At 48.0% G+C, this 144,179-nt stretch overlaps 3 protein-coding genes across 4 annotated transcripts; 2 read left to right on the top strand and 1 right to left on the bottom strand.

Annotated features, from left to right (window-relative positions):
* Nucleotides 1-27,476: 27,476 nt before the first annotated feature.
* LOC147097692 (uncharacterized) lies at nt 27,477-73,358 on the top strand. Its single transcript, XM_085971441.1, has 11 exons — nt 27,477-27,605; nt 29,745-29,873; nt 32,690-32,814; nt 35,486-35,711; nt 38,871-39,018; nt 39,276-39,445; nt 42,258-42,438; nt 61,844-61,952; nt 66,579-66,699; nt 68,452-68,548; nt 70,656-73,358. Exons 1-11 carry the CDS (start codon nt 27,477-27,479, stop codon nt 71,039-71,041), a joined length of 1,821 nt encoding a protein of 606 aa, XP_085827567.1. The 3' UTR covers nt 71,042-73,358.
* A 2,280-nt stretch (nt 73,359-75,638) lies between these two features.
* gcdhb (glutaryl-CoA dehydrogenase b) lies at nt 75,639-100,967 on the top strand. Its single transcript, XM_085971703.1, has 11 exons — nt 75,639-75,970; nt 81,680-81,718; nt 82,441-82,584; nt 84,307-84,369; nt 86,282-86,452; nt 86,565-86,694; nt 89,506-89,722; nt 92,819-92,922; nt 95,753-95,878; nt 96,266-96,426; nt 98,459-100,967. The coding sequence occupies exons 1-11, from the start codon at nt 75,871-75,873 to the stop codon at nt 98,530-98,532; spliced, it is 1,329 nt and encodes a 442-aa protein (XP_085827829.1). The 5' UTR covers nt 75,639-75,870; the 3' UTR covers nt 98,533-100,967.
* Nucleotides 100,968-109,761: 8,794 nt separating this feature from the next.
* On the bottom strand, nt 109,762-122,568 carry syce2 (synaptonemal complex central element protein 2). 2 transcript variants are annotated; one of them, XM_085971702.1, is made up of 4 exons: nt 122,439-122,568; nt 120,045-120,157; nt 111,298-111,517; nt 109,762-110,309 (listed from the first exon to the last, which is right to left on the bottom strand). In XM_085971702.1, exons 2-4 carry the CDS (start codon nt 120,149-120,151, stop codon nt 110,115-110,117), a joined length of 522 nt encoding a protein of 173 aa, XP_085827828.1. In that variant the 5' UTR covers nt 120,152-120,157; nt 122,439-122,568; the 3' UTR covers nt 109,762-110,114. The 2 variants fall into 2 exon arrangements, with proteins under 2 accessions (XP_085827828.1, XP_085827827.1); XM_085971701.1 differs by lacking the exon at nt 122,439-122,568 and adding an exon at nt 122,117-122,350.
* Nucleotides 122,569-144,179: the final 21,611 nt, after the last annotated feature.

Raw genomic sequence — 144,179 nt, 5'->3', positions numbered from 1 at the left:
AGAAATGGCCATTTGGTTGTGGTACTGGAGGACTTGTCAGCATCTGTGGAACCTGTACCCCAGTAAGAGTCAATGCCTTCAGAAGATGATGGGATGCAAGAGGGGGACTTGGTGGGGTAAACAGGTATTTTATTTGTCGATCTGTTCACCATTGGAATCAAACTGAAATCCACTCACGAACACACCGGTAAAGCATAAAGAGATGATGAGCAAAGCCCCCTCAATTTCTCATGTCATTTCTGGGTCTGTTGTAGGCTAATTGATAGCGATTGATTGCTATGATTAGTTAGCAACTCCATTATAGAATCGTACAGTCATAGAATCATACAGCACAGAAGGAGGCCATTCGGCCCATCGTGCCTGTGCCGGCTCTTTGAAAGAGCTGTCCCATTAGTCCCACACCCCTGCTCTTCCCCCACAGCCCTGCAAGTTACTCCTTTTCAAGTATTTATCCAATTCCCCTTTTGAAAGTTACTACAGGAAACTTTTTTTTATCCGGCACCGACGGGACCGACGTGGTGCCGGTTCATCAAAAATTCCGGATAACCGAAAGCTATAGTAAAAGATAGGGAGAGCTGAGAGCTCCGTATAAAGCAACAAACCTTGTTGCTTAGCAACAGGTTCAGAACAATGGCCACAGGTTCCAAGCATCTCTGTAGCTTAGCAACAGCTGCAGCCACACCCTTGCACAGCAACAGATAGAGGAAGGCAAGTAATAAAACTTACCTGATCCTACTCCTGAATTTTGCCGGTTAACCAAGATTTCCGGTTATTTAGGTGCTGGTAAATCAAAAGTTTCCTGTATTGAATCTGCTTTCACCCCCCTTTCAGGCAGCGCGTTCCAGATCACAACAACTCGCTGCATAAAAAAAATTCTCATCTCATCTCTGGCTCTTTTGCCAAATGACCTTAAATCTGCGTCCTCATTGTATCATGTGACTACCAGGATGGTATAAGACAAACTGGATGGACCTTCTTTACCCAGAGAGTGGTGAGAACGTGGAACTCGCTGCCACAGGGAGTGGTTGAAGCGAATAGTATGGATTCATTTAAGGGGAAGCTAGACAAGCATATCAGGGCGAAGGGAATAGAGGGTTACGCTGATAGATTTAGACGAGGAAAGACGGGAGTGGAGCATAAAGGGCAAATGGCCTGTTTCTGTGCTGTGTATCCTTTGACCTCGCTCTTTTAAAAAAATTCACTTATGGGATGTGGGCGTCACTGGCAAGGCCAGCATTTATTGCCCATCCCTAGTTGCCCTTGAGAAGGTGGCGGTGAGTCGCCTTCTTGAACCGCTGCAGTCCCGTGTGGTGATGGTGCTCCCACAGTGCTGTTAGGGAGGGAGTTCCAGGATTTTGACCCAGCGACGATGAAGGATTGGCTGATATATTTCTAATTCAGGACGGTGTGTGACTTGGAGGGGAACTTGGAGGTGGCGGTGTTCCCCGTGCGCCTGCTGCCCTTGTCCTTCTTGGTGGAAGAGGTCGCGGGTTTGGGAGGTGCTGCCGAAGAAGCCTTGGCGCGTTGCTGCAGTGCATCTTGTAGATGGTACACACTGCAGCCACGGTGCGCCGGTGGTGGAGGGAGTGAATGTTTAAGGTGGTGGATGGGGTGCCAATCAAACGGGCTGCTTTGTCCTGTATGGTGTCGAGCTTCTTGAGTGTTGTTGGAGCTGCACTCACCCAGGCAAGTGGAGAGTATTCCATCACACTCCTGACTTGTAGATGGTGGAAAGGCTTTGGGGAGTCAGGAGGTGAGACACTCGCCGCAGAATACCTAGCCTCTGACCTGCTCTTGTTGCCATAGTATTTCACCTAGCAATTCCTATGTTGCTATTGCCTCAAACCTCAGTGAAAGGCCTGTGATCTCACCTTGCATCTGTATTCAAAATGGACAAAGTAAACGGCCACTAAGAATTAATTTTTTTCTTCTTGTTTGAATCTACAGGTGCCAGGAAGTTCTCCCATGTGTGGGGCCTGCCCAGCGTCCTACGCTGTGTCTCTCCAGCTCACGTTAAACAGTACTGCTGGCTGCTGGACAGTGTCACACCTCCCCGCGCTACCCTACCTCACACAAGTGCTTACACAGTGAGTCCTTTTTCTCAAATGCCTCTGCGGTTCCCTGTTCCTTCAAGATTCAGAGTCAGCTGTGGCTCAGTGGGTAGCACTTTTGCCCTTAAGTCAGAAGGTCGTGGGTTCAAGTCCCCACTCCAAGAGACTTAAGCACAAAAATCCAGGCTGACGCTCCCAGTGTAGCGCTGAGAGAGTGCTGCACTGTCGGAGGTGCCGTCTTTCGGATGAGACGTTAAACCTAGGCCCCGTCTGCCCTCTCAGGTGGACATAAAAGATCCCGTGGCACTAACTCAAAGAAGAGCAGTGGAGTTCTCTCTGGTGTCCTGGGCCAATATTTATCCTTAAAACAGATTATCTGGACATGATCACATTGCTGTTTGTGGGAGCTTGCTGTGCGCAAATTGGCTGCCGCATTTCCTGCATTACAATAGTGACTCCACTTCAAAAGTACTTAATTGGCTGTAAAGTGCTTTGGGACGTCCTGAAGTCGTGAAAGGCGCTATAGAAATGCAAGTCTTTCTTTTTTCTTATTCCTTTAGAATATTTCCGTTTCACTCGCAAAAGGAAATTGCCTCTCTACACTTGTAAAGTCACTGAGCTGTTCTATTAACGCTTACTTGCTGGTTTGTTCTGTTTGTGGTTCATGGGTCTTGAGTTTTGGAAAGAGCTGTTCTTAGGAGTTATCCACCAAGGCACTAAGTCAGGGCACCTGGATCCACCGCAGCCTGAGATCCAAGCGCATTACCGGGAATACGGATTCAATCTTAATTGGGAGAGAATTTCCCATAGCGTTTTCCTGATCTCCCACCGTAACTTCAGCAACAACTTGGATTTATACAGCGCCTTTAATGTAGTATACCATCCCAAGGTGCTTCACAGGAGCATGATCAGACAAAAATAGACGCTGAGGCAACAAAGAAGGAGGTATCAGGACAGGTGACTAAAAGCTTGGTCAAAGAGGTAGGTTTTAAGGAGGGTCTCAAAGGAGGAGAGAGAGGTGGAGAGATGGAGGTTTAGGGAGGGAATTCCAGGGCTTAGGCACGGCCGTCAACGGTGGAGCGATGAAAATCTGGGATGTGCAAGAGGCCAAGAGTTGGAGGAGTGCAGAGATCTGGGAGGGTAGTAAGGGCTGGAGGAGGTTATAGAGCTTGCAAGCGGTGGGGCCATGGAGGGAATTGAACTCGAGAATTGGGAACTTTGGTGGAAGACCGACAGTCGACCTGGAGAAACGGCGTAACCGGCTGTCATTAGCCACTTTCTCCAAAGGTTCCACCGGGAACGTTCTGCGGAATTCCCAGGCGTGCACGTGGCCTGCAAGGCTCCATGTTATGCACCTAACCATGAAGACAAAAAGCTCAGGCACTCTATATATATATATATATATATATATATATATATATATATATATATAGATATATATATAGATCAATGATGTATAAGAGCAAATGCACCAATACCTCACTCCCACGCTCGAAGGGAGTGGAGGTCAGAGAGTCAGACTGTTGTAAAGAAAGAAAGACTTATAAGGGGGGAAAAATTCAATTTCGCCCATTTTGGGGCGCTAATATCGGTTGGGCGCAAAGTTTAGCGCCCGGCGATAATTATCGCCCCCGACTGCAAAATTTGCCTCTATCGCCCCCTGGAGGTGTTTGAGCGCTAAACACCTCTCTTAAGGCGCTAACGTCGGGGATCGAGGCGCTACCTCAGAACGCTACCGAAGCTCAGGCGATGCCAGTTACCATGGAAGCCAGACAGACTGGCGCCATCCAGTTCTTAAAGGGGAGGGGCCATCTTGCTGGCCAGCCACACCCTGCTCATTGCAGCCTTGAATCTCGGCCCGGAGAGACCTCGAAAGCAATTGTGTGGGAAGCATGAATGGATCGGCCCAGGGAAAGAGCTCGGCGCTTAGGAACCTCAAAAGTGGTGCCGAGGGCCAAAACTCCTTAGGACAGCATTAAAACCAAAAATTTTGCCGACAAGAAAAGGCAGGAAGCACCCGCCTTTAAATAGCGCTGCCCCAGCCCCTTCCCGACTTGCAAACGTTCCCCTCTACCTGTCGTTCCTCGTGGCAGGCGCTAAGGCAGGGGGCGCGACTCAATATCCGGTCGGGGCGCTACCGGGGCGTTGCACGCTTGACTGACGACACGATCTGCGGGCGCAGGAGATCGTGGCGGTAGTGTTTAGCGCCGCCGCAAAACGACTGGTCAATTTCGTGAGCGGCGCTAAAATCGCCACGCTCGGGCGCTAAGTCCCTAGCGCCCTGTTAGCGCCCCCCGGAGGCTCTAAAGGAAGATGCTAACCAACCAAATTTTTGACCCTTACACCTCTACAGCGTCTTTCCACGACCTCAGGACATCCCAAAGCGCTTTACAGCCAATGAAGTACTTTTTTTGAAGTGTAGTCACTGTTGTAATGTAGGAAACGTGGCAGCCGATTTGTGCACAGCAAGCTCCCACAAGCAGCAATGTGATAATGACCCAGATAAATGACCAGATGTTGGTTGAGGGATAAATATTGGCCAGGACACCGGGGAGAACGCCCCTACTCTTCTTCGAAATAGTGGCCGTGGGATCTTTTACATCCACCTGAGAGAGCAGATGGGGCCTCGGTTTAGCGTCTCATCCAAAGGACAGCACCTCCGACAGTGCAGCACTCCCTCGGCACTGCACTGGAAGCGTCAGCCTAGATTTTTCTGCTCAAGTCTCTGATCTCTGAGACATACAGACCTGGTTAATTTACCCTGACATCACACGGTGGTGATACCACAGAAGGATAGGCTTACAATTATACCGCGTGACGTAAGAAAACTACTAGGCACTTGGTCTAAGCGTTAAGCAAAGTTTTAATCAACTGTTTTTCAACATGGAGATCGAGTTGTGTCCTTCACTAGTTCCTGTTAAAGAATGTCCTGAGCAAGCTGGGCCCGTGCCTGAGTATTTACACTCTCCCTGGACAGCGCCACCAGCAGGCCGCCCAGTATCATTTCATAAGTCATTTCCACATGAATGGCAAGATTCATGTCACCGCGTACAATACCATCTGGGGTTTTGGCCCAATTTGCAACCTATTAAGAATGTTGCGATGTTTTACAATGTTTTGAACACTAATTTTGTGTCCTTCTCAGGTCCAGGTGCTGCTTGCCCTCACAGGGCTGGCCATATTTACAGGAACTTTCTACGACCAGCCTCCCTCTGTGGATATCCTTCTAATGTTTGTCATCATTGGTCCAAACTACCAGAAGGCCATATCCCTCTATGCGGAGTGTCTCAGGAATGACGTCATCAGGACGATTAAGCAGCAAAAGCACGTTGTCTTTAGGTAACTCCCAGAATAGGAAATGGGATTGGGAATGGGGGGGTGGGGGCGAGCCAAAGGGTTGGAATATAGAAACATAGAAGATAGGAGCAGGAGTAGGCCATTCGGCCCCTCGAGCCTGCTCCGCCATTTAATGAGATCATGGCTGATCATCCAAATCCAGTACCCTGTCCCTGCTTTCTCCCCATATCCCTTGATCCCTTTAGCCTTAAGAAATATATCTAACTCCTTCTTGAATATATTTAATGAATTGGCCTCAACGGCCTTCTGTGGTAGAGAATTCCACAGGTTCACCACTCTCTGGGTGAAGAAATTCCTCCTCATCTCTGTCCTAAATGGCTTACCCCTTATCCTTAGACTGTGACCCCTGGTTCTGGACTCCCCCACCATCGGGAACATCCTTTCTGCATCTAGTCTGTCTAGTCCTGTTAGAATTTTATAAGTTTCAATGAGATCCCCTCTCATTCTTCTGAACTCCAGTGAGTATAAGCACAATCGACCCAATCTCTCCTCATACGTCATTCCTGCCATCCCAGGTATCAGTCTGGTGAATCTTCACTGCACTCCCTCCATGGCAAGAACATCCTTCCTCAGATAAGGTGACCAAAACTGCACACAACACTCAAGGTGCGGTCTCACCAAGGCCCTGTACAACTGCAGTAAAAATAATACCAAGGCAAAATACTGCGGATGCCGGGAATCCGAAATACAAACAGAAAAGGCTGGAAAACGCTCAGCGGGTCGGGCATCATCCGTGGAGAGAGTGAGACAGAGTTGACCTTTCGTCAGAACTGGAAAAAGTTGGCGATGTAACAGGTTTTTAAGCCAATACAAAGGCAGGGAAAGGGGGGAGGGGAGGAAAGAGCAAAAGGGAAGGTCTGTGATAGGGTGGAGGGCAGGAGAGATTAAAAGACAAAAGGGATGATGAGGCGAGGCGAAAGGGGGCGGTAATGGGACAAGTTAAGAAACAAAAGTTGGGCCTAGAGGAGGTGTAGATGGCGACAGCAGAACCATTACCAGCACATGCTGTCCGAAAAAAACGGGAGCGGTGGTTATGATCTGAAATTGTTGAACTCGATGTTGAGTGCGGAAGTGTCTAATCGAAAGATGAGGTGCTGTCCCTCGAGCTTTGGTTGAGCTTCATTGGAGCAGTGTAGTAGGCCGAGGACAGAGGTCAGAGTGGGAGTGGGACAGAGAATTAAAATGGCAAGCAAAATAATATCCTTTCAGAGGGCCGTGGGTGTCAGATTTGGTTAGCACTCGGCTCTTTCGCCTTTGCAACCTGGCTTTGAATCGAGTCCAGTAGGGTGATTGAAACCAGGGCATTGGACTCATTATGGCAAATGGCATGTTGGCCTTCATTGCAAGGGGGGGTTGGAATATAAGAGCAAGGAAGTCTTGCTACAATTGTACAGGGCCTTGGTGAGACCACACCTGGAGTACTGTGCACAGTTCTGGTCTCCTTATCTGAGAAAGGACATACATGCCTTAGAGCGGGTGCAACAAAGGTTCACTAGACTAATTCACACAGAATCGCACAGAAACCCCACAGTGCAGATAGAGGCCATTTCGGCCCATCGAGCCTGCACCGACACATATCCCACCCGAACCCCGTAACCCCTACACCAACATATATCCCACCCTATCCCCGTAACCCCACATATTTTAATCCCCCTAACACTAAGGGTCAATTTATCATAGCCAATCAACCTAACCTGCACATCTTTGGACTGTGGGAGGAAACCGGAGCACCCGGAGGAAACCCACGCAAACACAGGGAGAATGTGCAAACTCCACACAGACAGTCACCCGAGGCCGGATTCGAACCCGGGTCCCTGGCGCTGTGAGGCAACAGTGCTAACCACTATGCCACCGTGCTGGGATGAGAGGGTTGTCCTATGAGGAGAGATTGAGTAGATTGGGCCGATACTCTCTGGAGTTTAGAAGAATGAGAGGTGATCTCATTGATACATATAAGATTCTGAGGGGGATTGACAGGGTAGATGCTGAGAGGTTGTTTCCCCCTGGCTGGAGAGTCTAGAACCAGGGGGCACAGTCTGAGGATAAGGGGTCGGCCATTTAAGACTGCGATGAGGAGGAATTTCTCCACTCAGAGGGTTGTGAATCTTTGGAATTCTCTACCCCAGAGGGCTGTGGATGCTGAGTCATTGAGGATATTCAAGACTGAGATCGATAGATTTTTGGACTCTCGGGGAATCCAGAGATATGGGGATCGGGCGGGAGTGGAGTTAAGGTCGATGATCAGCCGTGATCTTATTGAATGGCGGAGCAGGCTCGAGGGGCCGAATGGCCGACTCCTGCTCCTAATTCGTATGTTCTTATATTGTTATGTCCTTATGCAGGATGCTGCAGTAGGGAGAGGGTAGGATTTGGTTCAGAAGGATGAGATCAAATGGGGCAAAGGGTCCTCATTCAAACTCATCCTATGAGTGAACAAAGTCTCTCCTTCTTTGGAACAATGTCAGCCCTGACGTAAGAAGACTACTAGGCACTTGGTCAGAGTATTAAACAAGGCTTTAATCGACTGTTTCACAACATGGAGATCTAGTTGTCCTTCACTAGTTCCTGTTTACAAAATGTCCTGAGCAAGCTGGGCCTGTGCCCAAGTATTTATACTCTCACTGGACAGCGCCACCAGCAGGCCGCCCAGTATTATTTTTTAAGTCATTTCTACATGAATGGCAAGATTCATGTCAAGCCCAATGAGTATTTTCTATTATTCTTCTCCCGCATCTTTGATATTTATTTTGTTCCCTTTCCTTAAGTTATCTCGGGGCCGCACACCAACTCCCTGGCTGAAAGAGGCCGACAAGTCAACCAGCTGCCAGGCTTCTGCCGTTGCCAGATGCTCCTAAGCCGGAAGCTGTGTGGGAGCAGCTCACAGCGACTCGCACACCGTAAACAGGCCAGAAAACAGCCATGCCTAATAGGGGATGAACGTGTTACCAGGGAGAACGGGGAAAAAGCACAGCTATCGAGGCCAAGGCTTCTCCTGCTATTATAGCTGCCAAGTTATGCACTCATTCACAGGATGTGGGCGCCGCTGGCGAGGCCCAGCATTTATTGCCCATCCCTAATTGCCCCTTGAGAAGGTGGTGGTGAGCCGTCTTCTTGAACCGCTGCAGTCCCGTGTGGTGAAGGTGCTCCCACAGTGCCCTTAGGGAGGGAGTTCCAGGATTTTGACCCAGCGGCAATGAAGGATGGTGTGTGACTTGGAGGGGAACATGGAGGTGGCGGTGTTCAACTTATATCCCCTCCCAAACGCTCTGCTCCTCTGACTCCGAATTCCTCTGTATCCCCCCCATCTTCATTGATACAGCTCCCTCTCTAACCTTTAGCTTAAGAATATCAGCCTTCAGACTCTCTTCACCTTCATAAATCTCCTCTTTGATCAAGCCTTCAGTCACCCCTCCCGATATTTCCCTCTCTGGCTCAGCATCCGTATTTCCTTTACGGATTTGGGAAGTGCCTTGGTATGTTTCTTTAAGCCAAATCTGCTATATAAATGCAAGTGGCTGATATTGATGCTTCATCAATGACCTTCCCCCCCAACATAAGGTCAGAAATGGGGATGTTCGCTGATGACTGCTCAGTGTTCAGCGCCATTCGCAACTCCTCAGATAAGGAAGCAGTCCATGCCCGCATGCAACAAGACCTGGACAACATTCAGGCTTTGGGCTGATACGTGGCAGGTAACATTCATGCCACAGAAGTGCCAGGCAATGACTATCTCCAACAAGCGAGTGTCTAACCACCTCCCCTTGACATTCAACGGCATTACCATCGCCGAATCCCCCAACATCAACATTCTGGGGGTCACCATTGACCAGAAACTTAACTGGACCAGCCACATAAATACTGTGGCAACAAGAGCAGGTCGGAGGCTAGGTATTCTGTGTCAAGTGTCTCACCTCTTGACTCCCCAAAGCCTTTCCACTGTCTACAAGGCACAAGTCAGGAGTGTGATGGAACACTTGCCTGGATGAGTGCAGCTCCAACAACACTCAAGAAGCTCGACACCATCCAAGACAAAGCAGCCCGCTTGATTGGCACCCCATCCACCACCTTAAACATTCACTCCCTCCGCCACCGGCGTACCGTGGCTGCAGTGTGTACCATCTACAAGATGCACTGCAGCAACTCGCCAAGGCTTCTTCAGCAGCACCTCCCAAACCCGTGACCTCTCCCACCTAGAAGGACAAGGGCAGCAGGCGCATGGGAACACCACCACCTGCAAGTTCCCCTCCAAGTCACACACCGTCCTGACTTGGAAATATATCGGCCGATCCTTCATCGTCGCTGGGTCAAAATCCTGGAACTCCCTCCCTAACAGCACTGCGGGAGTACCTTCACCACACGGACTGCAGCGGTTCATGAAGGCGGCTCACCACCACCTTCTCAAGGGCCACTAGGGATGGGCAATAAATGCTGGCCTTGCCAGTGACGCCCACATCCCGTGAATGAATGTATAACTTGGCAGATATACTGGCAGGGGAAGCCTTCGCCTAGATACCAGGGGGGAAAAATTTGGTTGGTTTGCGCCTCCCGTTAGCGCCGCGATCTTCGGTAACGCCGGACGCTATGTCTGACGGGGTCAGGGGGCCCAACCTGCGGCCAGGGCGGCGCTATTTAAAGGGGAGATGCCGGGCAGCCATTTTTATTGCTGGCCGCCTGACCCGCCGCCCCCCCCCCCCCGCCCCCCGGAGTGCCAGCTGCGCTCCCTGAGCCCGGCACTTCTCTTGAGTGCCGGGCTCTTTTGCTGGCACTCTGATCCCCGGGGGCCCAGCTGGGCCCCGGGCCGCGCTGCGCAAGGCCCCACCCCTTTACGAAGGGGAGGAAGACCTGCAATACCGCGGCACGTAACGCCGCGCTATTCCCTCACAGCGCCCCAAGAGGGAGGCGGGGTGCTTCCAGTCGCGCCCCGCTTCCCTCTTGGGGCGATACCACTCAATTTCGGCCGCGGGTGCGCTAAATTTTCCGGGTTAGCGCCCCAAAGGGGGCGCGACTCAATTTCTCCCTCCTGTTCTTTTGCCCCATTCTCCCTGGTAATGTCTATTCTTTTCAGACAGGGAGACTGTAACCTAGGGAGAATTATTGGAAGGGGAATAAAATATCCATGGACCATTCTATCTTTTCAGCTGAGGAGGTCTGAGGATACAGGAATTATCCCATGGGATAGAAAATATATGTGTTGAATAGAACGCCTCTTCCTATAGTCTTTACACCAAATATTAACATCCTCTGTGGCCTGACCTTCTCTCGTTTCAGGTTAGTTGTTCCAATTGACAAAAATGGACAAAGCAAAGTCTTCTCCAAGGTGAGTAACTCCTTGCCGATTATGTTGATGAATGCCAAGTTGTTTGTAGAATCAGCCGATCGTCAGTTCCACAGAGTGGGGTTGGACACAAGCTTGAATCTCAATCCAATTCTCGATCTGCTCCCTGACATAATAAAACTCACTCTGCACTTGGTTTGAGTATAAAGCAAGGCTTTAATCAACTTGTTTCAGAACATGGAGGTCTAGTTGTACTTCACTAGTTCCTTGTCTTACAAAATTTCCCTGGAAAGCTGGGCCCACGCCCGAGTATTTATACTCCTTGGACGGCGCCACCAGCTGGCCGTCCAGCGTTATTTCACGAGTAGTTTCTTGATGAATGATGAGATTTATAACACACCCTACAAGAGCTGGCAGGTGCCGACCAGAGACCGGGAAAATTCCCATTCCGGGAAAGGAAATACCGGATGGGAGAATTGCACCCTGAGAAGTCCCGAGCACCTCACAATCTTCAACACTTCCTTCTCAAGGCGACCACAGTGTCAGCCGTGGCTCAGTGGGCAGCACTCTCGCCTCCGAGTCAGAAGCCTGTGGGTTCAAGTCTCACTCCAGAGACCAGAGCACAAAATCCAGGCTGACACACTCAGTGCTGTACTGAGGGAGTGCCGCACTGTTGGAGGTGCCGTCTTTCAGATGAAAGGTTAAACTGAGGCCCCGTCTGCCCTCTCAGGTGGATGTAAAAGATCCCATGGCACTATTTTGAAGAAGAGTAGGGGAGATCCCCCACCCACCCCCGGTCTCCTGGCTAATATTTATCGCTTAATCAACATCACTAAAAAACAGATTATCTGGTCATTATTAAAAGAAAGACTTGCATTTCTATAGTGCCTTTCATGACCACTGGACATCTCAAAGCCCTTTACAGCCAATGAAGTACTGTCACTGTTGTAATGTGGGAAACGCGGCAGCCAATCTGCTCACAGCAAGCTCCCACAAGTGTGATAATGACCAGATAATCTGTTTCTTTGGTTGAGGGATAAATATTGGGCCAGGACACCGGGGATAACTCCCCTGCTCTTCTGCGAAATAGTGGCCATGGGATCTTTTACATCCACCTGAGAGGGCAGACAGGGCCTCGGTTTGACATCTCATTCGAAAGACAGCACCTCCGGCAGTGCAGCACTCCCTCAGCACCGCAGTGTCAGTCCTAGCTTTTTGTGCTCAAGTCCCTGGAGTGGGACTTGAACCCACAACCTCCTGACTCAGAGGCGAGTGTGCCACCCACTGAGCCACAGCTGACACTGATGACATTGCTGTTGTGGGAGCTTGCTGTGCGCAAATTGGCTGCTGCCTTTCCCACATTACAACAGTGACTGCACTTCAAAAGTACTTCATTGGCTGAAAAGCACTTTGACACGTCTTGAGGTCATGAAAGGCGCTATAGAAATCCAAGTCTTTCAACTAAGGGCTGGCAATAAATGTGACCTTGGACCGTGTCACCAAGACCAAAAGACGAGTTTGGCTCAGTTCGGTCCGGGATTTACTCATCCCTTTGAACCATTCCTCTTTCAGGACGAGGTGGTGAACCCCACCGAGGTCTTCCGCACCAGCGTCTTGGCTGCTGTCTCAGAAAAGCAGCTCATCCGACTCGAGTGTCTGTGGCGACTGAATGCCGCTGGCGATGACATTAACAGGGGGGCGAAGCTGTACAGCCTGAGCGCGATTCAATCCTCTGAGGCGATTGGAGGCGAAAGGTACGGGGGGGGGGTGCAAGGGCAGGGGTCACCGCATGAGGTCCGGGCGGGATCTGCTGGGCTAAGTGAACAAGGCGACAAGAAGGTCAACCTGATGCCATGGCTGTGCTTGGGATTGATTTATTAATGAACTCAACGCACAACGCCGCTATAGTGATGTCAATCCAACACTCCGCCCCACACCCCCATATAGTGATGTCTAACCAACACCCTGCCCCCACACCCCCGCTATAGTGATGTCTATCCAACATCCCCCCACACCACCACTATAGTGATGTCTATCAAACACCCCCGCTATAGTGATGTCTATCAAACACCCCCGCTATAGTGATGTCTATCCAACACTCTGCCCCACGCCCTCATATAGTGATGTCTATCCAACACCCCACCCCCACACCCCCACTATAGTGATGTTTATCCAACACCCCGCCCCCACACCCCCACTATAGTGATGTCTATCCAACACCCTGGCCCTACACCCCCGCTATAGTGATGTCTATCCAACACCCCACCCCCACACCCCCGCTATAGTGATGTTTATCCAACACCCCGCCCCCACACCCCCACTATTGTGATGTCTATCCAACACCCTGCCCCCACACCCCCACTATAGTGATGTCTATCCAACATCCTGCCCCACACCCCCACTATAGTGATGTCTATCCAACACCCCGCCCCACACCCCCGCTATAGTGATGTCTATCCAACACCCCGCCCCACACCCCCGCTATAGTGATGTTTATCCAACACCCCGCCCCCACACCCCCACTATTGTGATGTCTATCCAACACCCCACCCCCACACCCCCACTATAGTGATGTCTATCGAACATCCTGCCCCACACCCCCACTATAGTGATGTCTATCCAACACCCCGCCCCACACCCCCACTATAGTGATGTCTATCCAACACCCTGCCCCCACACCCCCACTATAGTGATGTCTATCCAACACCCCACCCCCACACCCCCGCTATAGTGATGTCTATCCAACACCCTGCCCCACACCCCCACTATAATGATGTCTATCCAACACCCCACCCCCACACCCCCGCTATAGTGATGTCTATCCAACACTCCGCCCCCACACCCCCACTATAGTGATGTCTATCCAACACCCCGCCTCCACACCCCCACTATAGTGATGTCTATCCAACAACCCCCCCACACCCCCACTATAGTGATGTCTATCCAACATCCCCCCCCACACCCCCGCTATAGTGATATCTATCAAACACCCCCCCACACCCCCACTATAGTGATGTCTATCCAACAAGCCCCCCACACCCCCGCTATAGTGATGTCTATCCAACACCCCGCCCCCACACCCCCGCTATAGTGATGTCTATCCAACACCCACCCCACACCCCCACTATAGTGATGTTTATCCAACACCCCGCCCCGACACCCCCACTATAGTGATGTCTATCCAACATCCACCCCACAACCCGCTATAGTGATGTCTATCAAACAACCTCCCACACCCCCACTATAGTGATATCTATCCAACACCCCGTCCCCACACCCCCGCTATAGTGATATCTATCAAACAACCTCCCACACCCCCACTATAGTGATATCTATCCAACACCCTGGCCCCACACCCCCGCTATAGTGATGTCTATCCAACACCCCGCCCCCACACCCCCACTATTGTGATGTCTATCCAACACCCCGCCCCCACACCCCCACTATTGTGATGTCTATCCAACACCCTGCCCCACACCCCCACTATAGTGATGTCTATCGAACACCCTGCCCCACACCCCCACTATAGTGATGTCTATCCAACACCCCACCCCCACACCCCCACTATAGTGATGTCTATCCAACACCACGCCCCCACTATAGTGATGTCTATCCAACACCCTGCCCCACACCCCCACTATAGTGATGTCTATCCAACACCCCACCCCCACACCCCCACTATAGTGATGTCTATCCAACACCCCGCCCCACGCCCCCACTATAGTGATGTCTATCCAACACCCCACCCCCACACCCCCACTATAGTGATGTCTATCCAACACCCCGCCCCACACCCCCACTATTGTGATGTCTATCCAACACCCTGCCCCACACCCCCACTATAGTGATGTCTATCCAACACCCCACCCCCACACCCCCACTATAGTGATGTCTATCCAACACCCTGCCCCCACACCCCCGCTATAGTGATGTCTATCCAACACCCCGCCCCCCACACCCCCGCTATAGTGATGTCTATCCAACACCCCCGCCCCCACACCCCCGCTATAGTGATGTCTATCCAACACCCTGCCCCCACACCCCCACTACAGTGATGTCTATCCAACACTCCGCCCCCACACCCCCACTATAGTGATGTCTATCCAACACCTCCGCCCCACACCCCCGCTATAGTGATGTCTATCCAACACCCTGCCCCACACTCCCACTATAGTGATGTCTATCCAACCCCACACCCCCACTATAGTGATGTCTATCCAACACCCCACCCCCGCTATAGTGATGTCTATCCAACACCCTGCCCCACACCCCCGCTATAGTGATGTCTATCCAACACCCCGCCCCACACCCCCACTATAGTGATGTCTATCCAACACCCCCGCCCCATACCCCCGCTATAGTGATGTCTATCCAACACCCCACCCCCGCTATAGTGATGTCTATCCAACACCCCGCCCCCCACACCCCCGCTATAGTGATGTCTATCCAACACCCTGCCCCACACTCCCACTTTAGTGATGTCTATCCAACACCCCACCCCCGCTATAGTGATGTCTATCCAACACCCCGCCCCCCACACCCCCGCTATAGTGATGTCTATCCAACACCCTGCCCCACACTCCCACTTTAGTGATGTCTATCCAACACCCCGCCCCCCACACCCCCGCTATAGTGATGTCTATCCAACACCCTGCCCCACACCCCCACTATAGTGATGTCTATCCAACACCCTGCCCCACATCCCCACTATAGTGATGTCTATCCAACACTCCGCCCCACACTCCCACTATAGTGATGTCTATCCAACACCCTGCCCACACCCCCGCTATAGTGATGTCTATCCAACACCCTGCCCCACACCCCCACTATAGTGATGTCTATCCAACACTCCGCCCCACACCCCCACTATAGTGATGTCTATCCAACACCCTGCCCACACCCCCACTATAGTGATGTCTATCCAACACTCCGCCCCACACCCCCGCTATAGTGATGTCTATCCAACACCCCGCCCCCACACCCCCACTATAGTGATGTCTATCCAACACCCTGCCCACACCCCCACTATAGTGATGTCTATCCAACACCCCGCCCCCCCACACCCAATATAGTGATATCTATCCAACACCCCCCCACACCCCCACTATAGTGATGTCTATCCAACACCCCGCCCCCCACACCCCCGCTATAGTGATGTCTATCCAACACCCTGCCCCACACTCCCACTTTAGTGATGTCTATCCAACACCCTGCCCCACACCCCCACTATAGTGATGTCTATCCAACACCCTGCCCCACATCCCCGCTATAGTGATGTCTATCCAACACCCTGCCCACACCCCCGCTATAGTGATGTCTATCCAACACCCCGCCCCCACACCCCCGCTATAGTGATGTCTATCCAACACCCTGCCCACACCCCCACTATAGTGATGTCTATCCAACACCCTGCCCACACTCCCACTATAGTGATGTCTATCCAACACCCTGCCCCCCCACACCCAATATAGTGATATCTATCCAACACACCCCCACTATAGTGATGTCTATCCAACACCCCCGCCCCCACACCCCCACTATAGTGATGTCTATCCAACACCCTGCCCCCACACCCCCACTATAGTGATATCTATCCAACACCCCCGCCCCGTATCGCCCCCCCATGTCTCCCCTTCACATGCTGGGATTTTTTTTTAAATTCATTCACGAGATGTGGGCGTCGCCAGCAAGGCCAGTATTTATTGCCCTTGAGACGGTGGTGGTGAGCCACCTTCTTGAACCACTGCAGTCCGTGTGGATTATAGATTTTCGTAGCAGCTTTTGATACGACTGGGCCATTTAAGAATCAACCACATTGCTGGGGGTCTGGAGTCTCATATAGGCCAGACCGAGTAAGGACAGTGTGTTCCTTTCTCTAAAGGTCATTAGTGAACCAGAAGGGTTTTTACAACAATCCGGTAGTTTCATGGTCACCATTACCGATACTAGCTTTTGATTCCAGATTTATTTAATTAACTGATTTTAAACTCCCCAGCTGCCGTGGTAGGATTTGAACTGACATCACTGGATTATGAGTCGAGGCTTGCTGGGTTACTAGTCCAGTGATATAACCACTATACTACCATGCCCCATACTATGGTTCCATTCGCCTCAGCCATTCTCTGGTAGTTTGGCTAATTGTTTTTTTTCATGTGTAAGCCTAGACAGTGGGCCACGTTTCCCACTTGCCAATTGGGTAACCTTCTGCCCATTCATTAATATAAATGAAAGGCTTTGAACCAAAGGGGCTTCCGTCATTACCTACGGACCAGTGCTAACGTGGGTTCCTCCCAACGAGTTTACCGATAGTCAAAGCTGCAAGTGGTCTGAAACCATCAAAAAGGATCTTTTGATCATGCCACTCCCGCCAAGCTGAGGGAATGAACATTATTCCAGAGAGACGGGATCTCCCGTTCCCTCTGCCAAGACTCCCAGATACAGCTGTGACATGAATCAGTCACTCATGAAAGAAAGACTTATGAAATAATACTGAGCGGCCTGCGGGTGGCGCTGTCCAGGGAGAGTATAAATACTCGGGCACGGGCCCAGCTTGCGCAGGACATTCTTTAACAGGAACTAGTGAAGGACACAACTAGACCTCCATGTTGTAAAACAGTTGATTAAAGCGTTGTTTAACGCTTAGACCAAGTGCCTAGTAGTTTTCTTATGTCAAGCTGCATAACGACTAACCCCGCCTCCCAACCCAACAGAATACCATCTCATTTCGCTACAATTGCTTTCTTCCTCTCTCTGCAGGATTTTTGATTTCTCCGAGCACCCTCTAATCCATCTGTACTCCAGTGTCTTCCTCCAGCGGACCTACGCTGAAGTCTATTGTGGGATATTTGTCCCGAGGGAGCAGGCAATGGATGAAGACTTGCAACAGCCACAGACCAAAGCCACTTATAAGTGTGGGTATCAAACTGGGTCACAATGTCATCGCATCGTATAAATCTCCCTACAGGAGGCCACCCGATGCCCCAGGCCTGAGCCTGTGCTGAATATAGCTCTCTGCTAGCGCTATTTATTTCAATCCCTTCGCAAGGGCAATTAGGGATGGGCAATAAATGCTGGCCTTGCCAGCGATGCCCACATCCCACGACCGAATATTTAAAAAAAATGCCATTCCTCATTCCCATTAAATATTTTCAATTCTCAAAACCTAGAATCTACTGTTGGCAATATTTAGGGTTGAACCTTTAATGTGCTCATCTGACCCTAATAGAGGTAACTTATTAAGACCATAAGAATTAGGAGCGGGAGTAGGCCATTCGGCCCCTTGAGCCTGCTCCGCCATTCAATAAGATCATGGCTGATCATCGACCTCAACTCCACTTTCCCGCTCGATCCCCATATCCCATGATTCCCCTAGAGTCCAAAAATCTATCGATCTCAGCCTTGAATATACTCAACGACTGAGCCTCCACAGCCCTCTGGGGCAGAGAATTCCAAAGATTCACCACCCTCTGAGTGAAGAAATGTCAAGACTGAGGTCGATAGATTTTTGGATACTCAAGGCGGGATAGTAGAGTTGAGATAGACCAGCCATGATCTTATTGAATGGCGGAGCAGTCTCCTGCTCCTATTTCTTATGTTCTTATACCTGGGTTTATCCTCATTCTTTGCCTTTGTATCTTGTCAACTGTTTTATTTTATGGCTGCATAGAGTGACACCAGAGGTTCCGGCCAGAATGGAGATGATTGGGAAATTCCCCTGTCAATCAGGCCAGGAGAAAACATTGGCTGACATGGCGGTGTCAACACTCACTTTGTTTCCTCATTGTGTTTTATGTAACACTAGCTCAAGGTGGCGAATGGGCAAGGGACGCTGAGAAACGCATTTCAACTCCTTCCAAGGGGCCGTTTCACGGGTTTCAGTACCCAGAGCGAGGCAGAGGCACTCCAGATTCCAGCACCATCCTGGAGCCGGTCAGACGGAGCATGATGCAAAGAATTGCCTGCATCCCACTGACCAAGGGAGCATTCGACATTACTTACCTCTCCATACTGATCATTCTCATGGAGCTGGGAAAAGTTGGGAATCAGGAACATGGATCTCGGATGACAGACAAGGACCTAGATCGTCAGGAGGTGAGAGGCAGATTATGTAATGACCCACTCCCCTGCATTTATATCATAAAAGAAAGACTTGCCTTTCTATAGCGCCTTTCAATATCTCAGGATGTCCCAAAGCGCTTTACAGCCAATGAAGTGTAGTCATTGTTGTAATGTAGAAAATGCGGCAGCCAATTTGCACACAGCAAGCTCCCACAAACAGCAATGTGAGAATGACCAGATAATCTGTTTTTTAGTGATGTTGATTGAGGGATAAATATTGGCCCCAGGACACCAGGGAGAACTCCCCCTGCTCTTCTTCGAAATAGCACCATGGGATCTTTTATGTCCACCTGAGAGAGCAGAGGGGGCCTCGGTTTAACGTCTCATCCGAAAGACGGCACCTCCAACAGTGCAGCACTCCCTCAGTACTGCACCGGAGTGTCAGCCTAGATTTTTGTGCTCAAGTCCCTGGAGTGGGACTTGAACCCACAACCTTCTGACTCAGTGGCGAGTGTGCTCTCAGGTTGCTGATAGTAACAGATCTTGGGGGCTGTGATTTAGGATTTATCCACTAATAAGGGAATAGCGCTAGGAACAGCCCTCTCCAAACCTCCAGTCTACTAAGTTGAAAGAGGGGAAATTATTGAATAATAAATAAATAAATGTACAAATAGAACTGAGTTATTTGAACTCTGAACGCAAGACCTCTACATAGAAAACAACTGCACCCAGAGGGTGCTTTTACTCGCCATTGGTCCTGACAACTCACCCAGTTCTCAGTAGTGGATCCAAGTGCCAAACCAAGTGGCATTTGCCTCGGTTGGTATGTTAAACCTAGCGAGAGTAGACAAGGAGTAATGGTCTCACACTTGGCCAATTCCAGACCTCTGAAACTGAACCATTCGGCCCATCATAAAAGAAAATAAGAAATAGGAGCAGGAATAGGTCACTTGGCCCCTCGAGCCTGCTCCGCCATTCAATAAGATCATGGCTGATCTTGGGCTCAAAGCCACTTCCCTGCCCGCTCCCCATATCCCTTCACTCCCTTATCTTGCAAAAATCTGTCTATCTCCACCTTAAATGTATTTAATGACCCAGCCTCCACGGCTCTCTGGGGCAGAGAATTCCACAGATTTACGACCCTCTGAGAAGAAATTCCTCCTCATCTCAGTTCTAAAAGGGCGACCCTTTATTCTGAAACTATGCCCCCGAGTTCTAGATTTCCCCACGAGGGGAAACATCCTCTCTGCATCTACCTTGTCGAGCCCCCTCAGTATCTTATATGTTTCAATAAGATCCCCTCTCATTCTTCTAAATTCCGATGAGTATAGGCCCAACCTGCTCAACCTTTCTTCATAAGTCAACCCCCTCATCTCTGGAATTAACCTAGTGAATCGTCTCTGAACTGCCTCCAATGCAAATATATCCTTCCTTAAATAAAGAGACCAAAACTGTACGCAGTACTCAAGTGTGGTCTCACCAATACCCTGTACAGTTGTAGCAGGACTTTCCTGCTTTTATACTCCAACCCCCTTGCAATAAAGGTCAACATTCCATTTGCCTTTTTGATTACTTGCTGTACCTGCATGCTAGCTTTTTGTGTTTCATGCACAAGGACCCCCAGGTCCCTCTGAACTGTAGCATTTTCTAATCTCTCTCCATTTAAATAATAATTTGCTTTTTTATTTTTCCTGCCAATGTGGATAACCTCGCACTTTCCCACATTATACACCATCTGCCAAACGTTTGCCCACTCACTTATCGGCTGCTGAGCTGACGGGCGTGAATTTAGTAGTCGTAGTATCGGGGCTTGCCACGTGCGGCCTACAGGCCATAGTTTGTGGACATTCCTGGTTTAAAGCTGTGTCCAGTCAGAAAACAAAATGTCACGTTAGCCGCACATTTACCTGGAGAGTTGCGAGGCCGCAGGACTAGCTGGTAAACTTGAGGTCATCCAAAACTCGGCTGCCCGTGTCCTAACTCGCACCAAGTCCAGTTCACCCATCACCCCCTGTGCTCGCTGACCTACATTGGCTCCCGGTTAAGCGACGCCTCGATTCTAAAATTCTCATCCTTGTTTTCAAATCCCTCCATGGCCTCACCCCTCCCTATCTCTGTAATCTCCTCCAGCCCCACAACCCTCCGAGATCTCTGCACTCTGCCGATTTTCTTGAATATCTCTGATTTTAATCGCTCCACCATTGGTGGCCGTGCCTTCTGTTGCCTAGGCCCTAAGCTCTGGAATTCCCTCCCTAAACCCCTCTGCCTCTCTCTCTCCTCCTTTCAGACGCTCCTTAAAACCTACCTCTTTGACCAAACATTTGGTCATCTGCCCTAATACAGGAAACTCTCGATTTACCGGCACCCAAACAACCGGAAACCTCGGTTAACCGGCAAAATTCAGGAGTAGGTTCAGTTAAGTTTTTCTTCATATTAGTGGCTGTTTCTTGATTCTTGGCTGTGTAATCGGGGGTTCCTGCACTTGTTGCTAAGCAACAGGGACGCTTGGTCTGTGGTCGGGCTTCTTGCAGCTGTTGCTAAGCAACAGGGAAGCCTGGATTTGTTTCTGTGTACGGAGCTCTCGTACCTTTTAACTATACCTCTCTGTAATCTGGACTTTTTGATAAACCGGCACCACGCCGGTCCCGTCGGTGCCGGATAAAAAAGAGTTTCCTGTAGCTCCTTTTGTGGCTCGGTGTCAAATTTTGTTTGATAATCGCTCCTGTGAAGCACCTTGGGACGTTTTACTTCATTAAAGGCGCTATATAAATACAGGTTGTTCTTGTAGTGTGGGAAATGTTAAACTTCACAACGGTGCAGTTAGAGCCACTCTTCCAAAGTTGGGGCAGAGTAGACGGAGATTCACTCTGTATCTAGCCCGAGCTACCTCTATGGCCGGGCATGCTTGATGTTGATACAGAATCCAGCTCCATCCCACCTCCCTGCCCCCCAAAAAGGTTTAACATAAAAAAAGTCATGTATTTTTACCGGAATTAGTTGTACACCAGATTGCACGAGCCGGTTAATGTGCATGTTGCCTTTCCTTTATTCCCCAGGCTTTGATACAGCTTCACCAATTTCTACATGGTTCTGCCTCTCAAATGTGGAATATCCTCAACTTAATCCAAACCATCTGCATGATACTGGAATCTGACAACACGGAGGTAAAGGCATTTTAAACATTCCTTCAATAGAATTTACAAAACAATCATTTTTATATATACACTGACTGGAATTAATTTACTGCAAATTATCTTTGCTATCCCTCAATTTTCTCCCGAAGGCACTGACAGTGGAGATTTACGAGGGTTTTGCCAGGACTGGGGAATTTTAGCTATGAGGAAAGATTGGATAGGCTGGGGTTGTTTTCTTTGGAACAGAGGAGGCTGAGGGGAGACGTGATTGAGGTGTATAAAATTATGAGGGGCCTAGATAGAGTGGATGGGAAGGACCTATTTCCCTTAGCAGAGATCAATAACCAGGGGGCATAGATTTAAAGTAGTGGGTAGAAGGATTAGAGGGGAGTTGAGGAGAACTGTTTTCACCCAGAGGGTGGTGGGGGTCTGGAACTCACTGCCTGAAAGGGTGGTAGAGGCAGAAACCCTCATCGCATTTAAAAAGTACTTGGATATGCACTTGAAGCACCGTAACCTACAGGGCTACGGAACAATTGCTGGAAAGTGGGATTAGGCTGGAGAGCTCTTTTTCGGCCAGCACAGACACAATGGGCCGAATGGCCTCCTTCTGTGCCGTAAATTTCTATGATTCTATGACTCTTGCTGGGGTACAATTGCTGAGGATACAGTTGCTGGGATACGGTTGCTGGGATACGGTTCCCTAAGCATCAGCAGCCCTTCAGTACGTTACCCAAGGAGATAGGGCGGGGCAAGGCCGAGGAGCCAGATTTTCATTTGGGATCTTTGACATTGAGTGTTGATCATAGGACTGATCCTCATTGAACACCCAGCCACATATCTACGGAACTTTATCCCAGTCAATGTCTCGGGAGAGGGGCAGACAGTTAGGAGAAATGAATAAACACAGTAAAATGTTTAAGTATTGTTTGAAAAAGTTACTTAGATAGACTGAATATTCTCAAAATAGGGAGGAGAACTCTCCTGGCTAGTCCCCTACCTTGGACCCTCCAAAAACTTGAGCTCGTCCAAATCTCTGCTTCTCTTATCCTAACTCAGAAAAAGTTCAGTGCCCCCTGACATAAGAAAACTACTAGGCACTTGGTCTAAGCGTTAAACAAAGCTTTAATCAACTGTTTTACAACATGGAGGTCTAGTTGTGTCCTTCACTAGTTCCTGTTAAGAATGTCCTGCGCAAGCTGGGCCCGTGCCCGAGTATTTATACTCTCCCTGGACAGCGCCACCCGCAGGCCGCTCAGTATTATTTCATAAGTTTTTCTTCCATGAATGACTGATTCATGTCACCCCCTGTGCTCTCTGGCCTACATTAGCTCCCGGTCCGGCAATGCCTCGATTTTAAAATTCTCATCCTTGTTTTCAAATCCCTCAACGGGCTCGCCCCTCCTTATCTCTGTAACCGCCTCCAGCCCCACAACCCTCTGAGAACACTGCACTCCTCTAATTCTGGCCTCTTATCCATCCCCGATATTAATCGCTCCGCCATTGGCGGCCATGCCTTCTGTTGCCTGGGCCCTAAGCTCTGGAATTCCCTCCCTAAACCTCTCCGTCTCTCTACCTCTCTCTCCTCCTTTAAGACGCTCCTTAAAACCTACCTCTTTTACCAAGCTTTTGGTCACCTGCCCTAATATCTCTTTATGTGGCTCGGTGTCAATTTTTCTCCAATTAACGCTCCTGTGAAGCACCTTGGGACGTTTTACTACATTAAAGGCGCTATATATGTTGAGAAACTGAAAACAGAATTTGTTTTATAACAGATTTAATGACTTTCTCGCAGTTTGGAGCAGCTCTCTGTGTGACGATGTGTAATCGACTCTTTCCAATACTCCAGGTCGAACGCGGGCAGATCTACTCAGTCCTGGCAGAAAAAAGCAGGAAGCTGATTGCGGATTTTCTGAATCCCGGTTACCGGAACGTCTCGTCTGATTTCACGATCCGCAGTAAAGCCTTGAAGAGGGGGATGGAGTCAGCGTTGGACGGCTTATCGCAAACACCCCACAGCAAGCCCCTGGACAGCTTCAAAACGGTAGGCAGAGCTACAGTGATACCACCCCACCTCCCCTCCCCCCACCCACCACCCCACCACTTACACCGTCCTCGCTTACCGCGGGTGGCCGCCTATATTTGGCAAAGGATGGTAACCACTTGCCATCACCATAGGCGCCGCTTAAGCCGTATCAAGCGTGCCGGCTATTCCATTCAGTTCGATACCGATTTTAAAAATCCGCTGATTTCAGGCAACGGCAGGTCTCCAAGCAGCTTCAATCAGCTGTTCGGACTGTGAACAGCGACGGGAGTTATTTCATTGCTACAACCTACTAGAATCATAGGATTGAACAGCACAGAAGGAGGCCATTCGGCCCATCGAGTCTGCGCCGGCTCTTTCGAAGAGCAATCCAGTTAGTCCCACTCCCCCACTCTTTCCCCATATCCCTGCAATTTTTTCTCCTTCAAGTATTTATCCAATTCCCTTTTGAAGGCGACTATTGAATCTGTATCCACCGCCCTATCAGGCAGCGCGTTCCAAATCCGAACCACTCGCTGCGTAAAAAAGTTTTTCCTCAAGTTGCCTCTGGTTCTTTTGCCAATCACCTTAAATCTGTGCCCTCTGGTCATCGACCCTTCAGCCATTGGAAACAGTTTCTCTTTATTTACTCTATCCTAAACCCTTCATGATTTTAAACACCTCCATCAAATCTCCTCACTGCCCACCACGTATAACAGGCAAATGGCATTAGCATGAATGCAGCCACTATACGCAATGGGGACTGTATATTTGACCCTGAAATGAGCTACCGACCACATATCCCCTCCATTACCAAGACTGCCTATTTCCACCTCCGTAACATCGCCCGTCTCCGCCCTTGCCTCAGCTCATCCGCTGCTGAAGCCCTCATCCGTGCCTTTGTTACCTCTAGACTTGACTATTCCAACGCACTCCTGGCTGGCCTCCCACATTCTACCCTACGTAAACTTGAGGTCATCCAAAACCCTGTTGCCCATGTCCTAAGTCCCGTTCGCCCATCACCCCTGTGCTCGCTGACCTACATTGGCTCCCGGTTAAGCAACGCCTTGATAAAATTCTCATCCTTGTTTTCAAATCCCTCCATGGCCTCGCCCCTCCCTATCCCTGTCATCTCCTTCAGCCCCACACCCACCCCCTGAGATATCTGCACTCCTCTAATTCTGCCCTCTTGAGCATCCCTGATTATAATCGCTCAACCATCGGTGGCCGTGTCTTCAGCTGCCTGGGCCCTAAGCTCTGGAATTCCCTCCCTAAACCTCTCCATCTTATTACCTCTCTCTCCTCCTTTAAGAGGCTCCATAAAACCTATCTCTTTGACCAAGCTTTTGGTCACCTGCCCTAATTTCTCCTTATGTGGATCGGTGTCAAATTTTGTCTTGTAATACTCCTGTGCAGCGCCTTGGGACGTTTTACTACGCTAAAGGCGCTATATAAATACAAGTTGTTGTTGTTGTATGTAAGTTTGGGTTAGCATGGGGAGTTCCTGGATGGCACAGTGAGTTGGGACGGTGCCATAACGTCTTTTCACTTCTGGGACCTGGGTTCACATCCAACCCAGGTTGATGCGATGAAGGTTTCCTTTCTCTGTTGGCTCGCATAGAATGATACAGCACAGAAGGAGGCCGTTCGGCCCACTGTGCCTGTGCCAGGGCAGAACAACTCAGCTTCGATGTAAGCATGAGCCCACGAACCAAGAATTGCCCACAGATCAGCCCTGGTTCTCGGTTGGCGGTACTGCGGGAGTGCTACATTGCCGAAGGTGCCGTCTTCTCCACATGCCGTTAAACCGACATCCCGTCTGGCTGCCGGTATTCCCGCACCTGGTATGATAATGAATACAGGGCTGCTTTGGTCGCTGTGTGTTAGGAAACTGTAACGGGGCACAGGATAAAATGTGAGTGATCGATAAGGTACCGACTAATGAATAAGGTCAGGGAATGCGGTGTCAGGGGACAAGTAGCGGAATGGATTGCTGGCTGGCTTCAAGACAGAAAGCAGAGAGTAGGGGTAAAGGGTAACTATTCAGAATGGCAGAAGGTGGGAAGTGGTGTTCCACAAGGACCAGTGCTGTTATTCACAATTTAGACTTTAGAATCAAAAACTCAATTTCTAAATTTGCAGATGGCACCAAATTGGGGGGGGGATAGTCAATACTGAGGAGGACTGCAACAAGTTACAGGAAGACATTAATAAACTTGCAGAATGGGCATATAATTGGCAAATGAAGTTCAACACAGATAAATGTGAACTATTACATTTTGGTAGGAAGAATAGGGAGGTCACTTATCACTTGGAGGGTGCGAGTCTAGGTGGGGTAGAGGAACAAAGGGATCTCGGAGTACAAATACACAAATCACTAAACGTAGCGACACAGGTTAGCAAGGCCATAAAAAAAGCAAACCAAGGTTAATTTCTAGAGGGACAGAATTGAAAAGTAGGGAAGTTATGCTAAACTTGTATCAAACTTTTGTTAGACCACACTTGGAGTACTGCGTACAGTTCTGGTCGCCATATTATAAAAAGGATATAGAGGCACTGGAGAGGGTGCAGAGAAGATTTACAAGGATGATACCAGAAATGCGAGGGTATACATATCAGGAAAGGATGAACAGGCTGGGTCTCTTTTCTCTTGAAAAAAGAAGGCTGAGGGGTGACCTAATAGAGGTCTTTAAAATTATGAAAGGTTTTGATAGAGTGGATACAGAGAGAATGTTTCCACTTGTGGGGAAGAGCAAAACTAGAGGCCATCAATATAAGATAGTCACCAAGAAATCCAATAGGGAATTCAGAAGAAACTTCTTTACCCAGAGAGTGGTGAGAATGTGAAACTTGCTACCACAGGGATTGGTTGAAGTGAATAGTATCGATGCATTTAAGGGGAGGCTAGACAAGCATCTGAGGGAGAAGGGAATCGAGGGTTACGCTGATAGATTTAGATGAGGAAAGACGGGAGGAGGCTCGAGTGGAGCATAAACGCCGGCATGGACTGGTTGGGCCGAATGGCCTGTTTCTGTGCTGTATATCCGATGTAATCCGATGATTCCGTAACTGGAACTGCAGATTTTTTTCTCCCGTTGGAACCGAGGGGGCTAAAAGTGGATCTAATAGAGGTTTTTCCACAATGATTAAAGGGTAAAGAGTGAAAGATTGTTTCTACTGGTTGGTGAATCAGCAGCAAGGGGGCGTGGAGTCAGGATCAATCGCTAGAGAATATAAGGAAGTTAGAAGTTTCGCACAAACGGTTATTAGGGCAGGAAACATTTCACCACAAGTGGCTATTGAAACAGACACTATAGCATATTTGAAAAGGGAGAATATAAAAAGATACAGGGAAGTGGGATTCAATCAGACAGATCCAGCTGAAGAGCGAGCACCAGCACGGATGCAATGGAACCGAATTGGCCTCTTCCTGTGCTCAACTTCTGAGATTCAGAATCTGCCCTGCAGGCTCTAAGACAGCCGCGACAGCATTCTGTGGTAGATGTGCGGGGGGCGGCGAGTCGCAGTTCTCAGGATTGCTCCTGTAACGCAGAGTCTACCCATGTGTCTCCCTTTAGATGCTGTGGTACGGGACAGTGCTGCTGATTCAATCAGTGGAGGACTCACTACCCTGGGTCCCAGTACTAACAGACATGAAAAAACAAGCAGGAACGACATTCCGCCCAACGAGCCCAGAGAATAATCAGGTAAGGAAGGACTGGAACTCATTTCTGTACTTTCTTCTTCTTCTTAGGCAGTCCCTCGGAACCGAGGATGATTTGCTTCCGCACTAAAAATGAGTTCACAGGTGACTGATGAGTCCAATGCGGGACCAACAGTCTCTGTCACAGGTGGGGCAGACGGTGGTTGAAGGGGCGGGTGGGTGGGGTGCTTGGGTTGACGTGCGCACCCTCCGCTGTTTGCGCTTGGCTTCCGCTTGCTCCCGGCGAAGAGACTCGAGGTGTTCGGCGCCTTCCCGGATGCTTCTCCTCCACTTTGTGCGGTCTTGGGCCAGGGATTCCCAGGTGTCAGTGGGGATGTTACACTTTTTCAAGGAGGCTTTGAGGGTGTCCTTGAAGCGTTTCCTCTGCCCACCTGGGGCTCTCTTGCCGTGTCGGAGCTCTGAGTAGAGCGCTTGTTTTGGGAGTCTCGTATCGGGCATGTTGACAATGTGACCCGTCCATCGGAGCTGATCGAGCGTGGGCAAAGCTTTGATGCTGGGGATGTTGGCCTGAGCAAGAACACTCTTTACCTGTTAATGGTGGTACTTAAAGAACCACCCCTTTAAAAAATAGGAAAAGCAATTTTGTTCCGTTCCCCCCTCCTTCGGGCTTTGAGGCAGCGACTAACACTGGGAGACAGATCTTTTGGCACCAAGTAGTTCCATTGGCCAGATCACCAGGCGTGAGCCTAAACAGTGAGGCTATTCACCTGTGGTAGCCATCACAACTCACCTGACATCCACTCTTGTGCACTTTCCTCAGGAGTGGCAGGACAACCACGGTTGATTGTTTCCCCCCCTCCCTCATTCAAGGATACGGCAATCAATCGTAGTGTAACTGCTCAACACCAATCAGGAAAGGAACCGTTAAAGAAAGACTTGCATTTCTATAGCGCCTTTCACGACCTCAGGATGTCCTAAAGCGCTTTACAGCCAATGAAGTACTTTTTTTTTTGCAGTGTAGCGCTGTTGTAAAGTAGGAAACGCGGCAGCCAATTTGCACACAGCAAGCTCCCACAAACAGCAATGTGATAATGACCAGATGTTGACTGAGGGATAAATATTGGTCAGGACACCGGGGAGAACTTCCCTGCTCTTCTTCGAAATAGTGGCCGTGGGATCTTTTACATCCACCTGAGAGAGCAGACGGGGCCTCGGTTTAACATCTCGTCCGAAAGGCGGCACCTCCGACAGTGCGGCACTTCCTCAGCAGCGCACTGGGAGTGTCAGCCTAGATTTTTGTGCTCAAGTCCCTGGAGTGGGACTTGAACCCACGACCTTCCAGGCTTGTATGGAAACAGTACCCACACCACACGGGCCACCAAACTTGTTTAACAGTGAGCAGTTATTCGGAGGAGCTGCTGGAGGAATATTAGATTGCTAAAAAAAAAATGTTCATTTTGAAAATAGAGTTTTGGATTCTGGGGGTAATTTAACCTAACTCGGTGGCAGGAATCACACGGGATCGGGGGAACACTGGTTTTACACTCCGACAGATATTACTGTCTGCTGACTTCAAGAGAGTAAAATTGGGCGGGGTGTAAATCCTGCCTTGCACCCGATCCCGTGGGATCCCCGCCGGGTTAGGTTAATATTGCCCCCAATGGGCCAAATGGCCTTCTCCTGTCCTGTAAACTCCTATGGTTCTATGTCCCTGTGCATTCCATAACTGCTGGTCGTGAGGCTAACTGCAAAGGCGGACAAAAGGGGCCCTTGGGCTGCCAGTGGAGTTCAGTCTGAGCAGGACAACACCAATGAGAGGTGACTGGCTTGGTTCTGGCCAGGGATGGGCTCGCGATGCTGCCATTCGCTAGCACGTCCCTGTCAGTGGATTCAAATTCCCCGCCTTCTGGAGGGGGTCATAGTGACTCGGTGAGGGGGCACCACCCCCTTTGGAGTGAGGGACATCTCGATCCACTGATTGGCCTGCAAACCTGGACAAGTGAGCTGGCAAGTTCCAGCCTCGCACTTGCCCCAAGCAAGGCGCAAACAGCCATTCTCAAACTGAAGGGTGCATTGTATCCCAACTATTCACGCTGGGTGAGCAACCTGCTGCCCTAACCTGGTGTCTGCAGCTATTTAGTGAGAATACAACAGGACTGATTCTTTCCATTTTGAACCGCAGACTGCTGAGAACAGTAAATATTCCCCCCACCACACATCGGGACTTCTGTACGACAGGGAACGGTATATAAATGTGGCTGAACATGTAAAAGCTCCTGAGCTCAGTCAGCTGGATGCTGTCCTCACAAAGGTAGGCGGCTTCTCTAGCTTGATATTCGAGGCCGTTACATGTGGGGGGGGGGGGCAGCCTTGTGGTAATACAGCCGCAGAGTGCTCGAAACGCTGGGTTGGGCAGACAGCGCATTCCGATCGGGTGGGGTTGAGGGGGTTGGAAATCAGAGGCAACTCAAGCCCTGTAATTTGGAACTATCACCCCACTGCCCCAAAAGGCTGTAGATGCTGGGGGGATAATTGGAGCTTTCATGAGAACATAAGAACATAAGAAATAGGAGCAGGAGTCGGCCATTCGGCCCCTCGAGCCTGCTCTGCCATTCAATAAGATCATGGCTGATCTGATCTTGGACTCAACTTCACTTTCCCGCCCACTCCCCATAACCCTCGACTCCCCTGTAGCTCAAATATACGTCAATCTCCGCCTTGAATATATTCACTGACTCCGCCTCCACAGCTCTCTGGGGAGAGAATTCCAAAGATTCACGACCCTCTGAGAGAAGAAATTCCTCCTCATCTCCGTCTTAATTGGGCGACCCCCTTATTCTGAGATCGATAGGCTTTTGTTAGGCAAGAATATCAAGGGATAGGGAGCAAAGGCGGGTAACTGGAGTTGAGGTACAGATCAGCCATGATCTAACTGAGCGGCAGAGCAGGCTCGAGTGGATTACTCCCATTACAAAAGTTCGCAAGAATTTAAGAACCAGCACAATTTGATTCCTAAAGCTTAATTTCCACATATAATATCCAGCACGTAAACATTTCTGAATGTTTTTGTATTTGTCTGAAACATAGAAACATAGAAGATAGGAGCAGGAGTAGACCATTCGGCCCCTCGAGCCTGCTCCGCCATTTAATGAGATCATGTCTGGGATGGTTGCATCCATCCATAGACTACATACAGTAGATAGTAATCATTATGGTTTTCTTAAATAACTACATGGAAAGGCACGATGAAAGAAAGGAAGACTTGCATTTCTATAGCGCCCTTCACAACCTCAGGACGTCCCAAAGCGCTTTACAGCCAATGAAGTACTTTTGAAGTGTAGTCACTGTTGTAATGTAGGAAACGCGGCAGCCAATTTGCGCACAGCAAGCTCCCACAAACAGCAACGTGAAAATGACCAGATAATCTGTTTTTTAGTCATGTTGGTTGAGGAATAAATATTGGCCCCAGGACACCGGGGAGAACTCCTCCTGCTCTTCTTCGAAATAGTGCCACGGGATCTTTTAGGTCCACCTGAGAGAGCAGACGGGGCCTCATCCGAACGACAGCACCTCTGACAGTGCGGCACTCCCTCAGCGCTGCACTGGAGTGTCGGCCTAGATTTTTGTGCTCAAGTCCCTGGAACGGGACTCAAACCCACAACTTTCTGACTCAGAGGCGAAAGTATTACCAACTGAGCCACGACTGACCACAAAGAGTAGAAAAAACAACTTCCTCAATTTGCAGCCTCTGTGCAGTTTCTTTATTAGTGTGTCTTTAAGATATGGAAAGACATAAGAACATAAGAAATAGGAGCAGGAGTCGGCCATTCGGCCCCTCGAGCCTTCTCCGCCATTCAATAAGACCATGGCTGATCTGATCTTGGCCTCAACTCCACTTTCCCGCCCACTCCCCATAACCCTCGACTCCCCTGTAACTCAAATATCTGTCTCTCCGCCTTGAATATATTCACTGACTCCGCCTCCACAGCTCTCTGGGGAGAGAATTCCAAAGATTCACAACCCTCTGAGAGAAGAAATTCCTCCTCATCTCCGTTTTAAATGGGCGACCCCTTATTCTGAAACTATGCCCCCTCGTTCTAGATTCCCCCACGAGGGGAAACATCCTCTCTGCATCGAGCCCCCTCAGAATCTTATATGTTTCAATAAGATCCCCTCTCATTCTTCTAAACTCCAATGAGTATAGGCCCAACCTGCTCAACCTTTCTTCATAAGACAACCCCTTCATCTCCAGAATCAACCTAGTGAACCTTCACAGAATCACAGAAACCCCACAGTGCAGATAGAGGCCATTTTGGCCCATCGAGCCTGCACCGACACATATCCCACCCGATCCCCGTAACCCCTACACCAACACATATCCCACCCTATCCCTACGTATTTAATCCCCCTAACACTAAGGGTCAATTTATCATAGCCAATCAACCTAACCCGCACATCTTTGGACTGTGGGAGGAAACCGGAGCACCCGGAGAAAACCCACGCAAACACGGGGAGAATGTGCAAACTCCACACAGACAGTCACCCGAGGCCGGATTCGAACCCGGGTCTCTGGCGCTGTGAGGCAACAGTGCTAACCACTGCCTCCAATTCAAGTATATCCCAACTTAAGTAAGGAGACCAAAACTGTACGCAGTACTCCAGGTGTGGTCTTGTGGCGGAACCACCAAAGGACTCAGAGCGGTTGTACATAATTCCTTTAACAGCAATGTAGTTACTGTCTGTGCCTGTACCTTTAATTACACTGTTTGACTGTACAATGTCTAGTTACCTTTACAGCGCGGTTTCAACATGATGACGTCATGCTGTTAGTCACGTGGTGCCCCAATGGCGGGAAGAACGTGATGCCGTCATGACGTCAGTCTTCTGACCAGAGGATCAGTCCTCGTGGAGCCCTCAAGGAGAGTAGACCTGTTCTTGATGTGTTCTAACAGTTTCCAGTTTAAACTTGTTTCGTTTCATTAAAGTTCATTATTTTACTTGCCTGAGTCGAACTCAGTCTTTTTGATAGGAACCTCCGTTCCTACAGTCTCACCAATGCCCTGTACAGTTGTAGCAAGACTTCCCTACTTTTATTACGCCATGTGCTTTCTCCTCTGTCCTATTCAGTACTGTGTTGACTGCCGGCTGGATTGGCACTGGGAGCACTGCTTACAGGGAATCTTTTTGGAATCTCCTCTCCCCCCAAATCCTTACCCGATAGCAGCTTCGGAATTCATAAAGGCTTCCATGAGGTAAGGTCTAAAATATACATAACTACTGGGGTTTCCATACACATCTTTGCACTTAATCTTAGGCTGGTAGAATCTGAAAGAACCCTGTTTGAGTACATGGCAGAATTACATAAGAACATAAGAATTAGGAGCAGGAGTCGGCCATTTGGCCCTTCGAGCCTGCTCCACCATTCAATAAGATCATGGCTGATCATCGACCTCATCTCCACTTTCCACCACTATCCTCATATCCCTTGATTCCTTTAATATTCAAAAATCTATCGATCTCTGTCTTGAATATACTCAATGACTGAGCCTCCACAGCCCTCTGTGGTAGGGAATTCCAAAGATTCACCACCCTCTGAGTGAAGAAATTTCTCCTCATCTCAGTCCTAAATGGCCGACCCCTTATTCTGAGACTGTGACCCCTGGTTCTAGACTCCCCAGCCAGGGGAAACATCCTCCCTGCATCTACCCTGTCAAGCCCTGTAAGAATTTTGTGTGTTTCAATGAGATCACCTCTCATTCTTCTAAACTCTATGAGTATCGGCCCAACCTGCTCAACCTTTCTTCATAAGACAACCCCTTCATCGCCGGAATCAACCTCGTGAACCTTCTCTGAACTGCCTCCAATGCAAGTATATCCTTCCTTAAATAAGGAGACCAAAACTGTACGCAGTACTCCAGGTGTGGTCTCACCAACGCCCTGTACAGCTGTAACAGGACTTCCCTACTTTTATACTCCATTCCCTTTGCAATAAAGATCAACACTCCATTTGCCTTCCTAATTACTTGCTGTACCTGCATGCTAACTTTTTGTGATTCATGTACAAGGACCCCCAGACCCCTCTGTATCTCAGCATTTTGTAATCTCTCCCCATTTAAATAATAATTTGCTTTTTTACTTTTCCTACCTAACTTCACATTTCTCCACATTATAATCCATTTGCCATGTTCTTGCCCACTCACTTAGCCTGTCTATCTATATCCCCTTGAAGCCTCCTTGCATGAATTCCAAAGACAGCATGTGAAAATTAAAGAGATAACTTAGGGAATGTTTGGGAAGATCATAAGTCAGGCCTTACCAAAGTTGAGAAAAAGTTAGAATTTACCTTTACTTGATATTTCCGATTTTAGGCATGTTTGGAAAAGGATGGGGTGGGGGGTGGTGATGTAGTGGCTCAGCTATTTTAGCCTCTTACCCGGGTTGAAATCCAGCCCAGTCTCCCCTCTGCCAGGGCCCTTGGTAAAGTGAATATCGGCCATTTCAATCCAGCTTTTGAAAAAATTCATTCACGGGATGTGGGCATCGCTGGCATTTATTACCCATCCCTAATTGCCCCTGAGAAGGTGGTGGTGTGAGCCACCTTGACAACTGTGTGGCTCGCTCGGCCATTTCAGAGGGCAGTTAAGAGTCAACCACATTGCTGTGGGTCTGGAGTCACATATCGGCCAGACCGGGTAAGGACGGCAGATTTCCTTCCCTAAAGGGCATTAGTGAACCAGATGGGTTTTTACAACAATCTGATAGTTTCATGGTCACCATTACCGATACTAGCTTTTTATTCCAGATTTATTTAATTAACTGATTTAAATTCCCCCAGCTGCCGTGTTGGGACTGTGAACCCATGTCTCCGGATCACTAGTCCAGACCGCGGGATTACTAGTCCAGTAACAGAACCACTATGCTACCGTCTCCAAGTGGATGTGACTGAGACCCCCCAGGGCAAAACTGCCCCAAAATGTGACAGTTTCAGTCAACAAGGATGAGGGAAATGGAAGGAAAGAACAAATTCGCATTTATACGTAGCTCCTTTATCAATCTCAAGACGTCCCAAATCACTTCACAGCCAATGAAGTGTAGTCACTGTTGTAATGTAGGGAATCAAACTGTGCAAGATCCCACAGACAGCAATGTGATAAGTGACCAGATACTCTGTTTTAGAGATGTTGCTTGAGGGATAAGTGTTGATCGGGACATTGGGAAAACTCCCCTGCTTTTCTTAGAATAGTGCCAATTATTTATGTCCATTTGAGAGGGCAAGACATCTCAGTTTGACATCTCATCCTGAAGACAGTGCAGTGCTCCCTCAGAAATAAAGACTTGCATTTCTATAGCACCTTTCACAACCACCAGACATCGCAAAGCACTTTACAGCCAATGAAGTACTTTTGAAGTGTAGTCACTGTTGTAATGTGGGAAACAGAGCAGCCAATTTGCGCACAGCAAGCTCCCACAAACAGCAATGTGATAATGGGCAGAAAATCTGTTTTTGTTATGTTGGTTGAGGGATAAATATTGGCCCATGACAAACTCCCCTGCTCTTCTTCGAAATAGTGCCACAGGATCTTTTAAGTCCACCTGAGAGGGCAGACGGGACCTCGGTTTAATGTCTCATCCGAAAGACGGCACCTCCGACAGTGCAGTGCTCCCTCAGCACTGCACTGGAGCGTCAGCCTAGCTTTATGTGCTCAAGTCCCTGGAGTGGGACTTGAACCCACAACCTTCTGACTCAGAGGCAAGTGGGCTACCCACTGAGCCACGGCTGACTCTGAAAATATCACAAATATAAAGCTTATAAGACTTCCGTTGTATTGAAGATATTCCAAGCATATCTCAAGAGGTCCCAAGCAACATTACCATTTGTTCATTCCAACGAACGTTTTATATTATCGACTTTCCTTCTAACAGGATGGACCTCTGGCAGAAAAGTGACGAGGAAATTATCCGTCAGGTCCTTCAGTTTACACCGAAACTGATCGACCGTGAGAACCACATCTTCCAGGCTCCAGGCATTGAGGTGTTTGGGCTGAAGAGCGCCCTGTGCCCATTGGACCCAAGCACTTTTCAGACTGTGCTCGGGCTCATCTCTACAATGGGAAACAATAACTTCCCACAACGCTATCAAGGCTTCAAGGTACGACCAACATCAACCAGAAGGTCAACCCAATGTAGAATTCGCTGGCTTACAAAGACACGTTGGCCCGTATTTTCTGATGTCCCTACGGGTGTGTACGCACTGTAAGGCCTGCTTTTACCAGCATAAGAGTTTAAACAAAGTTTAAAAAAAGAATTATTCTTCACTCATTTATAATTTAAAAATACGTTTAAAAAAGGTAAGTTTATTTTTAGCCCTGTAAAAAACTTTAATTATTTTTTTCAAAAAATTACATTTTTGTTTAAAATATTTAATTTAATGTAATTTTAACTCATTTTAAAAACGTGATGGTTTTTAAAAATTTATTTAATGTTTTAGTGTCTTTTTGGGGTGATCTCCATTCATATATTTGACAGGTCTATCTGTCAAAAGTATGAAGGGAGATTCCCTTCTTTCATTGGTTGGCCTGGCCCACGTGATCCCAGGGACGCTTGTGAACCGCCTGCCCGCCTCTGGGATATATGGGCCCTGCGCATTTCATCGTGGAGAGGCCCAGGAGCGGAAGTGTCCGCACCTCGGGAGCCCTCAGGTAAGGGCGTAGATTTTTTTCCCGATAGGAGGCCTCCGCACGCACAGGAAGCCTCCTATCGGAAATGGCGGGTCATTGTATTCTGATGAGGGAGCAGGCCCTGACTACTGCACTGGAGTGGCAGTGCAGGTGATGTGCTCAAGTGCTGGTAGTGGGGTCTTGAGCCCCAAGGCAAGTGTGCTACCAAATGAGCTAAGCTAAGCCAGACTGATACCTGGGATGGCAGGAATGACGTATGAGGAGAGATTGGGTCGATTGGGCTTATACTCGCTGGAGTTTAGAAGAATGAGAGGGGATCTCATTGAAACTTATAAAATTCTAACAGGACTGGACAGACTAGATGCAGGAAGGATGTTCCCGATGGCAGGGGAGTCCAGAACCAGGGGTCACAGTCTAAGGATAAGGGGTAAGCCATTTAGGACTGAGATGAGGAGGAATTTCTTCACCCAGAGAGTGGTGAACCTGTGGAATTCTCTACCACAGAAGGCAGTGGAGGCCAATTCATTAAATATATTCAAGAAGGAGTTGGATATATTTCTTAAGGCTAAGGTGATCAAGGGATATGGGGAGAAGGCAGGGACAGGGTACAGAGTTTGGATGATCAGCCATGATCTCATTGAATGGCGGAGCGGGCTCGAGGGGCCGAATGGCCTACTCCTGCTCCTATCTTCTATGTTTCTATGTAAGCCGGCTCTCTTTTATCTTCAAGTGTCGTATAGTTGAAGTAATCTGCAGAATGTCACAATTAATTTCCAATTGTCTAAGAAGAAACGATGTCAGACAGCATTTCATCGCTTCTTGCACCATCGATATCTAATTTGTGTAATAGTAATTCCACTGCTTGGACTAGTTTCTATCGCCTAAGGGGGGGGGTCTGAGAGGAATTTCCCAGGTTTTTTCCCCTAGTTGGCCTGGGGTTTATCTGTTTTTTTCGCTTCTCTTGGAAGATCACATGGCTTTCGGGTGGGGTGGTGAGTCTATATATTGGCCCAGTAATTCCTGTCGGGGGCTTGCCGCGCGTGCAAGCCCCCGATGTGCACTTACCCGGCGCGCCGACATCTGAAACCTGGCCCGCAGTGGATTTCCTGTCAGTGGCCCGGTTCTGATCTTGGCGCGCTGTGCTAACCTGACCCAGCGCCGTAGTTAGTGCGATGTGCCGGCTGGGATCAGGTGAGCACTGTTCAGCCAATCGGGAGGGGAAACTTCATTCATAAGTTTGATAGTAAAGACTGTCAAACTCATGAAAAGTACGGCACCCCAAAACACTACTTAAACTTTAAATAAAATTTTAAAAAGCATCCCAATAATTAAATTAACTATGAATAACTTTAAAAAAACTATTTTAAACAATTAATCAAATTTTTGAAAAAAATAAATTTTTAAAAAACAGGGTCTAAAACTAAACTTACCTTACTGTAGATTCTTTAAAAATAATAAACCTGTGGGGAAAAAAAATTCTAAATTGTACTAAAAGACCACTTACCTGTAAAACTAAGTACTTACGTGTGGTTTTTCAATGCGTAAAAACCGGAGGCCTTTACACACGCGCAAATCTGTAAAAATACAGGAAATCCAAGTCGCACGCGCTGCCCGATACCGCGCATGCGTTCAGCCTCTTAACCCCTTGGGTCAGAGGACAGGAAATGCCGGTTTTCAGCGCATGCGCTGTGCATGCTGAAAACCGACAATTCCTCCTGGCACACGCGTGAGTACCCTGTCCGTACTCACGCGTTGTGACAGGAATTACTGGGCCATTGTGATGCACAGGGCATGTGTGAGACAGGCTGGGTGGACCAGTGGGTCTTTTCCTGTCTGTCCTTGTCTGCATAATCATTGTTCCTATAAACCTCGCCACCTCTCTTTTCTCCTTAAAACCTACCTCTTTGACCAAGCTTTTGGTCACCTGTCCTAATATCTCCTTGTGTGGCTCGGTGTCAAATTTTGTTTGATAATCACTCCTGTGAAGCACCTTGGGACTTTTTGCTACATTACAGGCACTATATGCAGGAAACTCTTTTGTTATCCGGCACCGACGGGATCGGCGTGGTGCCGGTTGATCAAAAAGTCCGGATTACAGAGAGGTATACTTACTAAGGTACGAGAGCCCCGTACACGGCCACAGATCCAGGAGCCCCTGTTGCATGGCAACAGGTGCAAGAACCCCGGTTACACGGCCACAGATCCAGGCGTCCCTGTTGCATGGCAACAGGTGCAAGAACCCCGGTTACACGGCCACAGATCCAGGAGCCCCGGTTACACGGCCACTAATATGAAATAAAACTTACCTGAACCTACTCCTGAGTTTTGCCGGTTAAGAGAGATTTCCGGTTATTTAGGTGCCGGTAAAAAAAGAGGTTCCTGTAAATGGATGTTGTTGTTGCTGATCTTGGTGCTGCAGTGGGTAATATTGATGGCCCATGGGCAGAGCTTGCTAATGAACTAAACCCAGACAGCTCTGCGCAACGTGTTGTAGGATCATTCCCCCTGATGCTTTCAATCTCAGCTGTGGGCCATCTGGTGAGGGCACGGGGATTTTAGTTGATGTAAATAATTATTCAGACAGGTCCTTCTGCACTGTACTGGTGTTCCTTTTGCCCACTCTCTCCCAGGTGGCGGCTGGTCTGGGGGTGAACTCTTCGGCTACCTGGTTTGGGTTATTAAGCCCGTTCCTTAACGTTCTGGAACTGACGGAGTTCTACTACCTCAAAGGCCCCCCGGGATGCCACAGAGAAGCACTCCAGGCTTATGCTAAAATAGGTAAGGCGCTTTCACCGCTGGATGGGCACATTGCAGCAAAGTGGTGGCCACCTGATGGCTCGGTGGGTGAATGCCCCATGTGTGCGCTTCCCAAGAAGGTCCCAGGTTAGATGCCTGGTCTGTACTGAAGTCGCGGCGGGAGAATCCCCCCATGTGGAAATTGCTGCCGGAAGTCTAGGATGTGGCTAATGACCATCACTGGTGCGCTGAGATTTCATGGATTGGGTTTGGCATCACAGCTCTGCATTTATTCCCAGTTCAGAGTCACCTGAAGGAACTGCAGCAACAACTGAAGGGGCCCCTGACATTCACAATGTGGCTTTCCAAGGGTCAGCGCTGGAGCGCGCACGATCTCCTGACGTACCCATCGGCATTCATAGAGGCCTTCGTGGAAAGTGCAGGGAATGGGCACCAAACATACTTGAAGGTAACCAAGAAAGAGATGGCCTCCTGGACAACAACAGGTTTCTCCCAGAACATGGGAAGCAGGGCTCAGTTACCCAATTATCTGTACTGCGCATTCCTTAAGAAGATAAGAATTAGGAGCAGGAGTAGGCCATACGACCCCTCGAGCCTGCTCCGCCATTCAATAAGATCATGGCTGATCTTCGACCTCAACTCCACTTTCCCACCTGATCCCCATATCCCTTGATTCCCCTAGAGTCCAAAAATCCATCGATCTCAGCCTTGATTATACTCAATGACTCAGCATTCACAGCCCTTTGGGGCAGAGAATTCCAAAGATTCACCACTCTCTGGGTGAAGAAATTCCTCATCTCAGTCCTAAATGGCCGACCCCTTATCCCGAGACTGTGACCCCTGGTTCTAGACTCCCCAGCCAGGGGAAACATCCTCCCTGCATCTACCCTGTCAAGCCCTGTAAGAATTTTATACGTTTCAATGAGATCACCTCTCATTCTTCTAAATTCCAGAGAGTACAGGCCCAATCTACTCAATCTCTCATCATAGGACAACCCTCTCATCCCAGGAATCAATCTAGTGAACATTCATTGCACAGCCTCTAAGGCAACTGCGACAATGTTCTATGTAGGCGACGGCATTGGCCTGCATGAAAGGTGAAGGGTGGTTTGGCTTATCTGGGCTTAGGTAGTCCTTGAAAATCAATCAGGAACACGATCAATATCAGAAGAACCTTCTATAAATACTTATCGCTGCCGAATGGAGAACAGAAGGAGTGAGTGAGTAGATGCATCTTTTCAGTATGGTGTCACCTCCACTCCCCCCTTAAATGGGAAACAACCACTGAAGTCATTCACCTGGAGATTTACTGAGTCACAAACACCCACTATAGAGTATGAATTCCACACCTCCCTCAAAACTCCGACTGTAAACCTGCTCCCTGCCACCGCCCTGTTAAAAGGAGAAGTCTCACAGTCAAACCAGCGCGCCCCCTCCCTATTCCCGCCCCATCACTCTGCAATTGTGAAGCTGGTTTCTCCGCCTACTGCTTGGCACCACATTGCGACCTCTTACCCGCTCCCTCCAAGGAGTGGCCAGACTGCTGATTGAGGTGCTGTTGCTATCCTGGGTGTGATTTGATGGAGGTGTTTAAAATGATGAAGGGATGTGGCGGAGCAGATAGAAATAGAGACGGTCTCCAGACTTCTTTGGGGTGGCGGGGGTGGGTGGGCAATATTAATCTAATCGGGTGCATCGCTGGTTTGTACACCCCATCCGATTTTACTCGCCAGCCTCCCACCTGTTCCCGTCGAGTTCCAGCCAGCTGAGCTAGGTTAAGATGACCCGCCCCACCGCACTTTGTCTCTGTGTCTTTTCCTCACCCTTTCCATCTCGGTCCTTCTGTAAGTGCCTCCTGACGTAAGAAAACTACGAGGCACTTGGTCTGAGTATTAAACAAGGCTTTAATCAACTGTTTTTCAACATGGAGATCTAGTTGTGTCCTTCACTAGTTCCTGTTAAAGAATGTCCTGAGCAAGCTGGGCCCATGCCCGAGTATTTATACTCTCCCTGGACAGCGCCACCAGCAGGCCGCCCAGTATCATTTCATAAGTTATTTCCACATGAATGACAAGATTCATGTCACCTCCTGTGTTCTGTCTTGCCTCTGCCCGCGCGACGGAGGTCACTTGGCTGCAGAGGCCAGAATGCACCGTGCAGTTTCCCCGTCCATTGATTTTAACGGGACAAGCGGGGACTTTCACTCCTCAGCCCTTGAAGGTCATAGAATCATACAGCACAGAGGAAGCCAATCGGCCCATCAAGTCCGTGCCGGCTCTCTGTAGAGTAATCCAGTCAGTCCCATTCCCCCGCTCTATCCCCGTAGCCCTGCAAGTTTATTTCCCTCAAGTGCCTACCCAGTCTCCCCTTGAAAACATTGAGTGTCTCCGCTTCCACCACTTCCATCGGCAGCGAGTTCCAGGTCCTCACCACTCGCTGCGTAAAAAAGCTTTTCCTCACATCCCCCCTGTATCTCTTGCCCAAAACCTTAAATCTGTGTCCCCTCGTCCTTGTACCATCAACAAGTGGGAACAGCCTTTCCCCGTCTAGCCTATCCAAACCCGTCATAATCTTGTACACCTCTATCAAATCACCCCTCAACCTCCTTTGCTCTAATGAAAACAAATCCAGCTTCTCCAACCTGTCCTTGTAGCTAAGATCCCCCATCCCTGGAACCATTCTGGCAAATCTCCTCTGCACCCTCTCAAGGGCCTTCACATCCTTCCTAAAGTGTGGTGACCAGAACTGGACGCAATACTCCAGTTGTGGCCTAACCAGCGCTTTATAAAGGTTCAGCATAACTTCTCTGCTTTTGTACTCAATACCTCTATTTATGAAGCCCAAGATTCCATATGCTTTGCTAACCACTCTCTCAATATGTCCTGCCACTTTCAGGGACCTATGCACATTAACTCCCAGGTCCCTCTGTCCCTGCACACTCTTTAAAACTGTGCCATTAAGTGTATATCGCCTCTCCCTGTTCCTTCTGCCAAAATTCATCACCTCACACTTCTCTGTATTAAATTCCATCTACCACTTGTCTGCCCATTCTGCTAGCCTTTCTATGTCCTGTTGCAGTCTGTGCTGGGAAAGCTCATTTGCAAAATTGGCCCCTATATTATGAAACAAAGAGTTTGCTGAGTCTCACTCCAAATCAACGAGGTTCAACGAGCTTGCTTTGTGTACTGTGTGTGTGTGTATGTTTTTCTTAATGTCGGCATGTCCTGTTCTGAATTGCTGGTCTTCTGTTTCCTCTAAAGGTGCTTCAACCCTCCGCAGGCTCCCCGTGGCAGTATCTCCCCATTGTTAAGTACTTTGTGCTGTATTACTTTGAGGATCAAGAGGCGAGCTGGCTGTCTTTTCCCCAGCACGATCCCATTGGGCTCTACCAAAACATCTTCTTTTCCAAGGAGACCGCAGTTTTACACTGCCAGAGAGTAGGTGAGTCACTGGGAGGGGACACTATCCTGTCTCCAAAACTCTAGGCTGACACTCCCAGCTGAGGGAGCGCTGCACTGTCGGAGGGGCAGTACTGAGGGAGCACTGCACTGTCGGAGGGGCAGTACTGAGGGAGCGCTGCAGTGTCGGAGGGGCAGTACTGAGGGAGCGCTGCACTGTCGGAGGGGCAGTACTGAGGGAGTGCTGCACTGTCGGAGGGGCAGTACTGAGGGAGCGCCGCACTGTCGGAGGAGCAGCACTGAGGGAGCGCTGCACTGTCGGAGGGGCAGTACTGAGGGAGCGTCGCACTGTCGGAGGGGCAGTACTGAGGGAGCGCCGCAGTGTCAGAGGGGCAGTACTGAGGGAGCACCGCACTGTCGGAGGGGCAGTACTGCGGGAGTGCTGCACTGTCGGAGGGGCAGTACTGAGGGAGCGCTGCACTGTCGGAGGGGCAGTACTGAGGGAGCGCCGCACTGCCGGAGAGGCAGTACTGAGGGAGCGCTGCAGTGTCGGAGGGGCAGTACTGAGGGAGCGCCGCACTGTCGGAGGGGCAGTACTGAGGGAGCGCTGCAGTGTCGGAGGGGCAGTACTGAGGGAGCGCCGCACTGTCGGAGGGGCAGTACTGAGGGAGCGCTGCAGTGTCGGAGGGGCAGTACTGAGGGAGCGCTGTACTGTCGGAGGTACCGCCTTTCGGATGAGACGTTAAACCGAGGCCCTGTCCGCTCTCTTGGGTGGACTTAACAGATCTCACGGCCACTATTTTGAAGAAGATTAGGGGAGTTCTCCCCGGTGTCCTGGGCCAATATTTATCCCTCAATCAACATATCAAAAACAGATGATCTGGTCATTATCACATTGCTGTTTGTGGGATCTTGCTGTGCACAAATTGGCTGCTGCGTTTCCCACATTACAACAGTGACTACACTTCAAAAACAAAAACTTAATTAGCTGTAAAGTACGTTGGGACATCCTGAGGTCATGAAAGGCGCTATAGAAATGCCAGTCTTTCATTTTTTTTGTCTCTGTCATTAGGGTAAGGCTGAGAATACTGGAGAATAAATGCGATTAAACTTTGGTTTGCAATATTCCTAGATTTATTTTTTTCCCTTTAGGGCCCTGAGTTTCTTTTTCTGTTTCTTTTTGTCTTTCCCAGGAGATTGCAAAGCTGCTGGGTTAGTGTAAAGAAGTGTCGAGTCGCGATACTCCAGGCATCATGAGTATGGGACAGGCTTGATGGACCCGCTGCCCATCAGTTTTGCCTGTTCGTATTAGGGTTTCGCCAGCACTTGGGGATGCTGCGATGGCTGTATCTCCATGGCAATCCCTTGCGTGCTCTCTCCTGCTCCCTCTCATGCTCTCGCAAGATAAACATCAGAAGTTACCGGCATGGGCAAACTGTTGTCCACACATGCAGGAGATGGCCATTCTCAGGTCATCTCCCGCATGAGGCAGTTACTGAGTGAGGTTAGGCCAGAGCGTAAGGACAGCAGGCGCACGGGGAACACCACCACCTCCAAGTTCCCCTCCAAGTCACACACACCATCCTGACTTGGAAATATATCGGCCGTTCCTTCATCGTCGCTGGGTCAAAATCCTGGAACTCCCTCCCTAACAGCACTGTGGGAGCACCTTCACCGCACGGACTGCAGCGGTTCAAGAAGGCAGCTCACCACCACCTTCTCAAGGGCAACGAGGGATGGGCAATAAATGCTGGCCTTGCCAGTGACGCCCACATCCCATGAATGAATGAAAAAAAAAGCCCGCTGCCCTCCACAGGCCTCACCCCATTCCATTCACAACACTTCAGGTAGGTTTTTAAACAAACCAAAAATGTCTTTTCCCAACACGAGAAGATAAAAGTGAAGGAGCTTTGTGATGTCACGTGGTCACTGTGATGCCAGGCTGGTCAAAGTATGATTTTACTCATTGCTGGTAGTTATATACAGTAATCACACCTGTTTCTATCCGTTTCTGCTTTTTGAGATGTTATCAGGCCATTCAGTCCAACAGAAACAGGCCATTCAGTCCAACAGATTCATGCTGGCATTTATGCTCCACACGACCCTCCTCCCACCCCTCTTCATCTCACCCTATCGGCATATCCTTCTATTCCTTTCTCCCCTCATGTGTTTATCCAGCTTCGCCCTTAAATGCATCTCTGCAATTCGCCTCAACCACTCCCTGTGGTAGCTGTGGTGTATGTAACCTGTTCCACCTCTAGAGAACTACCTTAAGAGATGTACTACTTTCTCTTGGCTGCTGTATACTGTAATACCGGTGGTGACCACACCGGTATATAAGTGTTGTGCAAGGATTTGCTGGGCAGTTCAGCCCTGACCTTCGAATAGTAAAGACCTGTTAAAAGTTATTCTTGTTGTCTGTGTCCAGTGATTGATCCTAAACCTAACTGGGACATACAGACTCAACAGTGGCGACGAGTCCGATCTTACCCTGCGGCAAATTTACATCCAAGGCAGCTTCGTCCTCAAAACGGGCGTCGAGAAGAGGCATCCGCCCTCATCATCCTGCTGAGCACCATCGCACGGGAGGCATCGAGAACCCGGGTTAAAAAGAAAAAGAATTCTGACCACGAAGCCCTCCATCAGCGACAGGCAGTGTTCATCCCTTCTACCACGGTGGTGGGTAAGCCGATCAGCGACACGAGCAGAAAGTCGGCCGCGTTGACTGTGGAGTAGGGGAGGGAAAACGGAGGAATAAGGGCGGAGAGCTCGACCACGGCCGGTAGAAAGGGCCGGGCTGCAATCGAGGCCAAGAGGCGCAGCGACTAGGGCAGCTTAAGGCTCGAGAGCCGCGGAGAACTCAAACGCAGCCGGTGTACAGGACCGGGCTGCGAGCGGGGCTGCGAGGCAAAACAGCGTCGGGGAGTTGAGAAGCTTAAGGCACGAGAGCCGCGGAGAATTCAAACGCAGCCGCTGCAAGCGGGGCTGCAAGGCAAAGCAGCGTCGGGGAGTGAGAACCGCTGGGGAGGCGAGAACGGCAGCAGCAAGGCAATCGCCATTGCAGCCAGCGGGGGAAGAAGGCAAACGCGGGAATCCGCCGTTGTAGTCGGCGGGGGAAGAAGACAAGCGCGGGAAAGACCGCCAAGCGCGGGAAGCCGCCATTTTAGTAGGCGGGGGAAGAAGACAAGCGCGGGAAGCCGCCATTTAAAAAAAAAAAAAAAATTTTAAACTTGCAAGGATGCCTAAACATGGGAGCATTAATACCTTTGATAGTGATGTCGAAGATTGGACCACGTATGTAGAACGCATGGAAGTTTATTGTAAAGCAAATAAGGTACCAGATGATGAGAAAGCATTAACCTTATTAAGCTCAATGGGGGCGAAGACATACGGGCTATTGAAGCACCTTCTATCACCAATTAAACCGGCGGATCAGACCTTCGCGAATTTTGTTGCTGTCCTGAAAAATCATTTAAACCCCACGCCGCTGATGATAGCGGAACGATTTAAATTTTACAGAAGAACGCAGTTGAAAGACGAAAGCAACGCTGAATTTTTAATTGAACTACATAAGCTATCGAAGTACCGTCAGTTTGGGACAGGGCTAGCAGATGCGCTGAGAGATAAATTTGTGTGTGGATTGTTAAAAGAAGGAACACAAAAGCGACTGCTTGAAGAGAATGATCTTACGCTTGATAAAGCTGTCACTATTGCAGCATCGCAAGAAGCCGCAGCAAGAGGCACTGCGGAAATGCAGCTACGGTCACCGGAACTCTGTACCAATCAAATGGTCTTGAGTACAGTAAAATGTTATCGTTGTGGAAAGACAACACACGATCAGAACCAGTGCTGGTTCAAAAATCAGGAATGCAGAAAATGTGGCAGGCTTGGTCACATAGCTAAAGTATGCCGGTCAGGAAAGAAGACCAGCAACAAAAAGTCACCGCAGGAAAAGTACAAAAAGGTACACAAGGTGACAGAGAACAGTTCGAACGAACAGAAGTCAGATTCAGACGCCAGCAGTAATGAACTGGGTAGTCTAAGAGTACACTATGTTGGTAAGGAAGCAGACCTCCAAACAATTTGGGTCACACTTCAGATAGCAGGAGTCCAAGTGAAGATGGAATTGGACACTGGATCGGCATTGACGGTCATGAATAAGAAAGATTACAAAAGGTTATTCCCACATATTCCCCTACGGGATACGGAGATTGTATTGAAAACATACACAGGGCAAAGAATATACCCCATCGGGAAGATAGAGGTAAAGGTGGTCCACAAGGGCAAAGAAAGCCGAGGAATGGACTTATATGTGCTACCTGAGGGAGGTCCACCACTACTGGGACGGGAGTGGATTAGGAAAATAAATATGGACTGGCATTCCTTAAAAGCACTAACGGTAGATTCCGGTACAAAAGATGTCAAACCTAAACAATTGTCCAGAATATTGGACGATGCTAAAGAGGTGTTCCAACAAGGACTGGGAACACTGAGAGGAATTACGGCAAACATCAAGATTGAAGAACATGCAAACCCGAAATTTTTCAAAGCCAGACCGGTACCTTATGCAATACGACCTGCTGTGGAAGCTGAGCTGGAAGGGCTAGAACGTTCAGGAGTACTGTCTAAGGTAGATTGGAGTGAGTGGGCCACGCCCATTGTCCCAGTCATGAAGCGTTCATCGAGCAACAAGCCGGGGGAACTGGGGAAGGTTCGCATCTGTGGTGATTTCAAGATCACTGTTAATCCGGTGCTTCACACGGTGCAGTATCCGCTTCCACGGATTGAGGATATCTTCGCTTCATTGTCTGGCGGGAAACACTTCACCAAGATAGACCTGGCGCAGGTGTACTTACAGATGGAAGTTGAGGAAGAGTCACGCCAGTATCTCACGATCAACACGCATAGAGGCTTGTACCGGTATAATAGACTGGTTTTTGGAGTGGCATCGGCTCCAGCAATTTGGCAGAGGGCCATGGAGCAGGTATTACAGGGAATTCCAGGTACACAATGTTACCTGGATGATATTCTGATTACAGGAGATGATGACGAGGAACACCTTGCAAACTTGGAACTGGTGCTCACCAGATTGAAAGAATATGGTCTTCGAGTTAATCGCCAGAAATGTGAATTCTTTCAGAAGCGGATCTCGTACTGTGGTCATGTCATTGACCAGGAGGGGCTTCATAAGTCTCCTGACAAGATCGAAGCTGTTGTAAAGGCTCCCGCTCCGGATAATGTATCCCAATTGAGGTCGTTTCTAGGGTTAATTAACTATTACCATAAGTTTCTGCCAAATTTATCCACGGTGCTGCACCCGCTGAACGCTCTTTTGCAGAAGGGAGTACCATGGAAGTGGAGCGAGGACTGTAAGAGGGCCTTTCGCGAAAGCAAGGCATTGATCACCTCAGAGGAAGTGTTGGCTCACTTCAACCCAACGCTGCCTATTCGTTTGGCTTGTGATGCTTCTCCATATGGTATTGGGGCAGTACTCTCACACAAGTTGCCAAATGGCCAGGAGAGGCCAGTTGCATTCGCATCCAGATCATTGACCTCCGCTGAGTGCAATTATGCTCAGATAGATAGGGAGGCTCTCAGCCTTGTGTGGGGAGTAAAGAAGTTTAATCATTACCTGCAGGGCCAAAAGTTTACGCTTCTGACAGACCACCAGCCGTTGGTATCCATTTTTAACCCTAAGAAGGGTGTTTCGGTGATGACAGCACAGAGACTCCAGAGATGGTCCCTTTTCCTAGGGGCACATCAATATCAGATAGAATTCAAAGGTACAAAGCAGCATGGTAATGCTGATGGGCTGTCGCACCTGCCACTACCTACAGAGGAGGAGGCACCGACGGTTGACCCTGTTGAGATATTTCACTCGACCATCATCGAATGTTTACCAGTCATCAATGCAAGTATTGAAAGAGAAACCAGGAACGACCCGACACTGTCCAGGGTCTACGAAGTGACAGTGAAAGGATGGCCGGCACATGGTGATCCACTGTTACCGGCATTCTCAGGAAGACGAGAACAGCTGTCCGTCTGTCAAGGAACATTGATGTATGGAACAAGGGTGATTATTCCTCCTAAGTTAAGAGAGAGAGTTCTAAAGGAACTGCATGAAGGTCATCTGGGGGGAGTCAAGATGAAAAGCCTTGCTAGGGCTTATGTGTGGTGGCCGGGTATCGACCAACAGATAGAGGAGCTGACGAAAAGCTGCTCAGGGTGCCAAAAAGTGCAAAATGCACCTCCGATTGCACCGCTGCATCCATGGGAATGGCCTTCAACCCCATGGCAACGTGTACATATTGACTTTGCTGGTCCTTTCATGGACTCCATGTTTTTAATTGCGGTGGACGCACATTCTAAATGGCCAGAAGTGATTAAGATGACTACCACTACCTCGGAAAAGACGATCGCGGTGTTAAGAACGATATTTGCGAGAAATGGATTGCCAGAACAAATATGTTCAGACAACAGACCGCAGTTCGTGTCAGAAGAATTCCAGGGATTCATGAAGAAGAATGGGGTGAAACATTATACCTCTGCCCCATATCATCCGGCTACAAATGGGTTGGCCGAGAGATTTGTACAAACGTTTAAAAAAGCAATAAAGGCCATGAGTGAAGATCAGATTCCACTACAACACAAGGTGGACAAATTCCTACTGGCATATCGAAACGCCACTCATGCAGTGACAAACCAAAGTCCTGCCATGACGTTCTACAACAGGAGGTTGCGGTCCAGGTTGGACTTGTTAAAACCAAATGTGCGGAGGGAAGTTGAAAACAAACAGTTCCAGCACATAAATAACAAGACCACTCGGAGTTTCGAAATAGGACAACCAGTGTTAGCCCGGGACTATAAAAACGAGAAATGGCAATCTGGAACAATTCGGGCCAGACAAGGACCCCTGATGTACACGGTAGATATTGGTGAAAATGTAATATGGCGTCATGCTGACCAACTGGTAGAATCGAGAACAAGGGTCGAACCCATGGTTACGGCAGAGACAACCGTGAAAGAAGTTAGTGAACCTGAAGCATCTACCTCAGAAGTGAATGTACCTGATGATGATGTCCAATCCATAAGAGACCAACTAGATGAGTCACCCCAGCAACGAGAATCAGAGACCCCTGAAAGGCGTTATCCAACTCGAATCAGGAGGCCTCCTCAGAGACTGAATCTTTGAACTGTTTTGCATGAAGTTGTATATATATATATGTTTATGTTAAATGGGGATATAACTGTTAAGCTAAAAAGGGAGGATTGTGGTGTATGTAACCTGTTCCACCTTAAGAGAACTACCTTAAGAGATGTACTACTTTCTCTTGGCTGCTGTATACTGTAATACTGTAATACCGGTGGTGACCACACCGGTATATAAGTGTTGTGCAAGGATTTGCTGGGCAGTTCAGCCCTGACCTTCGAATAGTAAAGACCTGTTAAAAGTTATTCTTGTTGTCTGTGTCCAGTGATTGATCCTAAACCTAACTGGGACATACAGACTCAACGGTAGCGAGTTCCACATTCTCACCACTCTCTGGGTAAAGGAGTTTCTCCTGAATTCCCTATTGGATTTCTTGGTGACTATCTTATATTTATGGCCCCAATGTAAGTTGTTTTGTGGGGGTTTCTCGCCAGTATCAGTCTGTCTTTGCCCACTCTCTCTCCTTCCCCCATTCTGTCCTGGTGTTACGAATAAAGCAATTACCCCAGAAAAAAAAGGGGGGGATTGCTGCAATCATAAGAACATAAGAAATAGGAGCAGGAGTCGGCCATTCGGCCCCTCAAGCCTGCTCCGTCATTCAATAAGATCCTGGCTGATCATCGACCTCAACTCCACTTTCCTGCACTATCCCCATGTCCCTTGATTCCCCTAGAGGCCAAAAATCTATCGATCTGACATTAATCACTACAGTAATACTCCTTCGGAAGAAAATCAAGCTGCTTCATAACTCGTGACATAACCAGCGACATCACAAAGCTCACCAGTTAATGCTTTGCCCATCCCTCAACCAGACAGTAACTTCACTCAAGCTTAAGCCAAAATCCAGTTCAACTGATATATACGAAAGCTAGATATAAAAGAATTTCAACTCCACATTTCTCATAGAGTAATTTAGCTTGATCCTTTTTTGGGGGGGCACAAAGAGAGGTTAAAGAGGTTACTTTAAAAGTCCAAAGTCCACGTACTTGGCAGTAGTGCTAATACTCGAGTCAACTGATGGATGATGTGTTGCAAAGCAGTTCTGCTTTCCCCCTGGCCCTGGTTGTTCTGGACCTTGCCCCAGAGGCAAAGCCGGAGACAGTCGAATGGCTGATGTCCCGCCTCGAGGAAGCCAAATCGTCGGGTGGGGCAGAGCTGAAGGTGAAGATGGTCGAGCGGTCTGACAGCAAAGGCATGGTCTTGCTGGTCGGAGCCACGCTGGCGAGGTTGCTGCGTGGGGCGGAGGAGGCTGCGCTGATGAAGGTGTACGGCGATGGCAACTTCAGGCCCTTCAACTTCGGCGACCGGCACAGCTTCCGCGACGGGGAGTCCCAGCTGCTGACCACGGCGGAGATGCTCTACATCATCAAGCTCCTGCTGGACCACCTCAAGGCAAAGGATGAGGAGCACGTCCCCGGCGAGCCCAGGGCCAAACTCTACCCCGGGAAGCCCATCCTTGAGGAACTCTGGAAATACAGGCTGCTCAGCAAAATGTACCCCATGCACAACAGAGAAGAGCTGGAGAACCTGAAACATCTATGGAACAATCGCTCTTATCTCATTAGCCAACCCGTTCAGGCTTTGAGGGACTATTTTGGCGAATCAGTTGCCTTGTACTTTCGCTTCCTCGGCTACTTCACCTGGGGTCTTGCCTTTAGAACCCTCCTGGAGCTCTTCTTTTACATTACAAACCTGAAGAATTACGGTGGGTGTGTCATCTGTGCCCTCTACAACATTATATGGTCCACGGTGTTTCTTGAGGGTTGGAAGCGCCGCAGTTCAGAGCTGACTTTTAAATGGGGGACCCTTCGGCAGATGGAGAATTTTGAGCAGGTCAGGGCTAGCTTCGAGGAGAATCTGGGCATAAACCAGATCACCGGGATCAAAGAACCTGCATTGCTTGCCAAGCAGCGCCTGGTCAGGATCTTGGTCGGGTCCATCCCATTCTTAATCGTCAGCTTGGCTCTCACCATCTTCCTCATGTCAATGTTCATCGATGCTAATAAAAAGGCGAAAGAAAATGACCTGAAGGAGCAATCAGTCCAGAGCTTGCTGCTGACCTATGCTCCCATACTTGTCTACAGCACCGTCGTGGAAGCCCTGAACAAGATGTATCTGTTCTTAGCCAAACAGATGACAGAACGGGAGAACCATCGCTTAGTTTCCACCCATGAGAATTTCTTGTTGGCCAAGGTCCTTATCTTCTACCTGATCAACAATTTCGGGATGCACTACTATTTCGCTTTCTACCTGAGAGATATGAAGCAGCTTGCGGATGCCCTGTCTGCTCAGCTCCTGGTCCACCAGGTTATGGGCCATTTTTTCGACACGGTGCTGCCTTACTGGGTGACTAAGTTCAGGATGATGCAGTTAAAGAAAAAGCTTCTGCCTCCAGCCAACCTTGGGCTGCATTTGATTGAAACAGAAGGCAACCTGCAGGATTCTAAGGATGGCCTGCTGGAAGACTACCTGGAGCTGTTCCTAAAGTTTGGATTTGTGACCCTGTTCTCAAGTGTCTACCCGCTTGCTGGTTCTTTCAGTTTTCTAAACAACCTATTGGGAATTAAGTTAGTAGGCATGAAATTTAGCAACGTCTTGCAGAGGCAATTCCCAGTCCCGTCCTCCAATATTGGAGCCTGGCAGCTGGCCTTTGAATATCTCACCACCCTGGCAATCATAACCAACTGCGGACTCATCAGCTTGTCCCCAGAATTCAGGAAGCTCTTTGCCGATCTCCCTGACCTTCACTATTTCTTACTTGCCGTGGCACTGGAGCATGGCTTTTTGGGTGTCCAACGGTTTGTGCGCATGGCCATCCCAGAGGTACCTGCAGATATCGAGATCAAGTTGAACAAAATTGAGCAAGAATGCAGGAGGGCTATGTTCTATAATGAATCGTGTAGATAAGGCTCCTCAAAAAAGCAGTTGTATCTCACAAAATCAATAAATCATCTTTGCAAAACTGATGTTCATCAAATTTCTAAAAGGTCCAGCTTATCCAGTAAAATGAGCGAAGTGTAATGTGTCCTATTACTTTTTTGGTGCCAGTTTTCTCTCTCCTTCCTGCAAGTTCCAACTCTTGCAGGGTTATGGTCCCACAGGTGTTAACCATCATCCAAGATTTCACCCAAAGTTGCCATGTGCAAATCTAAGTAGTTGAGGGTTGTCAACGAGGTAGTGCAACGAGACCTGGGTGTCCTTGTGCACCAGTCGCTGAAGGTAAGCATGCAGGTGCAGCAGGCGGTTAAGAAGGCAAATGGTATGTTGGCCTTCGTAGCGAGAGGGTTTGAGTACAGGAACAAGGATGTCTTGCTGCAGTTGTACAGGGCCTTGGTGAGACCACACCTTGAGTATTGTGTGCAGTTTTGGTCGCCTTATCTGAGGAAGGATGTTCTTGCCATGGAGGGAGTTCAGCGAAGATTCACCAGGCTGATACCTGGATGGCAGGAATGACGTATGAGGAGAGATTGGGTTGATTGGGCTTATACTCGCTGGAGTTTAGAAGAATGAGAGGGGATCTCGTTGAAACTTATAAAATTCTGACAGGACTAGACAGACTAGATGCAGGAAGGATGTTTCCGATGGCGGGGGAGTCCAGAACCAGGGGTCACAGTCTAAGGATAAGGGGTAAGCCATTTAGGACAGAAATGAGGAGGAATTTCTTCACCCAGAGAGTGGTGAACCTGTGGAATTCTCTACCACAGAAGGCAGCAGAGGCCAATTCATTAAATATATTCAAGAAGGAGTTGGATATATTTCTTAAGGCTAAAGGGATCAAGGGGTATGGGGAGAAAGCAGGGACAGGGTACTGAGTTTGGATGATCAGCCATGATCGCATTGAATGGCGGAGCAGGCTCGAGGGGCCGAATGGCCTACTCCTGCTCCTATCTTCTATGTTTCTATGTTTCAAGCACGGGAGGCACCACAGCCGAAACTGATCCTGATCTTGCCCGACGCGCACACAAAAACGTGTGTCAGCTGTGGCTCGGTGGGTGGCACTCTTGCCTCTGAGTCAGAAGAATTGTGGGTTCAAGTCCCACTCCAGGGACTTGAGCACAAAAAATCTAGGGATGGGCAATAAATGTTGGCATTGCCAGCGACGCCCACATCCCATAATTAAAAAAACATTTCCTTCTGGTATGTAATGTAATAAGTTCTGTAGTTTTCCCCCCCATTGAGATTTTCTGTTTCTATTCTGTCACTCAGTAGAGCGTAAAAATGGAATGCTTATGGAACAGGGCGGATCAGAAACAAGTCTCCTCACCCTGCCAGTGTTTAATTAAAAACTGGTTTGCTGGCAGGGAAAAATCAGCAACACGAAACTGTCCATAATTCGGGCACCCGCTAAGTTGGCAATTTAATAATCAGGAAAGGATGAACAGGCTGGGTCTCTTTTCTCTTGAAACGAGAAGGCTGAGGGGTGACTGAATAGAGGTCTTTAAAATTATGAAAGGTTTTGATGGAGTGGATACAGAATGTTTCCACTTGTGGGGAAGAGCATAACTAGAGGCCATCAATATAAGATAGTCACCAAGAAATCCAATAGGGAATTCAGGAGAAACTTCTTTACCCAGAGAGTGGTGAGAATGTGGAACTCGCTACCACAGGGAGTGGTTGAAGTGAATAGTATCGATGCATTTAAGGGGAGGCTAGACAAGCATCTGAGGGAGAAGGGAATCGAGGGTTACGCTGATAGAGTTAGATGAGGAAAGACGGGAGGAGGCTCGAGTGGAGCATAAATGCCGGCATGGACTGGTTGGGCCGAATGGCCTGTTTCTGTGCCGTATATCCGATGTAATCCGGTGTAATTCCGAGGCCACAAGGGTGGCTTGGGTGGGACATGGAAATGTCTAATTGGTGCAGGAAGAGGTTGAATTTAAGGCTTGTAGGAGCCTACCTCGGCCTCTGGCCTTTGTTGTATCTGGTTCCAGGTTGACCATGGGTGAGAAAAGTAGAAAACAGTATTCCATTTCTGGAAAAAAGTACACCTGGAGTACTGTGTGCAGTTTTGATCTCCTTACCTAAGAAAGGATATACTTGCCATAGAGGGAGTGTGTTGCGTTTGCAAAGATAATCCAGAGACTGTAAGCAGAGTTCAGTTCATGTTGCTTTTATAATGGCTGCCACACACACTTCTAGGCACAAGCAATCGAATACCTATACACAATACAATGATAACAGCACTATCAAACTCCATGTGCTCAGGCCAAGGCAATCGAGTACCTATCACCAATGTCAGACACAACAGAGTGCAGCGAAGGTTCACCAGACTGATACCTGGGATGTCAGGACTGTCGTATGAGGAGAGATTGGGTCGACTAGGCCTGTATTTACTAGAGTTTAGAAGAATGAGAGGGGATCTCATTGAAATGTATAAAATTCTGACGGGGCTAAACAGACTGTGTAGTGTATGTAACGTTCTACCTTTAAGAGAACTATTTTAGGGGTTGCACTACTTTATCTTGGCTGCTGTATACTGTAATACCGGTGGTGACCACACCGGTATATAAGTGCTGTGTAATGAGTTATTGGGCAGATTCGCCCTGACCTTCGAATAGTAAAGTCCTGTTAAAGTTTACTCTTGTAGTCTGTGTAATAATTCGCAATATAACACACAGACTTTACAGTGGCGACGAGTTCGATCTTACCCTGCGGCAGCGATACATCCGAAGCAGTTAACGAGCGTCGAGAAGAGGCATCCGCCCTCGTCGTTCTGCTGAGAGAAGACTCGAGTCTGCAGAGCAAGGAAGAAGAAAGAATTCTGACACGGAGCCTTCCATCAGCAACAGGCAGTGATCGTCCCTTCTGTCACGGTGGTGAGTGCGCCGATCAGCCACGAGAAGCAAGTCGGCCACGTTGACTGTGAGTAGGGGGGAAAAATAAAAAGAAACGGAGGACAAGGGCGGTGAACTCGACCACGGCCAGGGGAAAGGAGCCGGACAGAAGTCGGGGCCAGAGGCGCTGAGACTGGGGCAGCGTAGGGCACGGAAGCCGAGGTACAAGCGGGAACACAGCCGGTGTGAGAGACCGGGCTACAAGCGGGAACGCAGCCGGTGTGAGAGACCGGGCTACAAGCGGGCTGGGAGACGCGACAGCATCGTGAGACAGCTCGACCGCGACCGGTGAAAAGGGCCGGGCAGCTACCGAGGCCGCGAGGCGCTGCGACCGGGATCGTAAGGTGCGGGAGATAATAAATAATTCAAACCGCGGAGAACTCAGCCGCAGCCGGGGGAGGAAAGGACCGGACTGTGAGAGGGCTGGGAGGCGCGATTGGAAGCCGCTGAGGGAGAGACAGAGCCCGAGCGAGCGGGAGAGCTTCAGAATAAACTGAAGCCGGCGCGCCGCGGAGAACTCAGCCGCAGCCGGGGGAGGAAAGGACCGGACTGCGAGAGGGCTGGGAGGCGCGATTGAAAGCCGCTGAGGGAGAGACAGAGCCCGAGCGAGCGGGAGAGACAGAGCCCGAGCGAGGGGGGAACGGGACCGAGCGAGGGAGACCGAGCGAGACTCCGCCAGCGGCTTACAGCAGCTTCCATAAAGGATCGGGAGCTGGAACTGTTCACCGCCAACTGGTTGTCCCCAGCGCCCGGGTGCCCTGCCGAGAGAAGGGAACAAGGAGCGCAATCAGCTGTTCTCGCGCTTCGGAATAAACTGAAGCCGGCGCGCAGGCTGCGAACCCCGAAAGCCAGTGGTCGTCGCCCGAGGGCAAAGCTTACCCCTCCCGCCAGGGGAAGAAACGCGGGAAGCCGCCAGTAGGCGGGGAAGAAGACAGGAGCGGGAAACCGCCATTTTGAAAGTGGGTGGGGAAGAAGACAAGCGCGGGAAACTGCCATTTTTGGAAAAAAAAAAGTAACGAACAAATTCGTTGTTGTTTCTCAGAAAGATAGTGAAGATGCCTAAGCATGGTAACATCAACGACTTCGATTCCGAGGTGGAAGATTGGGCCACGTATGTAGAACGCATCGAGATATATTGTGAGGCCAATAAAATAGCAGATGATGATAAAGCTCTAACCTTACTAAACTCAATGGGGGCGAAGACATACGGGCTATTGAAGCATCTTCTATCACCAGCTAAACCAGCGGATCAGACTTTCGCTAATATTGTTGCTGTCCTGAAGGATCATTTGAACCCCACACCGCTGATGTTGGTGGAACGATTCAAATTTTATGCGAGAACGCAATGGAAAGAGGAAAGCAACGCGGCACACTTGGTTGAACTGCGTAGACTAGCGAAATACTGTCAGTTTGGGGAAAATCTGACAGAGGCATTGAGAGACAAGTTCGTGTGCGGGTTGTCGAAGGAAGGAACACAAAAGCGACTGCTCGAAGAGAACGATCTTACACTTGATAAGGCTGTCCTTATTGCAGCATCGCACGAAGCCGCAGCGAGAGGCACTGCGGAAATGCAGCTGAAGGCAGCGGTACTCAGCGTGGATCAAATGACTTCGGGTACAACGAAATGTTATCGTTGTGGGAAGACAACACACGACCAGAACCAATGCTGGTTTAAAACCCAGGAATGTAGAAAATGTGGCAAGCTTGGTCACATAGCTAAAGTATGCCGGTCAGGAAAGAAGACCAGCAACAAAAAAAAGTCACCGCAGGAAAAGTACAGCAAGGTACACAAGGTGGCTGAGAAGAATTCAGATGAACAGAATTCGGATTCAGACTCCAACAGCCAGGAACTGGGTAGTCTAAGAATTCACAATGCGAGTAAGGAAGCTGACCTACAAATTACCTGGGTCACGCTCAAAATGGCCGGAGTCCAAGTGAAAATGGAATTGGACACAGGATCAGCCCTAACAGTCATAAACCGAAAGGACTACAAGAGGCTATTCTCACATATTCCCTTGAGAGATACCAAGATTGTATTGCAGACATACACGGGGCGAAGAGTATACCCCATCGGAAAGATAAAAGTCAAGGTGAGAGACAAGGGCAAAGAACACCAAGGAATGGACTTATATGTACTACCTGAGGGGGGTCCACCACTTCTGGGACGGGAGTGGATCAAGAAAATAAATATGGACTGGCACTTCCTAAAAGCCATAAAGAGTGAGAACTCGGTGAAGACAATCAGCTCAGACTCTGGAACTGATGATGGTAAGACCAACCCATGTGCAAAAGACAAGGCTAAAATGGACTTGCAGACTAATGTTGGAAAAACGAAGGAGTGCATAAATGCTTATGCTTCAGAGGAGAACAAAGTTTCAGAACAGAATTCCACTGAACAACAACAACATAGTTTGACAGAGAATTCTGAGTCTGTCCAGTCTACAGACATGCACATTTCTGAGGAACACCGGGCTCGAACTCAACTCCATTTCAAACTACAACAGCAATTAGAACAAATGATTCGCCGTCTTGAGCAAGAGATGAATGCAACAAAAAAGTTCTTTGACACAGAGTGGGAGAATCTGGAAAGACAACAGAAGCAGCTGATGGAGAAAATGGAGCAGGAGCACACAAACTGTCTGCGCGAGGAGGCCAAACGAATCAAAGCTGATTCGGCTTCTGAAGGTGCGTGCTCTAATCTGGTGGAGCAAGATGTTCAGCAACTGAAGGCGCTTGTTAGCAGGTTGCAGGCAGAAAAGGCTGATTTGGTTGCCATGAATTCCGAGCTCCTACTGAAGTTGGGTGCAGCATCACCGGACGATTCATTTGTTGAAATTCGAATGGTGGAGGCTGCAGATGATGGAGAATTAAAAGCAGCAAAGGGGCCCCAGTGCAAGGTTGCAAACAGCCCTGTAGCCTATCCGTCAAAAACACAGGATGACAATACTGGGAAACGTCTGATGTCAGAAGAGTTAACGGTCAGCCAACTCCTTCATATGCTGAGGGACAAGACTCTGAAATGGGAAGAACTTGAACACGAGCTTCAATCTTCAAAGGAAAGGGGTTCGGAGCTCTCAAAAATGATTGAAATAGCTGAGGTTGCAACACAGACTGAGAAGACTGCAACAGAGCAGCCCTTGGATGCCAAAAGTACGCTGACTCACGTCAATGTAGAACAACAGAATGCTGAAACAGCTGCTCCAGTAGAGGGATTGAATAGTCCGATCAATCAATCTCCGAATGAAGTTGAAGTATTGAAATCACAAATTATGTCATTAGTGAAAGACTTGCAGAAAGCCCAGAAAAAGCTGGATGAAGCTGAACGCATGAAGAAGTCTCTTCAGGAAAGATGTCTGGATTTGGAACAAAAGCTGGCTAACGTCCAGCTGGGTATGGAGGAAATAGAAGACCCTCTCGCTGGCCTAGCTCAGGACGACACCGAATATTACCATGACCTGTTGGACGACACCGAATATTACGATGACCTGTTCTGCCCAGCTTGTGATGAAAACTCCCAAAGTGCAAAAACCATGAAGAATCACAAAAAGTCTAAGGAACACCGGGAGATGGTGGCGCTACTACGGAAAAAGGAGGAAGAGAAGGAGGAACTGTGCATGCAGCTGGCAGCTGACAGTGGAGCCCAGAGAGTCTCCAAGAAGCAGAAAAGGAAAAGACGAAGCAGAAGATGATGACCCATCTGAACCATTATCACCTCTACCAGGTCACGCACGTGGTCCTTCCGAACTGAGTCAAATCCGTTTGGAAGTAGAAAAACTTCCCAAGGTACTCGAGCCTTTAGAAGTCAGCAAGGCTGGTTCTGAAGTTACGGAAGTTCAAGCTGTTAAGTCTAGTGAGGGACTATTAGATGAGTCACCCCAGCAACGTGAACCTACTACACCACCGAGGCGTTATCCGGACCGAGTCAGGAAGCGCAGGAGGCGCTTCCGCAGAGACTGAATCTGTGAACTGTTTTCCGCAGAGACTGCATCTGTGAACTGTTTTTACATGAAGTTGGATATATGTTATGATGTTATGTTTAATGGGGAATAGGTATATTGTAAGCTAAAAAGGGAGGATTGTAGTGTATGTAACGTTCTACCTTTAAGAGAACTATTGTATGTAACCGTCCACCTTTAAGAGAACTATTTTAGGGGTTGCACTACTTTATCTTGGCTGCTGTATACTGTAATACCGGTGGTGACCACACCGGTATATAAGTGCTGTGTAATGAGTTATTGGGCAGATTCGCCCTGACCTTCGAATAGTAAAGTCCTGTTAAAGTTTACTCTTGTAGTCTGTGTAATAATTCGCAATATAACACACAGACGTTACAGACTGGATGCAGGGAGGATGTTTCCCCTGGCTGGGGGGTGTCTAGAACGAGGGGTCACAGTCTCAGGATACGGGGTGGGACATTTAGGACTGAGATGAGGAGAAATTTCTTCACTCAGAGGGTGGTGAACCTGTGGAATTCTCTACCACAGAAGGCTGTGGAGGCCAAGTCAATGAATATATTTAAGAAGGAGATAGATAGATTTCTAGACACAAAAGGCATCAAGGGGTATGGGGAGAGAGCGGGAATATGGTATTGAGATAGAGGATCAGCCATGATCATATTGAATGGCGGAGCAGGCTCGAAGGGCTGAATGGCCAACTCCTGCTCCTATTTTTCTATGTTTCTTGCCACTGACACTCCCTAGAATTACATCGCGTCTACAGCACAGAAACAGGCCATTCGGCCCAGCTGGTCTATGCTGGCGTTTATGCTCTCCTCCCACCCCATCAGCGTATTCTTCTATTCTTTTCTCCCTCCTGTTCTTATCTAGCTAGCATCCTCTTAAAGGCCTCCAGCCCGTGAGCAGCACATAGCTAACCACTAAAAAAATGAGTTGTACATGTTTGTGTGACAGTCATCTTGATCATTGACACTGGAGGTGTGAGCTAGGAGCACATGTCTGAGGAAGAAAGCAAAATGAACATCGCCACTAATATAGGGGTACGATAGCATAGTGGTTATGTTACGGGACTACTCCAGACACATGAGTTCAAATCCCACACAGCAGCTGGGGAATTTAAATTCAGTTAATTAAATAAATCTGGAATAAAAAAAACTAGTATCAGTAATGGTGACCATGAAATTACTGGATTGTCATAAACCCATCTGGTTCACTAATGTCCTTTAGAAATCTACTGTCCTTACCCGGTCTGGCCGATATGTGACTCCAGACCCACAGCAATGTGGTTGACTCTTAAATGGCCTAGCAAGTTGTTTCACCACCTTCTCAAGGGCAATTAGGCTTGCCAGCAATGCCCACGTCCCCGTGAAATATAAAGAAAAAATTTCAACTATTTTTGAGCAGAGGCACGTGCCTTTCACTGTTTAAGAATAAAATGTTGAATGAATTATGCAAGCAAGCGAATGTTAAATGCAGCAGGAATGCTTTGTCAAGAAGGATGGTCGAGGTCAGCTCACTGGACATGTTTAAGAAGCAACCAGAGGCTTTAATGGGAAGACAGTAGGGCTGGTACTCAGGATCGATGCCATCAATTAGGCTAAAGTATCATCTTATTTAAGGAAGGATATACTTGCATTGGAGGCAGTTCAGAGAAGGTTCACGAGGTTGATTCCTGGGATGAAGGGGTTGACGTATGAAGAAAGGTTGAGCAGGTTGGGCCTATACTCATTGGAGCTTAGATGAATGAGAGGGTATCTTATTGAAACGTAGAAGATTCTGAGGGGGATTGACAGGGTGGATGCTGAGAGGATGTTTCCCCTAGTGGGGGTATCTAGAACGAGGGGGCAATAGTCTCAGAATAAGGGGTCGCCCATTTAAGACTGAGATGAGGAGGAATTTCTTCTCTCAGAGGGTCGTAAATCTTTGGAATTCTTTGCCCCAGAGAGCTGTGGAGGCGGAGTCAGTGAATATATTCAAGGCGGAGATTGACAGACATTTGAACTACAGGGGAGTCGAGGGGTATGGGGAGAGAGCGGGAAAGTGGTGTTGAGGCCAAGATTGGATCAGCCATGATCTTATTGAATGGCGGAGCAGGCTCGAGGGGCCGATTGACGTACTCCTGCTCCTGGTTCTTATGTTCTTATGTTCACCTGAGGTAGGGTTGCTTGCGCATGGAAAGCCCGACCTGAAATAGTGAGGGAAGCACAATCCACAAGAGCATTAAAAAGGGAAGGGGATTCATGTTTGTCAAAGAAGTATTTTAAAGGCTACGGGGCAAGAGCAGAGGGCTGGGATTAGGTGGCGAGCTCTTCCAGAGAGCCAGCAGGGGCGACTGGTCTGTGCTGTAAAATTTTACGATCATGATCATTTTAATTATGCAGTTAAAAATCTACCAAAGATTGTGACTGTTCCAATGCATCCACTACCTTAGAATGAACTGTGTCCTAGGTCCAGTCGGAGATCCATTCAGTGGTACGAACCTGCAAGAAGTGATGATGGGGCTGGACCCTCAAATTCTCAAGAGTTTCTTGAAGGAAGATCTTCTAAGTACCTACAGGTCTGTACCTATTTTAAAAATTTGTTCATGTAATGTGGGCGTCGCTGGCAAGGCCAGCATTTATTGCTCATCCCTAATTGCCCTCGAGAAGGTGGTGGTGTTCCCGTGCCTTCTTGAATCACTGCAGTCCGTGTGGTGAAGGTACTCCCACAGTGCTGTTAGGGAGAGAGTGTCAGGATTTTGACCCAGCGACGATGAAGGATTGGCCGATATATTTCCAAGTCAGGACGGTGTGTGACTTGGAAGGGAACTTGGAGGTGGTGGTGTTCCCATGCGCCTGCTGCCCTTGTCCTTCTAGGCGGTAGAGGTTGTGGGTTTGGGAGGTGCTGCCGAAGAAACCTTGGCGAGTTGCTGCAGTGCATCTTGTAGATGGTACACACTGCAGCCACGGTATGCCGGTGGTGGAGGGAGTGAATGTTTAACATAGAAACATAGAAGATAGGAGCAGGAGTAGGCCATTCGGCCCCTCGAGCCTGCTCCGCCATTCAATGCGATCATGGCTGATCATCCAAGTTCAGTACCCGGTCCCTGCTTTCTCCCCATACCCCTTGATCCCTTTAGCCTTAAGAAATATATCCAACTCCTTCTTGAATATATTTAATGAATTGGCCTCTACTGCCTTCTGTGGTAGAGAATTCCACAGGTTCACCACTCTCTGGGTGAACAAATTCCTCCTCATTTCTGTCCTAAAAGGCCTACCCCTTATCCTTAGACTGTGACCCCTGGTTCTGGATTCCCCGACCATCGGGAACATCCTCCCTGCATCTAGTCTGTCCAGGTGCCTTGCGATGCTATCTCTTTCAGTGGAGAGCACCATCATTTCACCAATTGTTTTTGAAATGGGGGGAGAAATTGTTTAACTGATCACAGCCATAGTTGGCCTTGGAGCCTCGAGGTTCTGGGAGGGGGTGGGTGTGGCCAGGCAATCCTGCTCCTGATGACTATTCAGTTGAACTCCTGCTAGGGGTGCATGTGTAGTTTCTCAGCACTACACTCGGTCCCAATGGAGCCAGGCAAACAGGAACTCCCGGCGTTGAGAGTCCCACCTGCTGTCACCTCCCCCCCCCAATGATATTTACCTTGTAAGAAATGAGCAGGAACTTAATTACCATAATGATTGTCATGAATCTTATCATGATTCATGAAGTAACACTGGGCGGCCAGCTGGTGGCACCGTCCAAGGAGTATAAATACTCGGGCGTGGGCCCAGCTTGCTCAGGATGTTTCTGTAACCAGGAACTAGTGATGTAACTAGAATCTCATGGTTGTGAAACAGTTGATTAAAGCCTTGTTTATACTCAAACCAAGTGCTTAGTAGTCTTTTTATACCAATGATAATGTAGTGTCAGCTGTGGCTCAGTGGGCAGCACTCTCACCTCTGAGTCAGAAGGTTGGGGGTTCAAGTCCCCACTCCAGACATTTGAGCACGAAAATCCAGGCTGACGCTCCCATACTGAGGGAGTGCTGCACTGTCCGAGGTGCTGTCTTTCGGATGAGATGTTAAACCGAGGCCCCGTCTGTTCTCGGTGGACGTAAACGATCCCATGGCCACTATTTCAACGAAAAGCAGGGGGAGTTCTCCCCAGTATCCTGCCCAATATTTATCCCTCAACCAACATCACTAAAAAAATAGATTATTTGGTCATTATCACATTGCTGTTTGTGCGAGCTTGCCGTGCGCAAATTGGCTGCCGCGTTTCCTACATTACAACAGTGACTACACTTCAAAAAGTGCTTCATTGGCTGTAAAACGCTTTGGGACGTCCAGTGGTCGTGAAAGGCGCTATATAAATGCAAGGCTTTCTTTTCATAATCTGTGCCTTTCCCCCAAAGTGCACAGCTTCTTATATGTACCATATACGTTTGGTGACCAGGGTTGCTAGGCTTTTAAAAAAAATTCATGCTCGGGATATGGGTGTCGCTGGCAAGACCAGCATTTCATAGAATCAGAATTTGACAGCGCAGGAGGCCATTCGGCCCGTCGTGCCTATGCTGGCTCTTTGGTAGAGCTATCCAATTAGTCCCACTCCTCTGCTCTTTCCCCAAACCCACAACCTCTACCACCCCAAACCTGCGACTACTATCGCCTAGAAAGACACATGGGAACACCACCACCTCCAAGTTCCCCTCCAAGTCACACACCATCCTGACTTGGAAATATATCGGCCGATCCTTCATCGTCGCTGGGTCAAAATCCTGGAACTCCCTCCCTAACAGCACTGTGGGAGCACCTTCACCACACGGACTGCAGCGGTTCAAGAAGGTGGCTCACCACCACCTTCTCAAGGGCAACTAGGGATGGGCAATAAATGCTGGGCCTTGCCAGCGACGCCCATATCCCAGGAACAAATACAAAAATATATTCTTTTCAATGGGATTTTTAACAGGGTAGTTCTGTATCACAGTCCATTCCAGCCAATGCATTGGAATGGTGGTACTCAATATTAATAATGAATGCATTAATGCATTAATTTGAAATTTCTTTGCCCATTAGTTTAAGAAGGACATTATCCCCAACGCAACTTCAATGCCAAGAGGGCAGGTAACCTATCCCCAGATCCCTGCTGACGTAAGAAAAGTACTAGGCACTTGGTCTGAGTATTAAACAAGGCTTTAATCAACTGTTTTACAACATGGAGGTCGAGTTGTGTCCTTCACTAGTTCCTGTTAAAGAATGTCCTGAGCAAGCTGGGCCCGTGCCCGAGTATTTATACTCTCCCTGGACAGCGCCACCCGCAGGCAGCCCAGTATTATTTCATAAGTCATTTCCACATGAATGACAAGATTCACGTCAGCTGCCATTACCACTCTGAGACTGGCTACTATGAGCTGTGCAAGGGTAAGGCAGGGTGACCTCTTTGGCCAGCCTTCTTTCCCTGTAACTGCAATACTGAGATAAGGAACTCAGCATGTGGAACATTGCTGGGCGCATCCCACCATTCCACAGCCAGCACCTTGTAACCTTCTCAACCGGTTATGCTGTAATGCAGCGACTCTGGGGATACACGTCGGCAGTCCAGCAGCCGGCATTTACCTAGCCCTAGATGTCAGCCGTGTTGTTTAATCAGCGGCAATGTGCGGCAAAACCCTCCGCCTTGTTACTCTATGGCACCACGGGCTGGTGCTCCAACAATGTATCATCTGTAGGAATTGACGAATTCCTATAAATAACTGAGATTGACACCAGGGAACAAGCAAACAGGTCTTTACTGATCAGAGACTCCATGAGGACTGCCTGGGCAGCCCCGTGGCTTGCGACGTGACGTCGTCATGTTTGCCCGCGTTTTCCCGCGCTCTTAAAGGGGGCCACACCCCGTACATGCAAACTCTATATACAAAACACAGTAATGCCTAACACAATGGTACAGGTTTAGGCTGGTGTTAGAACATCGTTAAAGGGAATTATATACAGTCAGCCAGAGTTATTCAGTGGTTCTGCCACACATCCAACAAAAGAGCCTTCTCATCCATTTCCAGCGAGTTATTTAGTCACCAGCAAGGAGCCTTTTAACCATTTAAATGTCTTAATCCAAATGTACACTCTCGGGAGCCGCAAGCCTAAATTTCGTTGTACTGCACTTGTGCACTAACAATGACAATAAAAGTTGATTTTGTTTTTTTTGTTGTTTTGACCTCACTGTGTTGCTGTGGAATTGCATCACCCTCAAAACAAGAAGGTGTGAAAAGAGAAGCCCGCGGAGTGACCTGATAGAGCTCTTTAAAAACTGTGCAGGGGTTCGATAGGGTAGACGTAGAGAAGATGTTTCCGCTTCTGGGGGAGACCAGAACTAGAGGGCCATAAATATAAGATAGTCACTAATAAATCCAGTAGGGAATTCAGGAGAAACTTCTTTACCCAGAGAGTGGTGAGAATGTGGAACTCGCTACCACAGGGAGTGGTTGAGGCGATGAGCAGAGATGCATTTAAGGGGAAGCTAGCTAAACACATGAGGGAGAAAGGAATAGCAGGATATACTAAAAGGATTAGATGAAGAAGGGTGGGAGGAGGCTCGTGTGGAGCATTAACCAGTTGGGCCGAATGGCCTGTTTCTGTGCTGTAGGCTCTATGAGGGAGTGCAGTGAAGATTCACCAGACTGATACCTGGGATGGCAGGAATGACATATGAAGAGAGATTGGGTCGATTGGGCTTAGATTCGCTAGAGTTTAGAAGAATGAGAGGGGATCTCATTGAAACTTATAAAATTCTAACAGGACTAGACAGACTAGATGCAGGAAGGATGTTCCCGATGGCGGGGGAGTCCAGAACCAGGGGTCACAGTCTAAGGATAAGGAGTAAGCCATTTAGGACAGAGATGAGGAGGAATTTCTTCACCCAGAGAGTGGTGAACCTGTGGAATTCACTACCACAGAAGGCAGTTGAGGCCAATTCATTAAATATATTCAAGAAGGAGTTAGATATATTTCTTAAGGCTAAAGGGATCAAGGGATATGGGGAGAAGGCAGGGACAGGGTACTGAGTTTGGATGATCAGCCATGATCTCATTGAATGGCAGAGCAGGCTTGAGGGGCCGAATGGCCTACTCCTGCTCCTATCTTCTATGTTTCTATGTGATTCTATGTAATATGCTTCTACAGGTCAATAACGAACCTTTTCATTGGCTTAGGTTAGCAGCGGTGAAGTGTCTGATTGGTCAGCGCTATGACGTTATCCCGGCATGTTGGCGGATGTTGCACAGTGTGGCGGCTCAGCTTGAACATCTCCACCGACTCAATGAAACCATTCAGGTCAGCCTCGCTACACCCCAAGGAGCCTTTCTTTTTTGTGTGAAGGAGAATAAAGTTCTTTGGCTTTTTTTTTTCTAAATAAAAGCGCACATTCATTAGCAAATAATCTCAGGCACAAAGTTTGATAAGTGAGTTAATACTGTCATTCTTCGATTGGTTGGCCCAATTTTTCTCCTCTCCTGAAGATATTGCGATACCCAACCCAAGTAGTCATTCTACGTGCGTGAGTGTCAGTAGGCTCTTCCACCACAGGAGCATCACAATTAAGCCCCATTCTGCTCTCGCTCGATATTCACACACTTCCACCAAAGGTAACTGGACAGCGACCAGCGACAGGAATCCTGGCTGAAATTTTCCTCTCCTCAACCTAGAGGCAGTGAGCTCAATCGTAGCATCCCATTGGCTGAGATCAGTACATTCTGGGTGACCCAGTTACTTATCAGTGTTGAATCGAGGATCTTCCTGGTCTATAGGACCCAGTAATGCACCAATCAGTGCATTTCCTTCAGCAGCGTGTCGCTATTGGGCGATTGGAGGACCAATGGAACAAGGCCCAATTTTGCACTGCTCCAGCACCTCTCAGATCCACCAGATTTTTTAAAAATTCGTTCCTGGGATGTGTGTGTCGCTGGCATGGTCAGCATTTAGTGCCCATCCCTAATTGCCCTTGAGAAGGTGGTGGTGAGCTGTCTTCTTGAACCGCTGCAGTCCGTGTGGTGAAAGTACTCCCACAGTGCTGTTAGGGAGGGAGTTCCAGGATTTTGATCCAGCGACGATGAAGGAACGGCCGATATATTTCCAAGTCAGGATGGTGTGTGACTTGGAGGGGAACTTGGAGGTGGTGGTGTTCCCATGCGCCCGCTGCCCTTGTCCTTCTAGGTGGTAGAAGTTGTGGGTTTGGGAGGTGCTGCTGAAGAAGCCTTGGCGAGTTGCTGCAGTGCATCTTGTAGATGGTACACACTGCAGCCACGGTGCGCCGGTGGTGGAGGGAGTGAATGTTTAAGGTGCCAATCAAGCGGTCTGCTTTGTCCTGGATGGTGTCGAGCTTCTTGAGTGTTGTTGGAGCTGCACTCATCCAGGCAAGTGGAGAGTATTGCATCACACTCCTGACTTGTGCCTTGTAGACGGTGGAAAGGCTTTGGGGAGTCAGGAGGTGAGTCCTGGTTTTCATCAAAGGCACCCTAGCAAATGTAGGTGTGATCATTGTAAAGTGTGCTCTGGACTGAGAGGCTGTTTGGCGCTGTGGTAAAACTGAGTGCACTCCTGGCACAGTTGGTGGCAGCCATGAGGTGACTGAAGAGATATATAGAAGTCAATAAATTTCTGACTAGTAAGGGCATCAAGGGATATGGCGATAGGGCCGGTGAATGGAGTTGAGGCAGAAGATCAGCCAGGATCTCACTGAACGGCGGAGCAGGCTCGAAGGGCCGAATGGCTGACTCCTGCTCCTATTTCTTATGTTCTTCTTAGGAGGAGAGGACTAGAGGAACGTGGAGCCATCTTGGAATAATGTTTGCACTTTGGAACAGTGTATTGTGCATGTGAGCATTTTTTTAATAAAATAAAGTAATAAGTCATGATAAAGTATCACAATATATACTCTGGTGGTGGTGGAACTCCCAAACGGAGACACCACTGCTGCCACTTCCTACTTCTGTTATGGGAGTTTTGTTCCAATTCCAATTATATTAAGGTCAGTAAAACCTTAAACAGAGAAGTTGTGTGTTGAACTGGGTTTCTTTTTACGCCCAGGAACTCCTATCAGTTGAAAAGGTGAATGGCATCAAACCCACTGGATCCACAGCCGGCTCTGCTGATATATTCAACTCCACGCAGCCCAACGTTTTAGGTCGGTATTTTTCTCCATTCTGTCATTTTATTCTCTTTACCCTGCCCTGCACCACACAACATATCCCTGACCAGGAGAGCAGAGAGGTGACCTCCTCCATGACCTCGTAGGAGAGGCACAAGAGCAACCCAACATTCACTGGTCCTCTACTTATATAGTGCTTTACATTTGAAGTGTAGTCACTGTTGTAATGTAGGAAGTGCGGCAGCCAATTTGCGCACAGCAAGCTCCCACAAACAGCAATTACGATAAAATTCAGTTTTAGTGATGTTGGTTGAGGGATAAATATTGGGAGAACTCCCCCTGCTCTTCTTCGAAATAGTGCCATGGGATCTTTTGCGTCCACCTGAGAGAGCAGACGGGGCCTGGGTTTAACGTCCCATCTGAAAGACGGCACCTCCGACAGTGCAGCACCCCCTCAGCACTGCACTGGAGTGTCAGCCTTGTTTTATGTGCTCAAGTCGCTGGAGTGGGGACTGTGAACCCGCAACCTTCTGACTCAGAGTGTTACCACTGAGCCGCAGCTAATACTAAGACAGTTTGAGTGAAATCGAGAACTCTTCAATCATGAGAACGGTAACATAGTGGTTGACATGAATCTTGCCATTCATGTGAAAAAGACTTATGTAATAATACTGGGCGGCCTGCTGGTGGCGCTGTCCAGGGAGAGTATAAATACTCGGGCATGGGCCCAGCTTGCTCAGGACATTCTTTAACAGGAACTAGTGAAGGACACGACTAGACCTCCATGTTGAAAAACAGTTGATTAAAGCCTTGTTTAACGCTTAGACCAAGTGCCTAGTAGTTTTCTTACGTCAGTGGTTATGTTGCTGGGATAGTAATCCAGGAGGCCTGGACTAACGATCCAGAGACAGGAAGCTCAAATCCCACCACGGCAGCTGGGGAATTTAAATTCAGTTAATTAAATAAATCTGGAATAAAAGGCCAGTATCATAATGGTGACCATGAAACTACCGGATTGTCTTGGTTCACTGATGTCCTTTAGGGAAGGAAATCTGGCCTATATGTGACTCCAGACCCACAGCAATGTGGCTGACTCTTAACCTCTGAACTGGCCGAGCAAGCCACTCAGTCGTACCAAGCCGCTACAGCACTGTGGGAGCACCTTCACCACACGGACTGCAGCGGTTCAAGAAGGAGGCTCACCATCACCTTCTCAAGGGCAATTAGGAATGGGCAATAATTAAAACCAAAACGCCCACATCCCGTGAATGAATAAAATAAGATATGGCCTATGCTAATTTGATACATTGTTTAAATGTATTTTTTTTAATTAAGTACTTTATATAATCAACAGGAATCATATTCACAAATTTCAGAACAAACACCATGTCCCTTGATGCCTATTATGAAAAGCTTTTTCCCATTCTCTGTTGGATCTTCCCTAGCTGCAAATGGCTTGTGTTCTGAGATTTACTTTAAAGAACATAAGATATAGGAGCAGGAGTCGGCCATACGGCCCCTCGAGCCTGCTCCGCCATTCAATAAGATCATGGCCGATCATCGACCTCAACTCCACTTTCCCACCCGATCTCCATATCCCTTGATTCCCCTAGAGTCCAAAAATCTATCTATCTCGGCCTTGAATATACTCAATGACTCAGTATCCACAGCCCTCTGGGGTAGAGAATTCCAAAGATTCACCGCCCTCTGAGTGAAGAAATTTCTCCTCATCTCAGTCCTAAATGGCCGACCCCTTATCCTGAGACAATACCCCCTAATTCTAGACTCCCCAGTTGGGGGAAATAACCTCTCAGCATCTACCCTGTCAAGCCCTCTACGAATTTTATGTTTCAGTGAGATCACCTCTCATTCTTCTAAACTCCAGAGAGTATAGGCCCATTCCACTCAATCTCTCCTCTCATCCCAGAGCTTTGCTGTTGATGAAACTTAATACAAGGTGGCTTTTCTCGGCCTTCAACCTTTGATGATCCATATCCTGCTGCTGAAGTTTAAACTAAGGAGAAAATGAATTCTCGCGGGCAATGGCAGGTTAGTCGTAAGGCCCCACCGAGACTGGAGGAAAAAGCCAAAAGCAGTGATGGTTGCTGTTCTTTGCTGAAACCTTGTTTCTTTTTTATTACAGAGGAGGCCCTACAGAGGTATCAACGACTGCTACAAATTACGCTCGAGAACCAGAGCTGCCCAGCGCCCCGTAGCCTCTCCGACGTTGCCCTGTCCAGGATCCAGGCGGTCGACGCCAGAGATGGTGGAAGGGGCAGCCTCGATCTGCTGAAGGAGGTTGCCGTGATGTGCCAGGCTGTGTCTGACGTCACCGTCTGGGAGGTTCATGCTTTGTGCCCTGAGATGGAATCACTGCTTCGCTCGCTTGACAAGCGTGCCAGCGCAGTGCAAGCAACCGTCGCTTCACCAGCTCCACCGAGGCCAGGGGCAGTGACGCCAGACACCTGGGCAAGCGATGAGGCTGCAGCGGTGACCAATACTAGCAGGGAAGCACTCGAAGGCTGGTGATAATTGGAAAACGCACGTTGCAACATTTCTTAAAGGGGCCTGTCATTTTAATTCACCGCTCCATTCCCACTCGGACCTCACCGTCCTTGGCCTCTTGCATTGTTCCACGGAAGCTCAGCGTAAGCTCGAGGAACAGCACCTCATCTTCCGATTAGGCACTTTACAGCCTTCCGGACTCAATATCGAGTTCAACAATTTCAGATCATAACCTCGGCCCCTATTATATTTTTACTTATATATTTCTTTCCCACCCCTTTGTTTTGGGTCTTCCTTTCCCCCCCATTTCCTTTTTTTTCTCTTTCCCACATGGCAGCTGTCTCTCATCCTGCCAGTACACTTCACACCTAATCTCAGCCGTCTTTTGTCTCCACTGTCCTATTACCATCTCGTCTGGTTTTGAATACCTCTTAATGTCTCTTTACTTCTCTTTTGTTCTATCGCAGCCCTGCCTTCGATCTATTTTATTTCCTTTCCAGTTTTGAAAAAGGGTTTCAACCCGAAACGTCGACTTTTAATTTCTCTCCACGGATGTTGCCTGGCCTGCTGAGTTTTTCCAGCATTTTCTGTTGTTATTTCTTAAAGGGGCAGTGTGCCTGGCTTTCATAGCACCACCAGGTGTCACCATATCTCCAAGTTTGCTGACGACACAAAGCTGGGTGGGCGTGTGTGCTGTGAGGAGGATGCCGAGAAAGTCCAGTATGATTTGGACAGGTTGGGTGATTGGGTAGATGCATGGCAGATGCAGTATAATGTGGATAAATGCGAGGTTATCCACTTTGGTGGCAAAAACAGGAAGACAGATTATTATCTGAACGGCAATAGATTGGGAGAAGGGGAAGTGCAGCGAGACCTGGGTGTCCTTGTGCACCAGTCGCTGAAGGTAAGCATGCAGGTGCAGCAGGCGGTTAAGAAGGCAAATGGTATGTTGGCCTTCATAGCGAGAGGATTCAAGTACAGGAACAAGGATGTCTTGCTGCAGTTGTACAGGGCCTTGGTGAGACCACACCTTGAGTATTGTGTGCAGTTTTGGTCGCCTTATCTGAGGAAGGATGTTCTTGCCATGGAGGGAGTGCAGCGAAGATTCACCAGGCTGATATCTGGGATGGCAGGAATGACGTATGAGGAGAGATTGGGTTGATTGGGCTTATACTCGCTGGAGTTTAGAAGAATGAGAGGGGATCTCACTGAAACTTATAAAATTCTAACAGGACTAGACAGACTAGATGCAGGAAGGATGTTCCTGATGGCGGGGGAGTCCAGAACCAGGGGTCGCAGTCTAAGGATAAGGGGTAAGCCATTTAGGACAGGGATGAGGAGGAATTTCTTCACCCAGAGAGTGGTGAACCTGTGGAATTCTCTACCACAGAAGGCAGTTGAGGCCAATTCATTAAATATATTCAAGAAGGAGTTAGATATATTTCTTAAGGCTAAAGGGATCAAGGGATATGGAGAGAAAGCAGGGACAGGGTACTGAATTTGGAGGATCAGCCATGATCTCATTAAATGACGGAGCGGGCTCGAGGGGCCGAATGGCCTACTCCTGCTCCTATCTTCTATGTTTCTATGTTTCTATAGACTGCAGTGAACTGAGTCACAGGCCATCAGAGGATACTCTTTGCAATGCCCACGTTGACTGTTCCAAGCCATTCATATCCATTTCACCTGTTTACCCTCCCCAGAGGGATCGCAACTTGCAATCAATAGCCTGCAGTATACATTACCTAGAAAATATAAATTTATTGACGATTGGATCTCCTGTGGCATTGCTCACGGTGCATTGCCAAAACAAGCGCTCTACTCGGAGCTCCGGCACAGCAAGAGAGCCCAAGGTGGGCAGAGGAAACGCTTCAAGGACACCCTCAAAGCCTCCTTGAAAAAGTGTAACATCCCCACCGACACCTGGGAATCCCTGGCCCAAGACTGCACAAAGCGGAGGAGAAGCATCCGGGAAGGCGCCGAACACCTCGAGTCTCTTCGCCGGGAGCAAGTGGAAGCCAAGCGCAGGCAGCGCAAGGAGCGCACGTCAACCCAAGCACCCCACCTACCCACCCCTTCAACCACCGTCTGCCCCACCTGTGACAGAGACTGTAGGTCCCGCATTGGACTCATCAGTCACCTGAGAACTCATTTTTAATGTGGAAGCAAGTCATCCTCGGTTCCCAGGGACTGCCTAAGAAGAGAGAAAATTGGGTGGTAATGATGTTTTATGATGGTAGGAGGTAACAACACAATGGAATTTCTGTAACATTTTCCCACTCTCATCGTGTAACAAATTCATGTAACTGCATTTGTTAAATAAATATGCCCTGTTTGTAAAGTTTTAATGAAAATACTTGCACAACCATCAGAAGCTTGGTAATATGTCTTCAAATCACTCTGTGGCCTCATCCCATCCTCATCCCATCCTTACAGAGGGTTGAACGTGGGAGGCCGGCCAGAGTCAAGTCTAGAAGTAACAAAGGGATGGATGAGGGTTTCAGCAGCAGATGAGCTGAGGCAGGGGTGGAGACGATCGATGTTCCGAAGATGGAAATAGGCGGTCTTAGTGGTGGCGTGGCTATGTGGTCGGAAGCTCATCTCGGGGTCAAGTATGACACCAAGGTTGCGAACAGTGTGGTCCAGCCTCAGACAGCTGCCAGGGAGAGGGATGGAGTCGATGTCCTGACCAATATTTATCCCTTAATCAACATAACAAAAACAGATTATCTGGTCATTATCACATTGCTGTTTGTGGGAGCTTGCTGTGCGCAAATTGGCTGCTGCGTTTCCCACATTACAACAGTGACTACACTTCAAAAAGTACTTCATTGGCACTTTGAGACGTCCAGTGGTCGTGAAAGGCGCTATAGAAATGCAAGTCTTTCTTTTAGGGGACTTCTCCACACTCCCTCTAGTCTTTCACCCACCACACTCCTGACTCTTGGAATACTCTATCAAGCCTTGCCACCTCCCTTCCTGCTTTCAAAAACCTCCTCAAACTGCTCCCACTTCCCCCCCTTTGATTTTCCTTCCTAGTCTCCATGCTCCTCCCCTTCGCCATGCTTGGTGCCCAGTGTACATTGCCCTCCTCCTCATCCTAAAGCACTCTGAGATGGTGAGATCGTGCGGGGAAAACTTTATCAGTGCAAGCTATTGTCTTAAGTCCCCACCACAAACTCCGTTCCCTAGTCACCAACTCCAACCCTCTCCCTGGAAACTGTCTGAGGCTGAACCACACTGTTTGCAACCTTGGTGTCACATTGACCTCGAGATGAGTTTCTGACCACATATCCACGCCATCACTAAGATCGCCTATTTCCATCTTCGGAAAATTGCCCATCTCCACCCCTGCCTCAGCCCATCTGCTGCTGAAACCTCTCATCTCATGCCTTTACCTCTAGACTTGACTATTCCAATGCACTCCTGGCTGGCCTCCCACGTTCTACCCTCTGTAAACTTGAGGCAATCCAAAACTCTGCTGCCTGTGTCTTAACTCACACCAAGTCCCGTTCATTGAAACGTATAAAATTCTGACTGGACTGGACAGACGAGATGTGGGAAGGATGTTCCCAATGGTCGGGGAGTCCAGAACCAGGGGTCACAGACTAAGGATATGGGGTAAGCCATTTAGGACAGAGATGAGGAGGAATTTCTTCACCCAGAGAGTGGTGAACCTGTGGAATTCTTTACCACAGAAGGCAGTAGAGGCCAATTCATTAAATATATTCAAGAAGGAGTTAGATATATTTCTTAAGGCTAAAGGGATCAAGGGATATGGGGAGAAAGCAGGGACAGGGTACTGAATTTGGATGATCAGCCATGATTGCATTGAATGGTGGAGCAGGCTCAAGGGGCCGAATGGCCTACTCCTGCTCCTATCTTCTATGTTTCTATGTTTCTCTATGTTCACCCATCACCCCCTGTGCTCGCTGACCTACATTGGCTCCAGGTCTGGCAACGCCTCAATTTAAAAATTCTCATCTTTGTGTTCACATCCCTCCATGGCCAAGCCCCCTCCCTATCCTTACAATCTCCTCCAGCCCTACAATCCTCCGAGATATCTGCGCTCCTCCAATTCTGGCCTCTTGAGCATCCCCCATTTTAATCGCTCCACCATTGGTGGCCCTGCCTTCAGCTACCTGGGCCCCAAGCTCTGGAATTCCCTCCCTAAACCTCTCTACCTCGCTTTCCTCCTTAAAGACGCTCCTTAAAACCTACCTCTTTGACTAAGCTTTGGGTCATCTGCTTTATTATCTCCTTATGTGGCGCGGTGTCAAATCTTGTCTGATAACACTCCTGTGTAGCGCCTTGGGACATTTGACTACGTTGAAGGCGCTATATAAAATACAAGCAGCTGACCCTCTACTTAAATAAACCAAAAGCTCCCCAAAAAAAAGGTATTCCCCTCCCCAGATCAATAACGAATGAATTCCTAAGGATTAATGTTTAATTCTGGCAACAGCGACTCACGCCCTCGCCACTGACCAATTAGACACGCGGGTTCTCTAACCCCCGCCCACCCCCTTTGGGGGAAATCCTGCAGAAGGCGCTGATTGGCTCCCGGCTGTTCTTTTGGAACAGCGATTGGTTACAGCGGCTGCCAGTCAACCTATTGTGACGTCGGTCTGGGCGAACACAGTGTAGCCAAGTGTGTGTCAGTTTCAGGTTGGTTACACCAGTCGCCAGGTGAGTCCCTTCACCTGTCCAAGGGGAGCCATTCATAAAGATCTTGGAGCTTTACTGCATTCCAGGAGCAGGGACCGGTGGTGGTGGTGGTGGTAAAAAAAATAATCATCATCTTGGCGGAGGAGGCAGTCCTGACCTGCACCCTTGACCGGATCGGTCTGCCAATGGCCCTGAGGAAAGTGGCTCTGAGCCTCCTGAGCACCACCAGACGCACTACAGCCGCCAGCTCCTTCAGGACACAGGGAACAGTGAAAGCCTTCCGAGGTAAGCGGCCTTTCAATGTCACCGACGCCTATTTATAGTGCCGGCTCGTTAAAGAAGCAAGTTGTGTGTATGTGTATGTGGTCTATTTATTCTTGGATCCTCCAGGAATGGCCTCTTGTGTAACTTTTTTGTGGCAGGAGGGGGAGGCGGAGGGGGGGGGGAGTGGTTGGAACAAATTTCGTGCTTGTAATTTGCTTCCTTTAAAGCTGCAATAGCTTATTTTTATATATATAACTCCGAAAAACTCGACGAAAATGGGACAATATTTCTCTTTGCAATTACCCACATTCTCAAATATTGCACCATTCGCATTTTGCGATTATGTTCGCTTTTTAATAGGAAGGCTTACATTTTCTGTTCGAAGAGGAATCGGGGGCCTATACAACAGGTAACACATGTTTCACCATACACGGCAGCAGCCAAGTACAAATCTATCCTGGTACGATAGCAAAATACTGCAGATGTTGGAAATCCGAAATAACAACAGAAAATGCTGGAAAAACTCAGCAGGTCAGGCAACATCCGTGGAGAGAAATTTGGGTTGAAGAAGGGTCAAACCCGAAACGTCAACTCAAATTTCTCTCCACGGATGTTGCCTGACCTGCTGAGTTTTTCCAGCATTTTCTGTTACAAATCTATCCTGTTCAGTCTGGGTCTGCTTTTGAATCCCAGTCTGGCCAGTTAGAGGGATTGAAAACATCAGGATGTCCCTCCTGGGAGAGGTGGAACCCAAGAAGTTCGAGCTTGAGTGGGCTAAATGGGCTTTCCTGTCCTTGACTTTCTGAATGAGGAAAAAAGAAAGACTTGCAGTGGTCGTGAAAGGCGCTATAGAAATGCATGTCCCAAAGCGCTTTACAGCCAATGAAGTACTTTTTGAAGTGGAGTCACTGTTGTAATGTAGGAAACGCGGCAGCCAATTTGCACACAGCAAGCTCCCACAAACAGCAATGTGATAATGGACCAGATAATCTGTATTTGTTATGTTGATAGAGGGATAAATATTGTCCAGGACACCGGGGAGAACTCCCCTGCTCTTCTACAGAATAGTGTGTTCTTTTACAACCAGCTGAGAGAGCAGACAGGGCCTCGGTTTAACGTCTCATCCGAAAGATGGCACCTCCGACAGTGCCGCACCACCTCAGTGCTGCACTGGGAGTGTCAGCCTAGATTTTTATGCTCAAGTCTCTGGAGTGGGGACTTGAACCCACAACCTCCTGACTCAGAGGTGAGAGAGTGCGGCCCACTGAGCCACAGGCTGACACCTGAAAATGGGAATGAGGGGACACTTTCAGTTGGAGTGTTTGGATATGGCTTTGCCAAGCTGAACTTTCAAGGGAATATGTAGCACGTTTAAGGACACCCTACCCCATGCTGTGCTTTGGTGCTACTCTCTGCCTAAAAGCTTTACCATCATCAGATAGTGACCATTCAATCCTTTGGTCTTTTTTATTTTTTTAAATGAACCTAAATTGCTTTAGTTTGTGTATAAGATGGTTGGAGGGTAGAAAGGTAGGGGTAAAAGGGGATTTCTTGGACTGGAAAGATGTGGTGAGTCGTGTTCCACAGGGGACTATACTAGGATTGATATAAAACCATGATGAGGATTGTGAAAGATGGCAGGTGGACATCAAGAGGCGAACAGGAAAGGCAGATACAGCTCAATGTAGAACAATGTCAAGTAATTTCATTTGGAACTCTGAATACGGAAAGGTAATACACCTTAAATAATAAACTATTAGAACATCAGAAATCGGAGCTGTTGGATCGTCCCTAGCTGCAAATGGCTTGTGTTTTGAGATTTACTTTAAGAACATAGGAATTAGGAGCAGGAGTCGGCCATTCAGCCCCCCGAGCCTGCTCCGCCATTCAATGAGATCATGGCTGATCTTCGACCTCAACTTCTCTTTCCCTCCTGATCCCCATATCCCTTGATTCCCTTAATACCCCAAAATCTATCGATCTCAGTCTTGAACATACTCAACGACTGAGCCTCCACAGCTCTCTGGGGCAGAGAATTCCAAAGATTCACCACCCTCTGAGTGAAGAAATTCCTCCTCATCTCAGTCCTAAATGGCCGACCCCTTATCCTGAGGCTATGACCCCTGGTTCTAGACTCTCCAGCCAGGGGGAAACAACCTCTCAGCATCTACCCTGTCAATCCCTCTAACTTGGTGTGCAGGCACACAAGTTATTAAAGGTTGCAGCATAAGTAGATAGGCCATTAAAAAGGCAAACCGAATCTTTGGTTTTGTATATAGAAGCATAGAATACAAAAGCAAGGTGTTCATGTTGAGTTAGTCCAAGAATATAGGTCATAGATGGAGTTTTCTGAGACTGAACCAGACTGCTTGCTACCGTTATCATATTTGACCCCAAGATCAGCTTCCAACCACATATCCGCGCCATCACTAAGACTGGCTATTGCCACCTCTGTAACATCGCCCATCTCCGCCCTTGCCTCAGCTCATCTGCTGCTAAAACCCTCAACTATGCCTTTGTTACCTCCCTAGACTTGACTATTCCAACTCTCTTCTGGCCAGCCTCTCATGTTCTACCCTCCATAAACTTGAGGTCATTCAAAACTCAGCAGCCCCGTGTCCTAACTCGCACCAAGTCCCATTCACCCATCACCCCCTGTGCTCGCTGACCTACATTGGCTCCCGGTTAAGCAGCGCCTCGATTTCAAAATTCTCATCCTGGTGTTCAAATCCCTCCATGGCCTCGCCCCTCCCTATCTCTGTAATCTCCTCCAGCCTCACAATCCTTCGAGATCTCTGCGCTCCGCCAACTCTGGCCCCTTGAGCATCCCAGATTTTAATTGCTCCACCATTGGTGGCCATGCCTTCAGCTGCCTCGGCCCTAAGGTCCCTAAACCTCTCCGTCTCGTTACCTCTCTTTCCTCCTTTAAGATGCACCTTAAAACCTACCTCTTTGACCAAGCTTTTGGTCACCTGCCCTAGTATCTCCTTATGTGGCTCGGTGTCAAATTTTGTTTGATAACACTCCCGTGAAGCGCCTTGGGACATTTTACTACGTTAAAGGCGCTATATAAATGCAAGTTGTTGTCATTGTGTACAACCTGTGTACAGTTTTGGAAACCCTATTATTGGGATAAAATAAAAGCAATACAAGAGATGCAATGTAGATTCACTCGGATGTTATCGGGGATGAAGGGTTATAGTTATGAAGAGACACCTGAGAAGTTGGGTCTTTGGTTTAAACTAGAGCTGAGAAAGTTACGGAGTAACCTGATCGCCCTTCATAATCTTGAAGACCTCTATGATATGGTAAATAGCGACAGGTTGTCTTCACTGCTTGGTAAGACAGCAATTAGTGAGCACAAACTGTAAGATAATAAAAACTTGGAAGGGGGAAGTCAGGGAAGATTTCTTCACACAGTGGTTAGCATAGGAAATTCTCGGCCACAAACCACTGTTGAACCAGCATCCATAAATGCTCATAAGGAAATTCGATAGTTGCTTCAAGGTATTGCGTCATGAACAGGAGAGTGGAATTAGACTAGGTGGCTCGCCTGACGACAGATACTAGCACAGATCTGATGGGCCGAACGGGCTGTCCCTGTGCAGTAACACACTAAAGTTCTGCAGCACACGGGCGATATTTTTCCATGCAGTCACGCTGTGGCCTCTCTGACTGGAGACGGCCAGTTGTGTGGCATTGGCCATTTACCCACTAGGAAGTAGAGGGAGGTTGCCCGAACTTATTTCACATAAGGCTAGCAGACCGAGGAGACTTCCATCCCGTTCGTCTTGGCTGGATTTGAACCAAGTCCTAGAGGTGAAAGACCAATATCTAATCCATGGCACCACCTAGTTTCTCCCCAGAGATGAGCCTCTAATTCTCAGATGGTTTCAAAGTGGTGATAAAATAGACAATGTGTAACCGAACCAATGAACAGGCGTACCTCTACATAGTGAGATTGCAGGGTCTCAAGCCATCTCTTAGGATGAACTGGTCAGTTGGGCAGAAAAGCGGCAAATGGAATTCAATCCGGAAAAGTGTGAGGTAATGCATTTGGGAAGAGGCAACAAGGCAAGGGAATACACAATTAATGGGAGGATACTGAGAGGTGTGGAGGAACAGAGGGACCTTGGAGTGTATGTCCACAGATCCTTAACGGTAGCAGGACAGGTCGATTTAAGTAGTTAAAAGGGCATATGGAATGCTTTCCTTTATTAGCCGAGGCATAGAATACAAGAGCAGGGAGGTTATGCTTGAACTGTATACAACACTGGTTAGGCCACAGCTTGAGTACTGCGAGCAGTTCTGGTCACCACGTTACAGGAAGGATGTGATTGCACTAGAGAGGGTGCAGAGGAGATTTATGAGGATGTTGCCTGGGCTGGGGAATTTTAGCCACGAGGAAAGATTGAATAGGCTGGGGTTGTTTTCTTTGGAACAGAGGAGGCTGAGGGGGGACCTAATTGAGGTGTATAAAATTATGAGGGGCTGAGAGAGAGTGGAGAGGAAGGACCTATTTCCCTTAGCAGTGGGGGTCAAGAACCAGGGGGGCATAGATTTAAAGTAATTGGTAGAGGGGAGATGAGGGGAAAAAAATTTCACCCAGAGGGTGGTGGGGGTCTGGAACTCACTGCCCGAAAGGGGGGTAGAGGCAGAAACCCTCCTCACATTTAAAAAGTACTTGGATGTGCACTTGAAGTGCCGTAACCTACAGGGCTACGGACCTGGTGCTGGAAAGTGGGATGAGGCTGGGATCGCTCTTTTTCCGACCAACACTGACACGATGGGCCGAATGGCCTCCTTCTGTGTCATAATTTTTCTGATTCTATGGCAGGGGCAGCAACAACAACCCATCACTAATTAATTACGTTTTGATCTGTCCTTTTGCTACTCAGTCCATTGGTCGGTCTACAGCAAAAATCTATTTTGTAAATGAGTAATCCGACCGTTTAACCTTTGATTGAAAGTTCATCTTGGCCAGTAGGGACTGTTCTCGTTGGACATTGAGATTTTAAAGTTGCACCACCGTGATAGGAGCATAGGAACAGGAGGAGGCCATTCAGCCGCTTGAGCTTGTTCTGCCATTCAATTCGATCATGGTTGACCTTGATCTTTACTATTACTATAATGTTTGATTTGAAGCTTATCAGTTCAGCTCTTGATACCTCTAAGTGACACGGGGATGAGAGAACTTATACTATATTATTATTACTACAGGACTTTACTTTTACCCAGTGTTATAAATCTCATCATTCATCAAGAAACTACTCATGAAATAACGCTGGACGGCCAGCTGGTGGCGCCGTCCAAGGAGTATAAATACTCGGGTGTCGGCCCCAGCTTACCAGGGACATTTTGTAAGACAAGGAACTAGTGAAGTACAACTAGCCCTCCATGTTCTGAAACAAGTTGATTAAAGCCTTGCTTTATGCTCAAACCACGTGCGTAGTGAGTTTTATTACGTCACCCAGACTCTCAGGTTTTAATTACTAGAGTAAAAAGAGTGAGATGCTCAAAAAACTTGTGAAATTCAATTTTCTCCACTTCCATTCTCCCCTTCCCAAGAGAAATGACTTCTGACGAAGAGTCATCGACCTGAAACGTTAACTCTGTTTCTCTCTCCACACATGAATATAATTGCTGCTATAACGATTAAGGATTCCAGAAGGAAGTGAACTGTACAGGGACAGATACTATTCAAATCGCCTTTTCCTTTTCTCTTTACAGAGAAAGATGAAAAATTCGAAGAGCAGAAAATCTCCAAATGTAAGTTATGCTGTTTAAAACTCGCTGCACTGCACTGATCTTCCTCTGCGGACTTTGGGCTTTAATTTCTTCTGCCGATTTAAATTTTTTTTAAGAACATCGAGTTTCCATTTAGCTTTATTTCAGCAGCTACTTGAACGGTTTAAGGACGATTAGCACGGCGCAGATAAGCAGTTAATCAGGGTTGTAAAAATAGCACGATAGCAAAATACTGCGGATGCTGGAAATCCGAAATAACAACAGAAAACGCTGGAAAAACTCAGCAGGCCAGGCAACATCCGTGGAGAGAGAAACAGAGTCAATGTTTCAGGTGGCAGCTGTCTTTCACTCTGCCAGCGCATTTCACACTTCATCTAGAGCCATTGTTTGTTTCTTTACCTGTCCTATTACCATCTCGTCTCCCCTTGAATATCTCTTAATGTCTCTTCTTTCATCCCCTCCCCCATTTCCCAGCCCCCAAACTGCCTTTTAATCTGTTTCATTTCCTGCCTTTTTTCTCTCAGTTCTGACGAAGGGTTTTGACCCGAAGCGTTGACTCTGTTTCTCTCTCCACGGATGTTGCCTGGCCTGCTGAGTTTTTCCAGCGTTTTCTGTTGTTATTTTGTAAAAATAGCATGCAGACAAGGGAATGAACGCTTGTGTTCATGTCAATCCCAAGTCACAAGGTTTGTTTGAGTACTTTCCTTTTTTTTAAAAATTGACTTTTCCCCCCCCCCCCACAGCGGCTAAGGTCCAGTTTGACTGGCGAGATGCCCTGAACCTGGAGGGCCAGCTGACTGAGGAGGAGATCCTGATCAGAGACACTTTCCGCACATATTGCCAAGCGAAGCTGATGCCAAGGATCCTCATGGCAAACCGGAATGAAGGTGCGAATTCTGAACTGTGGGCTATCAACTTATTTGCATTTTCTGCGCTCCTCCAATTCTGCCCTCTTGAGCATCCCTGATTATAATCGCTCCACCATTGGCGGTCGTGCCTTCAGCTGCCTGGACCCTAAGCTCTGGCATTCTCTCCCTAAACCTCTCCGCCTCGCTACCTCTCTTTTTTCTCCTTTAAGACGCTCCTGAAAACCTCCCTCATTGACCAAGCTTTTGGTCATTTGCCCTAATTTCTCCTTATGTGGCTCGTGTCAAATTTTTTGTCTGATTGCACTCCTGTGAAGAGCCTTGGGATGTTTTACTACATTAAAGGCGCTATATCACACAGAATCACAGAAACCCCACAGTGCAGATAGAGGCCATTTCGGCCCATCGAGCCTGCACCGACACATATCCCACCCGATCCCCGTAACCCCTGCACCAACACATATCCCACCCTATCCCCGTAACCCCACGTATTTAATCCCCCTAACACTAATGGTCAATTTATCATGGCCAATCAACCTAACCCGCACATCTTTGGACTGTGGGAGGAAACCGGAGCACCCGGAGGAAACCCACGCAAACATGGGGAGAATGTGCAAACTCCACACAGACAGTCACCCGAGGCCGGATTCAAACCCGGGTCCCTGGCGCTGAGGCAACAGTGCTAACCACTATACAAGTTGTTGTTGTTGTTAAATTATCCTTTTATTCCAGATGCTGAATTTCAACCCCTAACAATCCCACCCTCAAAGCCCAAGTAACTCTGTTCTATATCAACAACAACTTGTATAGAGTGCCTCTTTACGCTCCTGTGAAGGATGTTTTACTACGTTAACAGACAAAAATTGACACCGAGCCAAAGAAGGTGATATTAGGGCAGGTGACCAAACGCTTGGTCAATGAGGGAAGTTTTAAGCAGCACCTTTAAAGGAGGAGAGAGAGATGGAGAGGTTTCGGGAGGGAATTCCAGAGCTTGGGGCCCAGGCAGCTGAAGGCACGGCCGCCAATGGTGGAGCGAAGGAAATCGGGCATTTAGGACACTGGGCTTGGAGGAACGCAGCGATCTCGGAGGGTTGTGGGGCTGGAGGAGGCTACAGAGTTGGGGAGGAGCGAGCCCATGGAGAGATTTGAACACGTATGAGAATGTTGAATTCTAAACCTTGTAGGCCAATGAGCATTGGGGGGGGGTGAATGGGAGTGGGCGGGGTATCTGCTTGGACTTGCTGTTCAAAATTTGCGGGCCTGGAGGTTTGGAAAGGGCAGTTCTTAGCCCTGTTACCTCAGCCCAGGTTAGGGGAGCTGAGGCCAATGTCTCACCCTACTGATGCCCCACTGAGATCAGCTACCCAGCCCAGACTGGGGATTGAATCCGGTGATCTACCAGGCGATGGCCTTGCTCATTTAGGCTGAGTGAAAGCTGCTTCTTGTTAGTCTACGATCCTAGGAATTCTCTGTCCAAAGGGCTGTGGATGCTGAGTCGTTGAGTGTATTCAAGGCTGAGATCGATAGATTTTTGGACTCCTGGGGAATCAAGGGAATCGGGCGGGAAAGTGGAGATGAGGTAGAAGATCAGCCATGATGTTATTGAATGGCGGAGCAGGCTCGAGGGGCCGAATGGCCGACTCCTGCTCCTATTGCTTATGTTCTCATATCCTATTTATTTATATTCAAACAAGTTTCTCCTTTTCTGAACGTATTTCTACATAATGCTTTACTTCCTTCCAGTGTTTCATCGTGAAATCCTACTGGAGATGGGAGAGTTGGGAGTGCTGGGATCAACAATTAAAGGTAACGCAATGTTCAGACTTACATTTTCCGCCGTGTGGTAAAAAAGATCTTCTGATTATGGACCACTAAAGAAGTTATATTAATGTGGTTTCTCCCCTGTTGCGCTGTTTCTCTCTCTCTCTCTCTCCTTCTGCTAAAGAGTCGGGAGGCGTAGAATATTTGTAACTCGTGACAGATCAGTGCTTGAAATGCGATCTTGTCGAAAGATCAGATCAGATCAGCCATGATCTTTGCAGTGGGAAAAGAGTTAAACTGACATAGCTGGCGGTTTCACTGAATGGTGTAATAAAGACAATAATCTAATCGGCCTTTGCAGTAGTAAGCTTTTTCTAAGTTGCTGAATTGGCAGTGGAGATAACCTAGCTGGACATGGAACCATAAGAGGCCTAAGAGGATGGAAGTTCTGTTCTGGCAGGAAAGTAAAACAATGAAAGAGGCCGAGAGAGGCAGGAAAGGAGGACAATGAGTCAGAAGTACAATGTTGATGAGACCCCATCTGGCATAAACAAAGGTCATAGGTGCAACAACAGCTTGGGGGATAACGGACATATACTTTTCCGATAATAAAGGCGGTACTTTAATGTAACGCGGTATAGGCAACCAATCAGTGAAGATGCATGTGGGCCAAGGTCCAATCAGGTGGCAGGAATGAATTTTGACGTGTGTTGTAATGTATAAAAATGTAGTGTTTGCTGTACCAATTTGGAAAAGTCTGGCTAAGACAGAGCAGACTGTCTCCCCACCGGTGCAATAAAGACAACTTGACCATCGATCTAAAACCTTGTGTCGAGTGTTGGTTTAAAATACTCCACAACAATCTTATTGAATGGCGGAGCAGGCTCGAGGGGCCGAATGACCTGCTCCTACGTCTTATGTATAAAGTCAATGGGCTCCGTTTTGCTGCAGTCAGTGGTCACGTTGAGGGCCTGACGTGCAGCCGTTAACTGCACTTCGAGCTGTTGAAAGCCAACACCCTAGAGCTCCCCCCAACAGTTCTGCAGAAGGCAGTGGTCGCTTGGCCCCAGAGGCCATGTGTGAGCCCCGAGCTCTTTGTCCGTGGAAGGTGTCACAGCCAAGCCTGATCCTCCCCTCATCCAACATCGGCGCATGCACTTTGGCGGGGGGGGGGCGGCGGCGGTTTGGTTGCTATCTGGTGATTAGGAGTGGGAATCCCGGCAGCTCCCCCCTGCCCCATTACCTCATTGCGGCCACCTGTAGCACTTCAGTTGTCACCCAGCTGAGGCCAGCTAACAGCACAGGTTGAACTTGGGACCTTCTTGGTTTGTTTGGCTCAGCCCCATATTGTACATTTACCCACCTTACCATCAGATCAAGTGGAAATTGACTGCTATTCTAGAATCATAGAATAGTACAGCACAGAAGGAGGCCATTCAGCCCATCGAGTCTGCACCGGCTCTTTCGAAGCGCAATCCAGTTAGTCCCGCTCTTTCCCCAAATCCCTGCAATTTTTTCTCCAAGTATTTATCCAATTCCCTTTTGAAGGCTGCTATTGAATCTGTATCCACCGCCCTATCAGGCAGCGCGTTCCAAATCCTAACCACTCGTTGCGTAAAAAACGTTTTTCCTCATGTCGCCTCTGGTTCTTTTGACAATCACCTTAAATCTGTGCCCTCTGGTTAGCAGCCATTGGAAACATTTTCTCTTTATTTACCCTTTGTGATTTTGAACTTCTCGATCAAATCTCCTCTCAGCCTTCTCTGCTCCAGGTAGAACAACCCCAGCTTCTCCAGTCTCTCCACGTAACTGAAGTCCCTCATCCCTGGAACTTTAGTTGATGTGGCGCTCTTGACTGTGTGATTCTAATTGGTTTGGAAGTGGTTTGACCTGTTCCGATTTTGCTTGTTTCAATAAAGGAATTGGGTATCTAACGGTTCAGAGTCTATGCTTCCAGGCTACGGGTGTGCTGGCACCACATACATAGCTTACGGACTGATCGCACGGGAAGTGGAGCGCGTGGACAGCAGTTACCGGTCAGTAATGAGTGTCCAGTCCTCGCTGGTAATGCACCCGATTTTTGCCTATGGTACGGAAGCACAGAAGCAGAAGTACCTCCCAAAGCTAGGTCAGTGGCCGAGTCCGGTCTTGTGTTTGTGTCTCCAGCAGCTTCGCTCTAACCTGCCGCCAGTTGATCCATTTTTTGTCTTTGTGTTTCTGCCCTTTTTGTGTCCTCGTAGCCAAAGGGGAATTGTTGGGCTGTTTCGGTCTAACGGAACCGAACCATGGAAGTGACCCTTCCGGCATGGAAACCAAGGCGCGATTCAACCCAAGCAGCAACACCTACACCCTAAATGGATCCAAGACCTGGTACGTAAACAAGGGGGTCTTCAAGGAGACTATCCAGCAAGGATGTTTTGCTAAACCTTTATAAAAGACTGGTTAGGCCTCAGCTGGAGGATTGTGGCCAATTCTGGGCACCACACTTTAGGAAGGATGCCAAGGCCTTAGAGGGGCTGCAGAGAGGATTTACCAGAATGGTAGCGGGGATGATAGGTGATGTGGAGAGACTGGAGAAGCTGGGGTTGTTCTCCTTGGAGCAGAGAAGGTTAGGAGGAGATTTGATAGAGGTGCTCAAAATCATGAGGGAGTTTGATAGAGTAAATAAGGAGAAACTGTTTCCAGTGGCAGGAGGGTCGGTAACCCGAGGACACAGATTCAAGGTGACTGGCAGAACCAGAGGCGACAGTGAGTGATCTGGAACGCACTGCCTGAAAGGGTGCTGGAAGCCAATTCAATAGTAACTTTCAAAAGGGTGTTGGATAAATACTTGAAGGGGAAAACATTTACAGGGCTGTGGGGAAAGAGCAGGGGAGTGGGACTAATTGGACAGCTCTAAAAGACAGACAGACTTGCATTTATATAGCGCCTTTCACGACCACTGGATGTCCCAAAGTGCTTTACAGCCAATGAAGTATTTTTGAAGTGGAGTCACTGTTGTAATGTGGGAAATGTGGCAGCCAATTTGCGCACAGCAAGCTCCCACAAACAGCAATGTGATAATGACCAGATTATCTGTTTGTGATGTTGATTGAGGGATAAATATTGGCCCCATGACACCGGGGAGAACTCCCCTGCTCTTCTTCCAATAGTGGCCGTGGGATCTTTTACATCCACCTGAGAGGGCAGACGGGGCCTTGGTTTAATGTCTCATCCGAAAGACGTTAATTGGATAGCTCTACCAAAGGGCCAGCACAGGAACGATGGGGCTGAATGGCCTCCTTCTGTGCTGTCTGATTCTGTGATGCACTTGAACTGGATAAAGTTTGAAGACTTATTGTCTAATATATGTAGCAAAATAAAATAGGTGGCCGGGCCAATTTTAACTTCAGCCAGCCTAAATGGGGCTGTAGCATCCCGAACCGCTGGAGCGGACTCTGCCGAGGATCAAACGTGCGGCCCTCCAGTCTAAAAGAAAAAGTTGTTGTTTATATTTTAAAATATAATAAGCTGCCAATCCTGCTCATTTATTGTGGAGCAGATTATTCAATGTGCTTTTTATAAATTGAATCTTTTCACTGCACATGACAAAACTATTTAAAAAATAAAGTATTTTCTCCTAATACTGTGTTACAGGAGTAATAGGTTCTCTCTACGTGTTCTCTGACTCCCTGGTTGTGAGTCATACAGGTCAGAAAGGTTCCTGGTTCCATGCTAGTTCTGTGCTGAATTAGCAGTTCTCAGACTGTGTTATGGAAGGGAAAGCTAACTGAGGTTCCCTCTTCTGATCACCATTCAGTAACCACTGCAAGAAATTGTCCCTGCGCGTGTGTGTTGTGTCCCTGTGCGCGTGTGTCTGCTTGCGTGTCTCTGTACGTGTGTCTGCGCGTCTGTCTGTGGAGTGAAGACATGACTAGGCTGGCTGTGACACCGTCCTGTTGGATAGCCAGTCGACACTTTAAGTGCACGAATGAATGATGGTCACTTGGAGTGAACGCTGCATGATTTTTGATAGATTTTTGGACTCTAAGGAAATCGAGGGGATATGGTGATCGGGCGGGAAAGTGGAGTCGAGGTCGAAGATCAGCCATGATCTTATTGAATGGCGGAGCAGGCTCGAGGGGCCGAATGGCCGACCCCTGCTCCTAATTCTTATGATGGAGCCTTCAGAACAGGCGAGGAAAGGAGAAAAAATTCTCCTCATTCGTGAGAAAATGTAGCGCATTCCTGTTTGCCCACGCTCAGCCTTGCACAAGCCTGACTGAAAATTAATAAACAGTCGGGCACTTGGAAGCTGTGTACAGCAGCTCCAAGGAGTAGTGGAATGCGCCTCCTTTTTCCAGAATAGTAAAAAAAAAGAAATTTATTTTTTAGCGTGTTAACCAGACCGGATGCTCCACGAGCGCGACTTCACTTTCAGTTTGGAGGAATGCTGCTTTCTCGGTCACCAGCTCAGCCAATGGCTCAGTGGGTTAACAATCTAGGCTGACACTTCAGTGCGGTGTTGAGGGAGTGCTGCACTGTTGGGGGTGCCGTCTTTTCGGCTGAGACGTTAAACCGAGGCCCCCCCCCGTCTGCCCTGAGGTGGGCTTACAAGATCCCACGGGCTTGAAGACGAGCAGAGAGTTATCCCCGGTCAAGCTATGCCCTGGCCACCATTTACCCCTCGACCAACACCTAAAACGGATGAGCTGGTCGTTTATTTCATTGTGGGAGCTTGCTGTGTGCAAATTGGCTGCCGTGTTTCCTACATTACAACACTTCAAAAGTACTTCATTGGCTGTAAAACGCTTTGGCATGTCTTGAGGCCATAAAAGGCGCTATAGAAATGCAACTTCTTTCTTAAAGCACTGCTCAGTGTGGTATTGAGATTCATTCACGCACACGATTGTAATCGGGACCAGGAACCTAGGCTTCTCCCCGCCCTCCCCCTGCTGCCCCTCCTTGCCTGTGAGCACTAGAGCCTATCTAGTAGCCCCAACCTCTGCCCTGGCTGAGAACCATTAGTGGCACAGACTGGCGATTGAACCTTGACCTTTGTGGTGTGTATGACTCATTTACCCACTGAGGTATTTGGGAGAGGAGAGAGCGACGATCACCTTGAAACACCGCCATGTCAAAGTCTTTTCTGTTTGAATAATATGAAACACTTTTTTTTTTTTTTTTTTTTCCCCTGACTAGGATTACAAACTCGCCGATGGCCGACATCTGCGTGGTCTGGGCCAAGTGCGACGACGGGAAAGTGCGGGGTTTCATTCTGGAGAGGGGGGCGAAGGGCCTGGCCACACCGAAGATCGAGGGGAAGTTTTCGCTGCGCGCCTCTTCGACCGGGATGATTCTGATGGAGGATGTGGAGGTGCCGGCCGAAAACCTGCTGCCCAATGCGGTGGGCCTCGCGGTAAGAATGTACCAGGGAAGAGCCGTTTAAACAAAAAAAACGTAATGGCCGTGAGGCCTGTCTGATTGCGAATGGCCTTTCTAAAAAGGAACAGCCTGCTAGAGCAAGAAGAATTGGTCTGGGAGAGAGGGGTAATCAATTGGCATGGTACACCCTTTTTCTGTTAAAACTAGGTAAATTCACATGGGGAGCTTCCTAGAAAACCTAGCCCCAAAGATCAAGGGGTATGGGGAGAAAGCAGGGACCAGGTACTGAATTTGGATGATCAGCCATGATCACATTGAATGGCGGAGCAGGCTCGAGGGGCCGAATGGCCTACTCCTGCTCCTATCTTCTATGTTTCTATGTAATTGTATTGGTACTGGGAGGAACAGCCCAAAATAACACTCTGCCCATTATCAGGTGCAGTACAATATAGGGTACGGCTAGCATAGTGGCTATGTTACTGGACTAGTAATCACGAGGCCTGGACTGATGACCCGGAGACATGAGTTCTAAATCCCACCACGGGGAATTTAAATTCAGCTAATTAAGTAAATCTGGAATAAAAAGCTAGTATCAGTAATGGTGACCATGAAACTATCGGATTGAGGTAAAAACCCATCTGGTTCACTAATATCCTTTTAGGGAAGGAAATCTGCCGCCCTTACCCGGTCTGGCCGATATGTGACTCCAGACCCACAGCAATGTGGTTGACTCTTAACTGCCCCTCTGAAATGGCCTAGCAACAAACCGCTACGACACACCACACGGACTGCAGCGGTTTAAGGCAGCGGCTCACCACCACCTTCTGAACGGCAATTATATAAGAACATAAGAAATAGGAGCAGGAGTTGGCCCTTCGAGCCTGCTCCGCCATTCAATAAGATCATGGCTGATCTTCTACCTCATCTGCACTATCCTCATATCCCTCGATTTCCTTAATATTCAAAAATCTATCGATCTCTGTCTTGAATATACTCAACGACTGAGCCTCCACAGCCCTCTGGGGTAGAGAATTCCAAAGATTCACCACCCTCTGAGTGAAGAAATTTCTCCTCATCTCAGTCCTAAATGGCCGACCCCTTATTCGGAGACTGTGACCCCTGGTTCTAGACTCCCCAGCCAGGGGGAAACAACCTCCCTGTAAGAATTAGGGATGGGCAATAAATGCCGGCCTTGCCAGCGACGCCCACATCTCATGAATGAATTAAAAAAAACGACATTGGCTGCACTCAAATAAAAAGGACTCGACCGGCATAGTTCCCAGGACAGGCGAGACCCGCCCACTTTCTCACCGGATTCGCTGGCTTCACCTCTGACCCACTAAAACCTGCAGGAACTTTCAACGTCCCGATTCAAGTGGAGATCCCCACCCACCCCCCACGACGTTATTACACGCGCCCAAAAACTGGGCGTCCACGTTTCCCCAGTCAGAGAACAGCAGTGGGTGAGAGGAAGCCAACTGGGGAAGGGGGCAATAAGATGGGTATGGTGCCATCCTCCCAAAAACTAGCAGCAAGGGTAAAAGCCCCTATAGCTCCTGGTATCCTGGTCTAGTACGGGTAAGCAGCTTTTCCCCTGTGTAAATGGGTTGATTTCGGAGAACAATTTCAGGTCCAAAGCCCACAATCCTGCCATGATCTTGTCGGGGGTGCCGCCTTTCAGATGAGACATTAAACCAAGGCCCCCCCCCCCCTTGCCGGCTGCCCCCTCGAGTGGACATAAAGACCCCAGGGCCACTATTTCGAGGAAGATGTGAAGTTATCCACTTCGGTAGGTAAAACAGAAAGGCAGAGTATTATTTAAATGGTGATTGGTTGGGAAATGCTGATGTACAAAGGGACCTGAGTGTCCTTGTACACCAGTCACTGAAAGCTAACATGCAGGTGCAGCAAGCAGTTAGGAAGGCAAATAGTGTGTTGGCCTTCATTGCAAGAGGATTTGAGTACAGGAGCAAGGATTAGGCTACTACAGTTGTACAGGGCCTTGGTGAGACCACACCTGGAGTACTGTGTGCAGTTTTGGTCTCCTTACCTAAGAAAGGATATACTTGCCATAGAGGGAGTGCAGCAAAGGTTCACCAGACTGATTCCTGGGATGGCAGGACTGTCGTACGAGGAGAGATTGGGTTGACTAGGCCTGTATTCACTAGAGTTTAGAAGAATGAGAATGGATCTCATTGAAACGTATAAAATTCTGACCGGGCTAGACAGACTGGATGCAGGGAGGATGTTTCCCCTGGCTGGGGGCTTTAGAATGAGGGGTCACAGTCTCAGGATACAGGGTAGGACATTTAGGACTGAGATGAGGAGAAATTTCTTCACTCAGGGCGGTGAACCTGTGGAATTCTCTACCACAGAAGGCTGTGGAGGCCAAGTCACTGAATATATTTAAGAAGGAGATAGATAGATTTCTAGACATAAAAGGCATCAAGGGGTATGGGGAGAGAGCGGGAATATGGTATTGAGATAGAGGATCAGCCATGATCATATTGAATGGTGGAGCAGGCTCGAAGGGCCGAATGGCCTACTCCTACTCCTATATTTCTAAGAGCAGGGGAGGGGAAGTTCTCCCTGGTGTCCTGGCCAATGTTTATCCCTCACCAGCATCTAAATAAAACAGATGATCTGGTCATTATCACGATGCTGTTTGTGGGAGCTTGCTGTGTGCAAATTGGCTGCCGCGTTTCCTACATTACAACAGTGACTGCACTTCAAGATGTACTTTGTTGGCTGTAAAGCGCTTTGGGACATTGTGAGGTCATGAAAGGCACGATATAAATCCAAATCTTGTCGTTTCTTTTCAAATGTCACAATGATCATCAGAGCATCGTTCGAGAGTGTGATTTGCGATTACCCTCGATGGATGATCAGCCATGATCGCATTAAATGGCGGAGCAGGGCCGAGGGGCCGAATGGCAGACTCCTGCTCCTATCTTCTATGTTTCTATGCTATCGCAGCACTACAGATTCCGGTCGTCTTGCACCTCTGATTGGTCCAGTGACTAAGCCCACTTTCGATGGGTACCCCCAAGATATATCCAGGTTCTCAACTGTTTAATAAATGTTGCAATACTTGAGGTTTTTTTTTTTCACTTTTTTCTTCTGGCCCCAGGGTCCTTTCGGGTGTCTGAACAATGCACGGTATGGAATTGCTTGGGGAGCACTGGGAGCTGCAGAGTTTTGTTTGGAAACGGCCAGGCAGTATGCTCTGGACAGGTAAGGGGAAGGAATGTGATTGCCAAGTGTCGCAGTCGCTTGGATTAAAATAATTTTCTGTTGGAATGTCGCCGTGGGCTCCTACCGTCTCTGCTTTTGGCTATGCCCAAGACCTGGGGGGGGGGGGGGGTCTGTGTGTCTGTGTCTCAGTCTGCATCCATAGCATCAGTCACTGCATAGCGACCGGGACTGTCCATTCTCTGCTCCCTAAGGCTGCCCATATCGCCGCCCTGGCTGAGGTCACCCAACTGCACAGACTGGGAATCAAGCCTGGCCATTCCTGGTCTAAATGACTCGGTTTTCTTTCCTTTTATCTTTTTAAGCCCAAGCCAAGCACCCTTCAGTCTGGTGTTTGCTTCCAGGGTCTCCGCCGTTGCTACTCTGTGTATCCAGCCATTGGTGGAGCCTGGAATACTTCTTCAACTGACTATTCATCTCTCCGCCTCCACGTTTCTTCATCGTTCCGGCTTAGCACTTCTTGGGGAAGATGGGGGCAGGAGGGGGGTGAAGAGAGAGAGCTAACACGGCCTGTTCTTGCAGACATCCTCATGGTCTGTTATAGAGCAGCCTTGCCAGGGAACAGGGATCATGCAATCGGCTCACCACCTTGGCTGGATAAGATGCTTTTGTTTTGGTCGGTGGGCTGTCTGATGCCACGACCGAAACCCATGGCTGTGCTCCAGCGAGTCTTCAAACCAAACTACAGAGAAAGCTTCCATTTACTTGAGGTGGAGTGCTTCACTCTCCCAGTTGGGGGAGGCACCCCACTTACCCAGGTCCAGAGAACGTGAGTGCAAAAGCCATGGCTTGGGGATCCCATGATCTGCATCCCTAAATCTCAGCTGCTCCGTGGATTGCGGAGACTAACCGCAGTGTAGAAGATTTTTGATTTTTGGCTTGGCGAATATGTTGTGGAGTGTTTTAAACCAACACTCGACACAAGGTTTTAGATCGATGGTCAAGTTGTCTTTATTGCACCGGTGGGGAGACAGTCTGCTCTGTCTTAGCCAGACTTTTCCAAATTGGTACAGCAAACACTACATTTTTATACATTACAATACATGTCAAAATTCATCCCTGCCACCTGATTGGACCTTGGCCCGCATGCATCTTCACTGATTGGTTGCCTATGCAGCGTTACATTAAAGTACCGCCTTTATTATCGGAAAAGTATATGTCCGTTATCCCCCAAGCTGTTGTTGCACCTATGATCTTTGTTTATGCCAGATGGGGTCTCATCAACATTGTACTTCTGACTCATTGTCCTCCTTTCCTGCCTCTCTCGGCCTCTTTACTTCCAACTCATCATTTTACTTTCCTGCCAGAACAGAACTTACATCCTCTAAGCCTCTTATGGTTCCACGTTATACAGTTTGCAGTCATCAGTCATTCAACATCGACATGTCATTCTTAGGTTATCTCAACTGCCAGTTCAGCAACTTAGAAAAAGCTTACTACTGCAAAGGCCTATTAGATTATTGTCTTTATTACACCATTCAGTGAAACTGCCAGCGATGTCAGTTTAGCTCTTTCCCCACTGCAAATGTAGCCTTGAGAAGAATTGCTGTAAGCTTTTCAAATGGGAAAAGAAAGGGGATTTGGTTGCCTAGAGCATTTAGGAACTTTTCAAAGATGCCACATAGTTTCAGAGTCCAGTTGAGTGGTATTTCAATCCAAACATTATTGTGCGCAGTTCTTAAAACGGTCCCTCTCTTCCACCCTTCGTGCAGGAGAACTTGGGCTGGAGAGAGATTCCCTGCCTTTCCTCCCCATAGCATTTCTTTTAAAGTACCTGTCTTTTTCTACCAGCACTTTCCCAGCAAATGCTGCCTTTGGAAGCACTGAAATCAGCTTTAAAAACTGTAGTTTTCAATGGTGCCTTCAAAGGCGGCACTAACTGGTTCGGCCTCCAGCTGGAGTATTGTGGGCACCACACTTTTGGAAGGACCTCAAGGCTTTGGAGAGTGTGCAGATGAGATTTACTAGAATGGTACCAGGGTTGCGGGACTTCAATTACGTGGAGAAGCTGGGATTGTTCTCCTTAGAGCAGAGAAGGTTAAGGAGAGATTTAATAGAGGCGTTTAAAGTCATGAAATAAGGAGAAACTGTTTCCAGCGGCAGGAGGGTGGGTAACCAGAGGACACCGATTTCAAAGATGGCAAAAAAAAAAAGAGTGGAGATGAGGAGAATTTTTTTACGCAGCACATTGATGTGATCTGGAATGCCCTGCTTGAAAGGCTGGTGGAAACAGATTCAATAGTAACTTTCAAAATGGAATTGGATAAACACTTGAAGGGGGAAAAAGTTGTAGGGCTATGGTGGATGAGCAAGGAGGTAGGACCAATGAGGCAGCTCTTTCAAAGAGCCGGCACAGGCACGATGGGCCAAATGGCCTCCTTCTGTGCTGTATAAGTATCTTACTGAAATGGATAAGATACTGAGGGGGCTCGACAAGGTAGACGCAGAGAGGATGTTTCCCCTCGTGGGGAAATTTAGAACTTGGGGGCACAGTTTCAGAATAAAGGGTCGCCCATTTAGAACTGAGATGAGGAGGAATTTCTTTTGAGTCATAAATCTGTGGAATTCTCTGCCCCAGAGAGCCGTGGAGGCTGGGTCATTAAATACATTTGAGGTGGAGATAAGACAGATTTTTGCAAGATAAAAGAGTGAAGGGTTATGGGGAGCGGGCGGGGAAGTGGCTTTGAGCCCGAGATCAGCCCTGATCTTATTGAATGGCGGAGCAGGCTCGCGGGGCCAAGTGGCCTATTCCTGCTCCTATTTCTCATGTTCTTATGATTCTATGAAATGTTGACCTCGTATCTCGCTGCAGGATTCAGTTTGGGGTCCCCCTCGCTCGAAACCAACTCATCCAGAAGAAAATGGCGGACATGTTGACGGAGATCACGCTGGGCCTTCAGGCCTGCATTCAGCTGGGTCGCTTAAAGGAGGAAGATAAGTACGTTTCAATTACAGTCTCAAAGTAACCAAGGGCTGAACATTAATCCAGTGGGATAAAAACAGAAAATGCTGGAAATACTCAGCAGGTCAGGCAGCATCTGTGAAGAGAGAAACAGAGTTAACGTTTCAGGTCAATGACCCTTCGTCAGAACTGGTAAAAAGCTTTTTTCTCAGTTCTGACGAAGGGTCATCGACCTGAAACGTTAACTCTATTTCTCTCTCTGCAGATGCTGCCTGACCCGCTGAATATTTCCAGCATTCTCTGTTTTTAGTTCAGATTTCCAGCGTCTGCAGTATTTTCTTTCTGTAATAATCCAGTGGGATGTTGGCGGGCAGGTTCTTTTTTTTAAAAAAAAAATAAAAAAAATATGTATATTATTTGTAGGGTTGCTCCTGAAATGATCTCGATGTTGAAGCGGAATTCCTGTGGGAAGGCCCTGGATATTGCCAGGCAAGCACGCGACATACTGGGCGGGAATGGGATTTCTGACGAATACCACGTGATTCGACACGTCATGAACCTGGAGTCTGTAAACACTTACGAAGGTGAGGAAACCGCACCGCGATCGAGACCGGTTTTGTGCATGAAGCTTCCCAAATCCCACCCCCCCCCCCCCCCCCCACCCTGGTTTCCGATGATTAAGTCGGGTAGAGCGAGAGAAACCGTTTCCTCTGGTGGGGGAGGAGTCCAGAACATAGAAACATTGAAGATAGGAGCAGGAGTAGGCCATTCGGCCCCTCGAACCTGTTCCGCCATTCAATGCGATCATGGCTGATCATTCAAATTCAGTACCCTGTCCCTGCTTTCTCCCCATATCCCTTGATCCCTTTAGCCTTAAGAAATATATCCAACTCCTTCTTGAATATATTTAATGAATTGGCCTCAACTGCCTTCTGTGGTAGAGAATTCCACAGGTTCACCACTCTCTGGGTGAAGAAATTCCTCCTCATCTCAGTCCTAAATGGCTTACCCCTTATCCTTAGACTGTGACCCCTGGTTCTGGACTCCCCCGCCATCGGGAACATCCTTCCTGCATCTAGTCTGTCTAGTCCTGTTAGAATTTTATAAGTTTCAATGAGATCCCCTCTCATTCTTCTAAACTCCAGCGAGTACAAGCCCAATTGACCCAATCTCTCCTCGTACGTCATTCCTGCCATCCCAGGTATCAGTCTGGTGAATCTTCGCTGCACTCCCTCCATGGCAAGAACATCTTGCCTCAGATAAGGCGACCAAAACTGCACACAATACTCAAGGTGTGGTCTCACCAAGGCCCACCTATTGGTAGAAGTGTGCAGTTGCAGGTGTGACTGCATGTTATGTGATGCAATATGATGTGTTATAGATATGCATTGTGTGTGTTTTTTTGTTGCTGATCACACATCTCTGGGCAGCCAACCAACCTCACTCACCTCTTGCATCCACCATCATGGGTTTAGACTTACTGATACCACTGCAGTTACAAGATCATTACAGAGGAGGAGGGCCATTCAGCCCATCTTAATTCATCAGTTCATCCAGAAAGACCCTACATTTCCTCCCCCCACCTCCATTACTCCACCTGGAATTACCTTCCACGTATTGATCACTCTTTTATGTGAAGAACAACTTTTTGTTATCCCTCCTAAATTTACATTTTACTAGCTTGAACCTGCAGTCCCCATCTCTTGCAATTTAAAGTAATATTCCGGACTTCCCTTTTCCCTTTCCTGAACAATCTTATCCCTCGATCAGATCATCTCTTGGGCCTCTCTGCCTGGAAAGGAGATGCCTAAGAAGGGAAAGGAAAGAAATGTGCATTTATACAGCGCCTTTCACAACCTCCGGAAGTTCCAAAGTGCTTTACAGCCAATGAAATACTTTTATTTTGAAGTGTAGTCACTGCTGTAATGTAGGGAAACGCGACACTCTGTTCTTTCCTCGTAACTTGGTCCCCCTCCCCCACCCCGGCACTAGGGATCTTGTGGCTCTGGACTGCCTCCAACAGTACAAAGTCTCCCTTGTTTCTCAGTGACCAGAATCAAAGTCACTTTGAAATGAAAATGATCATGGAGGGGAGGGGAGGGGAGGGGGGGGGGGGGGAAAAGAGTTGAAGAATGACACAGCGCAGAAGGGGGCCATTCGGCCCATCATGCCTGTGCCGGCTCTTTGGTGGAGCTATCCAATTAGTCCCACTCCCCCTGCTCCTTCCCCATAGCCATGTAATCATCATCCTTCAATGCTCCATCCAATTCTCTCCTGAATGTCACCATTCAGAGACGAGGAGCATGGTCAGTGATGTTTGCGGGGGTGCATCACACACACCCCTTGGTGGCCACGTGTGTCATGCATGCATTGTTCCCCATTTACCAACTGGTTGAGTTTTCTACGGCATTTACTTCTGTCAACTTCGAAGTGTGCAGCACTATACCCAATGGCAGACTGTGACTGTACCTCTGACTGAAAAGGTTTAACGTGTACTGTGACAGCAAGTTCAATGTGCGTTGAGGAAAGAAAGGATGGGAGGGGCTGTGAGTATTTCTGAGATCTCTGTGTTCTATGCAAACCTAACTGTCCCTGCTTTACTATTTCATTCCTCAGGTACCCACGATATCCATGCCCTGATCCTTGGAAAAGCTATCACAGGCCTGCAATCTTTCACCGTGCAGAAATAGTCCCAATTGTTCAGCTACATGACTTCTAAAAAAAATAGCACTTTGTTGATTGTTTTGATCCAGATTCACATCAGTTCAGTCCAGCTTTGTCGATTGTTTGATCCAGATTCACATCAGTTCGGTCCAGGTGGCCGGTCCAGCGTTTTGAAAAGACTTGGCCTCTTGAGTACTGACGTTCCTCCGCTTTCAAAACTCCGTGTTTTCCTAATTATCGAATCTTGCAGCACCGTGCCTGTGCCGGCTTTTTGAAATGAGCTATCCAATTGGTCCCACTCCCCGGCTCTCTCCCCGTAGCCCTGCAAATTTTCTCCTTTTTCAAGTATTTATCCGATTCCCTTTTGAAAGCTACTACTGAATCTGCTTCCACCGCCCTTTCAGGCAGCGCATTCTGTATCAACCCACTGTAAAATCACATCTCCCCCCCCACCCCCTGCCCTGGTTCCTTTTGCCAATGACCTTAAATTAGATTTTTAAAAAGTTATTTTATGGAACCTTCCATTTAAAAGCAATGCACAGAAATAAGGGGTTGGGTATGGAAGGTTACGACACGGAAGGTGGCTATTTTGCCCGGTTTCTGTGTTGTCTCTCTGCTGGAGCAATTCTGAACTAACTCTACTGCCCGGCCCCTTTCTCCGTAAGCCCTATATCCTCCTCTGCTTCAAACGTTTATTTTGAAACTGTAAAGCTGTTTTAGTTCTTTTGTCTTTTTTGAGTCAATAATTCCAAAAGAGTTAATGGTTGGAGAGAGAAAAAAATTTGAATGGACAATTTTTTTTTTTAAATCGACATTTTCCATTTAAGAGTTTTTTTTCTCCTCCCAAATCCTTTTTGCCTTTCCCTTTACTTCAATCCTCACCCCTTACCTAAACTCTCTAATTTGAGTTACCCTGAAATTGTAAACATTAATTGTGCTGAGAGTTCAATGTCTCTCAGCAAATCTAAACGTTTAACTGTTCTGAGAAAGGATTCACACTACGGTCAGCCAGGAGCTGAAATATTCTCATTTATTGCCTCTTCACCTGTGCCTTCATTTAAAAAACATACACCACCGGTTGGCCTCAACTACAAGCTATAAATTATGTTGGTTCTTTGCTGTTTACCCTAGCACTCCTAGCAATGCACACATTTGTAAGATGCTCAAGTAAGTACCTTTGCGCTTCCACTATTTGCAAGGATCCTAGTTTGCACATAGAAATGGGAAGAATGTGATTCTCGTCCCAGAAAAAAATCCTGCTATCCCATGTAACAAACCTGAATTGCCACAGACTACTGCCTCTAATTCTAGGCAACAGTAGCCAATCTGTATATTAAAGCAAAGCTAGTGATTGTAAGGAGGGAGAGGAAATCGCAATTTCCACCGCCCCCCCCCCTCCTCCTCCTCCTCCTCCTCCCCCGCGCAAACAAAACTCTGGTAAAAGTTACAGAATCCCATCTTGTAAATCAGGAGCAGCTTTTCCGATACGTGAACCAGTCTGGTCTGCAGTGCTCCAGGGTGCTGTTGTTGAGCCAGACTGGTTCAATGTTAGAACACGGAGGGGTAGGCGTGTGACTGGAGTTCGAGACACCTGGGTTTAGCTGGTTAAGCTCCTGCATGCGCTAGGGAGGCCCCCCCCGAGCCTTGACCCTGTGGACTTTTGTTAAGTGGGGTGTGCTTCTACAGGGAGAGGGTGCGCATTCCCGAGCGGACAAACAAGCAACCGCCTGGGTGGATTTCGCCTGGTCTGGCGACTCCTAAACACGTCGATTGGGTTTCTGGTTGTGTCGGACCCCTGGCTGACCAAAGAGTGTTTTTTTTTTTGCTGCCACGTGAAATGCTTTTTCAAATTGACTGACTTACTGACACGACCTCTACCTTTTAAAGAGAATTGACACTTTGGTGAGATCAATGATCGACATATTCTAGACAACAAAGAAAACCCTCCTCTCTCTCTCTCTCTCGCTCTCCAACCAAAGAAAGTTTTTGTGCTGCCAACTCTTCAAGGTTCCTCTGCAATCAGCTGCCAGACTCTCGCAAGAAACCCGAGGAGATCCTCTCCGATGTATGGAAGCCACACAGAGTTTGCTATTTCTTACACCTTTTTGTCCTTGAGAAAAAGGTCTTGCCTCTAATTGGCACCTGCCCCCTCCCCCCGGCAACATGACTAACAGCGACAACCGACTGCGTGTGGGCGGGAACTCCGTGTGGGCGCTGTGCCACCATTTCCCTGATAGAGAAACATCCCAACACCTTCCTTCAAAAAGAAAATGTTGCTTGTAAAGTTAGCATTGTGTTTCTAAGCAATAAAATACTGGCCGAACCTGACTAAAAATAATATGCAGTTTGTATGTGCGTTTTGGAAGGAAATGTTCTTTTGTAAATCTTGTAATGCATTTCAGGGCGAGTTAACAATAAAATCACCGCCCTCTCCTGCGGCCGAGGCCTGTGGATTATCGTGTGTTTGGATCTTGTTGTGTGATTGGGCAGATGCAGTATAATGTGGATAAATGCGAGGTTATCCACTTTGGTGGGAAAAACAGGAAGGCAGATTATTATCTGAACGGCAATAGATTGGGAGAAAGGGAAGTGCAACGAGACCTGGGCGTCCTTGTGCACCAGTCGCTGAAGGTAAGCATGCAGGTGCAGCAGGCAGTTAAGAAGGCAAATGGTATGTTGGCCTTCGTAGCGAGAGGGTTCGAGTACAGGAACAAGGATGTCTTGCTGTAATTGTACAGGGCCTTGGTGAGACCACACCTTGAGTATTGTGTGCAGTTTTGGTCGCCTTATCTGAGGATGTTCTTGCCATGGAGGGAGTGCAGCGAAGATTCACCAGACTGATACCTGGGATGGCAGGAATGACGTATGAGGAGAGATTGGGTCGATTGGGCTTATACTCGCTGGAGTTTAGAAGAATGAGAGGGGATCTCATTGAAACTTATAAAATTCTAACAGGACTAGATGCAGGAAGGATGTTCCTGATGGCGGGGGAGTCCAGAACCAAGGGTCACAGTCTAAAGATAAGAAGGGGTAAGCTATTTAGGACAGAGAGGAGGAGGAATTTCTTCACCCAGAGAGTGGTGAACCTGTGGAATTCTCTACCACAGAAGGCAGTTGAGGCCAATTCATTAAATATATTCAAGGAGTTAGATATATTTTTTAAGGCTAAAGGGATCAAGGGATATGGGGAGAAAGCAGGGACAGGGTACTGAATTTGGATGATCAGCCATGATCTCATTAAATGGCGGAGCAGGCTCGAGGGGCCGAATGGCCTACTCCTGCTCCTATCTTCCATGTTTGTTACTGTGATTTGAGTTCAGTTTTACTTTGTGTTTTTCCCCCAAATGAAGAGAAATACTAATTATTCGTAATTCTGTTGAGATCAGCAGAAGTGACCAAAAACGGTCCTCTTTGTAGACGTGTGTTCACTCTTGAGTTATTGGTACTATGTTGGGTGTTTCCCCCCCCCCCACCCCAGCCATTTCTACCCTCTACTTATCCTTCAATTCGTAGCCAACGGGTGTAACTTTCTCGCTTGCCCCGCTGTCCGTGCAGGTCAGAAATTCACGTGGACTTTTGGGCGGTTTGGCCAGGGAGGGTTCTGCTTCTGTGGGGGGTGCCAGTGACGATTTTTATAGTGAACGGGAGCAAACTATGTGGGCTGGTGAACGTAGAAGTGAAACCCCCCCCGGTCTTCCAAGAGTGGGGATCGCTCTCATCTACAAATCGGACTGGAGAGCTGAACTCCAGGGGGATCAGCTGGGTACCCGGTGCCTCCCACATACAGTATCACACTGTAAAGGTCTACAAAAAGACTATCATCCAAAAGTCCTGCTCTTTATCAAGCAGTATAAATAAAGAGAATATTCTGTATAAGAGGATATTTGAACTCTTAAATAATAAAATCAGTCATAGTCATACATAGGCACAGAAGGAGGCCATTCGGCCCATCGAGTCTATGCCGGCTCTCTGTAGAGCAATCCAGTCAGTCCCACTCCCCCGCTCTATTCCCTGTAGCCCTGCAAGTTTATTTCCCTCAAGTGCCTATCCAGTCGCCCCTTGAAAACATTGAGTGTCTCCGCTTCCACCACTTCTGTCGGCAGCGAGTTCCAGGTCCTCACCACTCGCAGCGTAAAAAAGTTTTTCCTCGCATCCCCCCTGTATCTCTTGCCCAAAACCTTAAATCTGTGTCCCCTAGTCCTTGTACCATCAACTAGTGGGAACAGCCTTTCCCCGTCTAGCCTATCCAAACCCGTCATAACCTTGTACACCTCTATCAAATCACCCCTCAACCTCCTTTGCTCTAATGAAAACAAATCCAGCTTCTCCAACCTGTCCTTGTAGCTAAGATCCCCCATCCCCGGAACCATTCTGGTAAATCTCCTCTGCACCCTCTCCAGGGCCTTCACATCCTTCCTAAAGTGTGGTGACCAGAACTGGACGCAATACTCCAGTTGTGGCCTAACCAGCGCTTTATAAAGGTTCAGCATAACTTCTCTACATTTGTACTCAATACCTCTATGAAGTCCAAGGTCCCATATGCTTTGTTAACCACTCTCAATATGTCCTGCCACCTTCAGGGACCTATACACATTAACTCCCAGGTCCCTCTGTCCCTGCACACTCTTTAAAACTGTGCCATTAAGTGTATATTGCCTCTCCCTGTTCCTTCTGCCAAAATGCATCACCTCACACGTCTCTGTATTAAATTCCATCTGCCACTTGTCTGCCCATTCTGCTAGCCTTTCTATGTCCTATTGCAAAGTATTACACTCTCTAAATCTTGCCGTATCTCAGTGCTTCTGCAAATAAATCGATTTGTTTTAACCTGTACACATTGGTCTGGTCGTGTGGTACTTTCCACCTTTTGAAGGAGAGAGAAGAATGTCCTAGGCATCCTGTGTGTCCTCCATAAGTCAAGACCATAATTAGAGTGTAAGTTAATGAATCCCATGGCACGTTATCTAACTTAATACCGTTTTTACTGCATTCTGCTCTCCCTAGAGTGAGGAGGACACATCTTGATTCCTGATGTTCGAGTTGTGGACACTGATCTGGAGCTATTACTTTGCGCAAAAAGTTAGTTGAAAGCGTTCCGCTAAATCTGACGGGCAAATGTAAATGATACGAGTCAAACGTGGACCTGGAGGACACGGCTCTTAATCTACATGCAGTCAGGCTTTGAAACACAGCTTTGCGGCCTGTGAGCAACGTTTGACTTTAAGGCAAGGCCTAGCTTCCAGCTCTTAATTTTTACATCTGCCAAAGTTGCTGTATTACTGCAGTTGGTTTAATATACTTTACTAGGGTTAGGTGAAATAGGGTGGGAGGAGGCATAGATCAGTTGGGCTGAATGGCCTGTTTCTGTGCAGTAGATTCTATGCAATATTTTATGTCTCCTTACCCAAGGAAGGATATACTTGCCATAGAGGGAGTGCAACTGACTGATTCCAGGGATTGGGGCGATTGTCCTATGAGGAGAGATTGAGTAGACTAGGCCTATATTCTCTAGAGTTTAGAAGAATGAGAGGTGATCTCAATGAAACATACAAAATTCTTACAGGGCTTGACAGGGTAGATGCAGGGAGGATGTTTCCCCTGGCTGGGGAGTCTAGAAACAGGGGTCACAGTCTCAGAATAAGGGGTCGGCCATTTAGGACTGAGGGGAGGAGAAATTTCTTCACTCGGAGGGCGGTGAATCTTTGGAATTCTCTACCCCAGAGGGCTGTGGAGGCTCAGTCGTTGAGTATATTCAAGACAGAGATCGATAGATTTTTGAATATTAAGGGAATCAAGGGATATGGGGATCGGGCGGGAAAGTGGAGTTGAGGTCGAAGATCAGCCATGATCTTATTGAATGGCGGAGCAGGCTCAAGCGGCCAAGTGGCCGACTCCTGCTCCTATTTCTTCTGTTCTTATGTTAAATACCAGGGTGATTCTGTAGTACCCAACCACTGCCACTGGATGATGCTAGTAGGTTTACAGAGTGCACACTAAGTCATCCACGATGCCCATCATTACAATGCGACAGTTAATCTGTCTCCCAGTCTGCATGTGCCATCCTGTCATGTGCTGAACTGCTAAAGAACACAGTACGACTAACTGAACATGAATAAGGAAAAATTAACAGGAAAGTCTACTGGGAGTACTTTATGTTAACGTGCTCTCGCATTTTATATGGAGAAAGGCTATTTCTCTGGAGCTCTTAGCTGATGCTTTTTGTATCAAATATCTCACCTGCACGGAGACCCACCAGGTCTCGTCACTACTGGGTAACTCTGGTGATGTTACCAATAGGAAGAGTCGTGGACTGGCTCCATCAATAGCACTGGGGAACAACTGATCGAGAGCCAACCAACCCTCATAGGCCGTGCTACTGGCTGGGGATGCCAAAAAGTTATCACACGAAGGGTCGATAACCAGAGGGCACAGATTTAAGGTGATTGGCAAAAGAACCAGCGGCGACATGAGGAAAAACACAACGAATGGTTAAGATTTGGAATGCACTGCCTGATTGGTGGGGGGGGGGAAACAGATTCAATAGCAGCCTTCAAAAGGGAATGATAAATACTTGAAGGAGACAAAATTGCAGGGATATGGGGAAAGAGCGGGGGAGTGGGACTAACTGGATTGCTCTTCGAAAGAGCCGACGCAGACTCGATGGGCCGAATGGCCTCCTGCTGTGCTGTACTATTCTACTTACAAAGCATTCACTTTTCATCCCCTTCAATGATCGCAATTATATCACTCATTACAGCATTCTCTAATTTCTCAACATAAGAATATAAAAAATAGGAGCAGGAATAGGCCACTTGGCCCCTCGAGCCTGCTCCGCCATTCAATAAGATCATGGCTGATCTTGGGCTCAAAGCCACTTCCCCGCCCGCTCCCCATAACCCTTCACTCCCTTATCTTGCAAAAATCTGTCAATCTCCACCTTAAACGTATTTAATGACCCAGCCTCCACAGCTCTCTCGGGCAGAGAATTCCACAGATTTACGACCCTCTGAGAGAAGAAATTCCTCATCTCAGTTTTAAAAGGGCGACCCTTTATTCTGAAACTGTGCCCCCGAGTTCTAGATTTCCCCACGAGGGGAAACATCCTCCCTGCATCTACCTTGAAGAGCCCCCTCAGTATCTTATAGGTTTCAATAAGATCACCTCTCATTCTTCTAAATTCCAATGAGTATAGGCCCAGCCTGCTCAACCCCCTCATCTCTGGAATTAACCTAGTGAACTGTCTCTGAACTGCCACCAATGCAAGTACAGGTAGACTATCTTTTATCCGAACTTCCGAAAACCTCTGAAAACCAAAAGTTTTTTCGTTCAGCGTAAGTCGTGCGCACGACATGACCCGAGTGGTGCAAAACATGACAGGAGTGGTCCTCCGGGGCCCAGAACAAGAATTCCTGCAGATTGTCGACACGCCGGCCTTTGCTCTCGATGTTAAGTGTGACTGAGGGAGCTCTGCCTTTCCCTGTGAGCAGGGCAGAGGGTCACAGAGTTCCCTCCTGGGTAGGAGATTGCAGGCCGAGCCGGGCAGTGTGAAGGAGGTACCGGGAGAGTGAACCCAACAATACAGCAGCCTGTCCGATAGCTGCAGCGGCCTGTCCGATATTCTTTTCTCCCCCCCAGCCCCCGACTTGATTTGCGAGCCAGCTTAGTGTAGGAGTCAGCCGATATCCGGCTTTCCCACAACTGGCGGCGGCAGTCGAGCCCCAGACCCCTGCTAAGTAAAGGAATTCAGATACGGAGCAGGGGGAGCTGTAAACAGACTGGGAGCAGCAGCACAGAGAAGCAGGAAGGGGAATGATACACGGGACAGTCGCAAGAGGTAGCCTGAACTTTTAAAATTTATATTAAATACAAATACTAATTACCAAATTAATTTAATGTTCAGAGTTTCCCAGTCTGAAATAATACCTTCTGAAATCCGAAAATTTCCGAAAACCGAAACACAGCTGGTCCCAAGGTTTTCGGATAAGGGATAGTCAACCTGTATATCCTTCCTTAAATAAGGAGACCAAAACTGTATGCAGTACTCCAGGTGTGGTCTCACCAATACCCTGTACAGTTGTAGCAGGACTTCCCTGCTTTTATACTCCAACCCCTTTGAAATAAAGGCCAACATTCCATTTGCCTTTTTGATTATTTGCTGTACCTGCATGCTAACTTTTTGCGTTCACTTTTCATCCCCTTCAATGATCCCAAATATGTCACTCATTACAGCTTTCTCTGATTTCCCAACAATAAAGGATTCTTAAAAGGTTTGATTCTGAGTGCGAGTGTCCATTAATTAACCAGCCCTTTTTATAATGTTAAAACATCAATGTATCGCCTCCGTTGGATCTTTTTAATACAACAACCTTTAATCGAAAGCAAGCTACACACCAGAATTTACAATCATTAGTATAGGTTTTAAACTGTGTAATCTCCCTTATAATTCCCATGTTGCCAGTATGCCAGCAGCTTGTGTGTGTGTGTGTGTATAAGAACATAAGAAGTAGGAGCAGGAGTAGGCCATACGGCCCCTCGGGCCTGCTCCGCCATTCAATAGGATCATGGCTGATCCGAACCTAGACTCACGTCCACTTCCCTGCCCTCTCCCCGTAACCCCTAATTCCCTTATCAGCTAGGAAACTGTCTATCTCCGTTTTAAATTTATTTAATGTCGCAGCTTCCACAGCTCTCTGAGGTAGCAAATTCCATAGATTTACTACCCTCTGAGTGAAGAAGTTTCTCCTCATCTCAGTTTTGAAAGGGCGGCCCCTTATTCTAAGATTATGCCCCCTAGTTCTAGTCTCAACCATCAGTGGAAACATCCTCCCCGCATCCACCCGATCAAGCCCCCTCACAATCTTATATGTTTCGATAAGATCACCTCTCATTCTTCTGAATTCCAATGAGTAGAGGCCCAACCTACTCAACCTTTCCTCATACGTCAACCCCCTCATCTCCGGAATCAACCTTCTCTGAACTGCCTCGAGAGTGTGTGTTGGTGTTTGGGGTAGCTGCCACCCATTTACTGTATCTGTAACTCCTCGACAACATGGCTGAGATTAGGAACAGGCTGTGCAAGAACCGCGGCTGTGCAAGTGCACCAACCATTCCACTGCACACAATGTTAAATCATCAGTGCAACCGCACCCCCCACCTCGTCTTCCTCTTTTTTTTAATGCAATCCAATACAAAAGCAAAATACTGCGGATGCTGGAAATCTGAAATAAAAACAGAAAATGCTGAAAACACTCAGTGAGCCAGGCAGCATCTGTGGAAATTCACAATATATATAAATGATCTAGACGAGGGAACTAGATGTAATATCTCCCAAGTTTGCAGACGACACAAAGCTGGGTGGGCGTGTGTGCTGTGAGGAGGATGCCGAGAAACTCCAGTATGATTTGGACAGGTTGGGTGATTGGGCAGAAACATGGCAGATGCAGTATAATGTGGATAAATGTGAGGTTATCCACTTTGGTGGGAAAAACAGGAAGGCAGGTTATTCTCTGAACGGCAATAGATTGGGAGATGGGGAAGTGCAATGAGACCTGGGTGTCCTTGTGCACCAGTCGCTGAAGGTAAGCATGCAGGTGCAGCAGGCAGTTAAGAAGGCAAATGGTATGTTGGCCTTCGTAGCGAGAGGGTTTGAGTACAGGAACAAGGATGTCTTGCTGCAGTTGTACAGGGCCTTGGTGAGACCACACCTTGAGTACTGTGTGCAGTTTTGGTCGCCTTATCTGAGGAAGGATGTTCTTGCCATGGAGGGGGTGCAGCGAAGATTCACCAGACTGATACCTGGGATGGCAGGAATGACGTATGAGGAGAGATTGGGTCGATTGGGCTTATATTCGCTGGAGTTTAGAAGAATGAGAGGAGATCTCATTGAAACTTATAAAATTCTAACAGGACTAGACAGACTAGATGCAGGAAGGATGTTCCCGATGGCAGGGGAGTCCAGAACCAGGGGTCACAGTCTAAGGATAAGGGGTAAGCCATTTAGGACAGAGATGAGGAGGAGTTTCTTCACCCAGAGAGTGGTGAACCTGTGGAATTCTCTACCACAGAAGGCAATGGAGGCCAATTCATTAAATATATTCGAGAAGGAGTTAGATATATTTCTTAAGGCTAAAGGGATCAAGGGATATGGGGAGAAGGCACAGGGTACTGAATTTGGATGATCAGCCATGACCTCATTGAATGGCAGAGCAGGCTCGAGGGGCCGAATGGCCTACTCCTGCTCCTATCTTCTATGTTTCTATGTCTATGAAAGAGAAACAGAGTGAACGTTTTCAGGTCGATGACCCTTCGTCAGAACTGAAAAAAGCTTGGAGATGTGACAGGTTTTTAAGCAAGTGCAGGGGCAGGGATATTGGGGAGGGGAGGAAAGAACAAAAGGGAAGGTCTGTGATAGGCTGGAAGGCAGGAGAGATTAAGGCCTAGAAATTGGGTTGGGGCGCCAAAGTGGCGCAAAAGTCGCCTGAGCGCAGGATTTAGCGCAGCGTTCGAGGCTTTAGCGATCGTCAGATATTCAGTTTCATTGCTCCTCGAGGGACACGGGGCGAGGCTCGAGGCGCTCCGCTTCCCTCTTTTAAGCCGCTGAAACTGAATATCGCAGCGCAACGTGCCGCAGTGCCACACGCTGCGGCACGGCACGCTGCGGTACTGCAGGCCTTCCTCCCACTGTTAAGGGGGAGGTGCCTGCAACAGCGCGATCCCCGATCGCGAGTGCCGGCAAATGAGCCCGGCACCAAGGAGAAGTGCCGGGCTCTCGGGAAACAGCCGGCATTGCCGCGGGGGGGTGGTTAGGAGGTCGGGGACGGAGGTGCTGGCAGGCGGTCGCCGAAAAGGCAGCCGCCCCGCACCTCCGCCTTAACTTGCGCCGCTGCCGGCACAGTAAGGCCCCGGAACCGGGCGCAGGTAGCGAGCGGCGCAACTGTGGCATTCGCTACCAAATATCGCGAACGGGGCGCTGCGCACACTGATGACGTCATCGGTGGCGGCGCAGCGCAAATGCCTAACACCACCATTAGCGCCCCTACTGAATATCGCGGGAGACGCAGCCAGTGGCGCTACAGCCACTGACTGCCTCTTTAGGCGCTAACAGGTGGCGCTACTCACCCAATTTCTCCCCCTAAGAGACAAAAGGGATGATGGTGCGAGGCAAAAGGAGATGGTAATGGGATGAGTTAAGAACCAAAAGATGGCTCTGGATGAGGTGTAAATGGCAATGGCAGAATGAAACCTCTAATCTAAAACAGTTTCCAAGCGATAATTTATTTTACAATTGTTAGTACAGGCAAACCTGCCAAGCAGAAACTATCATATAATTTCACATTGAGTGCTAATTAAATATAGTTGTTCGATCCAGACACCGGATCTTTGCAGAGTGCATATTCTTCTATTTTGAGCTCCGAAGCAGAACTCTACTGGCTTGCAAAAAAAAAAATCCATTAATTCATAGCAAGCCAACTGGCCGCCAAGCAATCTATCGGCAATTGGGTTATTTTCTACCTACTACGCTGAACTGTTAAAAAAAAAGGAGGAAAAAAAAGAAAAGATAAGATGTGAATACTTATTCTGCAGAGCCCATTACGTCGTAAGATACTACTTATACTTCTGGCTGGGTACACATGCCCTTGTAGACTGATGCCATGGCGTTGCAGGTCTGTTTAAGTTCGGACTCTAAAGATCTGATCCTATCCAGGATGTTCAGCAGCTCCTGCAGCGTGTCCTCAATCAATTTGTTCTCATTGTTGTAGATTTCAAACAATCCTTCTTCTATCTTCTTAGAGAATTCCGAAACCTTAAAAATGACAAGAGGTTATGCTGCAATGTTCCCTCTCAATTTGTTTTTCCTCGGGCGCGGTCCCCTTTAAATTTGCCACACGCAGCAGCGCATGGGCGGTATCTTCCAGCGGCAACAGCTTGTGAACAATGTTCCCTTTAAACTGCGTGGATGCGCAGCGCTCTGGTGCTCCCGCGCAACGGGCTCACCGGCTTTTAAAATAGGGAAAAACTACTCAGGCGCGGAACTTTGAGTGGGCGGCGCACCCAAACAAAAAGTGAAAGGGAAAATTGTTGGTGAGCGGCCCGCGCGGGACCTCCCGATTAATGCGTGGCTGTGCACCTTAGGGGGACAATAGGTTATATATCTTTTCCCCCAATTCCACCCCCCACCCCGGTTCTCACAGCCAACTCTAAAAGGCTAGGGTGCAATTTCACTGGTGCCAGTAGCCCTCTGTTATTTCTCACCCACGTGGCCGGTCTTCACGTGCGAGTCTTGATAGCGAGGGAGTGGGCGTCATCAAGGCCGCGCCAATCCAGTTTTAATCCAACAATCAAGACGCGCGCTTTGCAGCATGGGAACACTAGGCAATGATCAGGAGGCAGATCTGGCTGATTTTCTGCCCCCCCACTCCCTCACCTGGGGATACTGAGGCCGACTGTAGCACCCCCAACGGCTGAAATCAGCAAGCTCGGTATTGATCTGGAATTCAACAGACACCGTTCTACACATGCCCTGACCACAATCCTGTACATGGGTAAATGATGGTGCGCGGGACTCCCTTTGTTCTACATCACAACCTTTGCTGCACTTGATACCCACAAGGAACAGCTGGCGAGTAAACTAGGCTGTTCTTCACGGGAGCTACAGAATGCCATGAAGAGCAAGGTCCTGTGAAAGAGATAATTGCCTTGACTCACAGACACATAACACTCTTCACGCTAAACAAAAAAGCTGCCTTACATAAATTAGGGCTTTTCAATGTTCAGAATGGATGTATAATTACCTTCAAAATAAGAGTGTCCTTAAAGCTGCTCATCAACTTGTGGTCCTTTATCCTGCTTTTGTTGATCTCGTTCACCAGTTGTTTCGTCCGTTCGCATAGCCCTTCAACACTGGAATCTGAGGCCGCAAAACAGTTTGAGGGCTTGCCACTGAAATCAAGTGTAGAATCCTCAACATCCAAGTTTGCCGTTACTTCGTCAGCTAAACTGCAGGATTCCGCTCTGTTGCAGGGGAGAATAAAATACAATCATGGGTCGGTAGGTGACTATGATACCTGTAGGCAAGTCATTCTTAAAATGAACACAGGTATAGAAACATAGAAGATAGGCGCAGGAGTAGGCCATTCGGCCCCTCGAGCCTGCTCCGCCATTCAATGAGATCATGGCTGATCATCCAAATTCAGTACCCTGTCCCTGCTTTCTCCCCATATCCCTTGATCCCTTTAGCCTTAAGAAATATATCCAACTCCTTCTTGAATATATTTAATGAATTGGCCTCAACTGCCTTCTGTGGTAGAGAATTCCACAGGTTCACCACTCTCTGGGTGAAGAAGTTCCTCCTCATCTCTGTCCTAAATGGCCTACCCCTTATCCTTAGACCGTGACCCCTGGTTCTGGACTCCCCCCGCCATCGGGAACATCCTTCCTGCATCTAGTCTGTCTAGTCCTGTTAGAATTTTATAAGTTTCAATGAGATCCCCTCTCATTCTTCTAAACTCCAGCGAATATAAGCCCAATCGACCCAATCTCCCCTCATACGTCATTCCGGCCGTCCCAGGTATCAGCCTGGTGAATCTTCGCTGCATTCCCTCCATGGCAAGAACATCCTTCCTCAGATAAGGCGACCAAAACTGCACACAATACTCAAGGGATATCTGCCACAACCATCCAACTGGAATGTGGTGGCAGCATCTGTCCCCTTTAGAGGAAGGAATAAGAGCTTCCCTTCCTGGATTGCATAAAGGCACCTCTAGCCAGCCATCTTCAGTTCTTGTTCTCTGTGAGTGCCATTACAAGAAGTGTTCAAGTAACCCAGGAAGATAAGATTAGTTAGAAAGAAAGTTAGAAAGAAAGAGAAAGGAGAGAAAGAAAGAAAGGAGAGAAAGAAAGAAAGAAAGGAGAGAGAGAAAGAAAGAAAGGAGAGAGAGAAAGAAAGGAGAGAGAGAAAGAAAGGAGAGAGAGAAAGAAAGGAGAGAGAGAAAGAGAGAAAGGAGAGAGAGAAAGAAAGAAAGGAGAGAGAGAAAGAAAGGAGAGAGAGAGAAAGAAAGGAGAGAAAGAAAGAAAGGAGAGAAAGAAAGGAGAGAGAGAAAGAAAGAAAGGAGAGAGAGAAAGAAAGGAGAGAGAGAAAGAAAGGAGCGAGAGAGAGAAAGAAAGAAAGGAGAGAGAGAAAGAAAGAAAGGAGAGAGAGAAAGAAAGGAGAGAGAAAGAAAGGAGAGAGAGAAAGAAAGAAAGGAGAGAGAGAAAGAAAGAAAGGAGAGAGAAAGAAAGGAGAGAGAGAAAGAAAGGAGAGAGAGAAAGAAAGGAGCGAGAGAGAGAAAGAAAGAAAGGAGAGAAAGAAAGAAAGGAGAGAAAGAAAGAAAGGAGAGAGAGAAAGAAAGGAGAGAGAGAAAGAAAGGAGAGAGAGAAAGAAAGAAAGGAGAGAGAGAAAGAAAGGAGAGAGAGAAAGAAAGGAGAGAGAGAAAGAAAGGAGAGAGAGAAAGAAAGAGAGAGAGAAAGAAAGAGAGAGAAAGAAAGAGAGAGAGAAAGAAAGAGAGAAAGACTTGCATTTTTATAGCGCCTTTCAGGATCTTAGGACGTCGCAAAGTGCTTTACAGCCAATGAAGTACTTTTGAAGTGTAGTCACTGTTGTAGTGTAGGAAATAAAGGGAGAACAATTTAAGAACTACACACACAGTAAACCAAATAAAGAGGGACTGGCCTTGGACTGGAAGAATTGTATCATCAGCCAAAGTGTATAAACTACAACCTGTTTATTTGGTTTGATTTGGTAGCCAAGAATCCTGAGCCAATGGCTGCGATTTTTCCTATCGATGTGGCCTGGGTGCGGGACAGCTGCCTTCGGGTTCCAGTCCCGCCCCCAACGACATCAGACGCACAGACGCGATTCTGCATCAATTGGCCTCGTTAAGCCCGCCCTGCGGGCTTGCCGGCCAATTAAGAGGAAGTCGGTGTCAGATGATGTCAGTTGATGACGTGTCATCTGCCGGTTTTCTTAAAGGGGCCACGCAAAAAAAAAATTGACAGCTGATTTTTCAGTGTTTGACAGCATTGAGGTGCTGCAAACACTGGCAATCAATGTACAAAGGTGAGCCCTTACACCCAGGCTCTCCAGTGACTCTCTCCTTAGGCTAGAACAGATGGCAGCTTCAGGTGAGGTTACAGAAGTGATCTGTCACCGGTGAGAGAGGTTCTCCCAATAAGCTGGGACAACACACACAATCCAAAGCTTGTCACCTACAGAAAAGTGTAAATGCATTAAAAATTATTTTCCCAACATTTGCTTACCTCTGAAACTCACCAGTGTACCAGTGGATCCTTCACACCACTTCAGCAGCTGTCATCAATGAAGAAACATTACAGTAGACCCACAGCACGCCACACTTACCTGGCGTGGTGTTCGGATGTCGGGAAGCCCGCAGTAGACCTGTTAAAATTGCAAAAAGCCACTTAACTGCCTGTTAACAACCTGTTAACAAGCAGTTAAGTGCCTATAATCCTCTTCCTGCCGCTAGGTGTCGGGTCCATGCACAAATCGGGGACCCGACACCTGGGAAGATTGTTTGGAGGCGGCTTGACAGTGGGTTTCCGACCCGCTGTCAATCTTTGCAATTTTGCCAGATGTCCCACCTCCAAACCCGCCTCCTGAGCGCCGTCAAAATTCCAGCCAATGAGTTACTAAGAGAGAACCCTATCCCAAACATCAGTGGTCAAGAGCCACGGACAGAGGGGGAGGTTATAGGAGCTCAACCAACATGACGTTCCATCGTTGAGCATCTTCTATTAATGGCAATACATCTAGTATACCTAGTGTGTGAGTGGGTATTTCATAAATCATTGCATTGCCGAGTTGAGTCTAATACACTGCATGGACAACCTGGCGTGTGGAACTACAAAGATTATCAGGACCATCACTATGAGGTCACTCTGTTTCCCAATCTAGAATTTGTCTCCTGTTAGGAAGATCTTTCCCTTGTTCACAGTAAAGCCCAGCCAAGTGTAAGACTGTATCACACAAGGCGTCAGCTTGAATGCTGATTCCAGTGAACATCTTAGTAATAGGTTATGGGCTACATTTTCCTCTTTTTCTAAAAAATGGAGTCAATACCTCCTTATTTTACCGAATTGAATGATTGACATCAAAACAATGGCTACACATTTTCTGATACACAAATTTGTTGGCAGAATTGACAGAAAGCCAGCCAATCATGGCACGCATGTGCTAACAGAATCACAGATTAGTACAGCACTGAAGGAGGCCATTCGGCCCATCGAGTCTGCGCCGGCTCTTTCAAAGAGCAATCCAGCCAGTCCCACTCCCCCGCTCTTTCCCCATATCCCTGCAGTTTTTTTCTCCTTCAAGTATTTATCCAATTCCCTTTCTGAAGGCTACTATTGAATGTGTGTCCACCGCCCTATCAGGCAGCGTGTTCCAAATCCGAACCATCGTTGTGTAAAAAGGTTTTTCCTCCTGTCGCCTCTGGTTCTTTTGCCAATCACCTTAAATCTGTGCCCTCTGGTTACCGACCCTTCAGCCATTGGGAACAGTTTCTCTTTATTTACTCTATCCAAACCCTTCATGACTTTAAACACCTCCATCAAATCTCCTCTTAGCCTTCTTTGCTCCAAGGAGAACAACCCCAGCTTCTCTAAGTCTGTCCTGGCTGACACTCCTGACGACCAAAGGAAGCTGCAAGGAGATATTGATAAGACGGTGGAATGGGCAAACAAAGTGATAAAGGGAATTCAATGCCAGTAAATGTGATGGAACAAGTCACGCTCACTTGCCCTCTCTCCCTAGCCCTTTACCACTGATGTTTGATGGTGCCATGGTTATAGATGTGACAATTAAAATATTTTTTAACAGTAGCCTGTCATCATGAAGGCAACATGAATGACATATGAGGAGAGATTTGGTCGATTGGACTTATACCCGCTGGAGTTTAGAAGAATGAGAGGAGATCTCATTGAAACTTATAAAATTCTAACAGGACTAGACAGACTAGATGCAGGAAGGATGTTCCCGATAGTCGGGGAGTCCAGAACCAGGGGTCACAGTCTAAGGATAAGGGGTAAGCCATTTAGGACTGAGATGAGGAGGAATTTCTTCACCCAGAGAGTGGTGAACCTGTGGAATTCTCTACCACAGAAGGCAGTTGAGGTCAATTCATTAAATATATTCAAGAAGGAGTTGAATATATTTCTTAAGGCTAAAGGGATCAAGGGATATGGGGAGAAAGCAGGGACAGGGTACTGAATTTGGATGATCAGCCATGATCTCATTGAATGGCGGAGCAGGCTCGAGGGGCCGAATGGCCTACTCCTGCTCCTATCTTCTATGTTTCTATGTTTTTATAATTAGGACCTGTTGTACAATTATATAAATTTATGAACTAGGAAAACCAAGTAAATAAATTATTACAATAACAACTTGTTGCTCACATGAAGGAAGATGTCGCAAAGCAGCTCTACAATAGGGAGGAAAAGAATATGACGGGCACAGAGCATAAGAAAGCAGAAAAGTGGAGGTTATGGAAAGCAGGGAGGGTGGTTGCAAGGTAGGAGGAACTGGGCAGGGAGTTCCAAAGGGCAGGAGTGTAGTGGCTGAACAAGCAGCTCCCAGCGTGGAGCAGAGGAAGTGAACGGTGAGAAAACCATCTAGAGGGTGAATGTGGGAATGGAGAGCAAGAGGAGAAAGCAACGGCAAGGTGCCACAAAGCCACGAGGAGGTTTGAAAACAAGGATGAGAATTTTGAAAATTGGTATTCTGGGGTATACAAAAGCCCGTGGAGCTTGGAAAGGACGGCGGTGATAGTGCAGGACTTAGTGCGAGTCAGGACCGGGGTGACAGGAGTGTGGGCGAGAATGGTGGGCTTGTGGCATTTCGAATGCGTGGAGGCTTGAAGCGGGAAGGCCAGCTCGGATAATGTTAGAAAAGTCTTATGTAGAGGTGATAAAGACATGGGCTAGGGTTTCAACAGGGCAAGAGGGAAGGTACAGGCAGAGAGGGGCAAGGTTGCAGCGGTGGGAGGAAGCCGAGTTCGGCTAGGCACAAGACTTTTATATTTTTTATTGGCAAATGTCTCATGTAGTTGTTCGCGATGAGTTGGAGGTTACGCTGTTGCAAGGCAGATGGTGAGGTGTGCATCTTTGCTGAAAGGATTTGGAAAGCAGCTTGTTAAAAATGTGCTCAGAGTCAATGAACTAAGTGTTTTTGATTGTTTCCTGTAAAAGAAATAGTGTGTTCCGCACCCACTGCCGATAGAGAAATATGTTTTCTCCATCCAGTATGTTCCCCGCCCATACGACAGTGACAAAAATAAATACATGTGTGGATTTAACAGGGGGGGGGGGAACAGCTATTTAAATAAGATATCAAATAGGAAAATATTTGTTTAAAGTGAAGCTTTTTATAGCGCTATATTAGATTTATATTTCGATTATTTTTCAATAATACGAGTGGACCTCCCGTGGCTTTGCCCATGGCAAGTCAGGCAAAATGAATTACCCGCCAAGTGCATTAATGAGGCTGCAGGAATAGGTGCAGGATTCTGCAACATGCTGGAACCCTAGAGGGTTGTGATCTTCACTCAGAGTTGAGAATCTTTGGAATTCTCTGCCCCTTAGGGCTGTGGATGCTGAATCGTTGAGTATATTCAATACCGAGACAGATACATTTTTGGACTCTAGGGGAATCAAGGGTTATGGAGATCGGGGTGGGGGGGTGGGGGGGGAGTGGAGTTGAGGTCGAAGATCAGCCATGATCTTATTGAATGCCGTATGGCCTACTCCTGCTCCTAATTCTTATGGAGCTAGTGGTTAGAAGGGTGCAGTTGCAGGTGTTACTGTGTGTCAGAGAATGGTGATGTCCAAATAAGGAGTGTGTGACATACAGAGAAACATTTATATATTATAGATATAAGTATTAGCTGTGCTCAGTCTTTGAATCTTTGCCAAAGTAACACCAGTTTGTTTAATGCGAGCAGAGGACTCGTGTTTGGATTATATCCCCCCCTCCTTGAAGTTCCACACACTATTCTCATTTAACAAAGCCTTATCGGTCCTTCATAAGTAAATTTTCCCTCTAATCTTTTTCAGCCAGCTCATGTCTACTTTTTTGTTATAAATAACCGGGGGGAAATAGAGCCCTGTATGATTAATACAGGGTGATTCGTTCCAGTAAAATCAAATGAATCACTTTTCAATCAGTGTGAGCTGGCATTATTACATCCAACATGACACTGCTAAATAAAACACTCACAATGCCCCATTCTGCATGGCACGACTACCAATGTGCTCCTCTCAGATCAGAAGCTGTATTTCTTACATAGTTATAAATGACACGATGCACCTATAGGCATTGAGTGCTCTCCTCCCCCCCAGCCCCCACCCCCAGGCCCGCAAGGCGTCCTCGGGTCTTCCCAGCCTTGCCTCCCCTCTGCGCGCTGACATCGGCTGTCCACACCCTTGCCTAGCATTGACGTTTTACTGAGGACCGTTCCCTTTGGGTCACCGGCGACTTAAGGCTCCCGACCCGATTTCCCGCTCCCTGACGACAGTCCTGCCGAGCTTCGGGAGGGAGACGGTGCTGCAATATTTAAATAAGGTCCGGCAGTTAAAATGCCCGTATCCTAACTCGCACCAAGTCACTTCACTTTTAAAATTCTCATCCTTGTTGTCAGATCCCTCCATGGCCTCGCCCCTCCCTATCTCTGTAACCTCCTCCAGCCCTACAACCCTCCGAGATCTCTGCGCTCCTCCAATTCTGGGCGCTTGTGCATCCCCTATTTTAATATGTCCACCATTGGCGGCCGCGCCTACAGCTGCCTAGGCCCTAAATTCCCGCCCTAAATCTATCCGCCTCTCTCTCCTCCTTTAAGTCGCTCCTTAAAACCTTTGACCAAGCTTTTGGTCATCTGTCCTAATGTCTCAGGTGGCTCAGTGTCAAATTTTGCTTGATAATCGCTCCTTTAAAGCGCCTTGGGACGTTTTACTATGTTAACGGCGCTATATAAATGCAATTTGTTGTTGTTAAAATAGCCCTGGCCTCTTGCCGAGATCCCCGTGTGGGGGTTTCGCTCTGACCCGCAACCCCGCCCATGCCCCCCCCACAGTAAAAACGGAGGCCTAAGTTTCAGAGTAATTATGCGTGAGGAACACCACAGCCCACCCTGATCCTTGCCTGATACTCTGCGCACGCATGCTTTCTAACAAGAGTCATTGGCTAGTGATTAAGGCCGGCCAATTATAGTGTCCCTCCTGCCAAACTGACTGAGATCACCTAACCCAACACAGAACAGGAATCAAAACTGGTCCATGCCAGTAACCCACTGCGTTTGCTAACTGGAGCATCAGGATGCAGAGGTGGGGGTGGAGAGGGAAAAGGGGCATCCAACCTTTTTCAAAAACCGTAGCATTCCAATTTAAGGTAGAGTGAAGCTTCCAGTACACTGTGAGTTTCAGAGAATAAACAGATACTTACCTGAAATATGGTTTCCATATTTAAGAAAAGAGATACTTGCTCTCGAGGCAATTCAGAGAAGGTTCACTCGGTTGATTCCGGAGATGAGGGGGTTGACGTATGAGGAAAGGTTGAGTAGGTTGGGCTTCTACTCATTGGAATTCAGAAGAATGAGAGGCGATCTTATCGAAACATATAAGATTGTGAGGGGGCTTGATCGGGTGGATGCGGGGAGGATGTTTCCACTGATGGGTGAGATTAGAACTAGGGGGCATAATCTTAGAATAAGGGGCTGCCCTTTCAAAACTGAGATGAGGAGAAACTTCTTCACTCAGAGGGTAGTAAATCTATGGAATTTGCTACCTCAGAGAGCTGTGGAAGCTGCGACATTAAATAAATTTAAAACGGAGATAGTTTCCTAGCTGATAAGGGAATTAGGGGTTACGGGGAGAAGGCAGGGAAGTGGACGTGAGTCTAGGTTCGGATCAGCCATGATCCTAGTGAATGGCGGAGCAGGCCCGAGGGGCCGTATGGCCTACTCCTGCTCCTACTTCTTATGTTCTTATGAAACGGGTGTTTTAAAAGAACACCGATCTTTAACCCGCATTCCTAATCTTCGGCAGATGCAGCAAAAACAGGAAGCACAAGAAAAACAATGTTTTGGGGGGGGGGGGAAATTCACTGCCTCTGTGCTGCCTTCTAAAGTTTACTTTATAATTTTTAAAATCGGAACCCAAGCCGAGGCATCTGATCAATCTGCGATTGAGTGCATGGACTTTATGGCTATTTAAATTTTAAAAGGCACCTCCGCCGCTCGTAGCCACACTGAACGCCGTGCATCCCTGGCATTCTTGGGTTGCTTTGGTGCAAATGACAGAGAATACATCAGATGCTCCCAGGTGTAACTCAAGCAGAAAATCTAGGCCATGTGGCCCACGCAGCTGCATAGTGCGCACCCAAGCAACCATCAAAAACAATGTGTTTGGACACCCCAGCAATATCGGTACATTGTGGGTCAGGTTTACTTCTGCTCGCCCATAAAAGGAGAATAACAACTTCAGTCCTCCTCACCTTAAATCTACCTCTGTGTAGAGATTCTTCCTGCAGCCACTTGTTTGTGGTGTGCTTTCATTAACGCTCCCCATCTTTTGCTCACTACCATAATCCTTGTCGGCCATGCTGATCTAAAAGCATAAGCAGAGTTTTAACAGCTTGCATCAGATATAATCAAAACAGACTGCGGATTCAAATATGTGCTTGTTTCATCCAATTATCTCCTCTCCTCAAGGCACTGCCTGATGCTGGGATACAAATCCATGAGGGATTTTCTTCCTGCTCAGCTCCGGATAACTTTGCAAGCCTGACTGGTAGGGTGGTCCGAGCTTGCCCACCCATCTTGGTGCAGAACATAGCACCGGGCGACCTTGAAACAGCCTCCACCACTGGTGCCGCTGGAAAGAAAGAAAGACTTGCATTTATATAGCAGCTTTCATGACCACCGGACGTCCCAAAGCGCTTTACAGCAAATGAAGTACTTTTTGAAGTGTAGTCACTGTTGTAATGTAGGAAACGTGGCAGCCAATTTGCGAACAGCAATGTAATAATGACCAGATAATCTCTTTTTGTTATGTTGGTTGAGGGATAAATATTGGCCAGGACATCTAATGCCACAGGCAGAGATTATATCTGGGGACATTCCTGATTGGTACAGCTCAGTACCCCACTACAAGGTGCATTTACCCTCACAAGGTGTCATAAGAACATAAGAAATAGGAGCAGGAGTCGGCCATTTGACCCTTCGAGCCTGCTCCACCATTCAATAAGATCATGGCTGATCTTCTACCTCATCTCCACTTTCCCGCCCTATCCCCATATCCCTTGATTCCTTTAATATTCAAAAATCTATCGATCTCTGTCTTGAATATACTCAACGACTGAGCCTCTACAGCCCTCTGGGGTAGAGAATTCCAAAGATTCACCACCCTCTGAGTGAAGAAATACCTCCTCATCTCAGTCCTAAATGACTGACCCCTTATTCTGAGACTGTGACCCCCTGGTTCTAGACGCCCCAGCCAGTGGAAACATCCTCTCTGCATCTATCCTGTCAAGCCCTGTAAGAATTTTGTATGTTTCAATGAGATCATCTCTCATTCTTCTAAGCTCTAGAGAATATAGGCCTAGTCTATTCAATCTCTCCTCATAGGACAATCCCCCCATCCCAGGAACCAGTCTGGTGAACCTTCGTTGCACCCCCTCTATGGCAAGTATATCCTTCCTTAGGTAAGGAGACCAAAACTGTACACAATACTCCAGGTGCGGTCTCACCAGGGCCCTATATAATTGCAGCAAGACGTCTTTACTCTTATACTCAAATCCTTTTGTAATAAATACCATTTGCTTTCCTAATTGCTTGCTGTACCTGCATGTTACATTTCAGTGATTCATGTACAAGGACATCCAGGTCCCTCTGAACACCAACATTTCCCAATCTCTCACCATTTAAAAATTCCTCTGCTTTTCTAATTTTCCTATAAAGTGGATAATTTCACATTTCTCCACATTATATTCGATTTGCCATGTTTTTGCCCACACACTTAGCCTGTCTATATCCCCTTGAAGCCTCTTCACAACCTCCTCACAACTTACATTCCCACCTAGCTTTGTATGGACAACCGTCTCAGAACCAGTCATGGTAGATGCTGCGTTAACGTTTCAGGTCAGGGTGCCATTGTCCTGCCAGAAGGAGCTCACCCAAAATAATAAAAAGCCAATGCGTCAAGCCTCGGTTAAACATCTCATCTGAAAGACGGCACCTCCGACAGTGCAGCACTCCCTCGGTACTGCACTGGAGTCTCAGCCTAGATTTTTGTGCTGAAGTCTCTGTAGTGGGACTCGAACCCACAACCTTCTGACTCGGAGGCGAGGGGGGGTGGTGGTGCTAACCACTGAGCGACGGCTGACGCATTGCTGTAACGTAGGAGGGAGGGAACTGGATTGCATAACGCACCGCAAATCGCAGAGTCGCCAGATCGCACGAACAGAACCAGTGACGGTTCAGCACATGAAACAACCGCCCCTCCCATCATTGGCGGGATGGGCTTCAGCCGGCCAAACGACACCCTCGTCCCCGACTGTCCTCTCACCTTGCACCGAACGCGAGGAAGCAGTGGTGGGACTTGATACCCACAACCTTCTGACTCGGTGGCGAGAGGGTGCAACCCACTGAGCCAGGGCTTGACACTCAAACTGGAGGCAGCAATTGGGAGGGTGCCATTCTCCTGCATATAACTATAACACAGTCTGCCAGTGTGTACATTGGCTGTGCATTTGGTACATGGAGACATTTAAGCTCCCCTTAACCCAATTGCAATAGAGCCCAGGTTCACCCCACTCTCTGCACTGACCCACCCTCCAGATTGACTATTAGTTTAATTGACCATTAGTTTAATTGGCATTCAGCCTCACCTCAATTATACAACCTTCGTGCAAAGAGAATTAAAAAGAGGGGTGTGTTTTTTGGGGACTCTTCTGGCTCCTCCTTCTGCCTGCCTGGGCCCGTTGCTAAGGGCCGCACCCCTCACCTGACGACGGCCACGCCCCGCCCACATCCCGCCGCCCACGTGACAACCTCATGACGTCAGACGCCTCCCATTCAAGGCGCCTGGTTCTCCCGCCCGCGCCCTCTGCCCACGTGGGCGGAACCAAGTGGCTGATTGCTGTGTAAAGTCCAATATTTTGAAATATGGGTCCTCCCCCTTAAATTTTCATTCTCTCACCCCCACCACCACTTTGCAAAAGTTGGACGGAATCACCTGCACTCTGCAAGACCTTTTTGCAACTCATTGAGATTTAAACTTCTCACCCATTTTGCAAATTCAGGGGTGCAACTAAGGTGTCACCCAGCCACAGCCACAGGCAGGATACCTCATTGCTGCTGCTTTGGTAATGTTCAATCCCTGCAGGGGCCTTAACTTCACATTGTGTCCCGTCCCAGCTCTTGATTTCTGGCTGCGCCGCTCTTTTCCCATGGCAATACAAGTATATTGACATCTCCCATCAAAAGCAAAACACTGCGGATGCTGGAAATCTGAAACAAAAACAGAAGATGCTGGAAATGCTCAGCAGGTCAGGCAGCATCTGTGGAGAGAGAAACAGAGTTAACGTTTCAGGCCAATGTCCCTCCGCCCGCTGAGTATTTCCAGCATTTTCTGTTTTTATTATTGAAATCTTCAAACTGATGGTTCAGCGGATGAAGGCGGGTTGTGGTGTGGAAGCAAACCCTGAAGATCAGGGAGGTCCCGGGTTGGAGCCCCAGTCTGCGCTGCATTCACTGATCTCGGCCAGTTGAGAAGCTAGAGTTAGCCGTCGCATTCTGAGCTTGGGAGCGGATCAATTGACCAGAATTTCCACTTCTGATTCCTATCCAGTGAGCACTGGCTGAGAGCATGCTTGTCTCGCCTTTGGCTGAACACAGGGTCGAGTGTTTGGCGGAGATGGCACATGTGGTCAAATAGTGTAAATAAAGCAAGCTGACATCTGGAAAAGGTACACTTGTCCAAGGTACCGGCGGCTCACCTGTGTCATCGCGTTCAGGAGAGAACGACGAGAGGGCAAAACATTACAAAGTAGTCTTTTAGGTCATTCTCTGAGACACCCAATAGCCTTACACACATTGCTTGTGACTCCACTCACTGACCATGAGAACCCACTCGTAACATGCAGGGATAGTTTTCATATTACACTTTCAGGAAGGACACTGTTGTTCTCATTGGATCAGACAGCTAAGAGGAGATTTGATAGAGGTGTTTAAAATCATGAAGGGTTTAGGATAGAGTAAATAAAGAGAAACGATTCCCAATGGCTGAAGGGTCGATAACCAGAGGACACAGATTTAAGGTGATTGGCAAAAGAACCAGAGGCGACAGGAGGAATAACTTTATTATGCAACAGGTGGTTCGGATTTGGAATGCGCTGCCTGACAGGGCGGTGGACACAGATTCAATAGTAGCCTTCAAAAGGGAATTGGATAAATACTTGTTCCTGGGACTAGGGACAGGGTCACTGGCTAAGGCTTGGAAGCTAAGCAGAGCCAGGCCTGGTTAGTACCTGGAGGGATAACCATCAGGGTAAGACCAGGTGTAGAAGGTCACGGAAGGAGCCCCGAGGAGGGGCGGTTGGTGAGAAGGTCACGGAAGGAGCCCCGAGGAGGGGCGGTTGGTGAGAAGGTCACGGAAGGAGCCCCGAGGAGGGGCGGTTGGTGAGAAGGTCACGGAAGGAGCCCCGAGGAGGAACGGTTGGTGAGAAGGTCACGGAAGGAGCCCCAAGGAGGGACAGTTGGTGAGAAGGTCACGGAAGGAGCCACGGGAGGAGTGGCTGGTGAGCAGGCCCGGGCGTTGGGCTGAAGATTGTCGGAATGGTGGAAATGGAATGGCGGCACGCAGCGGCTTTGCTTCTCCCAGTCATGGGAGCTTGCAAGATCACATTTTGTTGTTCATGTACTTGTGCAATGACAATAAAGTTGAATTATTATTATTATTGAAGGAGAAAAAATTGCAGGGATATGGGGAAAGAGCGGGAGAGTGGGACTAACTGGATTGGTCTTCGAAAGAGCCGGCGCAGACTCGATGGGCCGAATGGCCTCCTTCTGTGCTGTACTATTCTATGATTTTGGCATCTATCTATTTGTCTGTGTAGCCATCTAATGATTACTTATAAAGAGCTTGTACTTAATATGTCAGTCACACTTCCAAATAACAAACGTATAACAAAAGGAGAAGGAAAAGTAATCATTTCATGCTGGTTTCCTCTGGCCTGGAGCCAAATATTTATAATCAGCCGCTGATCTGCAAACCTTCCTCACCAACCACAACTTGCATTTATATAGCGCCTTTAACGTAGTATAACATCCCGAGGCACTTAACCTCTAATTGACTTCAGAATATCCTGTATAGGTAGCAAGTGGACAATATGGCCTTAACGCGACAGACCACATTTAAACACAACTGCACCTTAGCCACAGAATAATACATTGTGCATGAGGGAAGTGACACACCTATCATTATGAAACAATGTGCCATTTGTGACCTACTGTGAACAACATTTCAGGAGATACGCTAATGTATTAAAAGTCCAGAATTTAAATGTGTCCATAGCGCAAAAAAAACTATCACATTTTACTGATTTCCCAGGAACCCCAACAAAATACATTGTTTTCACTGTCTGAGCACCTCCCTCACAAATCTCTTTCCCAATCCCAGAATTGCTGGCCAGCTCTGGTCTCGCCTTGTTTCCACTGAACTTACAACATGACCTACAACCTACCTTGAGCGCCACCACTGGAGATCCACTACTACCACTGCACGGCAAGAGAGCCCAGGTGGGCAGAGGAAACGCTTCAAGGACACCTTCAAAGCCTCCTTGAAAAAGTGTAACATCCCCACCGACACCTGGGAATCCCTGGCCCGAGAATTCAATTCAATTCAATTTTTTTTATTTGTCATATATGCAGCAGACGTGTGTACTGCACAATGAAATGTTGATTTTTACGAGGCCGCACAAAGTGGAGGAGAAGCATCCAGGAAGGCGCCGAACACCTCGAGTCTCTTCGCCGGGAGCAAGCGGAAGCCAAGTGCAAACAGCGCACGTCAACCCAAGCACCCCACCCACCCGCTCCTTCAACCACCGTCTGCCCCACCTATGACAGAGACTGTAGATCCCGCATCGGACTCATCAGTCACCTGAGAACTCAGTTTTAATGTGGAAGCAAGTCATCTTCGGTTCCCGAGGGACTGCCTAAGAAGAAGAAGAAGACGACTACTACCACTAAGCAAGGTCCGTCTGTCAGTTCAGCAATGAATCCACCCCACTGTTGTCGGTTCTGAGCTAGACTGGCCACTTCAGTCCTCTGTACCCTTTTCTGTGACAAACCACTCTTGACATTGTCTATCCAGAGCTCTCTTGGTCCTCCTGTTCCATGTCCCTCTACGTGCAGGGCCATGACAGGTATTCCAGCCTGTTTCCGTTCTTGAAACGTGCCCAAACCATGTTTATGTGTAGTGAAGATCCACTAGTCCTCAATATAGGTTGCTCATCTCAACCTACCTCATGTGACGGGATTGCACTACTGCGCTTTGACTAATATGTCCACCTGGGACCATTTGTACTGGGAAAAGTGTCCACAATGAGGTAGCTGGCATGCAAGCAAAAGGAAATGTACCCATCAGGCGGAAAATGGCAATATAACGAGTTGACTGTCTCCACAATACATCTGCATCTACGTGGCACAGATCACTGGGCTGTGGGCTCTGTCTACGAGTAATGTATTACATTTCATAATTTCAAAAGCTTCAGTCGAGTTCGGCTTCACAAAAACAATTTGCATCCCTTCATTACAATCTGATCACTTTTTCACACTCACAGCGTGAAATGCACCGCAGAAATAAAAAGGTGTATGATTTTTGTTTCTCTGCCATCGCGAGCGTGTGAAGATCCGCCGTCACGCTGCTGGATGGAAGCTTCCAGAACAGTTCTGCCTGAACGGACGCGCTGAGGCTTGGGCAGGGGCTACAGCTGCAGCGTCGAGCCGCTGGAGCGAGGAATGAGCTAGGCGAGAACGCGCCCAGCCTAGCCACGGTCATCGGCAGTGAGCTGCAATACAGTCGCCGCGGCAACCGCCGTCCTTTACAGATCTAATTCACACGCTGTAAACATCGTCCTTTCAAAAAAAAGAAAGTGTTGCTTTTCTGCCTCTCGCTCTTGAAGACGATAAAAGACTTGCATTGATATAGCGACTTTTACGTTCTCAGGCCGTCCCAAAGCGCTTTACGGCCAATGAAGTAGTTTTTGAAGTACAGTCGCTGTTGTAATGTGGGAAACGCAGCAGCCAATTTGCACACAGCAAGCTCCCACAACCAGCAATGTGATAAAGACCAGCTAATCTGTTTTAGTGATGTTGATTGAGGGATAAATATTGTCCCCAGGACACAGGGGAGAACTCCCCTGCTCCTCTTCTTCGAAATAGTGGCCGTGGGATCTTTTACATCCACCTGAGGGGGCAGACGGAGACTCGGTTTAGCGTCTCATCCGAAAGACGGCACCTCCGACAGTGCAGCGCTCCCTCGGTACTGCACTGGGAGTGTCGGCCTAGATTTTTTGTGTTCAAGTCTCTGGAGCGGGACTCCGACTGCGGGTACACTTCCAAGGGAGACAGCAGGCCACCGTGACCACACCCAAGTGCCCATTCTCTGTCCGTGAGCGCGCACTGTAGGCTGTGACCAGCTGTTTGACCGCCAAGCCCGATCCCCTCCTTGCATGACATCCACGTCGCCCACTTTCCAGCATGGCATTACTGGACAGTGGCAATGGTGGCTGATTTTACCCTCCCTAGTCCGGGGTGGGGGTGGGGGGGGGGGGGGGGTGGGTGGCAGGCCAAACATAGCTTCCCCCCCCCGCCCCCCTCAGATGGTGCCCCAACTGATTCAACATATATTAATGATCTAGATGAGGGAACTAGATGTAATATCTCCAAGTTTGCAGACGACACAAAGCTGGGTGGGCGTGTGTGCTCTGAGGAGGATGCCGAGAAACGCCAGTACGATTTGGACAGGTTGGGTGATTGGGCAGAAGCATGGCAGATGCAGTACAATGTGGATAAATGCGAGGTTATCCACTTTGGTGGCAAAAACAGGAAGGCAGATTATTATCTAAACGGCAATAGACTGGGAGAAGGGGAAGTGCAACGAGACCTGGGTGTCCTTGTGCACCAGTCGCTGAAGGTAAGCATGCAGGTGCAGCAGGCGGTTAAGAAGGCAAATGGTATGTTGGCCTTCATAGCGAGAGGGTTTGAGTACAGGAACAAGGATGTCTTGCTGCACAAGGCCTTGGTGAGACCACACCTTGGGTATTGTGTGCAGTTTTGGTCGCCTTATCTGAGGAAGGATGTTCTTGCCATGGAGAGAGTGCAGCGAAGATTCACCAGACTGATACCTGGGATGGCAGGAATGATGTATGAAGAGAGATTGGGTCGATTAGGCTTATATTCGCTAGAGTTTAGAAGAATGAGAGGGGATCTCATTGAAACTTATAAAATTCTAACAGGACTAGACAGACTAGATGCAGGAAGGATGTTCCCGATGGCGGGGGTGTCCAGAACCAGGGGTCACAGTCTAAATATAAGGGGTAAGCCATTTAGGACTGAGATGAGGAGGAATTTCTTCACCCAGAGAGTGGTGAACCTGTGGAATTCTCTACCACAGAAGGCAGTTGAGGCCAACTTATTAAATATATTCAAGAAGGAGTTGGATATATTTCTTAAGGCTAAAGGGATCAAGGGATATGGGGAGAAAGCAGGGACAGGGTACTGAATTTAGATGATCAGCCATGATCTCATTAAATGGCGGAGCAGGCTTGAGGGGCCGAATGGCCTACTCCTGCTCCTATCTTCTATGTTTCTGGTCCATTAAGCTCAGGACCATCAACATGTGGCACATTTACCCATGGAGACATGGGGGGAAAAATTCAGTTGTTTGCGCCTCCCATTAGTGCCTTAAGAGGGCGCCAATTGGAGCGCAAAGCAAGTAGCGCCCGGGCGCGGCGATGTTTGTGCCGCTCGCGAAATTAACTAAACATTTTGCGGCGGCGCTAAACACTACCGCCACGATTTCCTGCGCCGGCAGATTGTGATGTCAGTCGAGTGCGCAACGCCCCGGACCGGATATTGAGTGGCGCCCCCTGCCTTACCGCCTGCCACTAGCAACGACAGGTTGAGGGGAGCGTTATGCTGTCAGAAAGGGACTGGGGGAGTGCGATTTAAAGGCGACCACTTCCTGCCTTTTTTTGTCGGTGACATTTTTGCACCACTCATTCTGAGAGAGAGACTTCTGGAGAGATTCAACGCTGTGTGAAGGAGTTTTGAGTACTGAGTAGCACTTTGCAGGTTTATTTTGATTTGCCCTTCCTTGCTTCGCCAGCGCTCTGAGGTAACGCCTCGTTCCTCGGCCTTTGCGCCTTAAGAAGCACCTGATTTAGCGCTCCAGGGGCGACAAAAGCCAAGTTTGCTGTTGGAGGCGATAATTAGAGCCAGGCGCTGAACTTTGCGCACGGCCGATAACGGCGCCCCAAATGGGGCGATGCCGAATTTTTCCCCCATGGGGTGATAGTCCTGACTCCATTCAATCGTTACCGGGCCTTAATTGTTTTAAAGATGCAGAGTGGAACCACTAACTCACCATCAACGTGCAGCGCACAATTTGGAGTGGCTGGCAAGCCAATAAAACCGGGGACAGTTAACACATACGTCCGAACACGACTTCATAAACCCAACAGTTTATAAGCATCATCTCCACCCTTTTATGTGGCACTGCCTTATAGCGCAATAATACAACGCCATTTTATTCTGCCATTTTTCTCCTAGGTATCTCCTACCCCAGCCCCTCCCGCAACCCAAAGGTGCCGACTCATTGCTGCGGTATGCTTCAACGGGCACTGGCTCTCCTCCAGTGCCTTGCCCGTGGCTGTTCACAAAGCCGCGAATAAGAAAATATTTAGAAGCATTGCTGTAGCAAAAAAACAGTATCTAGAAAGAAAAGCAAAAAAAAAATACTGTGGATGCGGGAAATCTGAAGTAAAAACACAAAGTGCTGGAAATACTCAGCAGGTCAAGCAGACAGTGTTAATGTTTCAGGCCCCTTTCGTCAGAACTGGAAGAAGTTAAGAGATTTAACAGTTTTAAGCAAGTGCAGAGCCAGGGTAAAGGGTGGGGGGAGTGGGGGAAGGGAGGAAAGAACAAAGGGGAAGGAAGGTCTGTGATAGGACGGAGGGCAGGAGTGACTGAATGAAACATAGAAACATAGAAGATAGGAGCAGGAGTAGGCCATTCGGCCCTTCGAGCCTGCTCCGCCATTCAATGAGATCATGGCTGATCATCCAAACTCAGTACCCTGTCCCTGCCTTCTCCCCATATCCCTTGATCCCTTTAGCCTTAAGAAATATATCCAACTCCCTCTTGAATATATTCAATGAATTGGCCTCCACTGCCTTCTGTGGTAGAGAATTCCACAGGTTCACCACTCTCTGGGTGAAGAAATTCCTCCTCATCTCAGTCCTAAATGGCTTACCCCTTATCCTTAGACTGTGAGCCCTGGTTCTGGACTCCCTGTGATGAAATATTCCATTCATCACTGCCTGTGACTGTGGTCGGTTTCAGTGTCATTTCCCTTCCCCCAGTCCTCATTGTATTGTTTATTGGAATGTGCTGGAATGTGCTGTGTGTGTAGGGCTCCGCCCATACCTGGCCCCTTTTGTAAGCTAGCTCAGTCTGGCCTCAGTCTCCAGAAGGAATATACCTCTCTCTCTTACGTGTTACTTTCTAAGTTAATAAAAGCCTTGTTTTTGTTTCGCTAACATCGAGTCTCGGAATTATTGAGGCACATCACTCCCCGACCATCGGGAACATCCTTCCTGCATCTAGTCTGTCCAGTCCTGTCAGAATTTTATAAGTTTCAATGAGATCCCCTCTCATTCTTCTAAACTCCAGCGAGTATAAGCCCAATCGACCCAATCTCTCCTCATGCGTCATTCAATGACAAAGGGATGATGCTGCGAGGCAAAAGGGGCTGAAAGGTATGGGCTTATCCTTGAGAAGCTGGTTTAAAGCCAAGTGATTAACCCCATAGAGTTTGGAATGAATTTTAGTATCTGCAAATTTGTGAAGCGCCTTGGGATGATTTACTACGTTAAAGGCGCTATATAAATACAAGTTGTTGTTGTTGTACTGGGACAAGTAAAGGAATAAAATTTGGGTCCAGAGGAGGTGTCACTGGTCACAGCAGGACCATTACCAGCACCTGCTGTCTGAGAAAATGGGAGCACTGGTCATGATCTGAAGTTGTTGCTCTCAATGTTGAAGCTGGAAGGCTGTAAAGTGCCTCATTGAAAGACGCTGTTCCTCGAGCTTGCGTTGAGCAGTATCTAGAAAGAAATAAAGAGAATGCTGGGGACGCTCAGCAGGTCAGGCCGCAGCTGTGGAGAGAGAAACAGAGTTAGCGTTTCAGGTCGACGGCCTTTCATTAAATACTTTGTAATACCCTTGGCTAACAAAATCTACCCCAGCCTCAACAGCTTCTTGGGGGGAGAGAGTTCCAGATTGATTCCTGGGATGAGAGATTGTGTAGAATGGGCCGATGCTCTCTGGAGTTTAGAAGAATGAGAGGTGATCTCATTGAAACATACAAGATTCTGAGGGGGATTGACAGGGTAGATGCTGAGAGGTTGTTTCCCCCCCGGCTGGAGAGTCTAGAACTAGGGGGCATAGTCTCAGGATAAGGGGTCGACCATTTAGGACTGAGATGAGGAGGAATTTCTTCACTCAGAGGGTTGTGAATCTTTGGAATTCTCTGCCCCAGAGGGCTGTGAATGCTCAGTCGTTGAGTATATTCAAGGCTGAGAGCGATAGATTTTTGGACTCTGGGGGAATCAAGGGATATGGAGATCGGGCGGGAAAGTGGAGTTGAGGTGAATGATCAGCCATGATCTTATTGAATGGCGGAGCAGGCTCGAAGGGCCGTATGGCCGACTCCTGCTCTTATTTCTTATGTTCTTATTTCCACTACCCTTTGTGTGAAGTGCTTCCTGGCGTCACCCCTGAACGGCCGGGCTCTAATTTTAATTTTAAGGTTATGCCTCTGCTTTTAAATCTCATCATAAAGAAACTACTCATGAAATAACACTGGACGGCCAGCTGGTGGCGCCGTCCAAGGAGTATAAATACTCGGGCGTGGGCCCAGCTTGACCAGGGACATTTTGTAAGACAAGGAACTAGTGAAGTACAACTAGACCTCCATGTTCTGAAACAAGTTGATTAAGGCCTTGCTTTATACTCAAACCAAGTGCGTAGTGAGTTTTATTACATCAGTCTCCTTGTTCAGGACTCTCCCGCCACAGGTAGTAGTTTCCCACTATCTAACCCTATCAACTCCATTAATCATTTTAAACACAGTTGACTTATGTTGATCTCACAATCTGTCTGTGAATTTATGAATGGAGCAAGAGCATGGTTTACAAGTGACGATGGGAATTAGGAATTGCATGCAGCGTGCAGGCATCAGGTTTCTTCTTGGCTCCAACCGTTGAAGTGAAAGGTATGGGCTATCCATGTGAAGCTGGTTTAAAGCCAAAGGATTAACACCACAGAGTTTGGAATCAATTTTAGTTATCTGCAAAGCACCACTCCTAGATCGTTTCTCCACTACAACAGAAGATAACGCAGCGTTTTAAAGACCGAACTACCAAGGCCCCTGGATAGTAGGATGCTGACCTCTTTCAGCCATGGCTCAGTGGGCAGCACCCTCGCCTCTGAGTCAGAAGGTTGTGGGTTCATAGTCCCCACTCCAGAGACTTGAGCACAAAAATCTAGGCTGACACTCCCGGTGGAGTACTGAGGGAGTGCTGCACTGTCGGAGGTGCCGTCTTTCGGAGGAGACGTTAAACCGAGGGCCCCGTCTGCTCTCTCAGGTGGACGTAAAAGATCCCACGGCCACTATTTCGAAGAAGCACAGGGGAGTTCTCCCCAGAGTCCTGGCCGATATTTATCCCTCAATCAACAACACTAAAAAACAGATTACCTGCTCATTATCACGGTGCTGTCTGTGGGAGCTTGCCGTGCGCAAATTGGCTGCCGCGTTTCCCACATTACAACACTGACTTCAAAAGTACTTCATTGGCTGTAAAGTGCTTTGGGACGTCCTGAGGTGGTGAAAGGCGCTATATAAATGTAAGTTTTTCTCGCTTCTTTCTTTTTATCATTAAGAAGCCCGATGATAGTCTAATACACCATTAGGGTTAAAAAGAGTAGCAGAGATGAAGTAAAGGAAAAGAAAAACTTCTGTTTATGTCGCATCTTATCATAACATCCCAAAGCATTTTTATCCATTCGTTTTTGAAGTATGAGGGAACTTCAGTTATGTGGAGAGACTAGAGAAGCTGGGATTGTTCTCCTTAGAGCAGAGGTGGTTAAGGAAGGATTTAGTAGTGGCGTTCCAGAGGGTTTCGATTGAGTAGATAGGGAGATACTGTTCCCAGTGGCAGAAGCGTCGGTAACCAGAGGACACAGATTTAAGATAATTGGCAAAAGAACCAAAGGGGAGACGAGGAGGAATGTTTTAACGCAGCGAGTTGTTATGGTCAGGAATGCACTGCCTGAAAGGGCGGGGGAAGCAGATTCAATAGTAACTTTCAAAAGGGAATTGGATATATACCCCCAAAGGAAAAAAAAATGTGGGCTCTGGGGAAAGAGTGGGACTAATTGGGTAGCTCTTGCAGAGAGCCGGCACAGGAACGATGGGCCGAATGGCCTCCTTCTATGCTGTAGGATTCTATGATTCTATAATGTTCAAAATAATAACTTCCTATAATGACATTTTGTTCAGATCTCCATAGCCACCAAAAAATGTACAAAATGAATTGCACGTTGGGTAAGTGCCCTCCATGAGCCTAATAGGAGCTGGAGTTCTATCACTTCCCATTTCAGTGTTAGCTCCATGACTTGTAACATTATCAGATGGAACTGTCCTCATCTAGCTGGAGTCGCTTTAATGGAGCAAGTGGTAAGTTAAAACAGAAGTCATAGAGTCATAACGACACAGAAGGAGGCCATCTGGCCCATCGAGTCCGTGCCGGCTCTCTGTAGAGCAATCCAGTCAGTCCCATTCCCCCACTCTATCCCCGTAGCCCTGCAAGTTTATTTCCCTCAAGTGCCTATCCAGTCTCCCCTTGAAAACATTGAGTGTCTCCGCTTCCACCACTTCCGTCGGCAGCGAGTTCCAGGTCCTCACATCCCCCCTGTATCTCTTGCCCAAAACCTTAAATCTGTGTCCCCTAGTCCTTGTACCATCAACTAGTGGGAACAGCCTTTCCCCATCTAGCCTATCCAAACCTGTCATAATCTTGTACACCTCTATCAAATCACCCCTCAACCTCCTTTGCTCTAATGAAAACAAATCCAGCTTCTCCAACCTGTCCTTGTAGCTAAGATCCCCCATCCCCGGAACCATTCTGGTAAATCTCCTCTGCACCCTCTCAAGGGCCTTCACATCCTTCCTAAAGTGTGGTGACCAGAACTGGACGCAATACTCCAGTTGTGGCCTAACCAGTGCTTTATAAAGATTCAGCATAACTTCTCTACTTTTGTACTCAATACCTCTATTTATGAAGCCCAAGATCCCACATGCTTTGCTAACCACTCTCTCAATATGTCTTGCCACCTTCAGGGACTTATGCACATTAACTCCCAGGTCCCTCTGTGCCTGCACACTCTTTAAAACTGTGCCATTAAGTGTATATTGTCTCTCCCTGTTCCTTCTGCCAAATGCATCACCTCACACTTCTCTGTATTAAATTCCATCTGCCACTTGTCTGCCAATTCTGCTAGCCTTTCTAAGTCCTGTTGCAGTCGATTGGTATCATCATTACTGTTTGGTGTCATCAGCAAATTTAGAGAAATTCTACTTTGTATTTCAATATCCAGGTCATTTATATAGATCAAAAAAAGCAGTGGCCCCAGCATTGACCCTTGGGGAACACCACTGTCTACCATCCTCCAGTCTGAAAAACAGCTATTTACCATAACTCGCTGTTTTCTGTCCTTAAGCCAATTCCTTATCCAAGCTGCCACTGACCATTCTATTCTGTGAGCCTCAATTTTGTTAACCAGCCTTCTATGTGGTACTTTGTCAAACGCCTTCCTAAAATCCATGTAGACAACATCCATTGCATTCCCTTCATCGATCCTCCCTGTTACTTCATCAAAAAATTCAATTAGATTAGTCAAGCATGATCTGCCTTTTACAAATCCCTGTTGGCTCTCCTTAAACCTCTCCAAGTGCCCGTTAATTTTTTCCTTGATTATTGTTTCTAAAACTTTACCCACCACTGATGTTAAACTGACCGGCCTGTAGTTACTAGGATTGTCCTTACACCCTTTCTTGAACAATGGTATCACATTTGCCACTTTCCAATCCTCAGGCACCTCCACCGCATCTAGGGAAGATTGAAAAATTATGGCAAGCCCTTCCGCAATCTCCTCCCCCAATTTCCTTTGCAACCTGGGATGCAAGCCATCTGAACCAGGCGACTTATCCACTCTAAACATACCCAGCCTTTCTAGTACATCCTGTCTATCAATTTTCACCCCTTCCATTGCTTCTACCTTTTCCACTACCGATATTTTGCCAGCATCCACCTCCTTAGTAAACACAGATACAAAGTACTCATTGAGTATTCCAGCCATGCCCTGCGCCTCTAAGCATATATCACCTTCTTTGTCTCTAATAGGCCCCACCCTGCCTCTTACTACCCGCTTACTGTTTACATGCCGGTAGAAGATTTTTGGGTTCCCTTTTATGTTAACCACCATTCTACTCTCATATTCTCTCTTTGCCAATCTTATTTTCGTCTTCACTTCCCCTCTCAACCTATTGTATTTGGTCTGGTTCTCCCTTGAAGAATTCACCTGACATGCATCAAACACCCTCTTCTTTTGTTTCATCATCTTCTCTATCTCCCTCGTCATCCAAGGAGCCCTTGCTTTGGTTCCCTTACCCTTCCCTCTTGTTGGAATGTACCTAGCCCGTACTTGGAACATCTCCTCCTTAAAAATCACCCATTGTTCCGTTACAGTTTTTCCTGTCAGTCTTTGGTTCCATTTTACCTTGGCTAGATCCCTTCGCATCCCATTGAAGTTAGCCCTATTCCAGTGTCTTCCTCTGAATTCCCTCAGTCCTGAATGTAATACAAGCTACTTCTTTATTGGGTTTCTTGACATGCTGCTGCTATCAGGTCCCATATTTGTGTATCATCTACTCCCTCCACCACCAGTGCACCGTGGCTGCAGTGTGTACCATCTACAGGATGCACTGCAGCAACTCGCCAAGGCTTCTTCGGCAGCACCTCCAAAACACCCAACCTCCACGACCTAGAAGGACAAAGGCAGCAGGTGCATGGAAACATCCAAGTGGCCCTCCAAGTCACACACCCTCCGGATTTGGACAGATATCGGCCGTCCCTTCATCGTCGCTGGGTCAAAATCCTGGAACTGCCTCCGTAACAGCACTGTGGGAGCACCTTCACCGCAGGGACTGCAGCGGTTCAAGAAGGCGGTTCACCACCACCTTCTCAAGGGCAAATAGGAATGGACAATAAATGCTGGCCTTGCTAGGGACGTCCATAACCCAAGAATGAATGTTTAAAAAATCAGGTTGCCGACAGCGACCCCAAAGTAATGTTGGATTTGCCAAGGAACACCCAGTAAGAAATGAGGACGAGAGGATTTGTTTTCAAATCCCTCAATGGCCTCGCCCTCCCTCCCTATCGCTGTAATCTCCTCCAGCCCCACAACCCTCTGGGATATCTGCTCTCTAATTCTGGTCTCTTGAGCATCCCCGATTTTAATCGCTCCACCATTGGTGGCCGTGCCTTCAGCTGCCAAGGCCCTAAGCTCTGGAATTCCCTCCCTACACACCTCTGTAAGAAATAGCTGTTAGATCCAAAGATGGGTTTTAATTCTTAGACCAGAGACTGACAACAAACAACCGGGAACAGATAGCAGAGATGCCAGCAAGGTCGAATATCAAGCATCAAAAGACAAATAGAAGTGATAAAGGAATCATAAAATGCAAAACAACACAGGGTGGAGGGATAATGGTCAAAAATGGAGCTGAAAAGTCATAAAATGTCCTTAAAGAAACACAAAACATTCCTCAGAAAGATAAGAGGGAGGCCTCATCAGCCATGCAGAAAGGGACGGCGAGGGTTGCCTTCCCGCTTCACAATTGGACAATAGGATGGGGGATCAAATGATTGACACCAGGTGATAACCAGCCCACCGAAATAACTATAAATATAGACGACCAAGAGAGGAAATCAGAGAGTCAGGGACGAAGGCTTCCCCGAGGTGGCCTAACACCGTGGTCAAGTTTAGCCTCTGAGGTGGCTGACGGCCTAACACCTCCAGCAGCTTGAGAGATGACCCAACGGAAGTGACCACTGCAGCAGACTGCAGGAATCCACCCAATCCGAGACCACCCTACTGCCTCCCCGTCCGTCCGGCCGTGGCATTCCGATTCGGGAGTCGTAGATCGCTCCTACTGTCACGGGTTGCATGTCTATTATACTCGGCTTAAACCATATGTAATATCTGATTATGCCTTAAAACTGTAGCTCTTTAATAAAAGCCTTACAACTTCTAAAGCCCTGTTGGGTAATCTGTGTGAGCCTGTGATCCTGAATCTTACACCTCTCTACCTCTCTTTCCTCCTTTAAGACGGTCTTTAAAACCTACCTCATCTGCCCTAATATCTCATGTGGCTCGGTGTCAAGTTTTGTTTGATAACGCTCCTGTGAAGCGCCTTGGGACGTTTGACTACATTAAAGGCGCTATAGAAATGCAAGTTGGTATTGTTGTTAAAAATGGGGCAAAAAAGAATAGTGAAGTCACATAAAGGAGTGGCTCAAAGCGTCTGTTGAGATGCAAAGGATGGACAATCACTTTCGCCTTGACCCTTGTTTAATCTCTGCTGCGGGCTCCAAAAAAAACGATTAAAGTTTGGATGGAGAAGCTTTACTGTGAACGAGATGGAGCATGGCGGAATATTTGTCTGTCAAAATGAAGCTCCAGGAGAATTAGTGTCTCGCAGGCTTATATAGAATCTTCGCTGCCACTGCAGCTGAAAATAACACCTTATTCTCAATACATTACCGACACGCGAGTGACTAAGTGAGGGAGCACATGAGTCAATGAGAAATTGCATTAATGGCATTAGAAACATAGAAGATAGGAGCAGGAGTAGGCCATTCGGCCCCTCGAGCCTGTTACGCCATTTAATGAGATCATGGCTGATCATCCAAATTCAGTACCCTGTCCCTGCCTTCTCCCCATATCCCTTGATCCCTTTAGCCTTAAGAAATATATCTAACTCCTTCTTGAATATATTTAATAAGTTGGCCTCATCTGCCTTGTGTGGTAGAGAATTCCACAGGTTCACCACTCTCTGGGTGAAGAAATTCCTCCTCATCTCAGTCCTAAATGGCTTACCCCTTATCCTTAGACTGAGACCCCTGGTTCTGGACTCCCCGACCATCGGGAACATCCTTCCTGCATCTAGTCTGTCTAGTCCTGTTAGAATTTTATACATTTCAATGAGATCCCCTCTCATTCTTCTAAACTCCAGCGAATATAAGCCTAATCGACCCAATCTCTCCTCATATGTCATTCCTACCATCCCAGGTATCAGCCTGGTGAATCTTCGTTGCACTCTCTCCATGGCAAGAACATCCTTCCTCAGATAAGGCGACTGAAACTGCACACAATACTCCAGGTGTGGTCTCACCAAGGCCCTGTACAACTGCAGCAAGACATCCTTGCTCCTGTATTGGTGAGACCGCACCTGGAATACTGCATGCAGTTTTGGTGTCCATACTTAAGAAAAGACATACTTGCTCTCGAGTCAGTACAAAGAAGGTTTACTCGGTTAATCCCGGGGATGAGGGGGTGGTCATATGAGGAGAGGTTGAGTAGATTGGGACTCTACTCATTGGAGTTCAGAAGAATGAGAGGCGATCTTATTGAAACATATAAGATTGTGAAGGGGCTTGATCGGGTGGGTGCGGTGAGGATGTTCCCAATGATGGGTGAAACTAGAACTAGGGGGCATAATCTTAAAATAAGGGGCTGCTCTTTCAAAACTGAGATGAGGAGAAACTTCTTCACTCAGAGGGTGGTAGGTTTGTGGAATTTGCTGCCCCAGAAAGCTGTGGAAGCTACATCATTAAATAAATTTAAAACAGAAATAGATAGTTTCCTAGAAGTAAAGGGAATTAAGGGTTACGGGGAGTGGGCAGGAAATTGGACATGAGTCTAGGTTCGGAATGGTCATGGCCCTGTGGGTAGTGGAGTGGGCCCAGGGGCCGTGTAGCCTGGTTCTGCTTCTACTGTGTTCTAATTCTGTGTTAGATTTCAGGAGATGGTTTTATTCCTGTTCCTGGCTGGGGTGGAGATCGTCTTTACAGAAGGTAAGTACTGTAGAAAATATAGGGACAGAGTGATCTCCTGGAAGAATTTCGATCGCCTAGATGGGTCGGAGAGGAATTTCCCAGATTTTTTTCTCCCAAATTGGCCATTGGGTCTTTATCTGGTTTTTCGCCTCTCCCGGGAGATCACATGGGTTCGGGTGGATGCAGAGTGATAGAAGATTTGAGGTTAGGATCAGATCAGCCATGATCTTATTGAATGGTGGAGCAGGCTCGAGGGGCCGATTGGCCTACTCCTGCTCCTATTTCTTATGTTCTTATGTACTCGAATCCTCTCGCTATGAAGGCCAACATACCATACTCAAGTGGCCATTGTTCACGTATGTGCCTCAGCTATGAGCGTCATCAGGCTATTGCCATAGAAATTACACAACAACAACAACTTGCATTCATATAGCGCCACTAATGTAGTGCAACGTCCCAAGGCGCGTCGCAGGAGTGTAAAAACAGCCAAAGACGGACACCGAGCCAGAGGAGGAGATATTAGGACAGGTGATCAAAAGCTTGGCCATAGGTGGGTTTTAAGGAGCGTCGTTAAAGGAGGAGCGAGGTAGCGATGTGGAGAAGTTTGGGGAGGGAATTCCAGAGCTAAGGGACTAGATGGCGAGTAGGGCAAAGGAATTGGTGGGTGCACAAGAAGCCAGAGTTGGAACAATGCAGTGTTCTCGGAGGGATGGAACATAGAAGTTAGAACATGGAAACCAACCAAAAACACTTTGTCAGCATTTACCTTCCACGTGAGTAAGTAGTCCTAATCACATTTATCCATTCCATTCCCATATCCCTTCAACTCCATTTCCCTCATCCCCCTCTCCAATCTAATCGTGACTGTTGACATGGTTCTGCCTCAACCACTGTTATAAATCTCATCATCATGAAGAAACGACTCATGAAATAACACTGGACGGCCAGCTGGTGGCGCCGTCCAAGGAGTATAAATACTCGGGCGTGGGCTCAGCTTGACCAGGGACATTTTGTAAGACAAGGAACTAGTGAAGTACAACTAGACCTCCATGTTTTGAAACAAGTTGATTAAAGCCTTGCTTTATACTCAAACCAAGTGCGTAGTGAGCTTTATTACGTCAACCACTAACCCTGGAAGTGAATTCCACAACTCTCTTGTGTAAAGAAGTTTCTCCTGCCCTCTGTTCTAAATCTCTTACATTTAATCTTGTATCTACGGCCCCTCATTCTGCTTCTATCCAGCCTGCTCCATCCTTTCATAATTTTTAAACACTTCTATCCTATTGCCCTGTAACCTGTGTTGTTCCAATGAAAAAAGCCCCAATTCTTCAAGTCTTTCTTCATATTTATATTTCCTTTTACCAGGCGTATCCTGGTGAATCTGCACTGTGCCCTTTCTAAAGCCTCAATATCCTTCCTATAGTGTGGAGCCCAATTCAGCACACAGTATTCTATGAGGTCTTGTTATGGTTTTATATAGGCTCAGCATTAACTCCGGGCTTTTCTATTCTATACATCAAGATGGCAAACATACAGTGACCGAAGCAGATTAAGCATGTTTAGAAACAGGAATATGGGTGCACCGATACAGCTATAATATATAGAATGACACAGCACAGAAGGAGGCCATTCGGTCCATCATGCCGGCTCTGTAAAAGAACTCTCCAATTAGTCCCGCTCCCCGGCTCTTTCCCCGTAGCCCTGCAAATGTTCTCCCTTCCAAGTTTTTATCCAATTCCCTTTTAGAAGTTATTATCGAATCTGCTTCCACCGCCCTTTCAGGCCGTGCATTCCAGCTCACAACAACTCAACCCGCTGCGTTAAAAACAAATTCTCCTCATGTCGCCCCCCCCCGGTTCTTTTGCCAATTACAGGAAACTCTCTGGTATCCGGCACCGACGGGACCGGCGTGTTGCCGGTTGATTAAAAATTCCGGATGACGGAGAGGGTTATCTGCCGAGGCTATTTTTAACAAACAAAGAGTCAGACCCCTGTTATTGAGGTGTTCGGACTTCCGACTGCGCCAAGGAGCCGAGTAGTGGCAGTTTGGAGAACTACCCCCCACTGACTAACTCGGCCACCGCGGAAGACTCGGACTCGGCAACATTTCCGGTTATTGAGGTGTTTTCAGAGTATGAATTTTGCCGGTTAATAGAGAATTCTGGATATTTAGGTGCCGTTTAAACGAAAGTTTCCTGTACCTTAAATCTGTGTCCTCTGGTTACCGACCCTTCTGCCACTGAAAACAGTTTCTCCTTATTTACTTCAAAATGCTTCTTGATTTTGAGCACCTCTATTAAATCTCCTCTTAACCTTCTCTGCTCTCTCTCTCTCTCTCTCATAAATATAGCGTCTATACCGATATAGCTAAGGTACATGATAACTCAAGAGTAACATGAAACAACCATTAAATTCCTATTGATTTTTTTCTCCTTTTGTTAAGTAGAACATCAGGCAATTATGGAGCCATGTAGGTCAGAAGAAAAGACAATTACAAAAGTCATATGAAAGTGAGTATCATTGATCAGTAAACATATCCCAGAATCAGAGTGCCAAGAAAGAAGGTTGCTAAGGAACTGGCAACAAAGTTGTGTATGATGCTACTCTCCTCCAGTACGCATCACCTCATGAGCTCATGTAGGTTCCAATTTTAAGCCCTGCTTTGTGCTTTTAGCTGCTCTCATCTGGGGTGGCAGAAAGGGGCACCAAAACTGGCCTCAGCACCTATACGTTGGAGGGGTTAAATCAATTTCTCCCCTCCCCCCCCCCCCCCCCCCCACCCCCGTGACTCCCTGCTGCAGTCAGAACAAGGTGTACATCAGGTGACAAAAGGACTAAGCTTCATTGTGATGCTCCAAGCCACGGTCCATCAAGCTGCCAGCACTCACTGTCCAGAGGCACACATGAAGACCTGTGTCAACCAGCCAACCAGCACCTGCAGAAATGGACAACGAGGAGGAGGCAGCAGCTGTAGAAACTCAGAACCAGCAGGAGGCAGCACCTGCGGAAGAGGAGACAGCACCTGCGGAAGAGGAGGCAGCACCTGCGGAAGAGGAGGCAGCACCTGCGGAAGAGGAGGCAGCACCTGCGGAAGAGGAGACAGCACCTGCGGAAGAGGAGACTGCACCTGCGGAAGAGGAGACAGCACCTGCGGAAGAGGAGGCAGCACCTGCGGAAGAGGAGGCAGCACCTGCGGAAGAGGAGACAGCACCTGTGGAAGAGGAGACAGCACCTGCGGAAGAGGAGACAGCACCTGCGGAAGAGGAGGCAGCACCTGCGGAAGAGGAGACAGCACCTGCGGAAGAGGAGACAGCACCTGCGGAAGAGGAGACAGCACCTGCGGAAGAGGAGGCAGCACCTGCGGAAGAGGAGACAGCACCTGTGGAAGAGGAGGCAGCACCTGCGGAAGCCCCGGCCCAGCAGGAGACAGCACCTGCAGAAGCCCCAGACCAGCAGGAGGCAGCACCTGCGGAAGAGCAGAAAAAGCAGGAGGCACCACCAGCAGAAGAGCAGAAACTGCAGGAGGCACCACCAGCAGAAGAGCAGAAACTGCAGGAGGCACCACCAGCAGAAGAACAGAAAAAGCAGGAGGCACCACCAGCAGAAGAGCAGAAACTGCAGGAGGCACCACCAGCAGAAGAGCAGAAACTGCAGGAAGCACCACCAGCAGAAGAGCAGAAACTGCAGGAGGCACCACCAGCAGAAGAGCAGAAACTGCAGGAGGCACCACCAGCAGAAGAGCAGAAACTGCAGGAGGCACCACCAGCAGAAGAGCAGAAACTGCAGGAGGCACCACCAGCAGAAGAGCAGAAACTGCAGGAGGCACCACCAGCAGAAGAGCAGAAACTGCAGGAGGCACCACCAGCAGCAGAGCAGAAAAAGCAGGAGGCAATACCAGCAGAAGAGCAGAAACCAAAACCAGCAGAAGACAGCACAGGTGAAAAACCAAAACCAGCAGAAGACAGCACTGGTGAACACACAAAACCACTGGAAGACAGCACCTGTGGAAAAGCAAAACCAGCAGAAGACAGCACTGGTGCAAAAGCAAAACCAGCAGAAGACAGTGGCTGTAAATACAAAGAACCAGCAGAAGACAGCACCGGTGAAAAAGAAAAACCAACAGAAGTCAGCCCCTGTGAAAAGGAAAAACCAACAGAATGCGACCCCTGTGTAAAAACAGAACCAGCACAAGTTAGTACCGGTAGAAACACAAAATCAACAGAAGTCAATGGCTGTAAATACAGAGAACCAGAAGGAGTCAGCACCGCAAGAAATGCAGAACCAGCAGGAGCCAGCACTTGTAGACATTCAAAACCAGCAGAAGCCAGCAGCTGTGGAAAAACAAAGCCATCGACAGTTTGCAGCTGTGGACGCCCAAAGCCAAAAGGAGCCAGAACCTGTAGCTCTGCACAGCCAACATCAACCAAAGCCTCTGGAACCGCACAGCCAACAGGACTCTGCAGCTGCGGAAACCCAAAGCCAGCAGGAGCCAAAACCTGTGGAAAGCCGAACCAGTAGGCAGCAGGAAGGTCCTACATTAAATGGGTTTGGGATAGTCTCAACCCAGCTGCTTTTATGGATGGGACCTACAGCACGGAACAACCCTTAATTTGACGATATTACTCAGAGATGTAGCTTCAATTAATGCTATGAAAAATGGAAAAGTTTGCAATATGGGGCTTGGTTTAGAGCTGGGAACTTTACTCTGCGTCTAACAAGGTTACACCTGAGCTGAGAGTACTTGACTCTGACGCTGTCACTGAAATATTCCATTCCTCAGCACCTTAATGAGCAGAAAACAATTCTCACCAAACCCACCACACCACCCACCTAACCCCCCCCACCCGACCAAGTCAATGAAGAATATCCATGTCGGCAAGAGGGAGTTCTGAGTACTTTAAAATGGAGTCTTTAATGTAAGTGGCAAGATCCGCACCTAAGTACCTAGACATCCGAGTTACCATCTCATGGTGCGTGCACACCCCAGTGAGGCTATGTACTGTAACAGGAGGAGGGCGCGAGGTAGACACCACGGCACCAGGAGAGCCCATATGGATCTCCCTTTATCAGATTTCACATCACCTGACAATCCACTTGAACACATTGACCTCTCACTTTTTGTCAGTCAAGCAAATCTGCCCCCGGTGTTCCAGCAAAGTGCGT

Source organism: Somniosus microcephalus, chromosome 31, assembly GCF_052327205.1.
Source record: "Somniosus microcephalus isolate GS21.2 chromosome 31, FLI_Smic_1.0, whole genome shotgun sequence".
NCBI lineage: Eukaryota > Metazoa > Chordata > Chondrichthyes > Squaliformes > Somniosidae > Somniosus > Somniosus microcephalus.
Note: the sequence above shows the minus strand (reverse complement) of the source record. Positions and strands in the feature narration are given on the sequence as shown.

Bases quoted from the DNA above. Each gene is read 5' to 3' on its own strand.
- LOC147097692 (XM_085971441.1), top strand. From the start codon at position 27,477: ATGCTGTGGTACGGGACAGTGCTGCTGATTCAATCAGTGGAGGACTCA. The intron at 27,606-29,744 runs GTAAGGAAGGAC...TTTGAACCGCAG, and splicing joins CGAGCCCAGAGAATAATCAG to ACTGCTGAGAACAGTAAATA. The intron at 32,815-35,485 runs GTAAGGTCTAAA...TCCTTCTAACAG, and splicing joins TTCATAAAGGCTTCCATGAG to GATGGACCTCTGGCAGAAAA.
- gcdhb (XM_085971703.1), top strand. From the start codon at position 75,871: ATGGCCCTGAGGAAAGTGGCTCTGAGCCTCCTGAGCACCACCAGACGC. The intron at 89,723-92,818 runs GTAAGAATGTAC...TTCTGGCCCCAG, and splicing joins CCAATGCGGTGGGCCTCGCG to GGTCCTTTCGGGTGTCTGAA. The intron at 92,923-95,752 runs GTAAGGGGAAGG...ATCTCGCTGCAG, and splicing joins AGGCAGTATGCTCTGGACAG to GATTCAGTTTGGGGTCCCCC.
- syce2 (XM_085971701.1), bottom strand. From the start codon at position 122,317: ATGTCTCCATGTACCAAATGCACAGCCAATGTACACACTGGCAGACTG. The intron at 120,158-122,116 runs GTGAGAGGACAG...TTATGCTTTTAG, and splicing joins TTCCTCGCGTTCGGTGCAAG to ATCAGCATGGCCGACAAGGA. The intron at 111,518-120,044 runs GTGAGGAGGACT...CCCCTGCAACAG, and splicing joins TACACAGAGGTAGATTTAAG to AGCGGAATCCTGCAGTTTAG.